This window comes from Mesoplodon densirostris, chromosome 16 (assembly GCF_025265405.1).
Source record: "Mesoplodon densirostris isolate mMesDen1 chromosome 16, mMesDen1 primary haplotype, whole genome shotgun sequence".
Taxonomy (NCBI): domain Eukaryota; kingdom Metazoa; phylum Chordata; class Mammalia; order Artiodactyla; family Ziphiidae; genus Mesoplodon; species Mesoplodon densirostris.
The window spans coordinates 49,803,086-49,947,264 of record NC_082676.1 but is presented as its reverse complement, the minus strand read 5'-3'; the positions used below and the strand labels follow the sequence as shown (position 1 = coordinate 49,947,264).

General features: G+C 43.7%; 1 protein-coding gene across 1 annotated transcript; it reads left to right on the top strand.

Annotated features, from left to right (window-relative positions):
- The first annotated feature begins 46,298 nt into the window (after window positions 1-46,298).
- HS3ST2 (heparan sulfate-glucosamine 3-sulfotransferase 2) lies at window positions 46,299-140,735 on the top strand. The gene is made up of 2 exons (XM_060078483.1): window positions 46,299-46,783; window positions 140,117-140,735. Exons 1-2 carry the CDS (start codon window positions 46,299-46,301, stop codon window positions 140,733-140,735), a joined length of 1,104 nt encoding a protein of 367 aa, XP_059934466.1.
- The last annotated feature ends 3,444 nt before the right edge of the window (window positions 140,736-144,179 follow it).

Here is a 144,179-nt window from a genome sequence, read left to right as displayed (position 1 = left end):
CCTGGCACATAGCACAATGTTTATGGAATTGACTGGAGTTTTGGAGAGATGGGGGACTAAACACACATACACACATACACACACTCACACACCCTGACACACACATTATCCCCACACAAGTACACACATGCACATACGCTACACCTACACACCCTCCACACAGAAACACCTACCCTCTCTACGCACACAGCCTACACACACACACACACACACAGATCTTTTTCTGTGGGTGTGAGTTTGCATCTGTGATCTTTGTCTCCCGTGACACGTTATGTGTATAACTCCATCATTCATTTTAATTATATTATTGTGGGCTCTATTTGGCCTTTGGGTATTTTTGAGACCAAATTAGAAATTTAAAACAGCCATCTTTCTTCCCAGAGAAAATTGTAACAGCCATTGCCCTGGGTGGGGGGCTTATTTTCATGGGAGTCCCTTTTGTTCTGTTTGGAATATTTTTAACCATGTGTGTATATTATCTTTTCAAAGCCTAAAAATAGAGACATTTAAATAAAGAAAATCACCACCTAGCTTCAAAAACAACCACTGACTTACATAAAAGCTTTTATAACTGGGTTAGTTAGAGATTAAAGTTGAGGCTTGTTCTGGCCAGGTTCACAGGCCCCTGGGGACACATTGCCGCCACCCCCCAGGGAAAGGCAGCCAGCACAGCGGATGATACCTCACCATTCTGGATGAGCCCAGATGGATATCTCCTCTCAAGCCTGCACTGAGAAGCCTTCTTAGAAGTCCTTCCGTAGAGACCCCGCACATTCATTTAGCTATTCTCTTTGCTGGGTCAGTGACAGATCTACAAGGATTAGGGGAGGTAAGCTCTGAAATCTACACAGTAGGATGAAAATCTGTCTCTTCATTCTCAGGCTCAAGTGGAAATGATTAAATCTGAGGAGTCAGGCTCAGGGGGCAGGGGTCTGGCTGTAGCCTTTGAGTTTGAAGTTGTGTCGCATCCTTTCCTGTGATTTTAGAACCACTGGCATCTGGTCCCCAGACTCTATGGCAGCTGCTTGGAGCCTTGGAGTCAAACTCAGGGAGGATTGGGGCCTCCAAGGTGGACTGAGTACTTACAGCCAGCTAATGAGAGAGCCGGGGCTTTCTTCTGAGTCCAAGATATTCCTGGAGGGATTAATTTTTATCAAATGACTTCTTAATGAGAGTCTGCTTACCTCCAAATTTGGAGACTTTAAAGCTCCTGAAATTTAAAACTAATCAGCAAGCTGGTTCTGCTTTGAATGTGAGAAGTTCACACAATCAGAAGCTCAAAAGAAAAAAGAACAAGTTGGTAAGAGCCAGGAGCTAGCGGAGTGGAAAACATTAGCTTGAAATTCAGCAAACGGCCTTGCTCTGTATCCCTGCAAGAGGCACAAATGTGCCAGGTCAGGATCTGAAATTGGGGTCCCGGGGGCTGGCTCTGACTTGTAGATGTGTTTTGTGTAGTCCACATATAATTTTAAATTTGGGGAAATGTCATGTACACATGTGGTTTGGGGACTTTGTGAAATCAGAAACTCTGGCCTGTGTTGCAGCCGAGGGGACTGCCTGGAGGCTGCCCCTTTGTAGAGGGCTGTGTGAGCCCTTTCACCACAGTCCCCACCTTTCCCTACGGCCCTTTCAGCTTTGTGTATCATATTACCTGCCTGGCCTTTGTGGGCATTTGAGTTTGAGTTTTCTGCCCCAGATGAACCACACACATGCTTAGAAACACCCATAGGTGGACCATTTTGCAAATTTGGGGATCACTTAGTAGACAGGTGAGGCCAGGTCTACTCCACTGGGCTATGTTTGGGGAATTCCTTCATTCTAACCCACACTGCTGTTCTGGTTTGGCTGCCCCTATGACTCAAATTCAGTGACTAATGTTTCTCACATCCTGTGATAGACTCTAAGACGGTCCCAAATTATCCCCACATCCTGATACTCATGCCATTGTGTAATCTTCTCCTCTTAACGTGCAACTTACTTCTAACCAACAGAATATAGCCAAGGTGACAGGATGTCATTCCCATGACTACATTACATAAGCCTATAGCATCTGTCTTGCTAACAGACTGTCTTCCCTTGCTGGCTTTGACGGAGCAAGTGGCTGTGCTGGGGAGGCCCATATGAAAGGATCTGAAAGCGGCTGATGGCCAAAAAGCAGCTGGGAACTGAGGTGACTTCTGGTCCACAGCCGGCAAGAAATAGGCCCTGAGTCTGACAGCCCATAAGGACCCAAGTCCTGCCAATAAACTCATGGGCTTGGAGGCTGATTCTGCCCTAGCTGAGCCTTTGCCTGAAATCACAGACCCGGCTGACACCTTGATTGCAGCCTTGAGAGACCCTGAAGCAGAGGACCCAGCTAAGGCCAAACTCCTGAGCCATGGAAACTCCGAGAAACTCAGTAACTGTGAGTCGTTTAAGCTGCTAAGTTTGTGGTAGTTTTTGTTTGTTGTGTAGCAATAGAGAAGTTATGCAGGCTCCCTTTGGATATGGAGTTTCAACAATTACATTCCTTCTCAGTTTGATCCCATCTATGTCTGTAGTAATTTTACTTATTGTATAGGACTGCTCAGTGCTGCTATTGATTCTCCTAAATCTGGATCATGTGCCAGAATAGACTTTTCTTGAGGGGGGAAGGAGAAGTGTATGCCACATTCAGTTCACACCTCTTTTGCATCATTTGCCAACGTATCCCACAGTAAAATGTGTGTTCTTTGATGGCTGGGACTTTGTCTGGTTCATCTTGATATCAGTGGTGCTAGACATATTGAGTACACGCTCAGTAAATGGATGTTGCATGAATGGACACAGCAGAAAGGTTGGATTACCCTTTGCAGGCCCTTTTTCCTCCAGTTTCATTCTTAATGACGGATCATGTTCTTTGTTTGAAGGTACTAGAGCTTAGAGAATTGACTTCCTTTTGGCATTCATCTTGTTTCAAGATCTTTTGCTAATATAACCAATGCTTCAATTAAGCATTCTAATAGCCAAATGTTTGTGCTCACGTGTGATTACTGATGGGTCAAAATTTGTTCACGATATTACGGTTTTTAATAGTTACTGGAAAGATATTTACTGAATATTCCTAAAAATGTGATATGTGGGAATGCTAACTTTCCTGCACACTTGCCAATACTTGATAGTATTCTTCTGGATAATCTTTGCCAATTTAATAGCTGGGAGTGGTAGGTTGTTGTTTTTATTTGTATTGATTTGCTTATGAATGAGGTAGAATATTTTAATTAGCTGTTCCTATTTATCTTATAATTTATATTTCACGTTCATTAACTATTTCTCCATTGGAACAGTTGATCTTTATCTTATTGATTTGTCAGAGCTCTTTACATATTATTTGCAAATGATTCAAGCCAGGTTTTAAAATTTAGTCTTTTTAAAAATATGTTTGGAGGAACTTCCCTGGTGGTCCAGTGGTTAAGAATCCACCTTCCAATGCAGGGGATGCGGGTTGGGTCCCTAGTTCAGTCAGGGAACTAAGATCCCACGTGCCATGGGGCAACTAAGCCCATGCACCACAACTACTGAGCATGCGAGTCACAACTGGAGAGAAGCCCACGCAACTAAGACCTGATGCAACCAAAAATAAAATAAATACATAAGTAAATATTTTAAAAAATGTTTTGAAACATATTAATAAGCTTTTACTGGGTGAAATTTACCAGTCCTTTATTTTGTAGTTTCTATCTTTGTTATCACCCTTAGAAAGTGCTTTTCTACCTTCAACATTATATATTCATCTTCCAACCTTTTTTTTCTAGGGAAGTGGGTGAACTTCAGAGGACAAACTTTTATTAAGTTTGGCAGCTGATACATAGACTTGCCCTGGATTAGTAACGTTTTGGTCAAGTATAACTGAAATCTAGTCATGTAGAATCAGACTTGGTTCTTCAGCAGAATCAGGCTTGGTCCCCCAGCAGATCCACACTGATAAATTTCTAACTAAAATCTGTTTCTCCACCCAGGACTCCAGAGATATTCTTCCTCTTGCATTGGTGGTAGCCACTTCATATCTCAAGCTAAGCCTTAGGAATAGACAGATTCCTTGGAAGACAGACTCAGCCATGGGTGTTGGGAGCCAGAATTGGGTCAGTGACATCGTTAGACATCATTGGACAACAGGCGATAGACTGAACAAGTAATCAAAGTGGAGGGTCCTACAGGAAATGGGAGGTCCTTATACATGATCAGAAACATAAAATGGGATTAGGCATTGATTGAGTACCGACTCAGTGCCAGGTACTGTGTTAAAGTCTTAACATCCACTGTGTGATTTAATTCTCTTAACTCCATGGTGTAGATAATATTATCCACATCTTGAAAATGAGGGAACTAAGATTCAGAATTTTGACTCAGGTTTGCCTGACTTTGAAACTCTTTCTACCACTCTAGACTGCCATGTCATGTTTCTCTAGATGAATATAGAAATACTCAAGGTGCAGGTTGGCTGCAGCATCAGGAACAGAAGGTCCAAGCTGTGGGGCTAGGTTTCTGGTGAGATGCTTTGTGAGCACTGATTGGCTATCAAGATGGACATAAAAAGAAAGAATCCGTGGGAGCCTCACAAACTCAGCCTATGGCAGAGATGTACAGTCAGCTGCTCTAGCTTATAACTGCTCATTGAGATTCTTGCTAGAGCTTTTTAACACTCTGCATTTTCTTATCCAGGGATGAGATTGTCCTGTGTTAACCTGAACTCCTTGTAGCAAGCTTGATTTCACCTTCCCCCTCTTTTGTCTGTAGGATTTATGTAATTTGTTTCATCCCTTGGGGATGATCCATAAATAGACCCAATATTCTCTTTAGTGTTGGGTGTTGGAAGTGCTCTGGTGTATTTTCTTGTGCTTATGAATAGGCGTTTCACTTCCCAAGACTGCAGAGGGATAAGATAAATCCACCACAAGAAATCACTGAGAGCAAATATCTCTGAAACCATATTTCATTAATTTATTCCACAAATATTTATTAAGCACTTAACTATATGCCAAGAACCATTCTAGATTCTTGGAATATATCAAGTGAATAGATGCTTTAAACATATCAAATGAACCAAACGGAGAAAAAACTTGCCCTCAAGGAGCCTACCTTCTAGCTTGGCAGGGGAGAAATAATAAAGGGGAGATGAGGTTACAAAGGTCACGGGGTGAGAAGAGCACACAGGACCTTGTACGCCATCATAAGGGCTTTGGTTTGTCCTTTGAACGACATGAAGATCCATTGTAGGGCTCAGAGCAGAGGAGTGACATGATCTGGCATATCTTTTAGTAGCATGTGATGGCTGCTTTGAGAATAGACTATAGTTAAGCAAGAATAGAGGCAGTGAGGTCAGTGAGGTCAGTAAGGAATCAAATGGGAAAATCTTGAGATGATGATAACTCAGACCAGGATGATAAGAATAAAAGTGATGAGTGATTTTGGGTGTATTCAGAAAGTAGAGCCAGTGGGGTTTTCTGATGTATTGGATGTGGGACGTAAAAGAAGGAGATCAGTCAAGGTTGACATGAGCAGTTTAAAGGATGGAATTGCCTTTAACTAAGGTGAGGAAGGCTGTGGAGGGAGCACCTGAGGGGGAAGATAAGGAGCTTAGTTTTGGACCTTTGAAGGCTTATTTATTTATTTATTTATTTTTGCGGTACATGGGTCTCTCACTGTTCTGGCCTCTCCCATTGCGGAGCACAGGCTCCGGACGTGCAGGCTCAGCGGCCATGGCTCACGGGCCCGGCCGCTCTGCGGCATGTGGGATCTTCCTGGACCTGGGCACGAACCCATGTCCCCTGCATCGGCAGGCGGACTCTCAACCACTGCGCCACCAGGGAAGCCCTGAAGGCTTATTTCTTATGCCTCTCATAATATTCTTCAATTAGTGGCTTGAGGTGATGCGAGCTGAGATGACTTAAAAGGGAACTGGGGATGTGTGCAAAGAAAGAGATGGGCTTTGCCCGTATAATCCTTCTTAGAGAGTACTTCGTGAGTAAGCTGTGAAGAATCCCATCGCACTGCTGCCATAGTGCTGATGGGTTTCATAAAGTCAGTAAGATTTCCTGAGCGTCTTAAAGCCACAGCCATCTTCGTCCTCCCTCCATAGAACTCTAAGGACTCTTTGCTACTAAGCTAAGATGCGGCAAGTGTGCCACTGATGGAGCAAGTACAGACCGAATGGGATTTGGGACAAAAGACCAAGACTGAGTCTCAGGCACAGGGACTAAGACTCAGATTCAGGCTTAAAAATGGTGGTCTCCTCTTGTTGGGGAGACTTCCAGCACTCACCCTTATCTGGTCCTCCTCTTCTCCTGGGCACACCAGAGGATGGCACAGCCCTACCCCCATGAAGTTGGGCAGGGCCATGTGATTAGCTCTGAACACTGGACTGGAATGGAAGTGACATGTGTCATTTTGGGGACAAGGCACTTAATTGCCATGATAAGCCTGTCCCTCTCTCCCCTGCTGTGGTGACCAAGGAGACCTCATGTTCTTGATGGTGCAAAACAAGATGTCAGAGCCTCCATCATTCTGGGTCCCTAAGTGTCTGTATGGAGCACAGCCCTCACTGACCTTGCTGCATATGTACAGTGAGAAGGAAGGAAATATAACGTGTGAAGCTACTGAGATTCCAGAGTTAATATGTTACCACAGCGAAACCTAGACTATCTTGGCTAGAACACCTTCTTTAAGACAGAAGCGAATTACACCTTACTCTATTTTCTCTTTCATCTCTTATCCTTTTAAGAAATATAAAAGTTGCTAACACTCTTCTGATGCTCCTGATAATACATAAGTATATCAGAACTCCCACCCATCCTGAGAGACTCAGCTCTGTGGAAAACCTCACCACTCTCACCCCAAGCAGGGTTAGAGGAATCTTCCTTTCAGCTCTCACAACACTCTCATCATACCTCTGTTAGAGCACTTACCACAATGTATTGAAATGATTTGTGTACATCTATCTCTCCCTCTAGACTATAAGTGTCAGAAGCTTCCTCTATTTCCCCCTTAAAAATTGGGGGAAAATACACCAAATGAAGGATAAATACAGATAAAAGCAGCTGCGCGGAGGCTCTCATCTACCTTTATCTGGCAATGTTTTAGTTAAGGCTCTTTTGATTGCAGGTAACAGAAACCTAGGCTTGCTAGTTTAAGTGAAAAAGGGAATTTATGGGCTTCCCTGGTGGCCGATGCAGGGGACGCGGGTTCATGCCCCAGTCCGGGAAGATCCCACATGCCACGGAGCGGCTGGGCCCGTGAGCCATGGCTGCTGAGCCTGTGCGTCCGGAGCCTGTGCTCCGCAACGGGAGAGGCCACAGCAGTGAGAGGCCCGCGTACCGCAAAAAAAAAAAAAAAAAAAAAAAAAAAAAAAGAGGGAATTTATTGGAAGGATATAGTAGTTCTTGGAATCCAAGGGGGAGATGAACAAGCAACTCAAGGAACGGTAGGAACCAGGGCAGCCCTGGGGACCTCAGTGCCAGAACTTAATCGTGGTCCCTCTACAGCTCTGCTGTGGCCCAGCACAGCTTCCAACTCCCAGACTCAGGGTCCAGGAGAGAGAATCCACTTGGGGCAGCTTGGGTTAAGTGTCTGCTTCCCACCAATCACCAATGGCTGGGAGAAATGTCATGCAGTAGAAACATGAGCTGTGGCTTTGCAATATGGGTGATTCTCAGAGATAATGGGGCAGGTAAATCATCTAATAGATGCTCATGTCAGATGATATCTTATCTAACCTTCAGAAAGAGCATCTACTTGCCTCACAGCTCTGTAGACTCTCTCTCGACTTGACACTTCCTGATAAATTCCAACCAATCACCATTCCTGGATCCTGCCTTAAATGTCCCAAATCACCCTGAACTTCTGCAGAAATACCTGGATGCACAATCTCTTTCTAGATACCAGAATGTGCCCAGGAGTTTGGGTGATCTTAGTTGCCCTTATCTGGCTACTCTGTTGCCCCCAGTTGCTCTTCTCTTGGATGTTTCTCAACATCCAGGGCCCTGGGCTCCACTCACGGGCTTTATCAGCCTCCGCGGAGGCTGATCACTCAGCCAAGCTTGACTGTTTAGCTGGGCCTGACAAGGAGCTTCCCCATGTGAGGCCCATAGAAAGTGTTTGTTGAATTAAACTGAAATGGATTACTCGAAGCTAGATTGTGTCTCCTCTTACCAGCCTTTTCTGGAATGGAAAACCACAGGCAAACTGGAGTCCTACAGGGAAGAGGGTGTGCAGCATTAATTTTGGAAACAAATCAAACCCCTCCCCCCTCCAAATCCTGGCCATTTATTCTCATTTATTCGTTCATTCATCCATTCAACAAGGATTTTCCTATTATGTCAAGCATTTTCCTAGGTCTGGGTATATTAAAATGAAAAAGATCTTGTCTTGCCATTAACTCAGGTCTAGTGGCGGGGGGGATGCAGACATTTAAATAGCTAACTGAATTTCTTGGTGCTAAAACAGGCAGTGGGGTCTTATTAAAAGGGTGTGCACTGTGGAGAGGCCTCAGTATGAATCCTGCCTCCACTACTACTTCCTAATACATGACCTTGGACAAGTTACGTATTTGACCTTTTTGGATCTTAGTTGCTTTATGACAAAAGAAGGCAGAAATCATGTCAGCTTTTCAGTGTTGTATTAGATATACAAAGTATCTAGCATATAATAGGTTGTAATTGTAACTATTAATATCATTACGAAATCCAGGTTTTTTTTTTCTACATACTTATGCCTTTTGCATACTTTCCAGGGTCTACAACATTGTCTGGCACATAGTAAGTCCTCAATAAATATTTTTTGAGTGAATGAACCCATTATTTCTTGTGCGCTTACTTCATATTAGGCATTTGTGTGTGTATCTGTAAAATAATTTTTAATTTAGAGAAAGACAGTACAATATAAAAGTTAAGACTGTCCTTCGTCTTTGGTATTAGAAATACTTGTGTTCTAAGCCTTGCTATGAATCTGGGTTCTGTTCCTAGAAGCAGAACCTGTGAAGGGGCTTCTTGTGCAAGTGCTGAGACTGTTCTCAGGAGAAACTTGAAAGAAAGAGAGGGAGGCAGGATAAAGCAGAGTGAGTAGCTAGACAAAGATGTGGTGGTTTCTGGAGCCTCCGTCTGGCCTCAGTGCAATCCTGTAGAGAGCTCTGGAGGCTGAGTTGCACCTGAGTCAGTACTGTCTTGAAGAAAGGGAGCTGGCTTTTGTACGCCCCACATCAGTCAGCTATTGGCTGCAGGTGGCCGTGGGGAGGACATCATAATCTCTGAAGCCTCTCCAGGCAGGGTGGCTCCCACTGACTTCAAGAAGAACGTGAGTATGAGGCTGTAGCATCAAGATCAGGAGCTGGGTGCTATCGAGGAGACCTGGTGGGGAACTGAGAGCGTATGCTGTAGGCTTCTATGTACCCTCATTAAAAGTGAGGCCCCTAAAAAAAATGAGGCCCCTGCAATTTATGACACAGGAGGGAACTGAGGGATCAAGAGCTTATAACTCATCTGAGATTACCTAGCTCTAAACAAAAAGTGAATCCCAACAATTACTCTGTGTTCATAAAAATAACTACCAATTATTAATTAAATTACCATATGCTAGGTAGTGAGATTAATGCTCTACATGCACTGTCTCATTTACTGCTCATAACAAACTTACAGGGTAAGTAATCTTATTATCCCCCAATTAAAATGAGGAAACACACGCTAGGAAGGGTTACGTAACTAGCCCAGATCACATTACTAGCAGTGGCATGGTCAGGATTTAAAATTAAGTGTGTCAGACTCGAAAAGCAAAGACTATTAACCACAACTCAAGGAAAACATTATGAGGTATTAATGCTTATTTCCCTTCCCACAATTTCCCTTCCCCTTCTCCCATTTCTTTCCCTCTATTCAGTCAGGGAGCAATCTCTGTGCTTTCCTCATGGGACATTTGTAGAGAAGTGGAAATCAGAAGAGAGTTTCCTTTTGGGCTTTTCCCCCTCCAAAGCCTAAGCCTTTTATTAGGGAAAAGAGATTTAAGACCACAGGCAAAGTATATTGACTTGAAGAAATGGGAAGATGTCATTTGTTCCATTAGATTTAAGGTTTGCTACCCTGGAGAAGAAAGGAGAGAACGAGCAGCAAGGTAGGGAAAGGAGAGAGAGAGAGGAAAAAAAATATTCGATCCCTGAGCAGTAGAGATGAACCTTATTTCACGGCAGCACCACTGGGGGAGATCGCAAAGTCCCAGGAAAGAAAGGCTGTGTGATGTTTCTAGGTAGATGGGACCACAGGAAGCCTAACAAAAGACTCTTATTCTCCAAGCATTACAAGGAGGCATGGAGAGGGAGTGGATGAAAAGAAGCCATGCAGACAGGGACAATGGATGTATCAATGGCCACCTGTGTAGACCCATGACTGAGAACCAAATGCAGCCACTCTTTGGATGCAAAAGACATAGATGTGACTGACCCCAGGAAGGACCAAAGTTAAGCTTTTTATATAGATCAGAGGGATGGAGAGCATGAAGTCAGATAATCAAGTTGAACTGGAAAAAAAAAAAGAAGGAATTTTTATTGAGTTTATCTGAGTTTGAAGTTTGAAATGTATACCTATGATGAATAGAAAAAGAATTGGCCTTGGGGAATGTGGAGACAGTGGCCTGCATTATGGTGAGTGGAGAGAACTTTCCTGTACCCAAGTCAGCATGGCTGGTCATTGAAAGGCAAACCCTTACATATCTGTTTGGGTTGTTCTACCCACTGGCCCTACCAGGATGGTGGGAGGTATTGAAAATTGAGGTCTAAGTGAGTAAAGCTAGAACCCTGATAGGGTTACTGCGTCAATGAAAGGGGGGTTAGAAAAATTTTACTCATCAGCCCAGGGAAGCAAATTGGGGAATTTGTCACTAAGCAGGGCTCTGGGTTGGAAAATTACAAAATTAACTCATCCATGAGAAACTGAAATGCTGAGTCTGCACCTTATGGTGATGTTAAAAATCAAATTTACACTATTGATACCTGGATTTCTAAAGTGATAAATTCACATTAAAAACTTGTTCTCTACTAGTAAAACGTCCAGGGTTCCTTGCAGATACAAATGCAAAATTACTCTGTAATAACATTACCATAACCTTAGGTTCCATGGGATTTTTATGATATAAACAATCCCCACTAGGAATTCACTGTCATTAAAAAATTACAAATAGGGCTTCCCTGGTGGCGCAGTGGTTGAGCGTCCGCCTGCCGATGCAGGGGACGTGGGTTCGTGCCCCGGTCTGGAAGGATCCCACATGCCGCAGAGCAGCTGGTCCCGTGGGCCATGGCTGCTGAGCCTGCGCGTCCGGAGCCTGTGCTCCACAACGGGAGAGGCCACAACAGTGAGAGGCCTGCGTACCACAAAAAAAAAAAAAAATTAGAAATAGTAGGAAGAAGTTGTCAACCATGAGGAAGAGTCAGCAGACACCACAAACAATAAAATTAGCAACCCCAGGAATGTCAAGTAGCAGAACAGCAATCTGAAAGACACAATACTTTCATTTAAATTTTTAAAGAGATTAACAAAATAGAAATCATCCTGAAGGAACAGGATACTATGAAAATACTAACAAGCAGATTTGAAAGAGAATCAAATAGAATGTCTGCCAATAAAAAAGTGTGGCCACAGAAAATAAAAGCTCAATACATACAGCAGATTAACCACTAAAAAGAGAATTGTTGAAGTATAAGATAGAGCTAAGAATACTACCTAGAATAAAGATCACAGAAAAGAAGAGATGGACAAGATGGAAAAAGATACAGAGCACAGAATATGAGAAGAGTCCTAGAGGGAAAAAAATAGAGAGAATGAAAAGTAGGCAATATTCAATGGGAATTTTCAGAATTTAGGAAGCACAATGAGTTCTGAACAGGATAAACATATATCCATATCTGGACACATCAAGTTGAAACTGAAAAATAACAAAGGAAAGGAAAATTTTAAGACAATGAAATTATCTGCAGGAGGAAAAACAGATTGATAACAACAATAGAAGCCCAGAACAATGGAAGAGTCCCTTCAAAATTCTGAAAAGGAAAACTGTCAATCTAGAGTTCCATACTCAGTTTAAATATCAATAGTGGAGATAATAAAAAAGACATCTCTAGACAGAAAAGATGAAGAGAGTTTAATGCTCCCAGGAATGTATTGCAGTAAAAATATATTGAACACAGAATGAAAGAGTAGGGTACCAGAAGCATTACTGAGCAAACAAACTGGTGATATCTGTGGGTAAAGAAAGCATTTCTCCTAAAAACAGTAACTAATACTGGGGGAGAGGGTAAAAGCAAGGTGAAAATAAAATAGACAACAAAAATGAATCAGATGAAAGGAAAGTGATGAGAGTTAAAGGTTTCTAAGGTCTTTGTATTATTTTGGAGGAGAGTAGAAATAGTGATGAACTACAGAGATGAAGTATGCATATTAAAAACTTAAGAGAAACTACTAAAAGAATAGAAATAAAATGTATAACTTTCAAAAGAGTAGAGAGGAAAGAATATCTAATTAATTCAATGTAAAAGAAGGAAATAGAAACTATATAAAATGTAAGATAAAATCACAAAATAAGATGGTCAAAATGAACCCAAATGTGCAATCACAATAAATGTAAACAGACCACTGTCATCAATTAACACACAAGGATTCTTGCATTGGATTAAAAAAATAATGTATCCAAATGCTATTTATTAGAGATATACCTAAAAAGTAATTTTTGAAAGTGATGGGATGAAAGAAGATATCCCAGGCAATACTGATGAAAAGAAGGCTGGTATATCAATAGCAGAATCAGATAAAATATTATTTAAAACAACAAAGCATAATTAGAGATAAAAATGACTGTTTTATAATTACTAAAGGGAAAATTCACCAGTAAAATACAAATACCCAAACCTATATTCAACTAATAACTTCAAAACATATAAAGAAATGTGATTACAAGAAGAATTTGACAAATAATTATAAGAAGAATTTGACAAATCCACAATTACAGAGGGAAATTTTAATAAACATTTCTCAGAAACTGATGCACAAAGGAAATGAAAAATAAGAATACTGCCATTTTGAACATCACAACTAATAAGTTTGGTCTAATGAGCATGTTTAGGATATAAAACCTAAAAATTAGAACATATTCTTGTTAAGCACCCATAGAATATTTATCAAAAATTTTCAAGGCTACAAAGCTAGTCTCAAAAAATACCAAAGAATCAACATTATGTAGACCACTTCCTTGACGATGCAATAACATTGGAAAAAAAGGGCAGAAAGGAAGTCCAAACCTCTTCCCACTCCATTGGGAAACTATTACACTTTTAAACAATTCATGTGCCAAAGAAGAAATTTGGGGCTTCCCTGGTGGCGCAGTGGTTGAGAGTCTGCCTGCTAATGCAGGGGACGCGGGTTCCAACCCTGGTCTGGGAAGATCCCACATGCCACAGAGCAACTAGGCCTGTGAGCCACAACTACTGAGCCTGCGCGTCTGGAGCCTGTGCTCCACAACAAGAGAGGCCGCGATAGTGAGAGGCCCATGCAGCGTGATGAAGAGTGGTCCCCGCTCAACGCAACTAGAGAAAGCCCTCGCACAGAAACGAAGACCCAACACAGCCATAAATAAATAAATAAATAAATAAATAAAATTTAAAAAATAAAATAAAATAAAATGCCTTATAAAAAAAAAGAAATTTGATGAAAACTAGAAAATATTTAGACATTAATAACAATGAAAAACACTTCCTATTAAAACATTGCACATACTGGGTCTAAAAATGCATATGGAAGAGTAAAAGGTCAAGTTCAATAGCAATGGGGGAAATGCAAAGAGAAATAACAATGAGATTCTTTTACATCCATCAGTGTGGCAAAACGTTTGAAAAAATGTCTGACAATGACAAGTATTGGCAAGAATGTGAGATGATGGAAAGCTGCAACACTGCTGCTAGTGGTGTAAATGCTAGAGCAGTTCTGAAGCATCAAGATAAACTAGCACCTGCATACCCTCCAACTCTGTATTCTCTAGGCATATGCACCACCCATTAGTGGGCTGTGAAGTCAAAAAGCTCCCAAACAGCCTTCAAAGTAAAAGAAGAAAAAGAAAATACTAAGGTGCATTACACATAGTAAGATTAGGTCTTGGTTTTGTAAAAAAAAAGTGGTGTGTGTGTTGGTGGCAATATAAACATATGCTTTCTAGGGGTTGGTCACGGTAAAAAAAAAAAAGCAGTTAACAGATGATGCCCTAAAGAAATTCACTTTTGTACACAAGGAAGTGGAGATAAGAGTGTTCACTGCAGTGTTGTTTGTCATAGTGAATACTGAAAACAGCCTAAAGTGCAATAAAAACAGTCATATTTACCTACTTAGTGGAATACTGTCCTGCAGTTAAAAGAACCTAGGTCTACATTTTCCAGCAGTGAGAAATCTCAAAATCATAATGTTGAAGATATGGAGAGCATGGCATCATTTCTCCAAATTACTAAAGATGCTTCCATATGTAGCCAAAATCCTGAAATATTCATGGAAAGAATACATATCAGCTTCAGGATGTGTTTACATCTGAGGAAGAAGGTTGGGAGGGGACTCAGATAGCACACATGGGGGAAGGGATGTCTTTTGTTTTACCTGTGACGTTCTACATGTGAACAAATCTGAAGCAAATGTAGGAGAATGTGAATACCTGTATAATTTGGGTGCCAGGTACATTGATGTTTGTTATTTACTGTATGTCTGACACAGTTCATAAATGAAAATTTTAAAATTAAAGTGATCACAATAAAAATGCCTTCAGAGCATCACTTACCCAGCAGAGACTCCCAAACCACAGGGACAGCTGAAAGTCTGGTGTACTTGGCTGTTTGGAAGGGGATACTTGCTGGTATTTAACTTGCAGGCAGGGAGACAGAATGTAAATTTGCATCACACACTCCGACAAAATCAATAGAGATAATTTCCTTATTCACACCCATAGATGTGCACAAAACCACCCTGATCTACAGAGAGCTATCCATGTAGAGGGGGGATCCGGGGGTGACTTGGGGCCTGAATTATTCAGCGTCTGTCTCACGGCTCCGTTGCTCGGGCTTCAGTTGGGGCACGATGGAGAAGCCTGAATTCGGCTGCTGGACTGGCCTCAGCTCAGATGCTCTGACAACCACAGACCATGATGAATGATAATTGTGTTTTCTCTACATCAGTGTATGGAAATCTGTTTACAGATTTGGATTACAAATTCTGGAAACTTAATATGTCTAATGATTTTTTGCCGATCTTAAAGGGCTCTGCGCTATTTCAACCATGACTGTGACTAAATTCTGAGCATTGTGGAATTAACTCTGATTTTGCCCCTCTGGAATTAACTTCTGCTATTAAGAAACACTTGAAATGTCATTTCTTTCACCCCCCAATTCCTTGTTTTATTCAGAAGAAAAGTGGGAAAGGGAAAAGGCTGGCCTTTGGTAAAAGACTATACGAATGGCTGTTTTTTTCTCCTAGGCTTATAGGAGACCAGTAATTTCAAACTTCATAACCGAAATCCCTGCTAGGCAGAGGGTAGCCCAAAGGGTCTCATTTGTGCCTCTCTCAGACTGAAGCAACCGGTCATGAAGTTCAGTTCTAACAGGATTAAAAAATACAGCAGCAGACGGAGGGCTACAAAATCAAAAGGTGCTGAGTGACATACACATTAGAAAAAGAAAATTGAATTAGCAGTGACATTTTTTGGCCTGAGGCCTTTTTTGGGGGGCCGTGGAAATGAAGACAAACTTTGATCTATTCTACTCAGAACCTGACGAAGACATCAAGAGCAGAATATTGCCTCTAATCTTATTTGTTATTTCCAGACTGTGTTCCTTTGGCTCCTCTGGTCCTTGAGGATGGGGCTGTGTGTATCTCCAAATGCACAGCTCATGGTTCTGTTACAGCAACCCCATAAGAGAAGTCACGCCAGGCACTCTAAAGTGGTTCCCGTGATTGTGGAGGGAGGCCGCCACTGGTCTGGCCAAGGCTCTCGATTCACGAGATTTACGTTCTTCCTCACTGCGGCAAAACCTTAACTAGTGGAAGTAAACTATAAATGAGGACAGGGAAATAGCGGCACAAATTATAGAACTATAAAAGACAGAACAAGCAAAATCTTTCCTGTTCTTAAATGAAAAACTTCATTATGTTTTCAGGGGAGAAAAGTTAATGAACGGAGACCTGTCACTAAACACGATCTAGAAATGTCTTTTACATTTTGAAGATAAAGAAATTATGCAGCAAGCATCCAAGCAGAAAAAAAATGATCTTCAAAAACAAACACAAACACAAAAGGCAAAGAAAACAAAATATATATTAAAGAAAGGATGCTGGGTGCTTCAGACCTTTCTGCTTCAGAAATAAATGCCATGATTGACTCAAGTGGTGCCTGTACCACTACAAGCAAAGAAGACTGTGACTCCACCTGCATCCACACTGGTATTCACATATGAAGACAATAGAAAACATGTCACAGATCCTGGCAGAGGGAACTGTACTGCAAAGATCTGCAAGTGAGGGCTTCCCTGGTGGCGCAGTGGTTGAGAATCTGCCTGCTAATACAGGGGACATGGGTTCGAGCCCTGGTCTGGGAAGATCCCACATGCCGCGGAGCAACTAGGCCCGTGTGCCACAACTACTGAGCCTGCGCGTCTGGAGCCTGCGCTCTGCAACAAGAGAGGCCGCGACAGTGAGAGGCCCGCGCGCCGCGATGAAGAGTGGCCCCCGCTCACCGCAACTAGAGAAAGCCCTCGCACAGAAATGAAGACCCAACACAGCAAAAAATAAAAATTAATTAATTAGTTAATTAAAGTACCCTTAATTATAAAAAAAAAAGATCTTCAAGTGAAAGGATCTTGGCATGTAGAGCTTTGAAGCAGGAAGGGTTTGGACTTTTTCTAAGGGTCTTGAGCAAAGGAGTGATGTGATTTGATGGATGTTTAAAAAATATTAATCCAGTGTGCTGTGTAAAGAACAGACCAGGGGGCTAAGAGCGGGGTGGGTATATGGATGGGGAGGTTTTTGCATATGCTGGGCAAGAAGTGATGAAGGCCCGGACTGGCACATGATAGTTGGAGAGAAAGAGGTACTTGGATTTGAGGTATCTTTTATAGGAGGGTGATGTCACAGGGATTGGGGATAGGTAGCCGTAGGAGTTGGGTGGAGAATGGGAGGACTTGAGGAAGGCTTCCAGGTTTCAGGTGTGAGCACTGGGAAGAGGGTCGCCATTTACTGAAGTGAGAAATGATGGTGGAGGCACACGTTTAGGGCTGAAATATCAGTGGACTGATTTCGAACCTGTTAAGTTTGCATGACCAAGACTTCCAAGTGCTGTGGCCAAGGAAGCAATTGGATAGGCAAGTCTGGAATCATGAAGACGTTCTCAGCCCCATATTTCTCAGCATCCCCTACACCATTCTCCCAAACCTTTCCACTGACTCTCTGGAACTCCTAAACTGTGATCACTAAATGCCCCATATCCTCAGTCTCCTCCACGCCAAGCCCCGCTGCTCCTCTCTCAGTCTGCCTCATTCCAGTCAATGGCATGTCCACACTGAACTTTTTTTTTAAACATGTTTATTGGAGTATAATTGCTTTACAATGTTGTGTTAGTTTCTGCTGTATAACAAAGTGAATCAGTTATACGTATACATATATCCCCATATCTCCTCCCTCTTGCGTCTCCCTTCCACCCTCCCTATCTCAACCCTCTAGGTGGTTACAAAGCACCGAGCTGATCTCCCTGTGCTGTGGGGCTGCTTCCCACTAGCTATCTATTTTACATCTGGTAGTGTATATATGTCCATACCACTCTCTCACTTCGTCCCTGCTTTGTCCCAGTGTCTTCAAGTCCATTCTCTATGTCTGCATCTTTATTCCTGTCCTGCCCCTACGTTCTTCAGAACCTGTTTTTGGGGGGTTTTTTTAGATTCCATATATATGTGTTAGGATACGGTATTTGTTTTTCTCTGTCTGAATTACTTCACTCTGTATGACAGACTCTAGGTCCATCCACCTCACTACAAATAACTCAATTTTGTTTCTTTTTATGGCTGAGTAATATTCCATTGTATATATGTGCCACATCTTCTTTATCCATTCATCTGTTGATTGGCACTTAGGTTGCTTCCATGTCCTGGCTATTGTAAATAGAGCTGCAATGAACATTGTGGTACATGATTCTTTTTGAATTACGGTTTTCTCAGGGTATATGCCCTGTAGTGGGATTGCTGGGTCATATGGTATTTCTATTTTTAGTTATTGCTCAATATCAAAAAAACAAACAACCCAATCCAAAAATGGACAGAAGACCTAAATAGACATTTCTCCAAAGAAGATACACAGACTGACAACAAACACATGAAAGGATGCTCAACATCACTAATTATTAGAGAAATGCAAATCAAAACTGTAATGAGGTATCACCTCACACCAGTCAGAATGGCCACCATCAAAAAATCTACAAACAATAAATGCTGGAGAAGGTGTGGACATGCACTGTTCCATGTCCTCTTGCACTGTTGGTGGGAATGTAAATTGATACAGCCATTGTGGAGAACAGTATGGAGGTTCCTTAAAAAACTAAAAATAGAACTACCACACTGAACTCTTGATCCCTACTTCCCCCACCACGAACTTGCTTCCTGCACAATCCTTCCCATTTCAATCAATGGCGCCCCCAAACTTTCAGCTGTTGAATTCTAAAACCTTGAAGTTATCACTGACTCTTCTGTCTCTCTAACACCCCCCATCCACCTCTTCATAAGGCTTTACATATGACTCAGGATAAATATCAAAGATCTTATAATAACCCATAAAGTCCTGCATGATCTGGACCCTTGAATATTCTTTCTCACTACTCTCTCCCTCCCTTACTTTGTTCCAACCATACTGGCCTCCTTGCTGTTGCCTAGGACTCTGAGCACGTTCCACCTCAGGGCCTTTGCACTGGCTCTTCCTTCTGTCTGAAGCACTCTTTCGCACTTATCCACATGGCTCCCTCATTCCCTTCATGTCCTTTAAATATTACCTCATCAGTGAGGCATGCCCTGATCTGACACAAAGCAACATCCTTTCCCTTCTTAGCACCACCTGGCATACCCTCTATATTTATTTATTTACTCCTTTATTGTTTGTCCTTCTATACTAGGATTTAAGTCCCATGGGACCATTGACTTTTTGTTTTGTTCACCACGGTATCTCCACAGTCTAGAACAGGGTTCAGCCCATGGTAGCTGCTCAACCAGCTGTATGTTTTTGCTGTTGACTAGGAGTCAAATAGTCTGGAATTCAGTCTCAATTACAACCTCATTGTAACCTCTCTGAGATTCACCTTTCTTAGCTGTGAGGTGGAGACTTTAATATCTGCCCTGCCTAGCTCATGGGGCTGCCATGAAGACCCAGTGACTCACTGTATCCAATGTCTTAACCGTTAGAAAGATTAGGCATTTTCATAGTCCATAGTCCCATGGCCCAAAATGCAAAACAGAATATGTAGAACTCAATAAAGGAATGTTCGATAATTTCCTATATAATTCCCATAGGGAAAAAAAGAGTCAGGGCCCTAGCCTAAGAAACTAGCACGTTCTCACAGGGAATTCTTTGGCAAGTTGTGATCTTAAAATGATCAGTACATAAAGATGAAAAGACGAGCACAAAACCAAAGGTGAATACAAAAGAATGTTAAGCATGGACAAGAATGGTTTCAGGGAGGCTGTGGCCAAAAAAAAGCTAAGGTTTGCAAAAACGTTAAGGATGAGAAAAATTGATTTGGGGGCACATTTGAAGCAAGAAGATAAATGACAGGATTGTGCCAACACATGACAGATTAAAAGCAGAACTCGGGTCTTAGTTTGCTTCCAACAAAGAAAATGGTCTTTAGATTTGAAATAAGAAATCCTTAAAAATGAGACTTAAAGAGCAACAGAGATACAGAAAGAGACAGAACTCTGCTTCATTAAATGAGGTTAAGCCTCCAGTGTAATTGCCAACCCAATCCCCCACTTCATTTCACGGGTCTTTTTCTACTTCCCCCCAAGCTTAGCAATCAGGTTACCCATCTAGTTCTGGGCATATACCCACCTTGTTCTACAGCTCAGTCTGATGAAAGAGACAACTGGGGAGCCATATTAGGTGGGTAGAGGAGTCTCTCCTTATCCATGACCAGACTAGAAGGGGCATGAGCAGGTAGGCACCCACGTGCTTGGTTGTATTGCATATATGTACAAGTGCATTTCTTTACTAGGGAAGTCAAGGGGGTGTCTTCTGATGACAGTGAACTAGGCTTTACTGTAGCCAAGCATCTCCTCCACCAGAGGTAGGAGAGTTTGGGGTGTATAAGGGCTATTGCTCCCCTGCTGCTAATAAGTCAAACAGAGACATACTTTTGGATTTTCCCGCTTCCCATTAAATACTCCAAGAACAGCTTATAAGACCTTACCTTCTCTCTGGGAGCCCCACAAAATGTTCCTGAGATGTAGGAAACCCTGGGAAGTTTGTTGGAGAGATGTCCCAAATAACAATGGCTGACCATATCTTTCAAAGTGATACCCTCTGCATCATTCTGGATGGATAGCAATATTCACCATCCCAGATCATAATTCTGGCCTAATACAATACAGCAAATGTAACCATTTGCTTCACATCCTAATCCTGCATCCAGATCTCCTTATGCCCTCTTCTCCCATTCTTTATATTGCCACTAATGGAAAGTATTTTTCAACACTTGATTATTGCTTTAATTAATATGCTTTAATTCACGTATAAATTCTTTCCTCTAGAATCTGCTGCCCCTCTCCCCACTGACCTGTCCCTATCATGCTCTTCTTGACCTCTCCTTTTCATAGGCCAAACTCATACTTTACCCATTGTCTCCCTGATAGACTGATCTTGACTATTGTAGTCTGGACTGACCACTGGGTTTCCATGTGGTCATCTAACCACTGGGATCCAACTCTATCCCCCAGTATGCACCCCATTCCCAGTTCAGAGGCATGGCTTCCGTTTTTTTTTTTTTTTTTTTCCTTTTTGCGGTATGTGGGCCTCTCACTGTTGTGGCCTCTCCCGTTGCGGAGCACAGGCTCCGGATGCGCAGGCCCAGCGGCCATGGCTCACGGGCCCAGCCGCTCCGCGGCATATGGGATCCTCCCAGACCGGGGCACGAACCCGTATCCCCTGCATCGGCAGGCGGACTCTCAACCACTGCGCCACCAGGGAGGCCCATGGCTTCCGTTTTGACTTCCACTCTTTGTTCTGATTCTCACAAATAGTTTATGCCTTTTATCTCCCAGAAGGACACTGTCTTCATTCCAGCTGGGGGCTGGGACCTGTCACCCACGAGGAGCCTTCTCAGATACTGCCTTTCTGTCTGCCTGGGCTTCTGAGCACTGCTCCTCTGGGGCCTCCCCCCACCATATGTCGTCACTCTTCATAGCCATTGTGTCAACCAACCACTCACTTAAACCAGGACCGCAGATAGTCATACTCCTTGGAAACCAGACCTACTGATTCAACCTGGGAGGCCGGCTTCCCCACCTACTTTCCATGCTTTTTTCTTTCTAGGAAAATCTATTCCAGATCATAGTCTATCTAGCCGACCTACTATATTTTGCTGTGAATTCTTTCCTTCCTGACTCACTTTGAAATAGTTCTAAAATACATGAAAATGGGATTCCCAAACAACTGCCAGTAACCAGTTGACTTCTTGAGGGGCAGAAACTGAGTCTCATTAATCTCTGTAACCTGGGACAGCAAGCAGCCACAGATTTCATGGGAAGAAAAACCAGAGACTAGAAAAAACGCTAATCTTTGTTTCTAAAAAAAGGCAAATTTCAAGATGCAAAAGAGAGTTAAGCAGCAAAACCCTAAGTGAATCCTTACATTTTTGCTTTGTGAGCACTTGGAAAAGAATGACCTGGTCACCAAGAAAGGGGTATGAGATTGATTTAATTTCCTGATTCTGAGGGGATCAGACTCAGGATATATATGACATAGAAGTTGTGCATCTCAATTTTTTTTACTATATAATGTTTCTTTTCTTTTTTTTTTTTTGTATTGTGGTAAAATATATATAACACAGAATTTACAGTTTTAACTATTTTTATGTGTACATCTCAGTGGCATTAAGTACAATTCACATGGTAGTGCAACCACCTCTAGAAAATTTTCATCTTCCCAAACTGAAACTGTACCCAATAAACAGTAACTCCCAGGTCCCCTCCTCCTCTAGCCCCTGGCAACCATCATTCTACGTTCGGTCTCTATGAATTTGACAGTTCTAGGAACCTCATGTAAGTGGAATCGTGCAACATTTGTCCTTTTGTGACTGGCTTATTTCACTTAGTGTAAAAATGTCCTCAAGGTTCATCCATGTTGTCAAGTGTGTCAGAATTTCCTCCCTTTTTAAAGACTGAGTAATAGTGTATCTGCATTTTAACTTAAGACAAATTTTCGCCCAACATCCTGTGGATAATCGGCAGGAATGGGGGCTGAGGGATGGGATACTGGGACATTTCGGAGTCCGTGTCATGTGGGGGAAGTGCCACAGTCCTCTTGTCCAGACTGCCTGGGACAGCACTTCTAACAATGTCTTAAATGAGGACAAAGTGCCAAGCTAATAACATGTGAACGACACAAAATTGGGCATAACAGCTCTTCTGTTGAACGGCGAATATAGATTCAAAATCTTTAGTATATTATAATGATAAACTGAAACCAAGGAGATGAAATTTAACAACAGTAAATGTAAGATACTAAAATTAGGTTAAAGGGCATATGTGCGGACACACACACACACACACACACACACAGAGCAGTACAGGATGGCGTAAACTGGCCTAAGAGCAGCATGACCAAGGTTGTGGGTTTTAATTGACCACAAGCTCAGTCTGAGTCAACAGTGGAATGTGGTTGCCAAAAAAACAACGAGTGTGATCCAAAGGTGCATTAATAGAAGCACAATGTTCGAATTGAGGCAGGAAATAGCTCCTCTGCTGGCTTTGCTGGTTAGGCCACACCTGGAATGTTGTGTTGGACTGGGTTCCGCAGTTTCTGAGGGACAGCCAAGACCAGGAGGGCATTTGGCGGAGGACAAACGGTCCGGAAAACGTGCCTTGTGAGGGGCAGGAAACAAATTGGGGAACATAGCAGGTAGAGGAGAAGACTACAGGGGAACACAGGAGGTGACTTTAAAATTTGGAAGGCTTGCCTTCATGTGGCCTTAGCAAATGGAACTGGAACTCATGGATGGACGTTATGGGAAGGTTAAGGTCTCCTTAGAAAAATAAACAACGTCCTTATCGTTGATGTACCAGACAATAGAATGGGAGGGTGCAGGAGTGAGTTTCTCATGGTTGGAGGCAAGCAATGAGAGTTGTTTGAGAATAGTGGTTCTCAGGAGGGATTTCCCCACCAGGAGATAGAGATATTGTTGATCTATACTAATATGCTTCTAAACACCCTACAATGCACAGAACAAAGAATTATCCAGTCCACAATGCAAAGAGTGCTGAGCCTGAGAAACCTGCTTTAGAAGGAATTGCTACACTAAGAAGGTTAAGAACAGAGGCCCAAGCCCCCTGGCTGGATCTGGCCTGCAGAGTTTTTCCTTTTTCTATCACTTGTCAATTTCACATAAAGATCTGAATTCCAATCTTCCTTTTAAAAAATCCTTACATTGGGTCTAGCTTCCGGCATGGCAACAACTGCCTGGAGCTGCTGAGTAGCTGACGGCTCTTTTGGATGAATCCAGAGCACCTCCTTACCTGTAAGATCACCGCAGTCATTTGAATTTGTGACCCCCTGGGCCTTTGATACAGTGGTTCTCAACTTTGTCTTCGTATCAGATCACCTGGGAAGCTTTAAAAAATCTCAGTGCTGAGGCTGCACCCCAGACCAATTAATCAGACCCTCTGGGGGTAGGCCCCAGGCAGTAGTGTTTCTTACAGCCCCCAAAATGGTTCCAAGTTTCCAAGGTGTAGTCAAAGGCAAGAACCACGGTTTTATAATGCAATGATAACCCGTGGGAAGAAGCTCTAAGGCAAATAAAATCATACTCAGTAGACAGAACTTTCTAGCAGTCAAAGAATTTAAACAAGCTTCAGAAGTGAGCTCCACATTTCTGGAGGTAATCAAGCAAGAGAATTTTCAAGAAGAAATCCCTACTTTGGAATACTTAAAGGGGAGGGAGACGGGACCAGAGCAGAGGTTCTTTACCCTGCGTGTGGGTAAGATTCACCTGAGGAGTTTCCCCGAGTACAGAGGTCCAGGGCTCACTCTGGAAGATTATACTCTAGTAAAGTCAGGTAAGGGCTGAGCAGGTACGGACTGAAAAACTCTCCAGATGCTACTGCTAAGCGCTCCTAGGGAAGAACCACTGAGCAAGGCGGATGACCTCTACAAGCCCCAACCTCAACCTTGGCAATGACTCGGGTTCTTTAAAAAAATCTGCGTAAATCTTCAAACACACACTGAAATAGAAACATAAATAAGATGACCACCATGGGTTGGGGAGTATTTTAACACAGGAAGATGAGGTTAAATTGGAAGCTGCAAGATTCTCTGATTCAGTCTAACACTGAGACCTAAAGGATTCAAGGAAGGAACAGTTTTCTAGGTTCCAGCTCTTTTTCTGACATACTTGACATGTGATGTTTGCTTACATAACCTGTCAAAAAGCAGCTTATGTGCTTGTGTCAGAGTTCTTAGCTTCAAGCAACAGATACTGACGCTGCCTGCGAAAAAGAAATCCAATGAATGGTTATTGGGACAGTGTAAGAAGGCTTTAAAATATGCCTGCCTTAATAAAGTGTGATACATCATCAATTTGATGACTTATTATACAGCCATTAGAAATTATCATACAGATTAAAATGTATTGGAGTATAAAGGTGTCCACAATATAGGACTTTGTGAGAAAATTAGGTTATAGAATAAGTCATAAGATATGACATAATTCATTTTTATAATAGCATATATTTATATAAATAGTTATATACAAAATCTGGAAAAATATGAAGAGCATATATTTATATTAATAGTTATATACAAAATCTGAACCTTGGCCTAACCCTCACATCTTATACAAAAATTAACTCAAAATGGATCATGGACTTAAATATAAAATGTAAACCTATGAAACTTTCAGAAAAGAAAAAAAACACAAGAGAAAACCTTTAAGATCTAAGACCAGGTAAAGAATTCTTAGACTTGACACAAAAAACACAATCTGTAAAAGGAAAGATTGATAAATTTGACCTCATCAAAATTAAAAGCTTCCGCTCTGGCAAAGAACTGTTGAAAGAATGAAAAGACAAACTGCAGACTGGGAGCAAATATTTACAAACCACACATCTGGCAAAGGACTAGTATCTAGAATATATAAAGTACTCTCAAGACTCAACAGTAAAATAAAATAAAATAAAATAAAATTAGAAAATGGGCAAAAGACATGAAGAGACATTTCACCAAAAAGGATATGTAGATAGGAAATAAGTACATGAAAAGATGTTCAATTATTAGCCGTCAGGGAAACATAAGTAAAACCACAATAAGGTATCACTACATACCTACCAGAATGGCTGAAATAAAAACCAGTGACAACACCAAATGCTGGTGAGGATGTACAGAAACTGGATCACTTACATACTGTAAAACAATGCAACTATTCTGGAAGATAACTTCGCAGTTTCTTACAAACTAAACACGTAATTATCATTTGATCCAGCAGTTGAGCTCTTGGGCATGTATCCCAGAGAAATGAAAACTTATGTCCACACAAAAACCTATACATGAATGTTCATAGAGGCTATATTTGTAATAGGCAAAAATGGGAAAGGTCCTTTAATGGGTGAATGATGAAAGAAACTGTGATATATCTGTACTATACTACTCAGAGATAAAATAAAATACTACTCAGAAATAAAAAGGAATGAACTATCAATACACAAAACAAATTGGATGGCTCTCCAGGGAATTATGCTGAGTAAAATAAGCCAGCCTCAAAAGGTTACATACTGTATGGTTCTTTTAATGTAACATCTGTGAAAAGACAAACTATCAGAAGTGAAGAACAGATTAGGGGTTAGGGGTGGAGAATGGGTTGGGGGAGAGGTGAGTGTAATTATTAAAGGACAACATGAAGGACCCATGTGATGATGGAACTGTCCTGTATGTTGACTGTGCTGGTGGATACATGAACATGTGATAATGTTGTATAGAGATAAATACACACACACGAGTACAATTAAGACTGGGGAAATCTGAACAAGATCAGTGTATTGTACCAATGTCAATATCCTCATGATGTTGTACCATAGTTTCGCTAGAGGTTACCACTGGGAGAAACTGGGTAATGAGTATGCAGTTCTCTGTATTATTCTCTGTATTATTTCTTACAAGTGCATATGAATCCATAATTATCTCAAAATTAAAAGTTTAATTTAAAAAAATGCATTGGCATGTAAAGATGTCCACAATATAGGGTTTTGTGAGAAAATTAGGTTACAAAATGGAATAAAGAATACAATAAAGAAACCATTTATTTTGATAATTTTGTGTATTTATATTAATAGTTAGGTATAAATAGGAATATATGCTGAAGTGATAATAATGAATTCTTCTGGGTGGAGGGACTATGGGTAACCTTATCTTTTATTTCTGTGTATGTTTTATTTTTTCTACTGGACACATGGATTAGTGGGGTGAAAATAAATAGACATTTAAAAAAAGAAAATAAAAGGCTGTTGGGTAAGTAGTTCACAGAATCGCTGAGATGTCTGGAGAAAGAAAAGTGGGGAAGAACCAGGAGGGGCTGGGCAGCAGGAATCTCTGGCCAGGTTCCCTCACAGGGTCTGGCTGGGGCAGCACTGTTGCTGCCCTGAGCTGCTCTGATGACATAACTTGCCCATCAGCATCACAGGCAATGGACTGGGTGCCCCCAATTTCCCTGCTACCACGTGCCTCCAGAACTTCAATCTTGCTGCAACCACTATTGCTGCAAATACACACACACACACACACACACACACACATGGAGAGATGGAGACAGAAAGAAAGATCTCTCTGGTTCCTGCTTCCTGGTATCCTTTGCTCCTGACTCAAAGCCTGGAGCAGGTACTCAAGCAAATCTCATCATTTTCAGGATCCGGAGCAAGAACACAAATGGAGGTCCACATACTATATGCTTCAACATTTAAAAGTTATGAATAAAACCTACAAACTATTAAATAAAGTATATTCTATAATCCAATCCTGACAGATATACCTTCAGAGCATCCTGGAAGGCCAAGTTCAGATTTAGAATTCTGACTCCTCAGAGATCTACACTTGAAGGTGGTGGTATGTGGGAACCCCCACCCCACCCGGCCTGTGGGCCACCCCACTTCTCTTTCCACTCCTGGCTCTTCCTTCACACAAGCATGTAAACATCAGGGCTCCATTCATGCCATCTCTTGTAAAGAGTCATTTCTTGGCCACCCTTTGGTCTTCAGGGTGCTAATGCAGTCCACCCTCAGCAGGACAAATCTGGGGAAGAGATCTCTGTGGACTTAGAAATGAGTTGAGGCTGTTTGACCAGGTATTCCAGGATCCAGGATACCGGCAATGTGGTCTATAAGGAGGGGTGAGCACACCTCCTTAGTCCTGTGGACTCCTCACTCCATGGGAAGGGACACAGCCAGAATCTCGCTCTCCCTAGCTGCAAGGGAGTCCAGGAAAGTGAGAACTGACACTTTCAGCTTCTTAGTAGAGGACAGGTTCTGCCAGCTACCAAGACTCATAGCATGGGGAATTCCGGAAACATAGGAAAGATGCTCAGAGCTGGGCAGCCTAAAAGAAGAATAAATGTTTACCACGATGCTCTAACACTTAGATGTTATCCATTGCCATCTCAGAGATTCATACATGGTGATGATGATGATGATGATGGAGGCTAATATCTATTGAGTATTCATTTCTATCAGGCACCATGCAAATATTCTTACATACTTTATCTTAGTTCATCCTCTAAGCTGTAGCCCCTTTTGTTATTGTCACCTCCATCAGAGATAAGAAAGCTGTGATGCTAAGAGGTTAGATAACCTGGTCAAGGTCACGTGGGCAGCTAGTAGCAAAGACAGGCTTTGAACTCAAGAATGCTTGGCTCCAGGGTCTACAATCTTTACCACTACACTGGGTATCCTCTATAGAGTAGATTGGTAGAGATGATTTTGAACCTAAAAATCAAAATGTGTGCTAATAGCTATTTGCCTTGACTGTAGAAAACCTGAATAATACCCCCTACAAATGTCTGACCCTGAATGGGGACACTCATTGGGGTGAATTCACTGTAGGTGTGTCCCCTGGGGCAGGCTATCAAGCTGAGTTGAATGATATTTTACCACTGTTGCCCTGATACCCTTTCCTCTCACCAGTCTTCTTTAGGACCAAGGATTCCCAGAGGTCAAAGTTGTAGAGAGGGCTAAAGAGTCCCAGTAGCAATGGAGAAGAAATGGCAAGTGATTGGGAGGTGAGCATGTGTCATCCTGGTGCATAGATAGTTGGCCTGGTTTAACGGAAAAATGATCCAAAATGGTGTCTGGGCAGAGAGAGGATCCCACTAGAAATAAAAAGTCAGCACTGAGCTACAGCAGTGCTTCTCTCACTGTGGGGTGTTTGTTAGTGATGGCACCAAGATAATTTCAGGTGTCACACAGCCATCAACTCACAAAGAAAGTTATTCTTTTACAAACATCTTCCAATCCTTCTGATTACATCAAGGAGACTTCTCAGTCTGGTGCTAAAATGTCTTTAACACCTCTCTTGTTTATTCACCTTTTGAACAAGGAGACAAGTCTCAAACTCAGTGTCTTAATGAACAATATCTAAAGGATGAAATAACTCCATTTTGTCTTTATTGTATAAGTCCTTAAATTTCCCTCCAATTTGGGGAAACGATGCTGGTTTTTTACTTTTAGTAATGATCAGGCTCACTTTAATAATGATCAGGTTCATTGTAACTGTAAAAAGTGAGATGATATAAAGAAATTTTACAGAAATAATCATAATGTTGGTAGGGCAGAAATCACGAAGGTGGCATGTAAATGACTGAAGTTTGAGAAACGCTGCCCTGGAATATCTCCAATTCCCTGCGTTCTCTCTCTTGAGAATCTGAGCATGGTGGAAAGGGCATCGAAAATTACAGAACCCCAATAAATAGTAGCCACATCTTTCCGCCTTCCATTTTATTCTCTCATTTTATACTTAGAAGGGGGATTCTAGACATGAATACATCACCTCTTTTAGTATGTTAATAAATTATCAGACATGTGTCCTTGCAACTCACAGTATCATTACACAGGGGTTGGGATGGCTGGGAGGCAGAGACAGGGTGCAGGGAAGGATTAGGGGAGGGGCAGTCGCGGATGAAAATAAAAAAGCATTTTCAAGGTCTGCAGCTAAGCCTCAAGCCATCACTGCGTGAGCAAGGAAGTGCTAGAAAGTTGTTTGTGTGAAATGGCGCGTAAACTGCAAACGTGTTATTGAGGTGGAGGAGAAGGGAGCAGAGATTGAGGGGGTAGGGATGGAATGTGCAGACAGAAGGAGGGACCCACTTAGGAAGCATCAGCCCCCACTGCAAGTGGGAGACCGTAGGAGTTTGGCTGTCCTTATTTATACAACACCAGATAACGCTGCAGCTCACACGCCATGTGTTTGTTGCTGCATCTCCATCAACAGATGGAGGTAATAAAGAGGCTAAAAATGGAAACACGAACTGGTGTGTAGCTTTGTTGTGGCAGTTTGTCACGAACAGTCAAGATTCCCTCGCCAGTACGTGTGCTTGTCAAGGTCACCCATGACCTCTTTGGTATTAAATCTAACAGACGCTTGGTTGGCCAGGCTGTAGCAAGGCCAGGGAGGCCAGTCTCTTGGGGCATGAGGTGGGCCGCTGCCCACTTGCGATGAGCCCAGCTCAAGCAATGGTTTGGCTTCCCTGGGGCTTCTGCAGGCTGTTAGTCCCAGCTTTGGTCAATAACCTATGTAGTTAATCAACTTAAAGGGAGTGCTGTTAGCAATGGTTCTTGACCCTGGCTGCATACTAGAATCACCTAGGGAGCTTTAAAAATAATACCAGTCCTAGACCTCACCCAGGACCAATTGGTGAGCCCTCAGATATCAGCATTTTTTAAAAGCGCCCCAGTTGATTCTCATGTGCAGTCAGGGCTGAGAACCACTAGGCTAGATCATTAGGGGCCAAGTGCAGACACAGATACACAACGGCAATCTTGTTCCTTCTCTAGTATGTGACCTCCTATCTCTCCCTAGTACACTCTGCATTGGGGTGGATATAGGGGATTGGCATTGAGAGAGCAAGAGACAGTAATTTATTTAAGCAAAAACCAATTGATGCAGTTTTAAGATTGCTTCCAGGGGCTTCCCTGGTGGCGCAGTGGTTGAGAGTCTGCCTGCCGATGCAGGGGACACGGGTTCGAGCCCCGGTCCGGGAAGATCCCACATGCCACGGAGCGGCTGGGCCCATGAGCCATGGCCACTGGGCCTGCGCGTCCGGAGCCTGTGCTCTGCAATGGGAGAGGCCACAACAGTGAGAGGCCCGCGTACCGCAAAAAAAAAAAAAAAAAAGATTGCTTCCAGTTTTATATGAATAATGCTGTAACTAACCAATAACCTCATGCACAAACCTGTGTATGTGTCCATCATTTATTTTCTTGGGATAAATTTCTACCCTGAGTAAAAAGGTATGAATACTTTCTAAAGTTTGTAATGTAGATTGTCAAATTGTCTTCCAGAACAATTGTTCCAATTGATATACTCAAGGATGCATGAGGGAGCCCTTTCTCCATATATTTGATGGCCTGGAGTTTATCATTTAAAATTACTGGCCAACTTGATTGGTAATAAATTCTACTTAACATGATTTTACTTTGTACTTCTTTAATGTTCGATTTTTCCATTTGTATATTAGTCATTTGTATTTCTTTTTTTCTGAAATACCCATTCATATAAGTTGACCATTTTTCCATTGTGGTGTTCATCTTTTCTTACTGATTTTTTAATGCTCCTTATTATACTTTTATAAAAGGCATATACTCTTTATATAAGAGGTATAAAACTCTTAATATACTTCTCTCTATATACCTCTGTATTAAGGGTATTAAAATTTGTGTCATTTACATTACAAATATTTTTCTTGGTGTCATTTGCTCTCAATTTTATTTGAGACTTTTAAGATATATAACTGTAAGTTGCTTATGTAGCCAAATTTACCAGTCTTATCCTTTATGGTATCTTCCACTGCTTTTAGATTTAAAAAGTTCTCTTTTTATCTCAAAATGTTCTTATAATTATTTTATGACCTAATTTCTAATATTGAATGCTTTGCTTCATCCGGAATTAGTTTTGGCTAACAAATTGCCTTAACTCCAATACCCAAATGCCAACTCCATCACATACCAAACATAAGAGCCTATTTGTGAGTTTTCTTTTTTGTCTCATTGATCAATGTCTGTTCTGTCTTGATCTATTAACACAGTTTTAATTACTACAACTTTATCATTTAAGATCTCACAAAGTACATCATTCTTATTTTTATTTTCAAAAGCATTCTGTCTATTCTTCATGATTCTCATTTGAATATTTTTTTGGAAAAGTCTTGTAAACTTGTTATAAACTTAATGCATGTTAAGGCAGTATTGTCTGAAAATTTTGACAAATAGGTCTATGGATCCAAAGAGAGAGTCCAGGAATGAGAAATGTAGTATTTTATATCTGTGAGAAAAGAGAGGACTATTCAGTGACTGATTTTGAACAAATGCTTATTCAATTGGAAAACATTAGAATGCTTCCTTAGATTATATACAAAAAGATTCCAGGAAAATTGGCGAAGTCCACAGTCAGTTTACATACAAGGAATCCTAAATGGCCAAGAAATATATAAAAAGATTTTTACCCTCAGTGATAATCAGGGAAATGCAAATAAAAACAATTAGTTACCATTTTTTTCTTCCATATGACAAGCAACATTATTTTATGTGGGCCTCTCTCTGTTGTGGCCTCTCCCGTTGCGGAGCACAGGCTCTGGACGCGCAGGCTCAGCGGCCATGGCGCGAGGGCCCAGCTGCTCCGCGGCATGTGGGATCTTCCCGAACCGGGGCACGAACCTGCGTCCCCCATATCGGCAGGCGGACTCTCAACCACTGCGCCACCAGGGAAGCCCTAAAATATACTTTCTTAATAGTAGAGTTGATGAGGTTGGGAGGAATTGCTGGGGGAGTATGGGTTAGCAAAGTCACATTGGAGGGAAATTGGGGAGGATCTATTAAAATTTAAAACATTCACACCTTATAACCCAGTGAATCCATCTAGAGAGATACTAGCATGTGTACACAGTAAGGGCAAGGAAAAGCCGGGCTCTACCAGTTGCTAAAATACTGAAATACTTCTCTTTGGGTTGGTAGACAGCCCCGCCTCACGTCCTACAAGTGCTCTAAATCCCCACTGCCCAGGGCACTTTAACCTTTTCCCCTCAGCCTCAAACTGTCCCTACTGTCCCATGAGCCAGCAATGAATAGTTATAATGAGTTAACTGACTGGCACAGAGGGAGCTCGGACTGCCCTCCAGCCCTGGCCCAGGGACTGTTGTAGCTGGCTGGGGATATTTAACTGTGATCCCTGTGTTAAAAGATGTTCATTGAAGCATTGTTGCAAGAACTACAGATCGGAAATAACTTGAGGCAGAAACTGCTAACAGCCTGCCAAATATCCTTGTCTCTTTCAAAACAACTGAACCAAATACCATTACTGCCTGTCAAAAGAATACATGTCCCAGGTTTCCTTGCAGCCAGGTGGCCATGTGATTAAATTCCAGCCAGTGAACAGTGAGCTGACAGTTGTATGGGACTTCTGGGAAATCTTAAAAGTTAGGATGGGCACCCTTCTTTCCTTCCTCCATGCAGTTACCTCTACTGAGGATGTGATGGTGGGAACTGCAGCACCCATTTTCAACTACAGGGAGGTGAGACACACCCAAGGTTATAGAGAGCCGGAAGCTTGGGTGCCTGTTAACTTCTTGGGGCCGCCGTGTAGACACAGACTGCCTACTTCTGGATGATATCCTATTCGAACTGCTGTTGCTTTGGGTTTCTCAGTTATATGCAGCCAAGTTAAATCACAATGGATACAAAGCTAAATGCCTATTTACAGGGATATGGCTAAATCAACCCTGATCTATAAAAAATGTAAATTGGAAACAACTTGAGGCAGCATATATAGGGTGAAGCACTTTGCAGAGACTGAGTTAAGTCTACAGGCATTAACATGTTGAGTGAAAAAAGCATGTTGCAGAATATCATAATTGTATATGTGTACTACTCCCTAAACCCCCAATAAAGAATGCTGGTTTTTTCGCCCGATTTTTCTATACATGAAAGCGTAGAAGAAAGACTGAAAGTATACTACCTAAACTGTGATAATGTTAGTAACTTTTGGAGAGAGGACAAAAATTGCTGGGGGATGGTCAAAGGGCACCATATCTTTGGCTGCAGTATTCTACATTTTTACAAAAGGAATGATTCATGTACTACTTGTATGGTACAAATTAATTAGGTTTTCCACATACCCACCAGCTGACCTTCTTAAACTGTTTACTTGCCCTCTGCTTGCCACCTGCAGGGCCCACATTTGAGAACTGTCAGAGCTTAAGGTTCAGACCTGGAGGAGCAGCCTCTTTGGCACACAGAGATTAGCTTGAAAGCCACCACCTGAGTGCTTTCTGTTGGAGAAGTTCAAGGTTCTTTCAGAACCCCTCTGTCACACAGACTGTATTTCTTACAATACCACTAAGTCTAAAGGAATGAAATAAAAGTATTAATCTACAGGGACAAAGAAAGTGAGAGGACACAACAGCAAATGAGAAATTACAATAAAAAATTGGACACAGCACCCAGCACAGCAGAGCTGAGAAAATTGCACTGAACGCCTAAAGTAGGAAATACTGCTGGAGAGAATCTTCAAAAGGCTGAGCTTTGGAGTCATTGGGTGTTGCAGAGAGCAGGAAAGAGGTACAAGTCTGAGCAGCTGCACCCTGAGCTACAGGCCATGCACACAACTGGGAAATTATGCTGCCCATTCTTTAGTCACTTATTCTATAGAAAAATTGACTAAGATGACCTCAAGCAGGGAGACCTCAGACAGAGTGGTGAGAAGGGGAGGAGTGTGGGTATAAACCAAGGGGAATTGGGTTAAAGTCATCCACCTATGTGGTATTTATTCATTGGTCCCCTGACAGATTCTTCTGTTAACTTCTCATTTTTGAATGAGGCCAGTTTTGTGTCTGCTAGTTGCTTGAGAATAGTGTGGGGACAGAGTAGAAGGGAGCAATCTGGGCAGTTGGCAGTTTTATCTTAATTTTATTGTCTCAAAACAATTCTTACCAGGTTTACAAGTCTTTAGCCTCTGGGGCAGATCTTCTCTCTGGGTGAGGTCAGAAGCCACAAGGACTTTAAACAGAAGGACCCCTCTCATTGTTGAGATGACTTTAGGAGGACCTGTTGGGGCTGTATCAATCAGTGCCTGCTCATGAAAACAAAATACTCTAGGTATTTTAAACAGAAAGAATTTAATACAGGAGGTTGGTTCTAACAGTGATGGAAGGATAAGGGAAGCAAAAAGGGAAGGATAAAGTTACTTAGAAATTAGTAACTGCAGGAACTACCCCTAGGCTACAGGAGCAAAAAGGAAAATGTTGTGGCCCATGACTGCTATATCACAGTGATTGCTGGAGCATTTGCTACTGTTTCTGCTGCCTTAGGAACCACAGCCACCTCCACCTTGCAAGAAGCCAGGAGGTCACATTCCCACTAACACTGTAGGACCCTGGGGCCCCCTAACTGTCCAAGAGGTGGAGGGTCTGCTACACCCATGAGTTCTGTGCTGCTAAGGTTATAGGAATGCTCACTTCAACCTCCATACTACATGAACAAGAAATTAGAAACCTGCATTTAACCAACACTTCTGTTGCTCCTAATGCTATGTGAGACACTTCTAGAAGCAAAGCATGGTTTCTCCCTTCCATTTGTTTTCCAGTCTCCTACTAGGAACTCACATTGGGCAAACTTAACTGGAAATCAGGTGGCAAGGGATTCTGGGAAATGTAGTTTTCAGGTTTTCAGCATCTTGCAACCCAAAGGAAAGCACGGAAGAGTGGAGATAGGAATGAGAGAGAAGAAATGACTGAGTAGCTACTGCAGGAATTTAGGTGAGAATGAATGGTAGCTGGGACTAAGATGATGGCAATGGAGGTGGTGAGGGGCAGTCTAATCCACTATATATTCTGAGGGGAGAATCAATAAGATTTGCTCATGGATCAGATGTGGGGTATGAGAGAAAAAGGAATCAGGGCTAGCTCTAGATCATTCTTTTCTTAAGCAAATGGAAGATGAGAATTTCCATTTACTTAGATGACTAAGACTATGATAAAAACAAGTTTAGGTAACTAGTAAGAGTTCAGTTTGGGACATGTTTGGTTTGAGATGCCTACTAAATGTCCAGGTGGAGATGTCTGAGTAGACAGTTTAGGGGAAAGGAGATAAGAATTTGAGATGCAGTAGTTTATAAGTGGTATATAAAGTCATGAGACTTCAGATCTCACTAAGGGAGTAAGTGTAGACACAAAAGAGATGATGTCCAAGGACGAATCCCTGGGATACCCCCAAGTTAGGGATATGGAGACAAAAAGAAACCATCAAAGGAAGCTTAGAAAGGAGAGGCAGAGAGGTGAAAAAAAATGCTAGAAGAATCTGGTGTCTTGAAATCCTGGGGAACAAAAAGTTTCGAGAAGAAAAGGGTGCCAACTGTGTCAAATGCTGCTTATAGGTCAGGTTCAGTGAAGACTAAGAATTGACTTGAGTTTAGCACTATGGATGTTGCTGGTGACCTTGAGAAGAAGTTTTAGAGGAGAGGTGGGAACATAAGCTTGACTGAAATGGGCTCCAGGGTGAGTGGATGGAGAGAATATAGAGCCAGTGAACAGAGATCTCTCTTGAGGAGTTGAGATGTAAAGAGAGGAATGAATATAAATGGTGCTCTAGCTGGAGAAGAGATGAGGTCAAGACAGGATTATGTCTCTCTTTCCTTTTTAAGATGGAAGAAGTATCAGTTTATTTGTATGATGATGGGAAGGACCCAGTGGAGAGGGAGAAGGCTGATGATGCAGGAGAAAAAGGGAAAGATTGCTGGAGTCATGTCCTTGAACAGACAAGAGTGGATTGGATATAGTACATAAGTGGAGGGGTTGGCCTTATCTAAAAAGACAGACCATAACATCATATTAACAGGAGAGTAAATAAAGTATATAAACACAGCTACAGGCAGGTGGGTAGAGGCAGTGGTAAATGTTCTCTTTTAATTGCTTCTATTCACCAGTGAAGTAAGAAGCAAGGCCATTGGCTGATGGGGGAGGGGGAGGAGGTGTTAGAGGTTTAAGAAGAGGTGAGAAGGAACTAAATGGTTACATAGGGGAATGGGAAAATGGATTAGAGAAATGTAGTATGATTGCTAGGAAGTGTTAAGGATCCACTTGAGATTAGAAATGGTAAATTTTGAGTGAGATTAGTCATCGTGCTTGTGCATTTTCTGTGTTCAACTGTCCGGGTGCAGGCATTGGGCACTGAGTGGGCAGAGAATTGATTTTAACTAGGAAATACGGCACTGTGAGAGAAGGTCAAGGGAGTTGATGACATAAGCAAAAAAGTGATTATTGTGTTTATCCATGGAATTTACACTGAATAAAGAGGGAAGAGTGGGTATGAAGGAGGTGATCAATAAACAGAGAATTCAGTCCTTTAAGTTAAGTTGTCCCATATCCTCAGGGCTAAAATTATTGTCCTCCAGGCAAAGGGGTCTTGGAGGGTATTACCTATCTATTTGTATAATAAGCATTTATTGAACACCTGCCATGAACTGTCCAGAGAGGATATCTGGTTACTTCCCTAGAAACATTTAAAATATCAAGGAGATAAGTTAGATCCAAAGCAGGAGGTGTCTTAGGTGATGAATGAGAACAGAGATTTACTTTATTGTCAATAAAACTTTTAAATAGATTGAAAGATACATACTTAATTGAAAAGTACATACCTGTATCAATCAAAATAGCTTAAGTCAAAAAGAATTTATTCATGAATGTAATTGAAAAGTTTGCAGCATAATAATGGCTAATGTTTATTGAGGGCTTATCGTTAATGAGGATCTGTTCTAAATTCACTGCATTTATAATCTTGTTTAATCTCATTAGCAGAGTCAGGATTTGAACTCAGGCAGTATGCTTCCAGACACTGCACTCCTAACCACTGTACTTTACTGTCTCTGGAAGAGATAGCTTCAGGCAAAGCTGGATCCAGGGATTCAAACATTATCATCAGGATTCAGTCTTTTCCTCCCACTCTGCTCACTTCTGTGGTGAATTAATTCACATGCCTGCTAGGTTCTCTCCATTCATGGTAGCTGCAGGCTTACACCATCCTTACATCCAGCATTTCCAGAAGAAAGTTATTTTCTCTTTCTGAAAGTACTAGACCTACACAGGTCTATACTTAGTGATATGACATAGATTCACAATATCGTTAAGTTAAAAAAAAAACAGCTTACAAAACAGTAGCTATGGGCTGGCCCATAAATAAACAAACAAATGCATTTATAATTGGAAGGATGTAAAAAATATTAATGACAGTTGTTTCTGAATGTTATGATTTGGGAGACTTTTTGCTTCTCAGTATTTTCATTTGTTTCTCCGTTGGAGAATGTATTATCTGTAGAATAAAAATGTTGAAAAGAAACAAAAAACTCAATATAAGCTGACAAATGTATCTCCCTAAATTGTTCTCTGTACCTAGGTAGATCTTCCACTCCTATACTACTAAAATCTATATCACAGGAAATTGATAAATTCAGGGTGACGACACCAGCAGTGACATTCTTATCTGCTTCCTTGTGGTTAAAGAGGGAGTATCAGGAGGTCAGTTCTACCATATTATTGTATAGGTGAACAGGCTTAGTATCTTCCCTGACATTACAAATAATTCACTTTGGAAAAATTCTGAAATGAAATATTAGTTCTTTTTTGGAAGCCCTGATGGGGTGATATTATTTAGTGGTCCATCAAGAAGAAGAAAGGAGATGGAGATATATGTATACATATAGCTGATTCACTTTGTTATATAGCAGAAACTAATACAACATTGTAAAGCAATTATACTCCAATAAAGATGTTAAAAAAAAAGTTAACTTGCGATAGTGAAAAAAAAGAAGAAGAAGAAAGGAAATAAAGAAACCAAGGGAGTCCCAAAGTGAATATGCAGCCCAAATTCCAAGTAACAGGCTGAGCTGGAACTAGCTGTTTAATCCCCACCACCAAGGAGTTTACAGTCTTATTAGGAAGGCAAGATGTTAAGATAGGGTGGATATAAGACAGTGTGGGTTAAATTATGCAGGATGGGAGGTGGGGCCGTGTAACAGCACTGACCCAAAGGAACATTATGGGTAAAGCTGATCGTCAATCTCCCCATTCATGCTTTTTTGCACCAGTTTCCCCCTTCTTCACCCTGTAGTATCTGAGTGAGAACATGGACAATTCAACCTACTTGACACTGTCTCCTCATGTTTAATATAGGGATAGTAACAATCTGTGTCATGTTTATTGAGAGGATTAGATTAGTTAATGCATCTAAATGCTTTGCCCAGTGCCTGCTACTGAGTAAATGGCACAGTAAGGAGTGCCTATTATTGTTATGATTTTTGTTGCCAGTGGCAAAAGTAAACCGTCATGGAGAGTGACAAAAGGCTTGGAATCTAACGAAGTACTTAAAATCAACCATGGTTCCTGGTCTTCTAGATTTGGTTCCCTTCTATAGGAAGTACCTGGTCCCTTGAACTTTTGCCCTCTGATTTTATCCAGAGAAGGGAGCATGTGTAAAATCTTCTCTCATCCTCACTCCTAACCTCTTTCTTTAATGTGGAATATTCATTCACATCCTCTCGGCTCAGATGTGAATGTTGCATCTCACACAACCTGCAGACCATGTGACTTCATTTCCCAGCCTTTTGCTTCATAAGAACCACCCTCTTTGGAACATTTTTCTCACATTTTATAAAACTCGGCACTAGGGAAATTTTTGAAAATGACACTGAAATAAAACTGAATAATAAGACTTGATTGGGTCCAAAGACTTAAGGGAAAGAAAATGTCATTTTATAATTTCAAATTCAAGGAGGTCTTACACGCAAAGTATTAGTGTGGGAAGGAAGATTCAAGATACTGCTGATGCAAAAGAGAAAACAAAGACTCAGAAGGAAAAGGATGAGAAAGAAATGCGTTCTGTGGCTGCTATTCTGTTTACAAGCCCAGTTCTACATTCTTCTTATTAAATTCATGTATTACCTGGAAGTTCTTCTTCTGTGTGAATTATTCCAAATTCTGCTTTTTGCTTATGTTAGCTGGAGTCAGTTTCTGTTGCCTGCAACTCAGTAACCCTTACTGATTTACAAATAAAGAAAAAAAGGGGAATTGTCGCAGCTGTTGGCTGAGCCATGTGGCTGACAAGGTCTTGGTGCTCCGGCCAGGTGTCAGGCCTGTGCCTCTGAGGCGGGAGAGTCAAGTTCAGGACATTGGTCCACCAGAGACCTCCCAGCTCCATGTAATATCAAATGGCAAAAGCTCTCCCAGAGATCTCCCTCTCAACGCTAAGACCCAGCTCCACTCAACGACCAGCAGGCTACACTGGTGGACACCCTATGCCAAACAACTAGCAAGACAGGAACACAACCCCACCCATTAGCAGAGAGGCTGCCTAAAGTCATAATAAAGTCACAGACACCCCAAAACACACCACTGGACGTGGTCCTGCCCACCAGAAAGACAAGATCCAGCATCATCCACCAGAACACAAGCACCAGTCCCCTCCACCAGGAAGCCTACACAACCCACTGAACCAACCTTAGCCACTGGGGGCAAACACCAAAAACAACGGGAACTACGACCTGCAGCCTGCGAAAAGGAGACCCCAAACACAGTAAGTTAAGCAAAATGAGAAGACAGAGAAACACACAGCAGATGAAGGAGCAAGGTAAAAACCCACCAGACCAAACAAATAAAGAGGAAATAGGCAGTCTACCTGAAAAAAAATTCAGAGTAATGATAGAAAAGGTGATCCAAAATCTTGGAAACAGAATGGAGAAAATACAAGAAACGTTTAACAGGGACTTAGAGGAACTAAAGAGCAAACAAACAGTGATGAACAACACAATAAATGAAATTAAAAATTCTCTAGAAGGAATCAATAGCAGAATAACTGAGGCAGAAGAACAGATAAGTGACCTGGAAGATAAAATAGTGGAAATAACTACCGCAGAGCAGAATAAAGGAAAAAGAATGTAAAGAACTGAGGACACTCTCAGAGACCTCTGGGACAAGATTAAATGCACCAACATTCAAATTATAGGGGTCCCAGAAGAAGAAGAGAAAAAAAAAAAAGGGACTTAGAAAATATTTGAAGAGATTGTAGTTGAAAACTTCCCTAATATGGGAAAGGAAATAGTCAATCAAGTCCAGGAAGCACACAGAGTCCCATACAGGGTAAATCCAAGGAGAAACACGCCAAGACAAATATTAATCAAACTATCAAAAATTAAATACAAGGAAAAAATATCAAAAGCAGCAAGGGAAAAACAACAAATAACATACAAGGGAATCCCCATAAGGTTAACAGCTGATCTTTTAGCAGAAGCTCTGCAAGCCAGAAGGGAGTGGCAGGACATATTTAAAGTGATGAAAGGGAAGAACCTACAACCAAGATTACTCTACCCAGCAAGGACCTCATTCAGATTTGACGGAGAAATTGAATCTTTTCAGACAAGCAAAAGCTAAGAGAGGGCTTCCCTGGTGGCGCAGTGGTTGAGAGTCTGCCTGCCGATGCAGGGGACATGGGTTCGTGCCCCGGTCTGGGAAGATCCCACATGCCGCAGAGTGGCTAGGCCCGTGAGCCACGGCCGCTGAGCCTGCGCGTCCGGAGCCTGTGCTCCGCAACGGGAGAGGCCACAACAGTGAGAGGCCCGCGTACCGCAAAAAAAAAAAAAAAAAAAAAGCTAAGAGAATTCAGCACCACCAAACCAGCTTTACAACAAATGCTGAAGGAAATTCTCTAGGCAGGAAACACAAGAGAGGGAAAAGACCTACAATAACAAACCCAAATCAGTTAAGAAAATGGTAATAGGAGCATAGATATCAATGACTACCTTAAATGTAAATGGATTAAATGCTCCAAACAAAAGACACAGACTGGCTGAATGGATACAAAAACAAGACCCATATATATGCTGTCTACCAGAGACCCACTTCAGACCTAGAGACACAACAGACTGAAAGTAAGGGGATGGAAAAATATATTCCATGCAAATGGAAATCAAAAGAAAGCTGGAGTAGCAATTCTCATATTAGACAAAATAGATTTTAAAACAAAGACTATTGCAAGAGACAAAGAAGGACACTACATAATGATCAAGGGATCCATCCAAGAAGAAGATATAACAATTGTAAATATTTATGCACCCAACATAGGAGCACCTCAATACATAAGGTAAATGCTAAGAGCCATAAATGGGGAAATCGACAGTAACACAATCATAGTAGGGGACTTTAACACCCCACTTTCACCAATGGACAGATCATCTGAAATGAAAATTAATAAGGAAACACAAGCTTTAAATGATACATTAAACAAGATGGACTTAATTGATATTTATAGGACATTCCATCCAAAAACAACACAAAACAGTATCTTCTCAAGCGCTCATGAAACATTCTCCAGGATTCTCTCTTTAAAAAAATAAATAAATAAGAGGCAATTAAGAGTCGGAAGAAAACAAGACACAAAGAGGACTGGAGAAGATGGAGACAGTAGTTGGGTCCTATGACTGCCCAGATTTTGAAGGATTCCAGTCGCAGTCTGTGTATTTCCTTAAAAATAAGTCCCTACCCCACCTTCACCATTTTTTTAATTAAAATGGTCCCTCTTCCCTGTAATTGAGGTGGCACCTGTTTTTTGTATTAATCAAGACTCTTTCTATTGCAAGTAACAGAAAAGTAACTAATCAGTTAGAGCAAAAAGTCCAGGGACCATGCTTCTGGCACGGCTGGATTCACATACTACCAGGAATCTGATTCTCCATCGTTCAGTCCGCTCTCCTTTGTGTTTGTTTCATTCTCCAGGGTTTGCCCTCTTGATGGTAGAGATGGCCATTTGAAGCTTCAGGCTTATTTTGTACTAGTTTATCATCTCAGAAGAAAAAGTTTCTCTTTCCAGTAGTTTCAACAAAAGATCTGTGGTTGATGCTCACTGGAAAATGCTGAGTAGCTTTCAGTCACTGAAATGTGATTGGAAAATTGTGATTGACTGGGCTTGGTCATATGCCTGCCCTTGAACTAGGCTTGACCACACACACCACATAGGAAAAGAATGAGGGGAAACGCTCTAAGAACGGTAGAGGTTATGAATTGCCCTCCATAAGTTTTTGTCAAATTCTTTCTGGGTAACAAAACACCCACATATTAGCCAGGAATATAGCCACCCAGAATCAAGACTACATTTCAAAGGATCTCTTGAAGTTAGAAAGCCAGGCGACAATGTTCAGACCAACTGAATACAAGTGGAAGTGATGCAGGTCACTTCCTGGAAACATCCTCAAAGGGATATGTCATGATTTTCTGTCCTTTCTTCCTTACCTGTGTCCAGAATGTGGACAGGATGGCTGGAGATGAATAAGTCATCTTGGACTTACATGGTGATTTGGGGATGGAGGAAACACATGGTAGAGCCTGGGTCCTTAACACTGTGGAGGCACATCAGCATTGAATCATCTTTATCTTCTTTTATGTGATGGAAAAGTAAACATATGTCTTGTTTAACTAGAAAAGTAAACATATGTCTTGTTTAACTGAGTGTTATTTGACAAACCACACAACCCAATGTAATCCTACCAGAACCCCCCAAAGGAAAATCCTGGCATTCCTGGAAAAAATAGGGGCAGGGATAATGCGCAGGCATGTCCACTGTCTCACTCCCTGAAAAATTTTATCTCAGTCATGGTCATTACTCTGGTTGGAAATTTGAAGAGGTAAATCTGCCTGGCTCTGATGTATCTGACTATCCAGAAATTTCAGAGTTTATGAATTCAAAGACAAAACTAATTTTAAAGTTGAGCCAAGCACAGAATTATGAGAAATAACCATATCCATGTTTTTTTCCCTAAAGAAAAAAGCACTTGTCAGAGTGGATTAATCCACGTTTAACCTTGTAACTTTAACAGTGAAGTGTAGAAATAGCAGGCTCACAATGTGGAAAACTGTTGAGAATACGTATTAGAACTTCTTTCAACAAATTTGTTTTGACATTTTTATTAAGAATTTGAGTGAGGAATTAATTAAATTGTAATCAAACACAGAGATGGGATGATGCCAATAGAATGGTTCATGCCTCGAATAATGGAATCAGAATTATGCAACGTCAGAACCCCAAGAGGTTTAAGTTGGTCATAACTCCCCATTGTACAGCTGAGAAAACTGAGGCTCAGAGCTGTCAACACATTGCCCAAGGTATACCTGGAATCTAGGGTAAAGCTGTTGGCATTCCTTCTTTTTACTTTTTCTTTTTGAATAAATGAAAGCTATGTCATGATTCAAGATTCAAGTAGACTTTTTTTTTAACGGAGGAGTGAGATGATGAGATAAGATACGATTTAATCAGGTCAAATGTGTAAGGACCTACGTGTTGGGTCCAAAAAAGCCCACTGTACAAGCACAGTATGGTGTAGATGTGCCTTAATCAGCAGCACTTGTAAGAAACACTTAGAGACATTACTTGGCTGAAGCTTGAGCTGTCAGCAGTGTGATGTAGCTACAAGAAAAAGATGATGGAGTCATGGGAGGCATTACTAGAAACAGAGTTTACGGAAAGGAGGGGAGAGTCCTGTTGAAATTTTCAGTCTGTTGAGCTTTTCAGTCTACACTGGGGAATTCCTCATTCAGTCCCAGGTGTCAGACTTCAGAACTGATGTAGACAAATTAGTTCAGATCTAGGATGGAATTATGTGAGGAATGGTCAAAGGAACTTAGGAAACTGCAAAGCACTCTAACTAAGAGCTTGAATCTTGGAGTCCGACTGCCTGGGTTTCATCCCAGCTCATCCAATTACTGAGAATGTGTTCATTAAGCCTTGATCTCACTGTCTGTAAATTAGGAATTATAATAGTACCTGTCGCTGAAGATAAATGAGGTAGTGAATGCCAAGTGATTTGCATGTTACTGGCACAAAACAAGCACTCAATAAATGTTAGGATTAAGGAAGCGACGTGATGTGAGGATAATGGTAACAATCTCATAGGTTGTGGTGAATATTAAGTGAGCTAACACATGCCCAGTGCTTGAAACAAACTTCCTAGTTGTTACCATCTGTAGGAGAGGGATTGGCCTAAGGTTTCTAGGGATGGGTCTGGTTTGGGGACAGAATATTCCCTTAGCTTGGGCTAAAGTCCACAGAGCCTGACCAGATTATTCCCTGAAGAAGGACCCTGAAAAAGGATGCTCAGTTTGGGGAGAGAGAGGGGTGCAGTGAGGGCAGTGGTCACTCAGACACTTCATGGGGGTACTCACTTGGTGAACACCTGGACAGGATGACGTGGCACTGTGGAGTGACAGCCCAGCTGCGTTCTTGGCCATGGTCATTTAGGCCTGTCTGATGAACAGTTCTGATCCGCTAGTGTGGTCACGCGGGGCAGTACTGGGGTTGGTCACGCAAGCCTGTTCTGGGCACGGTCACTGATAACTGTCCTGTGGGCAGTCACTTAGGAGCCATTCGAGGAGGAACTGCTCCTGGATAAGTCCTCCGCGCCCTCTGTTTCCTCCTCCCAGTGCCACTGCGTGCAGAAGTCCTGGACCTCAGGGACGCTGAGGGACCCTGGTCAGCTCCCCGGGGAGCAGCCCACCGCTAGGGGGCGGCGGCTGAGAGGGACCCGCCCTCGGGGAGTCCGCTCCTTTGGGGCTCGCTCTTCCGCCAGGCCCAAGGAGAGGTGGAGTGACAGTGGGTGGGGATGCACGCTTCATGGGTGTGAGAGCGAGCCGCCGGGGTGTGAGTCAGCGCGCGGGGGTCCAAGGAGCTCCACGGATAGTCACGGAATCTCACTCACGCTCGGCTCCTCCGCCCATCCCGTCTAGAGCGCGTGTCCCAGTCCTGCGCCTGCGTGCGCACACCGCACGATGTCCGATTCCGGGCTCTGGGTGTCCGTTGGGTGAAACGGGGGTGGGCGGAAGAGAGAGTGTCCCTGTGGGTGTTTCTGCGCCCAGGTTAGATTTCTCTCTCCCCTCCCCATGTGGGGTCCGGGGGTGTATCCCGCTCAGGTACGCGTGTACCTGTGTTTGTGCGTGCGTGCGTGTGTCAGTGTGGTGGGACCTGTTATCAGTGCAGGGTGCTTGCGTCTGTGCCCGGGTCTCTGTCTGGGTCTGGATGTTGGCGCAATCTCGAACTCCTGGGTGTCGGGAGGCCCTGGTGGCCGGGGTATCCAGCCTCCTGGAGGAGCAAATGCCTCGACACCTTCCCCTCACCACCCCAAGCTGGCCCGGGCTCCTTAGGGAGCTGCCTATGTGGGGGAGGGCCCGGGGTGGTGTGTCCCTGGGAGGGATAGAGAGTGGGGGCCAAGGGGCTGGCCAGGTCCCCGGGCGGGGCGCGGGCTCGGGGGACCCGCGCGGCTGACGTCAGGCGACTCCTTAAATAGAGCCGGCAGCGCGCTCGGCCCCGCATTTCTCGAGGAGCCGGAACGCGGCCGGCGGCCAGCGCCACCGTCCGGCCCGCCCGCCCGCACCGCCGCGCCGCCGCCGAGCGTTCGGGGCGCCGCGGCGCGAGGATCCGGGATGGGGCTTCGGGCGCTGGGCGCGCTTCTAACCCGGCGCACGTGAGAGCCGAGGAGCGCCGGGCGCCGCCCCGCTGCCCGGAGCCCCGGAGCCCAGGACGCGGGGATGTCGGAGGCGCCGCCGCCGCCCGTTCCCCGAGGAGACGCTGCCTCCGGGATCCCCGGGCATGGTGCGCGCCCGGGCCGGCAGCTCCCGGAGAAGACGGCGCCCCCTATTGCCGACCCCTGTGGCCCGGGCCGCGCCGCTCGAGCCCTCTAGGCGGCCGCAGGGCCCCAGCCGCTCCGCCGCCGGCGCTCCCTCGGAAACCATGACCTCCGGCGCGGGCCCATGGAGCCATGGCCTATAGGGTCCTGGGCCGTGCGGGGCCACCTCAGCCGCGGAGGGCGCGCAGGCTGCTCTTCGCCTTCACGCTCTCGCTCTCCTGCACTTACCTGTGTTACAGCCTCCTGTGCTGCTGCGACGACCTCGGCCAGAGCCGCCTCCTTGGCGCGCCTCGCTGCCTCCGCGGCGCCAGCGCGGGCGGCCAGAAACTTCTCCAGAAGTCCCGGCCCTGCGATCTCCCGGGCCCGACGCCCAGCGAGCCCAGCGCTTCCAGCGCGCCCGCCGCTGCCGCGCCCGCCCTTCGCCTCTCCGGTTCCAACCACTCCGGCTCACCAAAGCTGGGTACCAAGCGGTTGCCCCAAGCCCTCATTGTGGGCGTGAAGAAGGGGGGCACCCGGGCCGTGCTGGAGTTTATCCGCGTGCACCCGGATGTGCGGGCCTTGGGCACCGAGCCCCACTTCTTCGACAGGAACTACGGCCGCGGGCTGGACTGGTACAGGTAAGGAGGGGAGCCCCACTCAGCGCGCCCCGGCTCCAATCGGCTCCGTCCCCTGAGCCATCTCCTGCGCTTTCGCTTCCCCTTAACCCGGCTCGCTGAGTGGGCTCCGGTTGACACGTGAGGGGGTGGGGGAACTCTAGCAGAAGGATTTATCCAGAACTTCCCAGTGATTGTGCAGACGGGCCCTGGTTTCTTGAACGGCGAAGGACAGTTGGCTCTGGAATCGCCGGAAGGGAAGGGAGATCTCTGGCCTGACCTCGGGGCGAGTTGGAGGGCTGGCTCCGTGTCCAGCGTCCGGGGTAAAGCCGAGTGCCCAGGGAAGGGGCAGCCAGGACAGGTGCTGCCTGAACACAGCCCTCTCCTGAGTCTCGCCAGATCTTTCCTGGCATTTGACGGACCCAGAGAAGGGAAAGTCCGAAGAGGGCCCCCTCGCGGCAGGGCTCTGCGCTTGGGCGAGGTCCCCGGAGTGCAGGCCAAAGGAGAGGGCATCCCCTGAGGTGTGGGCATGACAAAGGTCCCTTCTGGAGTCTCATTCTGAGCTCCAGGTATTTGCTGCTGTATCTGGCCTGAGACTCCCAGTCACTCTGACCCTGAATTTGTGTTTTTGAATAGTGGAAAGGACCCTGGATGTGAGTCTTGGCTCCGTCACTTAGCTTGAGCAAATTCCTAAAATTCATTGTGCCTTGATTTTCTGGTCCATCACAAGGATCAGGAAAAGTCCCTGCCCTGTGTGCCTCTCAAGGTCTTTCTAAGCGCTCTAAAAGTGTCAGAGACACTTCGCACTGGGCGATGCTTCTAAACCAGCAACCAGGGTGGGGAATTTGGAATACTTGTAGGCACCTCAGATGAAGGCTGGCTAGGGTCATAGGGGCAACCAGTCATAGGCAGACTGTCCACTCCCCCACTGCACTGCCAGGGATGACAGTCACCCAAGCTGATGGTGTCTGGGAATAGCCTGAAGCTTCTGGAAGGTAGTAGCCTCCACTGTTCAATGCCCATTTCCCTCCCAAGCCCTGTATGGTGCTGAAGTGTAGGACTGGCCCATGTGTGGGCTGAGCAGGGCATCCCTGGGGGTGGTGTAATGTATGTGGTCCCCATAAAACCTGGGTCACAAATTTCTCACCATTTGCCTGATCCCTTGAAGACTTGCTAGAAATGTCTGCCTAGTAATGGAACTGGGGAGGGGTAACATGATAGCTGACACAGTAGCTGAGGCTATTCTTTAAAAACTTTATAGAAGTAAACCCTCTAGGGAGTAGAAAGTCATAAGCATGTTGGATAAAGGACAACTTCATTAGAAGGAGGACCCCACTGGGCTCATAATAAGGACCCTGGATTTGTAAGAATCGGGGCAACAGGGCCAACTTGTCCCCTTTGCCAGGGAGCCCTGGACTGCAGTGGTCATGGCTTATGGGACCAGAGGTGGGACATGCCCCTTCCTCAGGAAGCAGATACACAGTCCATCTCCAGTGGAGTGTAACAAGGGCACAGCTGCTCTGTGGGTGGCCCCAGCACCGTTATGTTGGCTCTATGGAATAGGGAGGGTGGCACAGAATGGCAGGTCTGGTGCTTTCCAAACTGTGACCCCCAGGCATCCCATCTGGGTGTACGAAGTATTTGAGGACAGCGTCTGAGCCAGACTGTGGGGTGGGAGAGGCAAACACATCTAACAGCAGAGCACCATGTGGGTCAGCCATGGCCATACTCTAATGCATGGCAGGGTTTCCTCGATGGAAAATCTAAAGATCATTATGAAACCCTTTGCCAAAGTGAAGTGCCTTTTAAGTGCAAAATAGCAAAATTGTGAGCATTGGCTTTAATTGAGCCCTCCACTAAACACCTATTCCCTGCACCCAGCCCCTGCACTCCCTCTTCTGTGCTCAGCCACCAAACACCATACCTCAGGCTTCCTTCTTGGAGCCTGTGTCATTCAGGGATGGCTGCTTTTTATTTTTAACCTTGGCATGTGTGATTCTAAGCCAGCTTAGCTGTGAACCTTAGAGATGGGAGCCGTGCCTTTTTTTTTTTTCTTTTTCTTTTTTTTTTATATAGCACATTTGGATTCTGCTAAAATTCTCAACTGAGTCTTGGTAGGTTTTATTTAACATCAAGCATGCTGACAGCTCCACTTCTCTCTCTACTCCCCCCACCACCACTTCCCAGGGTCTGTCTTACCGTCCCTTTCTCCCTTTATATTTCCGAAAGAACATTTAGCCTGCAGGTCTGGTACTAACAGCCCCATCCCCATCACTTCCCCAGGAAGGCTAGGAGCCTGTAGCATCAGGAGGGGCTGTGTGATTTGTGCTGATCTGGGTTGCAAATCCACAGCCCCAGAGCCCAGGGTTTCGGGTGTGGATGGTCATTTCTGCATAAGATAATACTGCCCCATTTGGATGCTGTTTCCATAATTTCCAGAACATTTCTCTGTATGTGTTTTACTCTTTATTATCACTCAATATGCATTAGTTGCAGAAGTGTTGGGGATAGATGGTTCTCTTTAAAACCCATGCTCCCACTTTATTCCTGAATTCCATGACTTAGGACGGCAGGTGGTAAGATGCTTCTCTCTCTGCCTGTTGCCCTTATCATTTCACAGATGTGAAAACTGCAACCCAAAAAGAGAGCATCTGGAATGGGACCCAAAGCAAGCTGATGAAATTTAGGCCCAAAGGTCATTGGCATGCACTGTCCCACCAAGATTTACACACACACGCTGTGTGTGTGTGTGTGTATGAGCTCATGCGTGTGTGCATTTCCAGCCAAGCACTCTAACCAGTGTTCTACACAGCTTGCCACCATAAAGCCAGTGTCCACTGGGTAGACATGGCCAAAGAGCCCTTGCACCTATTGTAGGGGACTGTGTTTTCCAAAGGTAGAGTTGCAGAGTTGCAGGCACTAGATCTCATTATGATCTGCCCGCCTTGAAGCCCCTGGGGATAACCTCCCAGGTCTGGAGGCCCCAGTCAGGTAGACAATGGAAAAATCAAAAGGAGAGACTTCTTTCTGTGAGTAAGTGGAGATAAACCAGGAGGTGACAAACGGTGCCTGAAGGCAGAATGAAACAGCCAGAGAGGCACCATTGGCCAGAGACCAGGAGACAGAATCTGCACCGTCCTTACCCCCAGCCTGAATCCTCTCTTGGAACTAGCCCAGTTCAGGCCACCCTAGGAAAGCCCATCACTGAAGCTTACCTCACCTCTGCACCTGGCTAGCTTCCCCTCTCCCAATTTGCTTCATATACAGAAGGGTCCTGGCCTTAAGTTCTGCTTTCAGCAGCTGGGTGTGCAGGGTGGGGTCGGCTAGCTGCTTGGACAGGGAGGCAGAGTGAGACCATGCTACCAAGGGACCCAGGACAGGACCTGCTGTCAGAAGGCAGGAGATAGTCGCCTATGCTGGGTAATTGGAAACAGACTGATCTTCCTGAGTCCTGGCTTCCTTGTCATAGGATGGCGCCTGTGGTAACTATCACAGAAGATTGTTTTGAAGAATGAATTAAACCCTGTATATGAAAGTGCCCTGGAAAATTCCCTGGTGTATAAAGATAAGACAGTAATGTTATCACTGTTACCACTATTACTACTACTACTTCACTAACACTCCTTTTACCACCATCAGTACTATTAGTATTAAAACTATCAGTTTCTTTCCCCACTGCTGTTACTACATGGGGCTGAGGAATTAATTAATTGCTGGAAAAGTAGTTTCATGAATGCCTGGGAAGGGTCCTGGCCTTAAGTTCTACTTTCAGTTCTGCTTTAATTGTCCTTTTTCCCCTCCCTCCCTTTCTTCTCTCCTTCCTCCTGCATTGGTAAAAAGTCATTTCTCATTTCTGGGTGTCAGTTTGCTCACCTTTAAAATGAGAATGATACCTGACAATGTATGTGAAAATGCTTCTCCCAATCTAAGATTATATTCGGGATGCATCAAAGGTTGAGTATGAGACAAAGTATTCAGGGCCTTCATCTTTCGTAAAGAGACATAAGTTGTGCATTGTCCAGTAGTTTTTAAAGTCTTAGGGGAAGCTGAATTTTGTGTAAAGTGTCCTCCATTTTGCTAGTTTTCAGCGACTGGGGTTTGGGGGTGGCAGTGTGAAGAGAAAGTGAATCTTCTCTAAATGCATTGAAATGCCAACAAGAACAAGTTAATATGTGATAATTGACTCTGTGCTCTGGTGTCAAAATTGTGATAGATGAGCCTGTTCTGTAAATTTTAGACTCCATAAGTCTGGTTATTTATTTATTCAGTGGCAGTGGTGTTCTGCGGATGGCGTAAGGCAAAGAAGACACAGCGTTTGCCCTAGAGGCAATAGTCTAAGTGAGAAAGAGAATTAAAAGCACAGAATAAGGTCTATCACCCTATCCAGCTCATTTCAATCAAGAAATCAAATTTCAAGAGCGAAGCCAAACTCTAGAAAGGAAAACTTTAAGAAGAAATAAAAACAAAGACAGAAGGCAGGAGAAGTAATGAATGTGGAAGGCTTTACCACCTTTTACAAACTGATGGACACATGGCACAGATGGACCCGTGCTTGCCGTGTGCACAGATGTGTGTGCACGCACAGCTCACACGTGGGCACCCGCACACACAATTCCAGTGTCTGTGCAGACACGTCTTCATAAGGAGTTTTCCTGCTTCTGTCCAGGAGGATGTCACACACGCTGATTAAATGGATCCGCTGAGTCCATAAATCCTCTGTCCGCCTTGTAGGTCTCTGTCAGCCTCGCAGCAGCTGGAGATATAATAGTTAGTTTCAGCACATGTACAGTTCTTGTCAGGCACCGAGGAACATTCAGGATGGGCAAGAAGGACTGTCATCTCTCAAGGAGGCTTTTTGAAGAACTGGCTTTGCTTCCCCCTAGAGCTGGGTGGGACAGTGTAAGAGCTTGGAGTGAAGACTGGGCTTTCCCCATGGCCTTTGGTATGTGGCTATTTAGGGGGGAAACACCCAGACCAGCCCCAGTGCTATTCAACCGGCACACATTGTTACATTTGTTTTGGATGTTAAAATATTACATAGATTCTAAGAAGCACATTTTCTTTTTCACCTTTTAACATCTCTGAAATTAGGATGTGTCTAATGATTGATGGGGTCTTAAGTCCTTGAGATACGATGCTTCCATATTGGATGGAAACTCTCTCCCCCAGAGATGCCCTCTGCTCTGGAAACTCACTGGACCTTACAAAGGGCCAGCAACTAGGTGGCAAATGCCTTGCCCAGCAGGGAGCCCCTAAGACCCTGTCTGTCTCTGCAGCCAGCAGGGGTCTCTCCTGATTGGTGAAGGAGCTGTACCCATTTTAGATTTTTGATTGTTACCCATGCCATTTTCTATCCTGAAATGAGGGGAAGTGTGGGTTGACAGCCACTGGGAGACAACAAGATGCTCTGGTGGTCATGTTCTTCACGGGCTGCTGTTCTGCCCAGATATTTGGAGTCATATCCCAAGAGTCCCTAACAGGCTCAGAAAATGCTTGATGCCCAACAGGTGCTTTTATCTGCAGTGCTTGCTTCTGTTGCATGCATCTGGCGTGCAGGACTGTAGAATAGTTTTCTTCTCGTTGGTTAGACCTCCACGCATCATTCCTGAATGATTGAGAGACCGAGTGGGCGGGGCGGGGGCGGAAGCACACAGCTCCGGATTCCGATCTCCTGAAATCAGTGCCCTTGGAGGGCAAGCCCTCTCTGTGAGCGAGGGCTCGGCCGCGGGTGTGGGGCAAGCTCGCTGGCTGTGAGTCAGGCTGGAGGGCGTCTGCAAGGTCACACAGTCTACCTAAACCTGTGGGACTCTCTCTCCCCTCCAGAACTAACCCCAGGGTGGGTTAATCCATTTATTTGTCAAACGCCTACCATCTGCCGGAATCAGTGCCAAGCTGCTGTAGACCGGCTCTGCTGCCACTTTGTTCTCCTAGTGGGCTGCACGGATGGGCTGGAGGGTTTTGTAGTCCATGGGCAGCTGGATGAGGTGGGTGAAAGCACAGTGATGGAAATAACTTAGCATTTCAGAGGTAATTGCTGCCTGTGAAGCTCCACAGCTGGGCTGTTGGTCCGATGCTGCACTCACGGGGCTTCCTCAGAGGATAACGGCATAGAGAGAGAGGGGCAAGGGGTTACTACTGAGCTTGTGCTTCCAAGGAACTTGGGCCAGATGGACTGGTTGGGTTACTTGGGGCTTGAGCATCACATGATTTCCCGGACACAAGTCCACTAGGAGTGGCTTCCCAAGCTGTGAAGTCAGCGGCGTTAATCGTGGTTCCATTTCAGTGCTCGTGGCCACTGGCTCCCACGAGTAAGAAACCCAGGGTGTCTGCTCTGGGTGGAGGCCGAAGGACCTCTCACTGCTGTTCTCTGAGAGGCAACATCTCGCCCACATCTTCGGAGGGTAGCATTTTCCAGGCTTCAGTCATTTTTGCACCGCCTCATATTTGCCAAAACCTGGCATGACCTCTACTATTATTTTCTTAATAATTTGTATGTTTACGTTTACATTTTTAAATTATAATTTTTATAAAGAACTGGGTTGATTTTTCTTCAGTGTGTACATTTTAGAATAGATAACGTGTTCCCATAGTGCAGACTTCAAAAGTGACAAAGGATATTCAATGAAAACCATTCTGCTCCTTCCCACTCTGTCTCTCCACCACGCAGTTCCTCTTCCCAGAAGCAGTCACGGGATCCGTTTTTGTGTATCCTTCTAGAGATGTGCTGTGCATTTGTAAACCTAACAGCCATTATGCAAATGTAGTCAAAATACATATTTTTAGAAAACAACTTTATTTGAAAACCATCTTAAATGGAAAACCAGCATCACTTGCCATAATTAGAGAGTAATTATAAAAATAAGTAGTTTGAAAACAAACAGTGCTGTTGAATTTTTGCTACTGAAAGTGGCTAGAATGTTCCAAGCCTGTAGCCTGCTCTATCTTTGTTTAAAAGAGGACGTCAGGGGATACTAAGAAGAGCAGTTAAAGAAATACTAATATCGGACTTCCCTGGTGGCGCAGTGGTTGAGCCTCCACCTGCCGATGCAGGGGACACGGGTTCGTGCCCCGGTCCGGGAAGATCCCACATGCCGTGGAACGGCTGGGCCCATGAGCCATGGCCGCTGAGCCTGTGCGTCCGGAACCTGTGCTCCGCAACGGGAGAGGCCACAACAGTGAGAGGCCCGCGTACCGCAAAAAAAAAGAAATACTAATATCAATGTGAAACATTTCTCCTTAATGTAATCAGAGGAATGAAAGTGAAGTGGAAAAGATAATAAATTTTCTCACCAATAGGTCTAATGCAGTATCTAAAATTACTGAGATGAGCTATGCGCCAACATCATAGGAAACACTACTAGTCTGCAGAAAATCCAGTGTAGGTAAATCCAGTGATGTGTCTAGCATTCAGATTCCTTTGATGTGTTAATGATTGGAAGAGACAAGCCAAAGGAAAACTCAAAACAAATATGAGCATTCAGAAAAGTATTGCTGCTTGCAATATTTACAAAGTAGTCTAGCCCTCAGAAGAACAGGATTCCCTGAATAAAGGGTATAGCAGGTATTTAAAAGAAAAAAAAAACCCCACAAGTTTACTGTTGGTTTCATCACTGCTTTTGCTGGTGGAAAATCAGCGGTCTCCCCCATGAATATGGTATCTCCGTAGGTCGTTACATACCTGCAGGCATCAGTGTTACAAAAGTCAAAAGTAAAGTTGTTTCCACTAGGGACTTGGCAACTTATGTGAAAGGGGCTCAAAGCTTTTTTCTGTTTTTTGTTTTTTACATTTTGAGGCTCATGTGAGAGAGGATGTCTTTTTGAAATCTCAGGATGCAAAGTCCTTTTTTTTCCCCTCTGCGATGCATGATGTGAGGCTTAAACATAACGGCAGGGCAGGGTGTCACTCTTGCTTTCTCAGACAGTTTGATCTCACTGTATAAAGAGGGGAAGACAATGTCATGTCTTTGTAAATATTTTTAGCTGCGTAACAGGAGCTCCGATGGGGAAAATTGTCCTTGGGACTTACCATATGTTGTCAACAGAACCCATTTAGAGGGTGTCTGTGATAGCAGGGCTCCCCAAGCTTGCCTTCAGGTGGGTAAGTAGTCATCGACCCTGATGAGGCGGTGGCTTCCTGCTCACTCAGGGCCCCCGGGTCTTGGTGCTCACTGCGGGTAATGGAATCCCAGACCCACCCTAGGCCTGGTGGAAAAAAGAGCTGGCATTGAAGCAGTTCCTCAGGGAGCACCGGAAAGAGGGAAGGAGGGCAGCCCTGAGTTCATGGATGAGATGAACTCAAAATAGAGATCGGAAGACAGTTTCAGCACAGTGATTAAAAGCTTGGGCTCTTGAATCAGAATGAACGAGTTGGAATCTTGGTTCTACCACGGAGTGTCGGTCCACCAACAAGTGCCCCAGTTCTATCTGCACATGGGGACCTGCCCTCTTGCCTACATGTAGGACTGAATGAGTGATATCATGTAAAAGTGCTCAGAAAATTTCTAGCATGTGGAAGGTGTCCAACGAGTGTTGGCTGTCATTATCGGTGGTTGATTTTCTCGTCATTCCTTTATTGAGCTAAGTGCTAAGAACCTGAAGGTGAATAAGACACAGGTCCTGCTCCTGGGTTCCTCCCAGTTTGATGGGTTATGAAATGTTCATGGGAAGTTTTTACGCAAGTCAGAGCTGATGACAGGAACCATAACAGAGGTGCAAGCAGAGCTATTGTAGCATGGGGGGGAGACAAAATCCGATTGGGGGAATTTTGGAAGGCTTTCTGGAGGAGATAGTATGTTATTTGGGTCTCAATGGGCAGATGGGATTTTTGCAGGAGGCGGGTGAGAGGGGTGGCCCTATAGGGATGCTGTTTCTAAATACATTCATTGCACAATTTCACTTCTGATTACAGTCAAATCAGAAAATAAAGTTTTTTCGAATCACTTTAGTTCTGCATGCATTTATTGACTACCTACTGTATGCCAGGCACTGTGTTAAGTCCTAGAAAAATTAAGATACAAGAGAACCCTCCTTTAAAGAATTGAAGGCGCAGACAAGTCCAATAACAAGATATGCTGAGAGAGAAAGTGCTCCTGGCATATGGGGTCACAGGAGGGGCCCCCACTCAGGGTGGGTCAGAGAGACTTTCCGGGGAGCTGATGCCTAAGCTTTAGGACGTTTGCAGTGGCTGTTTCCTCCGCCTGAATCACTCTTCCCCCAGAGCATCCCTAGATCTGGCTGCTTCTCATCGTGCAGGTTCCAGCTCACATGTCACCTTGAAGACGCCTTCCTTAGCTACCCAGTCTAAGCTGACTCACCTTCCTCATTACCCTCTATCTCTTGTCTCCACCTTGGTTTATTTACTTTTTACTTCTTATTGCAATTTGAAATGATCTTGTTCATTTTTCTTTTTACTCACCGTCTCCCCCACCAGACTGAAAACTCCGGGACAGCAGGGATCTTGTCTGTCTTGTGCATGGTTGCGTCCCCTGAGCTCAGAGTGGTGCCTGGCACACAGTAGGTGCTCAATATATAGTTGTTGAGTGACTATGCTTAGGTGTACAGGATGACTAGGAATTGGTGAGTCTGTTCCAAGGCTACAGACTGGCCCCAGCCTTTCATTAGGCTTTTCACACGTGGGTCTCGGGAGGCTGGGCGAGAGAGTGCAGGGTGCGGTGCTGGTGACTCAGCCGCCCCTTCAACAGATATTTAGCGAGCGTCTGCTCCATGCCAGGTACTGTTATAGTCCCCGGGGAGAGAGCAGTAAAAAAAAAAAAAAAAGCAGACAGGGCTTCCCTGGTGGCTCAGTGGTTGAGAGTCCGCCTGCCGATGCAGGAGACACGGGTTCATGCCCCGGTCCAGGAGGATCCCGCATGCCGCGGAGCGGCTGGGCCCGTGAGCCGTGGCTGCTGAGCCTGCGCGTCCGGAGCCTGTGCTCCGCAACGGGAGAGGCCACAACAGTGAGAGGCCTGCGTACCGCAAAAAAAAAAAAAAAAAAAAAAAAAAAGCAGACAAAAATCCCTGCTCCTGCGGTGCTTACTTTCTATGGGGTGGGAAGGAGATGGTCAATAAAGAAGTAAATAAATTATATCGATGTCCGATGGTGACAGGTGCTGTGGGAAAGCGTAGGGAAGGTGGATGGAGAGAGCTCGGTGGGCAGGGAGCGGGGCACTGCGATTCTAGACGGGGTGTTTACGGGAAGGCCTTACAGAGCAGGTGATGTTGGAGTAAAGACCTGAAGGAGGTGAAGGAGCAAAGCATGTGTGATCTGAGCGAAGAGCACTCTAGGCAGAGGGAAAAGAAATGCAGAGGCTCTGAGGACAGCAGGGACTCTGGTGTGACTGAGGGAAATCTAGGGGCAAAATGGCTGGAGTGGCCACAGCAAGGAGGTGAGTTATGGGAAGTCAATTCAGAGAGGTGGCCAGGCCCCCACTGAGATCCATGCAGGGCATTGCAAGAATTTTTTTTTATGATTTGTTTATTACTTTTTTAAAAAGTCTATGCTGTGTCATGCACCAGTGAAAACTGAGAGATCCAAAATGTTCCCCTCTCACTTTTAGAGTTGAAGAAACTGGTCTTCTCAGAGACTCAAAGATTTGACCAAAGCCACCTGGCTGGGGAGCATCAGAACTGGGACTTTTGTTTGTTACAAACAAAATTAAGACCCATAGTATAGATACATAAAGCACAATTTTCAATCCTGCATTCTCTGCCTAATAGTCCATCATTAAGATGTTCCCACACCATTAAATATTTCCAAACCTTGATTTCAGTGTCTGGGTCACATATCATGTGGTCCCGTGGAGGGCTTACCCATTCCCCTCTTCTTGGACATTTAGTTGCTGATCCCCAATTTTTTTTTTCTATGTAAATAACTCTTCATTGCCTAGATCTCTAATTCTTTCTTTAGCGTAGAGTCCTGGAAGTGAAATTACTAGGTCACAGTGAAGAACTTTTTTAAAGGCTCGAGATGCATACTGCCAAAATGGTCTCCAAAACACTGCAAGAATTTTGGCTTCTACTCTGAGCGAGTGGGGAGATATATTAGATGGTTTGGAGCTAAGCAGTTATATGATCTGACTTATATTTTAAAAGGATCTCTTGGGCTGCTTGACAGAATCAGGGAAACTGATTAGGAGGCTTTTGCAGTGGTAACGTTGGAGGTGTGAGAGGTGGGCAGGTGCTGGGTACCTTCTGAAGGTACAGTAGCAGGTCTTGCTGATGGATTCATAGGGACCAGGTACGAGAGGGGAGTCAGGGAAGATGCTGGTGTGATGATGACATCTCTTAAGGGCTTGCTGTCTTTCAGACCCTTCCAAGTGACAGCAGGCTGGGGTCTGAACCTAACATACTTCCCAATACAGCCCCTGGCTTGACGGGCCAAGCATCTACCTGTAGGTATCCTTGAACTAGCCAAAGAAAGGGACGTCATGTTCTACTGTAGCTTGGAGGCTGCAGGGTCCCCCCCAAATTGGTGAGAGATGGAAGAGTCCCTCTTGCTGGAGGTCTTTGAGGCCCTTTTTATAAATGCAGTGTTCTTAGGTAACCTCTTGAGATTTTTGAAGATTGAATTAGCTTTGCTCCAACCCAGAAAAGGCACGTGTCACTCAGTGTGTGTATCACCCAGCTTCTCATTCTTGTTCCAGCCTCATAAACATGCCTGGCAAGGGAGCTGCCTTGATGGCATGCTAGATTTAGGGGGCTTACGTGTGGTTTCTTTCAAACAGAATTGAACACCATAATGCCTTCCCCCAAGATAATCAGGATCTGAATCTCCCCACCTTCGCCAGAGCTACTGGAGCATGAGGAAATGTTCTCTGCCTTGGCAGCCTCTTTGCAGTGCATTTCTGCTTTGATGGTTTTAATGAAGGTATGAAATCATCCAACAGCTTTCATTTTGCTCAAGTGAGATGGCTTAAAGTGGAGGTAGCATTTCCCAGGATCAATCCCCATTTTTAGAAGTGGCTGGTTAAACTCTCTGCAGTTTATGGCCACTTCTGGCTGAAACAGTGTGGGATCTGAATTATTAATTCTGTGAGAAATGAGTTAAGTCACTGCAAAGCTCTGTGGTGACAAAATCCCTACTACTTTAAGGCCTCTTTCTCATATTTTCTCTAGCACGAACATCTCCGTTAACCAGAAATTCTTGGGCAACTTGGCCAAATCTGTCTGGCTGTCATTCTGTCAGGAGGGAAAGAATTTGACTTAATTCAATTGTTCTTCCCTACCGAGGATGACAAGGAGGAAATAGGCACAGAGACTCAGAGAGGCACTTATTTCAAAGCTATTTTTTATAGGTACTCAAACTTGGACATGATTCACATGTCAACTGTGCAAGCAAGGTCATCTCTAAAACATGAACCTCTGAGCACCTCTACCCAGTCCAGGTGGCTGGTGCCCAGGGACGTGTGTAGAAGGATGGAGAGCTCTGAGCTGCTCTGATTATGGCACCGGGAGCTGGGGGTGGTGACCCAGCTGCAGAGAGCTCCTATCCCCTGGAGAAGCAGTTTGGAGCAGTGATGGCATCGCAGACTCAACATCCTATAGGGACTCTGTGGGCATGTATGTGAAGAAATGAAGTGGGCTGTGGGCCATTAAGGAGTGGGGGGACACTTGTCCCAGTAGTCAGTCCCTAACAGACTTTTTGCCATCCTATATTGCCAGATCTTCTAGGTTTTTTTTTTTTTTTAGAAAAAGCTTGAAATATGGCATTTTTTAAAAATGTGAACTCTCGATTTATAATTGTGTTTTACTGATTCACACCTTTTATAGAACCCTTGTGGACCAAACAGAACATGTTTGTGGGCTGGATGCTACCCATAAACTGTCCTCTCATCACCCTGAGAGGGTGGGCCTTAGATGCAGGCTCTACGGCTTTCTAATCCTGCCTCTGCCACATGATAGTTGTGGGGTTAGCTGCTACCTTCTTAAGCTTTGGTTTCTCCTCTATAAGATGAGGGTTCCCCTTCCTGGATTGTGCCTGGAGGAGATATGACCATCACTAAGCTGATGGGAATGCCTGGAAGACAAAAGGCATAATATGGATCTTTGTCAAGGTGAGGAAAGCTGGGGCCTTATCTGTTGGGCCAATGGGGAGGAGAAGAATCTGGAACCAAGATGACCCGAGGTTGGAGAAACCCATTTGGTTGTAGAACTGACCCCCAGGGAGGGAGCCAGCAATCCCCACTGCTTCTTATTGTCATTCTTGTACATGCTCACAGAGTCCCTGAGGATGTTGAGTTTGTGATGCCACCACTGCTCCAAACTGCTTCTCCACGGGATAGAGATTCTCTGCAGCTTGGTCACTGTCCCCAGCTCATGGTGCCATATTCAGAACAGCTCAGAGCTCTCCATTCTTCTACACATTTCCTTTGGCTTGTGTGGAGATACTCAGAGATTCATGTTTTAGAGATGACCTAGCTTGCACAGGAGGTGAGAGCCTCTCTGATTGGGTGGTTTGGTGTAGATAGAAGTCCAACCTGGAGAGTGAGGTCTTGGTTGCAAGGAGAGGCTAAGGGATGGGCAGGGGTGGACCATAAAGATCATCCTGGAAAGACTTCTCTCCAGCCTAGTTGGCACCTGCAGAACGACAGGAGAACAATGGGACGGTGGTGCAGAGGAGACTGGAGGGAGACGGGTATGATGGAGAAGAGAAGACAGCCACCCCTCAGGAGGATGAACTGTGTCATTTCTGACGCAATTCCCTTTAAAGCCAAGCAGAGCTTTGATATGGAGAGAGCTCCATTGGGTTGGTTGAATGATGAGTATTGAGAGTCTGTGTGTGTGAACCATTGGTGGAAGAGCTAGGCAATCATCCAGGTTTGTCTTGCCTCTGGGGTAATCTGTCAACAAGCTTCTCCGATCATACAGTCAGCAAAGTTCTGTCTAAAATCTGACACATTGTTTCCCAATCTTCAGTCGTTTGGGTGCCATCTACAAATACTTTTATAACCTTTACATGGTGTTAAAGCCCACTCATAATTTTTGCTTTAACCTATTTACTTAAACATGAAACTTTATATCACTATCTTAAATGAGAATCATCACTTGCCAGAAACAGAAAGTGGTCATAGAAACCAATGCAGTAAAAACCAAACAATGCAATTAGACTCCAGCCAGATACTGTTGCCTGTGCCACATTCTGCCTGAGGCAGCCTCTTTTTTCTGTTAAAGAGAGAGATCAAAATCTGTTAGGGAGGTGTTAACATCATAGCACCTAAGACTTTCTCCATGATGTAATCAGAAGATTTGAATAGAATGAAAAAGGAAAGATGATTATTTTGTAATGATGTGATTAGGTGTCATTTAAAGGCATGACTATGTGCCACCCAAATATTTTTTTAACCAGTAGTGGTACATATCTCACACTTTGGGAAATGCTGACCTACCCACCTGGATCCTTCTTGCTTTGATGTCACTGTATTAACTTATCATACTTGGTTGTCATGGTCTATCAACAGCTTGGGAGGGACTGGCTGACATTACAAAGTCTGGGTGGTTTAAAAAGCTGTGATTTCAATTTAAATTGCAAATTGATGGGGCATCATGGGAAAAGCAAATACAGACGTGAAGAACTGAAGAAAAAGATCCAGCTATGTAGTATTTTTAGATCTTTTTCTCTGGACCGATTTTGAATAATTTTTTTCTGGACTCTGGGTTTGATAAGACCAATTACCTGAGGGCTACCCAATTGACAATTCCAACCTAAATGGCCTATGTAAAATCTTTATTTACTGTTCCTTAAAAAAAGCAAACAAACAAACAAAAAAACTGTGACTTGGATGAAGCTCTAAGGCATTATGCCGAGTGAAAGAAAGGTTACGTACTGTATGGTTCCATTTACATGACGCTCTCAAACAGGCAAAACTAAAATGATGGAGAAGAAATCAGTGTTTGCCAGGGTTTAAGGCAGGGGGAGGGTGTGAATATAAAGAGGCAGACAAGGGAATTTGCGGCGGGTGCGCGGTGGGGAATGAAACCCTTCTGTGTCCTGAGTGTGGTGGTGAATCTATACCTGTGTTAAAATTCATAGTGCTTAACACTAATAAAAGTCTATTTTCCTGTGTAATACTTTTAAAGATAAAATTTAAAAGTAAAGCTTTATTTAAAAAATATCCATGATTGTAGAACTCAGCTACTGAAAGGCCATCCTATATCCCTAATTCTTTTTTTTTGCGTTACACGGGCCTCTCACTGCTGCGGCCTCTCCCGTTGCGGAGCACAGGCTCTGGACGCGCAGGCTCAGCGGCCATGGCTCAAGGGCCCAGCCGCTCCGCGGCACGTGGGATCCTCCCGGACTGGGGCACGAACCGGCGACCCCCGCATCAGCAGGCGGAGCCTCAACCACTGCGCCACCAGGGAAGCCCCCGAAAGTTTACATTTTTATATGTGTTCTGATTATTGACATATTTGGACTTTTTTCTATCATTTATTTTGTTCATTTTCATTGTTTCTTTTTTCCTCTTCCCCTGACTCTGCTATTTGAATTGTTGGAGCTTTCTTTATTCCTCCTTTTCTTCCCGCTACTGGGCTGGAAGTTACACAAGCTAATTCTGTGCTTAGTAGTTACCTTTATATATGACCAAACAAAGCCTTAACAAAGAATAACTTAGAATGCCGTGACTCCCAACCTTCTCTGCCCCAATTGGCCATGTTATGGTTGCCTAGTATTTTATTCCACTTTCTTTTGTGGTTTTTATGTTTGTCAAAGTCATATGTCTGCCTCGTCTAAACAGTTAAATGATATCATGAGGCTCATCGCAAAAACAGCAGCCTACTGCCCGTCTCCCCATTTTCTGATGTCCACTTCGTGGAGGCACCCAATGTTGATTCCTTTGGTTCCCTCTCTGTCTGTCCCTCCATGTTACTAAATAACATGTTTCTATTGCTGTGTCTTATACATCACAAAAAGATAACCTTGGGAGTTAAAACTGCACCTCTCGGGCTTCCCTGGTGGCGCAGTGGTTGAGAGTCCGCCTGCCGATGCAGGGGACATGGGTTCGTGCCCTGGTCAGGGAAGATCCCACATGCCGCAGAGCGGCTAGGCCCATGAGCCATGGCCGCTGAGCCTGTGCGTCCGGAGCCTGTACTCCGCAACGGGAGAGGCCACAACAGTGAGAGGCCTGCGTACCGCAAAAAACAAATAAACAAAACTGCACCTCTTAATTACTCAGGTAAGTGAAGAATTTCAAGACTGTAATTGTGCAATATGTGGAAAATAATGATCATGTGTACAATACTTGCTGAAACTAGTCAGATGTAGTCAAAGCTGTACTCCACAGCAGCCCAGCTTCTTTATTAAATGAAGAAGATGAATTGACTAAGGACTCCACCCCAAAAGTTGGAAGAATGATAAAACAAATGTAAGGAAACAAGGAAGAAATCATTGGGAAAGATAAAAACAGGAAATGAATCTAGGAAAACAGTAACATTGGTTTAAACAAAAAACCCAAGAACTGATTCTCTGAAAAAAACCAATAAAATAGACAAACATCTGTGGTATTTAATCAAGAACAAAAAGGAGCACAAATAGGCAAAGTTAGGAGGAATGAGAAACAGAGTAGAGCCAGAAGGTTTAAAAATATCTGCGAAGGGCTCAAGCATCTTTATAATGCTGAAAAAGAACTAGATAAAATCGAATTCGTATTTAATCCTCATAAAACACTTAGTGCATCTTAAAGATACTTTTTCTCATGATTTTAAAAATAATTTTTAGCATGACATCCTGAACTCACGTGAGTATCATTTCCCCCAAACTCTATCTGCTGATGAATCACAGAAGTGCTAGGTAAAGCATAGATAATTGATAAAAGAGTTCAAGTGTAACAGCTAAAAACAAAAAGCTTACCTGCGAACTGTAGAAAGAGACATCGCCAGGGGCCACGGAGGGTGAGAACAGAATGGTAAGTGGCAGCTGCTGTTGCTGAGGGCTTTATTTCTAAGTAATTATTATTAAATCATCTCATATAATGTATCTCAGTTCAAATATTACATTTGATATTGTCCGTAAGCTTCATTACTGTATTCACAGCATACGTCTGTGTTTACTGGTGCCAGTATTCACCTTCCTTCCTCCATTAATTTATACCTTTCTTTAGTTGTTTGTTTTTATTTATCTCTCAACCAGTTGGAGAACTTTTATCAATAACTTTTTTTTTTTTTTTTTTTTTTTTTTTTTTTTTTTTTTTGCTGTACGCGGGCCTCTCACTGCTGTGGCCTCTCCCGTTGCGGAGCACAGGCTCCGGACACACAGGCCCCGCGGCCATGGCTCGCGGGCCCAGCCGCTCCGCGGCATGTGGGATCCTCCGGGATCGGGGCACGAACCCGCGTCCCCTGCATCGGCAGGCGGACTCTCAACCACTGCGCCACCAGGGAGGCCCTAAAACTAAAAAACTATATGTTTATGTAAGCAAAAAAAAAATGAGTGGATTTTAAGGAGAAATAGAAAGTAAACAGTAGTGCAAGAATGTGGCCAGGATTGTGTGGGTTGTACCTGAATGACTGAATTTGGAGAAAGTGGGCTTAAAGCTCCTTTGTCTCACTCTAGAATCTCTTTGAGCAAAAATCCATCATGCCTTTGGGACTCAGGATGCAACATTCCATGGCCTGGGATTCTGAATGATCCATGTTAGATTCCTTTGGAAGGTGTTCCCAGCAGACCCACCAAGCACCACCCTTCAGATTCAATATCCTCTGCAACGTTGGATCAAAGAGGCTTTTTTGACAGTTGGTGGAGGCTCCTATCTCTTACAGCAGCTGCAGAATGAGTCCTTAAAAAGCATAAATAACAAATTGCCTCTTTGGTTGCTTTGACATCTTTGTTTAGTTCAATCCAGGTGTGTTGTAGCTGAATAGTTTGGGCCAGAGTCCTTGCTGGGGAGAAAATTGTTATGAAAAGCTATCGATTAGGTGTCCACGGCTGCTGAAAGCCAGCAGTGGAGGCTCCTGGAGCTGTATTTATGAAAGGGCTGGGGTCATTGAGAAGTGCAAGAATGGGATTGAGAGAGGAGACAATTTGTTGAAAGGACAACGGCGTATGCAGGATGCAGGCAGGCGACCACTGCAAATCCAGTTCTTCCTCGTTCCAGGTGGCAGGGTGGGTGGTACAGGGTCTGCTAGGGCAGCGGTCCCCTACCTTTTTGGCACCAGGGACCAGTTTCGTGGAAGACAATTTTTCCACGGATTAGGGGGCTGGGGATGGTTCAGGTGGTAATGCGAGCGATGCGGAGCGGCGGGGAGTGCCAGAGGAAGCTCCGCTCGCCTGCCTGCCACTCACCTCCTGCTGTGTGGCACGGTTCCTAACAGGCTGCGGACTAGTGCTGGTCCGCAGACCGGGGGGTTGGGGACCCCTGTGCTAGGGTGTGTGCCCTACTGCCATTTGCAGCCTTGGAAAGAGTCCGGGGGATGCTTTTTCTTCCTATAAGATCCTGCCTTGGTCTCATTACCCCAGGACTCAGGTATAGCAATGCTGATCTACTGTTTTTACCACAGGGTCCCAGTGCTGCCCAGCCCCGCCCCATGGTACCCTTCACTGCCCAACCATGAACGCCCAGCCCACGCTTCCTTGCGCAATGCCAGCTGGCACTCTCACCCCATCTGTGAACTGCACTAAACTGTGATGATCACAGTGCATCCCTACATTGCCCTTAGCAACCCTGTGTAACACACTCCCTCACTACACTGAATGTCCTCAAACATCTGTGCATTACTGCAAAATGAAGCCCAACCTTGTCCCTGGCCATCTCCTCTGTGCCTGGAACGGTGCCTGGCACCTAATAACATTGATACCTGTTTGTTGAATGAATCAACGAGGGTTTGTAGCACCTGAGCAGGGCAGGACTCAGCCTCACTCACAGGCGCCCACTGAAACCACATTGCACTGCTGACTCACAGGAGAATGAAAAGCTTCTCAGGAAATCTGGAAGGAGCTCTTGAAAAGAACAAAATTGTAAGTAACGAAGGAGGAGAGGTACAATGTTCCTTTCTGCCTATAGCTTTAGAATAGTTGTAATTGTGAATGGCCTGTCAATCACATTTGATAAGTTAAATCATACTTTAAAGCAGTATTTCTCAATGCTGTTTTCTTCTTGGCACAAAAGCTTTTGCATGGGTAACTTCTACAAGTTATGTGAAATTTTCTTTCCAGGGTAGAAGCCACTCCACTCTCTTTTTTCCAACTCAAGGTAGCATATTATATGCTTTTTTTTTTTTTAGATGACACACAGTTTTGTCCCCTTTCACCCGAAGATTCCAATATGCCCCATACCTATCCCTCCTGCTAGTTAGAATTAATGTCTTAGGCGCTTCTAACTTCATTTTGCTCATAAATGTCTCCAAGAACATGATGAAAACTATATTCCCATTCCCCTCAAATTTATAAATATGTACCTGCAACATTTTGCAGAATTTATCTTATTGCAATGGAAACTGGCTGCCTTCAAGTCCATGCACTATGAATGTGATGCTTGCAAAAAGCATCCTTTTACCTCAGCTTTTTAATGTAAAATAAATGGTCATTTTCTAGAAAAAAAAAAAGCTCAAAGTTGTGCAGAATAAGACAAAAAGTAGCCTTTAACTTTACTCCAAAGGAAGTTTCAATGACGCTGCCACCAGCGTTTAGCTGGTACAAGAAGCTGAGATTGTGGTGCAGTGCGCATGTCATCTCTGACATCAAATCAATTATGACTTTTGGTTTTCATGGTGATGGGCACCTGACTTACAAAGATAAGTAGAAGCAAGTGAAATCAGAGATTCAGTGGGTTGCTTTGCCCAGTGAGAGTGGCCTGGTGTCAAGGAGCACAACATTTCCCCAAGACTCCTTAAGTTGCATTCACACCACATCATTTCCTTTGTACTCATGTCGGGGAGGTCACCTCTCGCTCAGTCTGCATATTCTTTGCTTGGCAAAGAAACTTTATTCTTTCAGAGATGTTGCCTGCTTTTGCAATTACCCAAAGGAGCTCACAAAATAGGAATTCTTTGATGGTGTCAGAGTGCATATAAAAGGTGAAAACGAGCTTCTGGCCGCCCTGGGAGGGAGCAGCGATTTTGTCCACCTGCAAGTCCAGAGAGAATGGTGCAGTTATCATTCCCCTCATGACCTGCCTCATGCTATTAGGAGAGACATCAGTGGTTCTGGAGTGGGTGACAATGTCCTACCGAGGCACGTCTTACATTTCTTCCACTGCCCCACACCGTAAGCCGCACTAGCTCCTCTCCTTCAACTACTTTGGACGTTAACTGTAATAGATGTTTTCAGGGGCTATTCTTATAATTTTAACTTCATAGTCTACAACCTGTCAATATTTTACCTTCTTCCCCCAAAATACAAGAACCTCAGCATACAAATCCCTATCACCAGATAGATTTCTGTAGATCTATCCAGAGGTTTCCTAATTCCTTTGGTCACCATTGCATCTTTCATCCACTTCCTCCTTCTACATTCACTTGCTATCTACTCAAGTATACCCTTCACTAGTTTTTACTAAATTCTGTCAATACCTTTTTTTTCTGAAAATGTCTCTATTTGCCTTCACTCTTTTTTTTTTTTTTTTTTTTTTTTTGGTACACGGGCCTCTCACCGTGTGGCCTCTCCTACTGCGGAGCACAGGCTCCGGACGGGCAGGTTCAGCGGCCATGGCTCATGGGCCCAGCCACTCCGCGGCATGTGGGATCTTCCCGGACCGGGGCACGAACCCGTATCCCCTGCATCAGCAGGCAGACTCTCAACCACCGCACCACCAGGGAAGCCCCTGCCTTCACTCTTGATTAATAGTTAACTCAGTGCAGAATTCTAGGTTGGCAGTTATTCTCCCTCAGATCCTGCAAGATATAATTCCAGCATCTTCTGAACTTTCGTATCATTGTTGATAAATCTGCTCTGAATCAAGTTGTGATTCCTTTATAGGCAAATATGTCTTTTATCTCTGGTTGCTTTTCACTATCTCTTTGATGTTCTGTAATTTCACTACAATGTATCTAAAGTATGGATTTGTTTTATTTTGATCCGAACATACTTTGTTTCCTAAATCTGAAGATTAATGCTTTCTATCAATTCTGGGAAATTCTCAGCCATCATCTCTGAGTATTTTCTTTCCCATTGCGTATTCTCCCTTCTTCCTCCTAGGTCCTCCTGTTAGACACATGTTGTACCTTCTAATGCATTTCTCTCATCTCTTAATATTCTCCCCTCTTTGCCTTCTTTAATCTCTCAGTGTCAAACTATAGAAAATTTCCTTTGTGTTTTTTCATTTGTTGGAGAGTATTTGTTTTTAACAAGAGAAGGGCTCACTTTGGAAAGGTTAGAACTTTTACCAAAACTAAGATTTGCCTGGTTTTTCCCCCATAATGGGCTATTCTTTCATTCATGTTTCTGTTTTTTTTTAATCTCTTTAATTATGTTAAACATATTTATTTCATAGTTTCTTTTAAATGGCTTTATTATCTCAAGTTCTTGGGAACACCCATTCCCTTTTTGTCATATCATCTTACTCTCCATTATGATGGGTTATTTCCTGGAGTGTTTTTTAATTTTTAAGTTTCAAGCTCATCTCAGTGGGAATTGTTTCTGCCATGTGAATACTATGTGTCCTGGGTTGGAAGTGTTTCTACTGAGTGGCTTTGCATTTGCTTCTGCTTCACTGGGACAGACTTTTGTGTTAATTTCTTGCTTTGGAACTCCTGCACCATGCTCAACACAAGCTCAAGGTTTCAGTTTTTCAAGACTTAGTTTTTCCTCCCAGAACCCTGAATAAAGACAAAGTTCCTTACAGTTCCCCTGGGCCAGTGGGACAAATTTCTCTAGTCTTCCTTCCCAAAGATGACAACCCTTGCAAGTTTCACAGCTCTATACAGGGGTCTTGTTTCCAGGTAACCACCTCCCATGAGCCTAGGGTCACACCTTCAGTCCTTCTGAGGGCATAACAACTCCATCGACTAAGGCCTATATATGGTCTGTTATCTCTATGGGCCACTGTGGCATCATTCTAAGTATCAAAGTTCTCTTCATGTCTGCCATTCAGGGATTTCCCTTTCTTTTTTGTGGACTCAACTATGTATTTTTACTGTAATATTTTATCTAGAATTTCTATTGATAGGAGAGTCCATGTTAACTCAGGCTACTTTGCTACAGGACCATATGATGTCTCTTTAATTATGGCTGTATTTGCTTAGCAATACTATCAGCAACTTAGTAGGATGTTGAAGATAAGGCTTTTTTTTTTTTTTTTTTTTTTTGCGGTATGCGGGCCTCTCACTGCTGTGGCCTCCCCCGCTGCGGAGCACAGGCTCCGGACGCGCAGGCTCAGCGGCCATGGCTCACGGGCCCAGCCGCTCCGCGGCATATGGGATCCTCCCAGACCGGGGCACGAACCCGTATCCCCTGCATCGGCAGGCGGACTCTCAACCACTTGCGCCACCAGGGAGGCCCGAAGATAAGGCTTTTTGATAAAGCAAATTCAACTTTTGGTAAAGTTCCAGTCTTTTTTTTTTTTTTTTTTGATGTGGACCATTTTTAAAGTCTGTAATGAATTTGTTACAATATTGCTTCTGTTTTGGGTTTTGGGTTTTTGGCCCCGAGGCATGTGGGATCTTAGCTCTCTGACTAGGGATCAAACCTGCACCCCCTGAACCAGGAGGTGAAGTCTTAACCACTGGACCGCCAGGGAAGCCCCCTCCAGTCTTCTCAAATTGAGTTTTCTTCTCTTTAACAAAAGATTTTTATTGTCTGATTTCATTTCAGGGTAGTCAGGTGTAAACTGGTCCTTCAGCTTGGTTGCTGCATTGAGCCAAGAGGTCCAGCCAGCCCTTGTTAATGTATTACCGGCGTTGGACAGTGATGTTCCCAATCTCATTGCAAACCTTTTGTCTTTCCATCTTTAATGCCTCCCATGTTATATGCTTGGTCTTACTTTGTACCCTCATGTAATCTTAGTAAGATCCTGGACCAAGTCACCTACTTGTTCCGTATCACCCACAGTGCCAAGCACGTAGTAGGCAGTTTAAAAAAAACCTGTATGCTTATATGAACTCATTTGTAATTGGAGATATTAAAATTAAAACAATTTGAGATATCATTTCACACCTATTAAACTAGCAAAAATTAGAAAAATGCTGTGTGTCAGAGTAGATAAGAGGGTATGAGAACTCTCGGGCACTGCTGATGGGAAGGCAGACTGGTGTAATTCTGTACAGCGATCTGACATGACTGTCAAATTAAACATATCAGAAGCTCCAGAGTTCCACTCCTGGGCAGATAGCCCAAAGACATCCTCACAAATTTCCGTAAAAAGACGTGTAAAGGGAAAGATACTGCAGTGTAGTTATAGAGGTGGGGAGCTGGACAGTCTCCATCCCCAGGAAAGGTGGTAGACAGGGGTGGGGATGCACAGGTGGAGTCTCCTGCAGCCCTCAGCATCAGCAGATAGATGAACACGAAGCAACACAAATAGACCTTAAAAGTAGAGCGCCGAGTGAACAATGCAGGAAAAGGAATGAGATATTCAGCGTTTATGTAAATTTTTTTAAACCTACATGCCAAACAATATACATTTTACAAGAACATACTCAAGCAAAAAGATATCCAATAAATATATGAGGATGGATTGCCTGTGGAAGAGGGGAATTAAGAGAAAAGTGTGTACATTAATTAATAAATACATAAGAAAGGGGCTGTCACAGACCAATGATGATGACAAGCCACAGAGCAAGGAGTATGATTAACTCTCAACACATGGTGTTCAGAAGAATAAATAAAAAAGAAACATTTGTTCAGTTGGGAGTCTCATTTTCCCCTTGAATTCTTGCCTGATCAGGCCAGCCTTGTGTGTTTTCTAGAATCCTGTAATTATTATTTTAATATGTGTCCTTTCCTTCCAACTCAGTGATAAGCTCTTTAATTGCAGGAGTTATGTCTTATTTGTTGTTATATGGCTGCCGCAAGATGTAGTTGAACGAGGATGGATTTGCGGGTCAGGTGAGCCTCTTCCATTGACTGTGTGACCTTGGGCAAGGTCATGTTATCTTTCTGGGCCTCAGTTTCCTCATTTGGAAAACAGGGGCGCCAAGAACTTTGAGGATTTTTACCAAGACTAAATGAGGAAATATGAACCAGTACAGTTCCCAGTACAGCACCTGTAGTAGATATTCAGCAAATCCTAGCATCCTCTCCTTGATTATATTTTCTATAGTCTCCAACATATCCTAGGTGTTCCAGCAAGATTTTTTGAACAGAAATGGACTGATGTTCACATAGACTGCAGCAGAAGATGGTGGCTTTAGGTGTAGCTAAAACAGAGCGTCTGCACAGCACTGTTTTAAAGCATCCAGATTGCTTCTGAGTGTGGTAGTGAAATATTCTCCTTTGAGCACCTTTAGAAAAGAAGTCTCTGCTTTTACACATGCCTCTGCCATCCCACTTCCCAGCCCTGTTTCAGGCTTGAGGACTCTGTGACTTCTCATTCACCTTCCTCCCCGCGGGTCTTGGGGAGAAGGACTTTTGTGTGTTCAAGCTGATTTCTCTCTCCCTTTTGTTCTCTGCTGTCTGCTAGAGAGACCATAACTTAACGCGAGGCTGGATGATTATCCCCACGCCTGCCACAGAGTCGAGAAACCCTGACACTCTACCGTGGACTGTGATGATTTTCTGAGGCCTTTAGATTGATTGCATTCATCTTAGCAGCAGGTTATACATGCTATAAAATTATCCAGCTGCTTTCTAAAATCTTGTATTCAACCTGAAAGTCTTTAAAAGCATTCACATTTTGAACATTTTAAATCCAGCAGGTTTTGGACAATGCAGCTGACTCACTGTGATTTGTGTGGGTTTTTCTTACCCCTCTATGCCTTGTTTTTCTCATCTAGGAAACGGGAATGATCTTCAGCATGGTGTATTTAAATACCCAGAGGGTCGTGAAGCAAGCAACGAGCCCTAAATAGCAGGTTTAACAGAGATACTCTTACTTGCTGGCAGTTATCACTCCCCCACTCATGTTATTTCACCACTGCCAGCCAGCAGAAGCTCACAGACATATACATTTACCTCTTTGAAATAATTGGGTCCTCTGTCTCTTTAAAATAAGCCAACCCACTCAGATACTAAGACCATAAATTAAGAGGGGGAGAAAACCTTTTACTAAAATGTTTGATGTATGGACATGTTACAGCTCAACTTCAGTATGTGGGAATACCATCCATTTTATTGTCTAGTTCTCATTCTAACTCGATTTAGACAGACTGAATAGGCTAGGTCATGCTGCATAACAAACAACCCCAACACATCATTAAGATTAGCAGAGCAAAGGTTTGTTTCTTGCTTATGCTACATGTCCTTCAAGTGTCAGCAGGGGACCTCTTCTCCTTATGGTCACTGAGGGACCCAGTTCATGGAGACCTCATCTCAACATGGGCTTCCAAGTTCACCACAGTAGTGGAAAGGGAATGTGGCAAATAATATGCACTGGCTCTTAACATTTCTGCCTGGAAGTAGCTTCAAGAAAGGCTTGATCCAGGGCACAAACAAGGCCATTATGCTCTATCTTTTGGACCTGCTTCTTCTGGCTTATTTCTATCCTCAGGTTCTGGCAGTTCCAAGCTTCCCATCCTCACAGCACCCATTTCAGCAAAAGAGACAGGGTTCCCTCAAATAGTTCCCACACAAACCCTGCAGTCCCTCTCTCTTTGTCCTGGATTGAGTAATCACTTCATCCTGAAGTGATAACCAAGGCTAGGGCAATACAATGCATTATCAGCTTAGTGTAGTCATCTCCACTTTTAGGGCTGGGTATGGGAGTAATGTTGCTCCCATAAAATAAAATACAGGATACCCAGTTAAATTTAGATTTCAGGTAAACACAGAATTTTTTTTTAGTATAAGTAAATCCCAACTATTTCAGAAGACATACTTAAACTAAAAAATTATTCATTGTTTATCTGAAATTCAAATTTAACTGGATATCCTGTATTTTATTTGATAAAACTGGCAACACCATATGGGAACCCCCTTCCCAAGCCAGTGGTTCCTTCAAAGCAAAGAGTGGATGCTATATTATCAGAATAAGAGACTACTTAGTGTCATAAACCACAAGTTGTTCACCATAATAACTATGCTAGGGCTGAATGGTTGTGATGCTTCTCTTAGATGTATATGTGTGATATAGCTCTGAAATAATACCTTACAATGGCATGTGTCACTTAAACCAATAACTTATTACTATCTCTCATGGTTCCATGCAATGACTGGGCTCATCGGAGCAGTTCTTACATAGCATCTCTCATGCAGTTGCGGTCAAATGTCAGCTGGGCCTGTTATCATCTGAAGGTTCTGCTGGAACCTTCAGGCCCAAGCCCAGGTGAGCCCAGCCCAAGCTCAGCCTGGACCAGTGGTTCTCAGCTGAAAGTGATTTTACCCACCAGGTAACAGTTGGCAATGCCTGGAGACATTTTAGTTGTCATGACTAAGAGGAAGGCGCTATGGGCATCTAGTGGGTAGAGGCCAGATATACTGCTAAACATCCTACAAATGTACAGGACAGCCCCCATGACAAAGAATTATCTGACCCAAAGTGTTAACAGTGCTGAGGTTGAGAAACCTTGGACTTCCAGCCTACCTGTAGACACACGAACAGGAATAAGTGATTGTTATTTGAAACCTCTGAGTTTGGGGGGAGGTTTTTAATGCAGAATTATAGGTAATAAATGGCAGATATGATGGCAAATGAGAGAAGCATGTTTTGTTATTTGTTTTTTTTTTAGTGGTACGCGGGCCTCTCACTGTTGTGGTCTCTCCCGTTGGGAAGCACAGGCTCCGGACACGCAGGCTCAGCGGCCGTGGCTCGTGGGCCCAGCTGCTCCGCGGCATGTGGGATCTTCCCGGACCGGGGCACGAACCCGTGTCCCCTGCATCGGCAGGCGGACTCTCAACCACTGCGCCACCAGGGAAGCCCGAGAAGCATGTTTTATGGGGCAGGCTCATAAGTGGTTCCTCCCAGCTAAGCTTTGTAAGCTCCATGCTGGCTCTGGTCTCCAGGCATTTCCTCTGGCAAAGGGCAGCCCAGCAGGTCAGCTTGGATTCTTACTTCCTGGGGAAGGGGGCACCACCTTAAGCCCCAAAGATTCCTCCCTCAAGCTTCATATCATCCTCTTTCTTGCCTCCTGAAGCCCTTAATGACTCTCTGCCTCACAAGGCCTGCCCCTTCCCCTGTCTGTCACATTCAATTTGTCTGAAGAATTTTCTCCAGCTGGTTATTAACGCTTGTTTTCTCCTGCAGAAAAGCTTGCCTTTTCTCTCATCATTCCAGGCTAGACTCTCCAGACCGGACGACTACGTGCATTCAATGGTGACTCGTATCCCCAAGGATCTTAATTCATTCTGCACTTTTTCAGAAAAGATGAAAAGTGTTACTTTTGGTCCTTTATAAAATCCCCACATCGCTTAAGATGTTTTTATGTAGTCTTGGTTCTCAAACTGAGAAAAGAATCAGGTTCTGACTAATCTGCACAAAAGAAATGTATATTATAATGGAATCACTTTGCTGTACACCTGAAACTAACACAGCATTGTTAATCAATTATACTCCAATGTAAAATAAAAAGTTAAAAAAATTATAGAAACATTTTTACCTACTGAATATGCAGTCCCGTTTCATACCAGCTCACCTTCCTCATCCACTTAGAAGGATTTTTTGTTGTTGATTGCTGTAAAATTTACATACAGTGAAATGCACAAATCTGAAGGGTACAGCTTGATCAATTTTTACATCTGTATACACCCGTGTAACCACTACCCAGATTAAGATCTAGAACATTCCATCACCTCAGAAAGTCCCCTTGTGCCCCTTTCCAGGCAATCACTACCCCCACAGAGGTCATCCGCTATTCTGTCTTCTAACATCAAACGTTAATTTTGCCTGTTCTTGAACTTCATAGAGGTGGAATTATGCAGTGTGTCGTGCAGTATTTATTCATGTGTGTCTGGCTTCTTTCCATCCACATAATGTTTTGAAACTCATCCATGTGGTTGAGTGTATTATTTAGAGGATGCTAAATGGCTTCTTCCACAGGGAAGAGGAAAGATTTGGTAACATTTCTACCACTGCTATTTCAGGAGTCCATGAATGGGTAAAAGAGAGGATCAGAGACTTCTTTTTTTTTTTCCTAACATCTTTATTGGAGTAAATTTCTTTACAATGGTGTGTTAGTTTCTGCTTTATAAAAAAAGTGAATCAGTTATACATATACATATGTTCCCATGTCTCTTTCCTCTTGTGTCTCCCTCCCTCCCACCCTCCCTATCCCATCCCTCTAGGTGGTCACAAAGCACCGAGCTGATCTCCCTGTGCTATGCGGCTGCTTCCCACTAGCTATCTATTTTACATTTGATAGTGTATATATGTCCATGCCACTCTCTCACTTTGTCCCAGCTTACCCTTCCCCCTCCCTGTATCCTCAAGTCCATTCTCTAGTAGGTCTGTGTCTTTATTCCCGTCTTGCCCCTAGGTTCTTCATGACCTCTTTTTTTTTTTCTTAGATTCCATATATATGTGTTAGCATACGGTATTTGTTTTTCTCTTTCTGACTTACTTCACTCTGTATGACAGACTCTAGGTCCGTCCACCTCACTACTACAAATAACTCAATTTCATTTCTTTTTATGGCTGAGTAATATTCCATTGTATATATGTGCCACATCTTTTTTATCCATTCATCTGTTGATGGACACAGGTTGCTTCCATGTCCTGGCTATTGTAAATAGAGCAGCAATAAACATTTTGGTACATGACTCTTTTTGAATTATGTTTCTCTCAGGGTATATGCCCAGTAGTGGGACTGCTGGGTCATATGGTAGTTCTATTTTTAGTTTTTTAAGGAACCTCCATACTGTTCTCCATAGTGGCTGTATCAATTCACATTCCCACCAACAGTGCAATAGGATTCCCTTTTCTCCACACCCTCTCCAGCATTTATTGTTTGTAGATTTTTTGATGATGGCCAGTCTGGCCGGTGAGAGATGATATCTCATTGTAGTTTTGATTTGTATTTCAGGATTAGGGACTTCTGAAGAGGATGGGCATCTAAGTCTTCCTCCCCTTTCCCCTCATGCCCATGACAAGGGTCAACACAATAGGAGGAAACTCTGCATTTGTTTTATCTTTTTATAATTTTTATTTTTTATTGAAGTATAGTTGATTTACAGTGTTTCAGGTGTACAGCAACATGATTCAGTTATACATATACATATCTATTCTTTTTCAAATTCTTTTCCATTATAGGTTATTACAAGATATTGAATATAGTTCCCTGTGCTATACAGTAGGTCCTTTTTGTTTATCTGTTTTATATATACTAGTCTGTATCTGTTAATCCCAATACATTAGTTTTAGATATTAAGAATAGCTTCACCTGTTTGGTAGAAACTTCAAGGATTTTCTAATAGATCAGTTACAGATAAGGCTGGTCTGAAGGTACCTTGGAAGGCAGCCTCCCTTTCCCCATTCTGAGAGGAAGGAAGAGGGCCACGGGCAGGCAGAGATCCCTAAAGCAGAAGCCCATGTGGTGGCTGGGTTCCCTCCAAGACTGGAAGGCTGCCGTGTGCTGCACAGCTCCATGGAAGGCATCTCCCTGGGGCTAGCATCTCCCTGGGGCTAGCATCCTCCAAGGCTGCCTGTCTGGTCGAATAAGAAGCCTAGCACCTTTATTGGTCTAAGCAGCTTGACTCTTCTTGAGTCAATTTTGGTAATTTATCTTTTCCTAGAAACACATCCATTTCATCCAACTTTTCAGTTTATAAGCGCAGACACGCATGGTCTCACAATTGTATTTTGAATCAGACAGTGGTTGGCTGGAGTATTACTGCAATAGAATATGGCCATTGAAACTTCTGAGCCTTCAACAGCTGAGAATAGCTTCCTTTTTGTGGCACGTGGGGACGGCAGCTTGGCTGTGTGTTTAGAGACCTGGGGTTGCAGGCTTCCAGAACCCCCCAGACTCGACATTGTCTTCTGTTTGATGCTGCAGAGGTGAAGTCTGAGGCAAGGCTGACTCATCCTTTACAGGTTAGCTTTTCCCCTGAATATTTGTAGCTCTTTTCCTTGAAGTTAGAACTTTACCAGAATACACATCTAGGTTTTGGTGTCTTTTATGAATTATTTTTCCTGATATGATTTTTGCATTCTTTTGAAACACAGATCTGGTTTTTCTTTCATTCAAGAAACTTTTTTTCTCGTATCGAACATTGCTTCCGTTACATTTGTTTTGGCGTCTTGTACACAGATACAAGTTTTCTTGGTGCTGCATCACACTGCCTGTCTTTAATGTCTCCCATGTTCCACAATGTTCACCTCTGTTCTCTTCCTCTGAATCCTGGGGAACTTTTTCACACTTGCCATGTTGTCACTAAGTTGCTTTTCTGCATTGTTCATTTAGCTGTTACTGTATTAAATGCATTTTAAAATTCTTTAAATTTTATATTGGAGTATAGTTGATTCACAATGTGGTATTAGTTTCAGGTGTATAGCAAAGTGATTTAGGTATACATATTCAGATACCTATTCTTTTTCAGATTCTTTTTCCATATAGGTTATTAAAGAGTATTGAGTCTAGTTCCCTGTGCTATACAGTAGGTCCTTGTTGATTATCTATTTTACATATAGTAGTGTGCACATGCCAATCCCAACCTCCTGGTTCATCCCTCCCCAGCCCCACCTTCCCCCCTTGGCAACCACATACCCAGCCTCTAAGTCTGTGAGTTTGTTTCTGTTCTGTAAACAAGTTCACCTTCATCATTTTTTTAGTTTCCACATATAAGTGATATCATATGATATTTGTCTTTCTCTGTCTGACTTACTTCACTTAGTATGATAACCTGTAGGTCCATCCATGTTGCTGCAAATGGCATTATTTCATTCTTTTTATGGCTGAGTAATATTCCATTGTATATATGTACCACATCTTCTTTATCCATTCATCTGTCGATAGACATTTATCAAATGCATTTTCAAATGGTTTACTTTCTTTCTGCCTCTAAACCAGAATCATTTTCATCTCTTTTTCTTTTCATCTCATCTATGTTTTTGTTTCATGATGTCTGCATTTTCTTTAATTTTATTGAAAGCCTGAAACAAATGCTATTGGAATTTACTTCTATTTCCTTCAGTAAACCATTTTCAAAAGTATAATTGTGCTCTGTCCATTTTATGATGCAATTTTGAGGCTTCATACTTTTCCTTTTTATCATTTTTAATTGATGAGAGTTGCATCCACCTCTGGCATTTCCTCCCAAGTAGAGGGCAGTGGATTCTCCTAATAATTTTCCCTCACATGGATCCTTAGCTGGAAGATTTTGCAAGTTCCTGGATTGAGCATCCTGGGAGGCAGAGAAGGAAGGTGAGGCCACAGACAGTCCCAGCCCTGGGCTATGCCTTCTCCACAATTGACCAGGCGAACATCACAGATTTTGAACATTCCAGATGTCCAGACTTCTCAAAATCAGTGGGGGTTATGAGGCCTAAGACTCTTGTGTGCAAGTGACATTAAAACAAACCTAGGCTGGCTTGAGCAAGAGAGAACTTTTTATCTGATATAACTGAAAAGTTCAGGGGTCATTAGGTCCGGCTGGGTACAGGGGTATCAGAAACAACGCATCAAGTCTCTCTCTTTTCTCCGTTCTGTGTATTGACTTCATTCTCAGGCTCCCTACAGTGGCATGATGCCCACCACAGCTTCAGCCCTCATATCCTCACAACTCCAAATACACCAGAAAGAATATTTTCTTCTTTCCCAGCATTCCCAGGAAAAGTCTGGTTGTAGACTCGTTGGCTCCAATTGGATCACATGCTCATCTTTGAACCACTCATCACATCTAGGAGATGGGATATTCTGCCCAGTTTCGACATGGGTCATAGTCCTACTTCTCAAGCAGGGTTTGGAATCTACCCCATCCAAATCCTAAAAAAGAAATGTTGGGGTATTATTACTATAAAAAGCATGAATGGATGGTAGTGACACAAACAATAGATGTCCACTGTAGAAACCTTCTCCACTTAATTCTGTGAAAGCACTCTCCTTCCTCAGAGTGCTAAGTAGTGAGTTGGCCCAGCAGGGATGCAGTGTACAGTTGGGCAGGTCGTGCACTACACAGCCATGCCACATTTAAAGGGGCCCAAGTCACATCATAGACATAATAGATTTGTGTAAATTTTACAGTTTCCCAACAGATGGAAGTATCAGATGGGGCATCTTTTACTAACTGCATAAAGGTGGCTTATAGGCTGATATCAAAGGGCAGGCTTCTCGAGGTGTAGTTTACTCAGTGGCTCCTTCTGCAATCTGTAATTGCTTTCCCTAAACTGCTAGTCCTGATGCAGTTTCTTCAGCTTATTTTTGCATGTTTAAGTATGTAAATCCTCAATCCTGTGTCATTCCCCAGAAATAGAAATCCTATTGCTAATGTAGGATCATTCTTTCCTGCCTCCATGCCTATAGCCCCAAAACATATACCTTCACTAAGAAACCAAAGCTTTCCCCATCTGTTACCTCTTAGGTTTTGAGCACTTCTGGTGGTAAAGAGTAGTAGGAAGTCCACTCTGGGGCAGGTGGATTAGGCTCTGGAAAAGCAGAAGAGCTCCATGTCTGCTTCCATTTGGTAGCTGATGTGTCATCCGTTGGTAGTGACCTTAAAGTGCCCCAGGAAGCAGCAATCCTGATTTTTCTCTGCCTCAGGCATGTCATGTCTCTCCTCTGGGCCTTTACATGAGGGAGCAGGGCTGGGTCATTTCTGAAGGTTTTTCCAGCTCTCAGCTGATGCCTGGGAGTGTCATTCAAATGTAAGAATAGAAACATTTCAACTAATGCTACATAGTCTCAGTGACAACACTTTATTCAATGCTAATATATATGAGGCCCTGACCTAGGCGTTTTATACACACTGCATCATTTAACCCTTTCAACAACTCCACAGGTATATATTACTGTCACCCCCATTTTATAAGTGAGGAAAGAAAGTGAGGCTCCGGGAGGCTGAATGACACCTGTTTGTATAATAAAAATTCAGTTGGCTCTCATACGCATGACTTTATGTGAGATTCCCTGAATATAGTGACAAAAATAACATTAATTTTAATGACTCAGATCTGTACAACAAAGGCGGATGGCCTGTGACATGGATCAGACAGGGCTGCGTTCGGATTTGACCTTTGTTCTTTAATACCTCTTTGACCTCGAGCACGTATTTTCTCTTCTGTAAAGTGGAGATGATAACATTTGCCTCGTGGTCAGGAGGATGAAATGAGTCGATATGACCACTTGGCAATGATACAAGCACTCAAGAAATGCTTCTCCTTGATTATTTACATTTATTTACTTGTTAACTTGGGTTTCCACAGTTGTAATTTTTCACGTGAGCCACTGTGTACTCTGTTTCACAAGACGTTTCTTGCATGTTTCTGCACGTGTGTTATCCAACCACCATATTCTTTCTTCAAGCCTTTGCATGATTTCCCTTTAAGAAAGCCTTCTTGTTATTTCCACTGGAGCCTCTTGATGAGTATTTGAGATGATTTTAAAGCATAAACAGTGGAAAATGCATTAATATCGTTTCCTTTCCAGCCCCACTTCAAAATGAAAGGAAAATGTGTTTGGGGAAAAATTCACTGACAACTTTGGCCAGAAGCCCAAACTCTCAAAAGAGCCTGACAAACAGAGAAAAGTTTAACTCCCTCGAAATAAAATCCCCATGTCTCTGATTCTGCGCTGGGGAAAGCGACCCATTTGCTAATGAGAGCCTGGAAATCAATAATGGAATGTGAAAGACAATCTTCTAATCAATTTTTTTTTTCTGCTGGTTTAAATTAAAGCACAGAAAATGCCCAAATGCTCCATCTGCTTCCTCTAAGATTTCTGGTGGGCTGGAGCTCAATTATGGCTGCCTTATCCATTTTTAATAATCTACTTATGATTATGCAAACACAGGGTGTGCTTATACCCACATCAGCTTCTGTTTCAGAGCCTCCATTTCCATCCATAATTAATAAGCCACTCAGTGCATCAGAGGGGAGCTGAAGGAGAGATGTGAGGGATTCTTAAGTAGGATAGCTTTTTCCATTGTTGTTCATTCATTCATTTTACAAACCTTTCCAGACATCTACAGCATGCCGGGTGCAGTGCTAGACACAAAAGGTAAAAGAATAACATGTGCTGAGGCCCTCTTGAGCAGCACATGGGCTGTCAAGGAGGATGTGTAAGCACTTGCATTTGTGGTGTGAATTGTACTTGTTTTTATTTTATTTTATTTATTTATTTTTTATTTATTTTATTAGTTTCTGCTTTATAACAAAGTGAATCAGTTATACATATACGTCTGTTCCCATACCCCTTCCCTCTTGAGTCTCCCTCCCTCCCACACTCCCTATCCCACCCCTCCAGGCAGTCACAAAGCACTGAGCTGATCTCCCTGTGCTATGCGGCTGCTTCCCACTAGCTTATCTACCTTACGTTTGGTAGTGTATATATGTCCATGCCTCTCTCTCGCTTTGTCACAGCTTACCCTTCCCCCTCCCCATATCCTCAAGTCCATTCTCAAGTAGGTCTGTGTCTTTATTCCTGTTTTACCCCTAGGTTCTTCATGACATTTTTTTTCTTAAATTCCATATATATGTGTTAGCATACGGTATTTGTCTTTCTCTTTCTGACTTACTTCACTCTGTATGACAGACTCTAGGTCTATCCACCTCATTACAAATAGCTCAATTTCGTTTCTTTTTATGGCTGAGTAATATTCCATTGTATATATGTGCCACATCTTCTTTATCCATTCATCCGATGATGGACACTTAGGTTGTTTCCCTCTCCGGGCTATTGTAAATAGAGCTGCAATGAACATTTTGGTACTGTACTTGTTTTTAAACCAGAAAACTCACCCGCTGAGACAATAGAATTCTCTATGTCCTCAAATTAGGAAGTATAGGATAAGTAGATTACTATATTATTACAAATATAATTCTAGGAAGACCTATTTTGGAATCAATTTCTTCTGTTGGATGGGGAGTGAGCTATTCTGGGGAAGTAGTCAATTTAATAAGGAGGCTAGAGTAGTAAGAGCTTTAAAGATACAGTCAGACAGCCTGGGTTCAAGTCCTTGCTTTGTACTGTATGACCTTAGACAAGTCCTTTCCCTTCTTTGAGCCTTTTTCTGCATTGCAAAATGAGGGAAATGCCTCCCTTGCTGGGCGTCTCTGTGATGATGTACATGAATTCACTGGATATATTGCAAAGTGCTATATAATATAATATATACATATTATATATAATATATATACATATTATATATATAATAAAGAAACCCCCAAATCTTGCTGACCAGAAATATGATAAAACTACTCTGGCCTTGTTTTTTGATCTTGCCTCCCCACCCAATGATCCCAGTCAAATGTTACCCACACTCAGGAAAGACCCACGCCTCCACACTCGAGACCAGCACGAAGTATTTTGCCACACTCACGGTACACATTCTTGTTCGTGTTTGCAAACAATGCAAATGGCCTCTGATAATTCTTGGCACAAAGGGGATATTTGGGGAAAGACAGTGGGGACTCACAATTTGAGGAAGGCTGGATAACTGCATTTAGTACCTATTCTGTGATTCTTTGCTGAAAATGTAATTGAGTCAGTAATTTACTACTCTGTCTCATGGTCGGTATTCCAACTGTCAGGCCTCCTGAGAGCCTTTCTGAGCTGTGCCTGCCCTCCTGTCTCAAAAGACTTCCTTGATGGGCCAGAGTGGTCCGCTCCTGTCAGAGTTGGCTTCTTAACCCAACTTAGAGGAAGTCTGTACCTCCCTTCAAAATTCCCACTGGCAGTCTTGATGGAAAATTCCAGCAATCTGTAACCTGTGATTTATAGCTGAATTAAACCTATAAATATTAATCTCTGGCAGTAACTGAGCAGTCCCAAATGAGGTGGCAGGACACAAATGCCTGATTTCTGAGGAGGGAGACTCACTTTCAACTGGTCAGAAGGTTTCTTGGGGGAGGGGGTGGTTGAATTAAGACTCCATGGAGGGCTGCCCTGGTGGTGCAGTGGTTGAGAGTCCGCCTGCCGATGCAGGGGACGCGGGTTCGTGCCCTGGTCCGGGAAGATCCCACATGCCGCGGAGCGGCTGGGCCCGTGAGCTATGGCCGCTGAGCCTGCACGTCTGGAGCCTGTGCTCCGCAGCGGGAGAGGCCACAGCAGTGAGAGGCCTGCGTACCAAAAAAAAAAAAAAAAAAAGACTCCATGGAGAGGTAGGATTGGGCAGGTGGAGAGTGAGCCTCCAGGTGGCTGCAGACTGGGAGAGTTCTGACTGATGTGTGAGCCCCAGCTCCATCCAGCCTCCTCTGCATCCTGACGGCCAGCCACAGGGCTCATCCTTAAACATCAAGCACACCTGCCTCAAGGCCTTCACACTTGCTCTTTGCACTGGAATTCTCTTCCCTGGATAACCATGTGACTTGCTCCCCTGTTTCACTCAAATCTCTGCTTCAGTGTGAGTGAGACTCGCCCTAAACATTATTTAAAATGACAACATCCCCCATACACACCAGAACTCCCCATCCTACTTCTGTGCCTTTTCTTCATAGCAAGTATCACTTTATATAATTTACTTTTCGGGAGTCTCTCTCCCCCTCTAGGCAGGAATTATCATCATTTTGTTCACTGCTGCAATCCCCATCACCTAGAACTATTCCTGGCACACTGTAGACCCCCAATAAATATTTGTGGAAGGAACAGATGAAACAGCCATAGTTTTGTCATGGCCTTTGGATGTGTACGTTGCTTTTCTGGCCCCCAGAACTCCAGCCCACTCTGGGGGTCCATCAGGGACATGAGGCTTGCAGGCACCCTTCTCCTCACCCTTGTCTCTGACTGTGGCCTGGGGGCAGCTGCCTCAGCTGATCTGCACTGAGCCGAACCCAGTTGGCTTCTGGTGCAGAGCGTGTTGACACCCTGTACCTGCTGGGAAGGTGGTTCTTATTTCAGAGGGGCCTGGACATGGGGTTATGCTCTGGAATGTCACAGGGGAGCTGGAGGAGATGAGATCCTCAGACCAGCCTTGGTCCTCTTTCTTAGGCAGACATCTGCACCATTATCTGAATACGGATTAAGTTTTAGTCCAGAGCTGTGGAGGGGGCCTCCTTCCAGGAGTCATGGGTCAATGGAACTTAAAATAATAAAATACAAACCTCCTACCACGGCCTCCAAGATCTTGGCTACTGCCGACCTCTGTGGCCCCTGGCTCACTGCCCTCACTAGAGTCACAGGGGTCCTCTCTGTTTCCTGAACTCACTGAGCTACTTTCCTGCCTCAGGGCCTTTGCACTTGATTCCTAGAGAGAGCACTCTGCTCCCCAGTCCTGGCTCCCTCCCATCCTTCAAATGTGAGCCCAGTATATCCACTGCAGTGACCTTTCTTGTCTAAAGTAGCCTCTCCCATCCTGTGTATTTTCTTCATGATGTATTTCACTTACTTGTTTAATGTCCACTGCTTGTCTCTCCACCCCACCTTGGGAATGTGAGCTCTGTGGGATGGTGGGGATCAGGGGGGTTCATTTACCAATGCCTAGCACAGCATCCTGCACTTAATAAATACTCAATAAACGTTTGTTGAATGAATACGTGAGTGAACGCACCAAAAGGCCTACTAGGCATTCTTGTTTTAGGATCTAAAGGCAACTGGTGTGGCTGTGTGTCTCATTTGTGAGGCAGGATTCTCCTCAGTTTCTTTGAAGGGAGTCAGCAGCACCAGTTGCAAACTGGTGGAATGTGGAGCTAGATGCAGCCTGTGGATTTGTTGAATTGGTTTCATTGGCCTCCCACAGTGTTTTAAAGGCAAACTAACCAGGCACCTGTTATTCTTGCAATCCCAGCTGTTTAGCATCACTTGTCTTACACTTCCCATCTCACACATCTCTGTTACCTGCCTGGCTCTGGCAGCATTTGAGCTTACCTACCCTAGACCGTTGGATCATTTTGGACTCAGATTGCTCAGACACCTTCTGTGGCTTCTACTGCTCCCAGCACGGATCAGAGTCCGTTCTCAGGAAGCTGCCTGGGGAACCAGTCATCTCACGTGTCTCTGATGTTCCCAGGCTCAGGGTGCGTAGCAAGCTATGCCTGCTGGCTTTCATCTTTCCAAAGGAGCTGAGCAAGGTTGACAGCCGAGAGGAAAAGAGTAAAGGTTTGGAACATCCCCTACGGGGATGGAGGAGGCAGCCCATGAGAGCAGGAAACAGGTTTGTTTTGGTCAATGCTAATATCCTCTGCACCGGCACAGCTTGGAAAATAGTGGATGCTGAGGAAACACTTGAGTACAATTTTTTAAATGGCCCTGGCTAAAATGACCGTGCTTGCTTTTGAATTTACAGCATCCCCATTTAGTTAAGTTTTATTACTTTCCCCATCAGCCTGGTAGGAAGAGCAGAGAAAGCAGATAATGGTGATTTTGGTGTCCTGGGATGCCTTTAAAGATGCAGTGGGGCAAAAGTAATAGAGTGTGTGGGTAGCCCAATAAAAAATGCAACAGACCGGCCAATGCCAGCATATCCTAAGAATTCCCTGGCACAAGCTTCCTACTGCCATCAACTTGAACTTGACAGGTAACAACTCACTTGGAGCAGAAGGCCCTTTGGTCCTCAAGATAAAGGTGTGTTGTCAAGCCTTCTGCCATGTATTAACCACCCATGCCCACCACTGGAATCCCAAGATCTCTGCACTGCCATTCAGCTTTGTCAACCACAGGTGCACTGTTTGCTTCTCTGCCCCTGCATCCACTTCCAAGTCTCACATCTCCTTGAATGCCCAGCCCCCTTGGCTGTGGTGATTGGTTCATGGTATGAGCTGAACCATAGTGTCTGCGGCAGGACTCTCCTGCCAGAGTCATCAGGGCAACTTCATTTTTCTACTGAAGTTACTAGGCTGATAGGATGTCTGCCCCTGGCATGTGGATAAAGCAGTGAGGGCGTTGGGACTGGGAGAGGCAGAGAGAGGCCGAGCTCTGGGGACATCCTCTGAAGCCCTGGATCCAGTGGGGTCTGCATGCTTCCATTTTGTGGCAAAAATTCTCTCTCCATTCAAACCCTTTTTGTTTTGGTGTCTGTTTGCAACTCAAAGACTCCTTCCAACCTCTTAATAGTCATGGGTCCACCAGCTCCTGCAAATGGCTTTTTCTGCCCTGAGATCTTGCCTGCTTGCCACTGGAGCTCTGCTTGGCACTCACGAGTGGCTCTCTGCCTCCTGACCTAGAACGTTCTTGTGAATGTCCTCTCTCGTGGACATTCTGTGAATAGACACACTGGCCATGGGTGCTCTCAGGGGAAGCCACAAGTACAGTGTATTAGTTTCTTAAGGCTGCTGTAACAAATTACCACAAAGTCCTTGACTTAAAACAATGAGAGTTTATTCTCTCACATAGTGGAGGCCAGGGTCCAAAATCAGTAGCACCAAAATCAGGGCCAAAATCAAGGTGTTGGCAGGACCGTGCTCCTTCTAGAAGCTCTTGGGGAGGATCTGGTCCTGGCCTCTTCCAGCTTCTGGTGGCTGCCAGCATTCCTTGGCTAGTGGCCACATCACTCCAATCTTTAAACCTCTCTCTGCTCTTTTAAATTAGGCATTGCTAGAAGTCAGTGGTCATTTCTGAAAACAAAATACTAAATTAGGACTAGTGGATAGTCTTTTTATTTATCTGAGTAGCTTCCTACATTATGTTTAAGTGGCATTTAAAGCCCAGAACAACACCATTATGACTGCAGTTATTCAGTATTGTTCTGGAACGTATAGCCAATGCAATAAGACAAGAAAAAGGTGAAACTAGACACAGATTCTGAAAAGAAGTCACCCTTTTTCTTGATTAACAGATGATGATATTGTCTGCCCACAAAACCAGAGAATCAACTGACAGTTTAGGAACTAATAAACGAGTTTAGCAGAGCTTAGCAGAGGGAAAAATACCTACACACACACACAGACAGACACACACACACTAATCAGTTAAGAATATTGTGTATTGTTACACACAATACACAGGGAGGAGAGCTGTTTATGACAGAAATAAAATGCTAAATACTTAAATAAATGCCTGGAAAGAATGTGTATGAACTATAAAACTTTACTAGATAATGTAAACAAAGGCCTGAATGAGTGGAGGGCATGGCATGTACCTGGATGTCAACTCTCCTCAAATTAATCTATTCCTTTCATTCACTTAAATGGAAACACCAATAAAAAGAGAAATCTTGACTTTTAAGGTTCATCTGGAGATCAGTGAGAACACTGGAGAAGATTTTGAATTTGGAGAATATGATTATATTAAAACATAATGTAAGTTTATAATAATTAAAAGTATAGTACTGCTATAAGAAAGTTCAGTGGCGGACTTCCGGGTAAGATGGCGGAAGAGTAAGACGCGGAGATCACCTTCCTCCCCACAGATACACCAGAAATACAGCTACACGTGGAACAACTCCTACAGAACACCTACTGAACGCTGGCAGAAGACCCCAGACCTCCCAAAAGGCAAGAAACTCCCCACATACCTGGGTAGGGCAAAGCAGAGAGATTCCCGCACAGGGGAGCGGTGCCGAGCGGCACTCACCAGCCCGAGAGGCTTGTCTGCTCCCCCGCTGGGGCGGGCGGCGCTGGAGCTGAGGCTCGGGCTTCGGTCAGAGCGCAGCGAGAGGACTGGGGCTGGCGGCGAGAACTCAGCCTGAAGGGGGCTAATGTGCCACAGCTAGCCGGGAGGGAGTCCGGGAAAACTCTGGAGCTGCCGAAGAGGCAGGAGACTTTTTCTTCCCTCTTGGTTTCCTGGTGCGCGAGGAGAGGGGATTAAGAGCGCCGCGTAAAGCAGCTCCAGGGACGGGCGCGAGTCGCGGCTGAAAGCGTGGAGCCCAGAGACGGGCGTGGGACGCTGGGGCTGCTGCTGCCGCCGCCAAGAAGCCTGTGTGCGAGCGCAGGTCACTGTCCACACCGCCCTTCCGGGAGCCTGTGCAGCCTGCCACTGCCGGGGTCCCGGGATCCAGGGGTGGCTTCCCTGGGAGAACGCACGGCGCGCCTCGGGCTGGTGCAACGTCACGCCGACCTCTGCCGCTGCAGGCTCGCCCCGCACTCCGTGCCCCTCCCTCCCGCCCGGCCTGAGTGAGCCAGAGTCCCCGAAGAGGCTGCTCCTTTAACCCTGTCCTGTCTGAGCGAAGAACAGATGCCCTCCGGCGACCTACACGCAGAGGCGGGGCCAAATCCAAAGCTGAGACCCAGGAGCTGTGAGAACAAAGAAGAGAAAGGGAAACCTCTCCCAGCAGCCTCAGAAGCAGCGGATTAAAGCTCCACAATCAACTTCATGTACCCTGCATCTGTGGAATACATGAATAGACAACAAATCATCCCAAATTGAGGAGCCAGGAGTCAGTGCTGTGCCTCTGAGGTGGGAGAGCGAACTTCAGGACACTGGTCCACAAGAGACCTCCCAGCTCCACATAATATCAAACGGCGAAAATCTTCCAGAGATCTCCATCTCAACACCAGCACCCAGCTTCACTCAACGACCAGCAAGCTACAGTGCTGGACACCCTATGCCAAACAACTAGCAAGACAGGAACACAACGCCACCCATTAGCTGAGAGGCTGCCTCAAATCATAAAAAGTCCGCAAACACCCCAAAACACACCACCAGACGTGGACCTGCCCACCAGAAAGACAAGATCCAGCCTCATCCACCAGAACACAGGCACTCGTCCCCTCCACCAGGAAGCCTACACAACCCACTGAACCAAACTTAGCCACTGGGGACAGACACCAAAAACAACGGGAACTACGAACCTGCAGCCGGCAAAAAGGAGACCCCAAACACAGTAACATAAGCAAAATGAGAAAACAGAAAAACACACAGCAGGAGAAGAAGCAAGATAAAAACCCACCAGACCTAACAAATGAAGAGGTAATAGGCAGTCTATCTGAGAAAGAATTCAGAATAATGATGGTAAAGATGATCCAAAATCTTGGAAATAGAATAGACAGAATGCAAGAAACAGTTAACAAGGACCTAGAAGAACTAAAGACGAATCAAGCATTGATTAAAAACACAATAAATGAAATAAAAAAATACTCTAGATGGGATCAATAGCAGAATAACTGAGGCAGAAGAACGGATAAGTGAGGTGGAAGATAAAATAGTGGAAATAACTGCTGCAGAGCAAAATAAAGAAAAAAGAATGAAAAGAACAGAGGACAGTCTCAGAGACCTCTGGGACAACATTAAACGCACCAACATTCGAATTATAGGGGTTCCAGAAGAAGAAGAGAAAAAGAAAGGGACTGAGAAAATATTTGAAGAGATTATAGTTGAAAACTTCCCTAATATGGGAAAGGAAATAATTAATCAAGTCCAGGAGGCACAGAGAGTCCCATACAGAATAAATCCAAGGAGAAATACACCAAGACACATATTAATCAAACTGTCAAAAATTAAACACAAAGAAATCATATTAAAAGCAGCAAGGCAAAAACAACAAATAACACACAAGGGAATCCCCATCAGGATAACAGCTGATCTCTCAGCAGAAACTCTACAAGCCAGAAGGGAGTGGCAGGACATACTTAAAGTGATGAAGGAGAAAAACCTGCAACCAAGATTACTCTACCTAGCAAGGATCTCATTCAGATTTGATGGAGAAATTAAAACCTTTACAGACAAGCAAAAGCTGAGAGAGTTCAGCACCACCAAACCAGCTTTACAACAAATGCTAAAGGAACTTCTCTAGGCAAGAAACACAACAGAAGGAAAAGAACTACAATAATGAACCCAAAACAATTAAGAAAATGGGAATAGGAACATACATATCAATAATTACCTTAAATGTAAATGGACTAAATGCTCCCACCAAAAGACACAGACTGGCTGAATGGATAGAAAAACAAGACCCATATATATGCTGTCTACAAGAGACCCACTTCAGACCTAGAGACACATACAGACTGAAAGTAAGGGGATGGAAAAAGATATTCCATGCAAATGGAAACCAAAAGAAAGCTGGAGTAGCAATTCTCATATCAGACAAAATAGACTTTAAAATAAAGACTACTAGAAGAGACAAAGAAGGACACTACATAATGATCAAGGGATCAATCCAAGAAGAAGATATAACAATTGTAAATATTTATGCACCAAACATAGGAGCACCTCAATACATAAGGGAAATATTAACAGCCATAAAAGGAGAAATCGACAGTAACACAATCATAGTAGGGGACTTTAACACCCCACTTTCACCAATGGACAGGTCATCCAAAATGAAAATAAATAAGGAAACACAAGCTTTAAATGATACATTAAACAAGATGGACTTAATTGATATTTATAGGACATTCCATCCAAAAACAACAGAATACACATTTTTCTCAAGTGCTCATGGAACATTCTCCAGGATAGATCATATCTTGGGTCACAAATCAAGCCTTGGTAAATTTAAGAAAATTGAAATTGTATCAAGTATCTTTTCTGACCACAATGCTATGAGACTAGATATCAATTACAGGAAAAGAGCTGTAAAACATACAAACACATGGAGGCTAAACAATACACTACTTAATAACGAAGTGATCACTGAAGAAATCAAAGAGCAAATTAAAAAATACCTAGAAACAAATGACAATGGAGACACGACGACCCAAAACCTATGGAATGCAGCAAAAGCAGTTCTAAGAGGGAAGTTTATGGCAATACAATCCCACCTTAAGAAACAGGAAATATCTCGAATAAACAACCTAACCTTGCACCTAAAGCAATTAGAGAAAGAAGAACAAAAACATCCCAAAGTTAGCAGAAGGAAAGAAATCATAAAAATCAGATCAGAAATAAATGAAAAAGAAATGAAACGATAGCAAAGATCAATAAAACTAAAAGCTGGTTCTTTGAGAAGATAAACAAAATTGATAAACCATTAGCCAGACTCATCAAGAAAAAAAGGGAGAAGACTCAAATCAATAGAATTAGAAATGAAAAAGGAGAAGTAACAACTGACACTGCAGAAATACAAAAGATCATGAGAGATTACTATAAGCAACTCTATGCCAATAAAATGGACAACCTGGAAGAAATGGACAAATTCTTAGAAATGCACAACCTGCCAAGACTGAATCAGGAAGAAATAGAAAATATGAACAGACCAATCACAAGCACTGAAATTGAAACTGTGATTAAAAATCTTCCAACAGGGCCTCCCTGGTGGCGCAAGTGGTTGAGAGTCCGCCTGCTGATGCAGGGGATACGGGTTCGTGCCCCGGTCTGGGAGGATCCCATATGCCGCGGAGCGGCTGGGCCCGTGAGCCATGGCCGCTGAGCCTGCGCGTCCGGAGCCTGCGCGTCCGGAGCCTGTGCTCCACAACGGGGGAGGCCACAACAGTGAGAGGCCCGCATACCGCAAAAAAAAAAAAAAAATCTTCCAACAAACAAAAGCCCAGGACCAGATGGCTTCACAGGCGAATTCTATCAAGCATTTAGAGAAGAGCTAACACCTATCCTTCTCAAACTCTTCCAAAATATAGCAGAGGGAGGAACACTCCCAAACTCATTCTACGAGGCCACCATCACCTTGATACCAAAACCAGACAAGGATGTCACAAAGAAAGAAAACTACAGGCCAATATCACTGATGAACATAGATGCAAAAATCCTCAACAAAATACTAGCAAACAGAATTCAACAGCACATTAAAAGGATCATACACCATGATCAAGTGGGGTTTATTCCAGGAATGCAAGGATTCTTCAATATACGCAAATCAATCAATGTGATACACCATATTAACAAACTGAAGGAGAAAAACCATATGATCATCTCAATAGATGCAGAGAAAGCTTTTGACAAAATTCAACACCCATTTATGATAAAAACCCTGCAGAAAGGAGGCATAGAGGGAACTTTCCTCAACATAATAAAGGCCATATATGACAAACCCACAGCCAGCATCGTCCTCAATGGTGAAAAACTGAAACCATTTCCACTAAGATCAGGAACAAGACAAGGTTGCCCACTCTCACCACTCTTATTCAACATAGTTTTGGAAGTTTTAGCCACAGCAATCAGAGAAGAAAAGGAAATAAAAGGAATCCAAATGGGAAAAGAAGAAGTAAAGCTGTCACTGTTTGCAGATGACATGATACTATACATAGAGAATCCTAAAGATGCTACCAGAAAACTACTAGAGCTAATCAATGAATTTGGTAAAGTTGCAGGATACAAAATTAATGCACAGAAATCTCTGGCATTCCTATATTGTTGCATTTACCATTGCAACAAAAAGAATAAAATATCTAGGAATAAACCTACCTAAGGAGACAAAAGACCTGTATGCAGAAAATTATAAGACACTGATGAAAGAAATTAAAGATGATACAAATAGATGGAGAGATGTACCATGTTCTTGGATTGGAAGAATCAACATTGTGAAAATGACTCTACTACCCAAAGCAATCTACAGATTCAATGCAATCCCTATCAAACTACCAATGGCATTTTTCACAGAACTAGAACAAAAAATTTCACAATTTGTATGGAAACACAAAAGACCCCGAATAGCCAAAGCAATCTTGAGAACGAAAAATGGAGCTGGAGGAATCAGGCTCCCTGACTTCAGACTATACTACAAAGCTACAGTAATCAAGACAGTATGGTACTGGCACAAAAACAGAAAGATAGATCAATGGAACAGGATAGAAAGCCCAGAGATAAACCCACGCACATATGGTCACCTTATCTTTGATAAAGGAGGCAGGAATGTACAGTGGAGAAAGGACAGTCTCTTCAATAAGTGGTGCTGGGAAAACTGGACAGGGACATGTAAAAGTATGAGATTAGATCACTCCCTAACACCATACACAAAAATAAGCTCAAAATGGATTAAAGACCTAAATGTAAGGCCAGACACTATCAAACTCCTAGAGGAAAACATAGGCAGAACACTCTATGACATAAATCACAGCAAGATCCTTTTTGACCCACCTCCTAGAGAAATGGAAATAAAGACAAAAATAAACACATGGGACCTAATGAAACTTAAAAGCTTTTGCACAGCAAAGGAAACCATAAACAAGACGAAAAGACAACCCTCAGAATGGGAGAAAATATTTGCAAATGAAGCAAGTGACAAAGGATTAATCTCCAAAATTTATAAGCAGCTCATGCAGCTCAATAGCAAAAAAACAAAGAACCCAATCCAAAAATGGGCAGAAGACCTAAATAGACATTTCTCCACAGAAGATATACAGACAGCCAACAAACACATGAAAGGATGCTCAACATCTTTACTCATTAGAGAAATGCAAATCAAAACTACAATGAGATATCATCTCACACCAGTCAGAATGGCCATCATCAAAAAATCTAGAAACAATAAATGCTGGAGAGGGTGTGGAAAAAAGGGAACACTCTTGCACTGCTGGTGGGAATGTGAATTGGTACAGCCACTATGGAGAACGGTATGGAGGTTCCTTAAAAAACTACAAATAGAACTACCATATGACCCAGCAATCCCACTACTAGGCATATACCCTGAGAAAACCATAATTCAAAAAGAGACATGTACCAAAATGTTCATAGCAGCCCTATTTACAGTGGCCCGGAGATGGAAGCAACCTAAGTGTCCATCATCGGATGAATGGATGGGGAAGATGTGGCACATATATACAATGGAATATTACTCAGCCATAAAAAGAAATGAAATTGAGCTATTTGTAATGAGGTGGATGGACCTAGAGTCTGTCATACAGAGTGAAGTAAGTCAGAAAGAGAAAGACAAATACTGTATGCTGACACATATATATGGAATTTAAGAAAAAAATGTCATCAAGAACATAGGGGTAAGACAGGAATAAAGACACAGACCTACTAGAGCATGGACTTGAGGATATGGGGAGGGGGAAGGGTAAGCTGTGACAAAGTGAAAGAGCGGCATGGACATATATACACTACCAAACGTAAGGTAGATAGCTAGTGGGAAGCAGCCGCATAGCACAGGGAGATCAGCTCGGTTCTTTGTGACCGCCTGGAGGGGTGGGATAGGGAGGGTGGGAGGGAGACGCAAAAGGGAGGGGATATGGGAACATATGTATATGTATAACTGATTAAATTTGTAAAATAAAAAATAAATAAATAAATAAATAAAATAAAATTAAAAAAAAAAAAGAAAGTTCAGTGGAGTAGAATAGAAAATTCATAAAATATTTGAGTTTGTTATATGATAATATGGCACTTGAATCAGTGGGAAGACTTATTTAAGAAATGGTATTGGGACAACTGGATAGCCATTTGGAAAATAATTCTTCCCTCACATATATCAAGATGTCTCAACATGCTTGTTAAAAATAAAACCACTTTATAGCTATGGAATGGTCAAAATTTTCTAAGCATGACACCAAGACAGAAAACATATAGGAAAAGACTAAGAAATTGGACTACATAAAAATGTAAAAGCATTTTTACACCAAAAAAATTATAAAGGTGAAGCAGAAGTTAAAAATGGGTAATGGTATATGCAACACAGACAGTCAAGCATTAACTATCCTTAACTTGTAAAGATTTATAACATATAAATAAGAAAGAGACAGACACCCTAATAACAAATTGGGCAATGAGTGTGAAAAAGCAATGTGTGAAGCAGAAATTCAAGTGGACAATCTACAAATGAAAGAAAAGTGCTCAACTCAGTAGTCATGAAAAAAATGAAGTAAAATAATGGCAGCATTTTCTCACTTATGAAATTGGAAAATGTGAAAATACCCTCTTGTAGTGGTATTATAAATGTCAATTGGTATAACTGTTCTGGAAGGAAATTTGACTGTTTGTTGGAAAGCCTTAGACTCAGTCACATTCAGATACTCTGCTTTTTAGAAAACAATTTCAAGAAAACAAGGGGTAGATGTATATTTAACTTCAAGGATGTTTAATATAGTTTCATTTGAATATTTTAAAATGCAAACAAACAAATATCCAATATAAGAGATTGGTATGGAATACTATACAACTGTTTAAAGCGATGAAGTACATAGTGTAAACTATTAACATGGAATATTATCCACTGTACATTAACAAGTTTTAGAAAGTTACAGAACATCACGTTCATTTAGTGTGATTCTGTTTAGTTTTTGAAAATACACGCACAAAATCATATAAATAGAAACATAAAAAGTCTGAAGAATATACAACACGCTGTTAATAATGTTTATTTGTATATGGTGGGATTATACAGGATCTTCGTTTTTTCCTTTTTACTTATTCGATATGTTATTTCCATGTAAATCAGCCAGAGAATGCAAAGTCAGGAAATATTTTAAAGTCAGCAGCAGTTAAGTTTCAGATCCATTTCTGAGGGTGGGCCGTACCCAGGACTGTTGTTAATCTAAAGATGAATTCGTCCACAACTATGCTCCATTTTATAATCCCCGGCATTGATTTGTTTCTTTTTGGAGTTAATTTTGCTGCTGCAGCTTTCTGAGGTCTCCTGAGCTGGGGGTGCCTGTTTAGCTAGCAGTCCTTTGTGTCCCTTGCTAGATTTATTCAGCAGTTTATCTGGTGCTTTTCCTAATTGAATAAAACCCATAATTTCATTTTTAAAATACATGAGTCCATTAGTGTCAGTAATTAGACATTAACAAATATGAAGATGGCCCATTAATGAAGCAGCAGCTTTAGGAGGCTCCACGGGTACACTGTACAGGGGGAATCACTTATAAATGCTGTTGTCCCCTGAGGACTTTTGATGGACCTGTTTGTGATCATCTGAACAGCGGTGGGACCTACAATGAAATTAGCATTTTCCGGACAGGTATTCAACAGCGAGACATGCTGCTGCGATTTATGTTGTTGGAAGAGCAGAGGGAAGCCCAGTGAATCTGGAGAAGGGGTTCTCTGTAAAACTAGCCCTCCAAGGCAGGGCTGATTCTGACTTTGCCTTCTGTTAGAGACCTCCCTCATCAGCCTTGCTGGACAAATCTTTGAGGAGAAGGTCTTCCATCACATTCGGGAAGCAGCATGGTGTTGTAAAGATATGGGTTAGCATCAGACAGCTGGGGGTTCAAACCCAGCCCTGCCATTTTCTAGCTCTGCAATCTTGGGCAGGTTATTGCAAATTACTCAGCCTAACCAAGACTCGGTTTCCTGATTCAAGGTTACAGAGCAGGCCTAAGCTAAAACCTCAAGATCTTCAACCTTCTTAAAATTGAAGCCAGGGGAAAAAAAGAAGCCCTTTTATACCAGATGTGGTCCAGCTCAGATTGAAGGCAAAGCCTTAGAGTCTCAACCTTATTTGGGTTACTGACACTTTGAAAAAAATTGGATAAAAATAGCTAACGTATATTGAATATTTACTATGAAGCGTTTTATAAATACAGTCTTCAATTCTTAAAACACATAAGGTAGGCACAGTTATTAATATCCCTGAGTTTACAGGTGAGTATACTAAGGTTTAAAAGCTTGTGTAGGGTTACAGAGAGAGTAAGGCACTCACGTGGAATTTGAGCTCAGGCCATTTGACTGCAGAAGGCAGTTTATAATCCCTGGGATGTACTGTCATGGACTGACCCTCCCATATATATACAATACACAAAACAGCATTTTGCAGACAATTTCAGGGGATCCATGGGCCCCAGCGAAGCCCACCAGCAATGCCCAATAAGCTTGTGGTGGCAGTAATAATCAAGAATTAGGGGATTTGAGCAGTCTGCCCACTTCTTACCCTCTCTCGCCAAGCCATCATCATCTCTTTTGTGAATGACTGTCAATAGCCTCCTAACTGATCCTTGCTTCTGCCCTTTGCTTTCTTCTGTCCGTCTCCAGCACTGCAGCCTGTGGGATCTGCTAAAACATAAATGGATTAGATTACTCCTCTGCCTCTCATTTCATTCAGAATAAACGTCGAAGTCCTTCTATGACCTCCCATGTCCCACACCCCAGCCTTTTCTGCTTTGTCCCTCTGACCTCCTCTCCTGCTATTCTGTTGCAGCAGCACGGCTTCCTCACTCTCCCTAGCATACACCAGGCACAGTGCCACCTCGGGGATCGTGCACCTGTGTTTGTACCACCTGGAATGCTTTCTCCTCCAAGAGCCTCGTGCCCCCTCCCTTACTTGCTATAAAACTCTGCCCAAACAACTCTTCTGAGTAAAGCCTTCCCCAGACACTCTTTGTAAAACTTTAATCCTCTTACTTTTCATCATCCCTGTCCCTGCTTGGTTTTTTTCTCCTTAGCACTTATGTTCTCTAATATGCTATCTATTTTGCTTATTCATCTTGTTTATTGTCCATCTCCCCACAACACAATCTCCATGAAGGCAGGGGCTTTTGTCTCTTTTGTTCAGTCTACCTTTGGACTCTGGAACAGTGCCTCACACATAGTAGGTGCTCAATAAACACTTGATGAATGAATGAACCAGGTCCAATATCCTTCCACCCACAGGGGCCTGGGATTTGGAGGCAAAGCCTCCCGAGGAAACCAGCAAGTCTCCTACATTGAGAGCAGCCACTATCAGCAACACCTCATGGGCTAGAAACCTGTGTAGCTCAGACTCCGATGTTGGCAGGGAAAAGGATTCATTTTCAGAGCCAGGGTAGGCTCACCTGGGAGCTACAAACAATCCTGGAATAGGCCTGTGGGAACTGACCAGGCATATAAACATTTCGCTGGGTGCCAGTAGAACGATTACAGATGGTGCCTATTCTTCTCCAGACTGTGTGTTTCTTGTTGATGGAAACAAGATCTGTAGACTGTTGTAGATACCCAACAAGCCAATAGCACAGCAGACTCTCTGAGATGAAAATGTCAGAGTTTGGCTTGTAAATCTTCTCTCTGCACAGAAATGGGACAGTCTTGTGACTTGTCAACTGAGTATTAGGATGTCAAATGGCAGCCCTGGAGATAAACCCAAGTGAAAGACTATTTAATAATCCACCCTTCACTTCTCTTATCGACCCTAAAGATGATTATTCCAGACTTATTTTCTAGGAGATAAATTCCCCCTTAAATTCATTCTGATTTTTATTGTCATTTACCCCGAGTTTTATGTCCTCTGCCAAATATAGCAAATGCTGCTCTTGGGCAATATTTCGCTCAAAGAAGTTTTGTTTGGCTCACGTGGTATTTTGAGAAAAAAAATTTTTATTGGATGCCAACTTAAAAATAAAAACACACGAAAAAATTAAATTTCTGGCTTGCCTTGAAAAATGGGAAAATTGGGCAACAGTGGACCCATATTCCTGCCTGCTAACAATCAGATGGAAAGAAATAATTTCCTCTTTCGATGAAGTGTGTAGCCAAGGATTCCCCAGCAGCCCCACCCAGCCCATTGCATTCACCAGTTACCTGCCTGATCCATGCAAGTGCCTAAACTGGCAACCCTAGCACCGTCCACTAGGTGGTGGGCTGCTCCATTGAGGACAAAGAAGGGGGGCAGTTCTGGACCCCAAAATATAAGATTCTCCCAAACTTCATCCCAGAGAATCCAAAACATGGGCTTGTCAGGCAATCTGCTTCCCTGCCTGGGGCCCTAGTATTGGTTTCTAAACAGCAAAATGAGAAGGAGACGGTTGTATAATGACTTCCAGGCTTTCAGCCATGAATACTGAACAATCTGGCTAAAATGAGCCCTTGAGGCACAAGGCCTGGTGTCAAATCGACCACTCATCAGCTGTGTGACCATGCACACGTTTCTTAAGCTGTCCAGGCCTCAGTTTCCTCATCTATTCCGTGATGGTAACAACAGTTCCTACCCCACTGGGTTAGAGTTGAGGATTAAATTATTTACGTAAAGCACTCAGAAAAGGACCTGGCACATAAGTAGCGGTCAACAAGAGTTTGCTGGAATAGGGATCCTGTGGTAACATGAAAACACCTGAAGTTGGAATTAGCAGAGCAGATTTCAAACCCTGGCTCCTCCACTCCCGGGGAAAACAACGCCTCTTTTCTGAGCCTGGGCTTCAGAACCTGCGGAAGCACAATCTATCTCGTAGGTTAAGCGGGGGCAAAGGAAACCGAGAATGTTTAAAACACCAAGTTCAGGGCTTCCCTGGTGGCGCAGTGGTTGAGAGTCCGCCTGCCGATGCAGGGGACACGGGTTCGTGCCCCAGTCCGGGAAGATCCCACATGCCGCGGAGCGGCTGGGCCCGTGAGCCATGGCCGCTGAGCCTGCGTGTCCGGAGCCTGTGCTCCGCAACGGGAGAGGCCACAACAGTGAGAGGCCCGCGTACTGCAAAAAAAAACAGAAACAAAAAACAGCAAGTTCAAAGCCTGGCACATGGTAGGCATTTAAATGTCCATTAAGTCTTATCTTACTTTAACGGCAAGTTTCTTGGGCCATTTTCCCTTATTTCAACTTATATCCGCCTAAAACTTTTGGGGGACAGATAAACTAGCCTGGGAAGGGAGGAAGCATCGGGAGATGGCTTTTTCTTTCTGATACAGGTCACTTTGAATTCATAATCAGTCCCTTTGTTCTTTAAATCTCTGTAAACTGCCATCCTGGGATGTTCTAAACAGACATGTCAGAGTCTAGCTGGATTAAGCTGTGTCTATTCTGGCGATCTCTGACAACACAAAATCCATGTGTTTCCTTTTACTTTGTTGCGTAACAAAGTACTCCAAAACGTCGTGACTTAGCAGCCATTTATTAAGTTAAACAACTCTGCAGTTTGGCAATTTGGCCTGATCTCACCTGAACATTTCTTCTGGTCTGGGCCAGGCTCACCAGAACTTGACTGGACTCCCTCGTACATCTGTGGCCAGCTAGTGGCTGGGCTGCCTGGTTGACAGTGTCTTGGTCCAGGATGCCTGACACACAGTCTCTCATCTCCCAGCAGGTGAGCCTGGGAGCTCTCAGTGGTGGCCACAGGGTTCCAGGAGCAGCAAGAGGGCAAGCCTTGATGCAACAGCGATTTTCAAGTTTCTGCATGTTTCACATTTGCTGCTATCCTATTGGCCAAAGGAAGTCATGTGGCCAAGTTTAAAGTCATTGTGGGAGGGCTCTACCAAAGGGGGTTCATACAGGAAAGGGAGTTGTTACCATTTTTGCAAACCGTCCATCCTACCATGACTGTAAGCCTACTTGGAAAACTACTCCCTTGACTTCTAACAAGTGGAAAATCTAGAAAGGGAGTATTCCTCCCTTACTTCCAGTTTCCACATTCTTGGACTTGCGGGGAGTTTGTTCCTTGGCGGATGCACCAACCAGCCTTCCAGCAGGGCCGGTACCCTGCTCCCCTCAAGCCTGGTTCATGGTGATACTCATTCAAGTCCCCCAACCCCTGCTGCCCTGCGTGGCCTGACTTGGCCAGAGTAGCTTGGGCAGCGGGCCCATTCGACCGTGAGTTTGTGCCTTTTGACTACCAAACTCTGCCAAAGCCATATGCTGTCTGGGAAAAGGCATTATTCACCGTGAACATCACTGTGCTGAGAACTGGCAGAGGCAGCTGCTGGGGCTGGAACCTGTCACAGTCGGGATGAGCACTGGGACCTGCTGTACCCACAGGCCCCAGGAAGCTGAAACAGCTGGACTAATGACAGCTCTCCTGGTTCTCCTCAGATCTCTGGGTCCTACATCCTTAGGCCACTAGAACTAAAGGGGACTAGTGTTCTGAGTCCCTCAGGTACTCAGAAGATACTCACCAGGGTTTACACCCCAGAACTTTGCCTGTATCTGGACAATCTGGGACCTGCCTGATCCTTGTACCCTGTGGGGAGTCAACATGGGCTACATCCCCCTGTGTGGCTCCCCTAGGGCTGGATGGATGCAGTGGGCAGGACACTTACCTGTGGCTAAAGTAGGAAGGTCAATACCAACCACGAACAAGAAAGGGTGTCGGAGGCCAAGGCTGCAGAAATATGCCTTATTGGGACCATCATAACAGCAGCCTACATTGACAGAGCATTTGCTATGTGCCAGGCACCATACTGAGCATGTACCCTGCAGGTCGTATTATTGTTATCACTATTTAAATAAGGGCAAACTGAGACCCCAGGAGATGCCGTCACTGTACTGGCCCAGCCGGTGGTAAGTGGAAGGGATAATGGTCAGGCCCTAGCCTGTCTGTCTGACCCTGGGGCCCATGCCCTTAACTGGCTACCCCTGGATGCCAAAGACGGGGAGGAAGAGGTGGCCATGAGTGGCTGGAATTGTGGGCTCAGAGGATGAAAGCAGAAAAGGGGGATGAGTGAACCCAGAAGGGTGGGCTCTTACCGTGGCGGGGTTCTCACACAAATCAGATCCCTTTGAAGGAACTTGGACTCTGGGGCCTTGGCATGAGTGTAGGTGTATGTTGGGGGTAAAATACAGCCTCTGTGGGGCACTTAGTCTTCCAAGAGCACCCTAGTTGGGTCTTGACTATAGATTCCCTGACAACTCAAGCCCAGGTCCTCTGCCTGAGCCTGTGACTTCTGGCTTCTATAGACTTCCAAGACTTTATACCCTGTTGAAAGTTGAGGCGGGGAGGAGGGCTACACGTGAGATTGCATTCCTCTCTTCCCTTCCCAAGCTCAGAACCAGTTGAGTCCAGAGTCAGACAAACGGCAATCAAAAGGTCAGCTCTGGGCTTCCCTGGTGGCGCAGTGGTTGGGAGTCCGCCTGCCGATGCAGGGGACACGGGTTCATGCCCCGGTCCGGGAAGATCCCACATGTCACGGAGCAGCTGGGCCCGTGAGCCATGGCCGCTGAACCTGCGCATCCGGAGCCTGTGCTCCACAACGGGAGAGGCCACAACAGTGAGAGGCCCGTGTACCGCAAAAAAAAAAAAAAAAAAAAAAAAAAAAAAGGTCAGCTCTGTCACTGATGAAGGTGCCTGAGAATGTGGTCCAAAGAGGCTGCCGATGGCCCTGCTGAGTTAGACTCATACCTGGTCACAGCAGAGCTGGGACTTTGGGCATCCCCCAGCGCTGTCCCTCAGCGTCGATGGACCAGAGGCGTGGGCACTGCCTTTTTGGGGGATAGCTGCTTCTGGCAGGGCTCTGGGAGGGTTGCTGACCACAGCATGGTTTGTTACTTCTTCCAAACTCACCAGCTAATCAGGGCAATGTGAGGAGTGACTGCAGGGTAGCGAGAGAGACCAGGAGTGTTATTCTAGCTGAAGACTTTCCACATGGTTCTAAGTGGGCAGGGAAATGGAGGTCCTTCTGACATACCCAGTTGGCCAGGTGACTCAGTGTACAGGGGAGGATGCATGTCCCTTTGTGCTGGGCTGGGAGAGTCTCACTTGGATAGAGGAGAGGAATCTGAGGGAACCTTAAGGTCCTGACTTTCCCTGAGGAGGGTGCAGGCCAGGATCAGCTTGGATTTCATTCTAGTCTCATCCCTGACCCCAAAGTGCCAGGCAATCAGATTGTCCTGCAGTGTCCATGAGATACAGTGTTTCACTCCACAGTTATTGAGCATCTGATGTGTGCGAGCCACTCCACACAGTAGATACAAGAGGCATAGGGCAGTCTCTGCTCTCAAGGAACCGTTGTCTAAACAAGTGCCGTGTAATTCGTGCAACAATACAGGTATAAACACAGTAGACAGGCAGCAGAGAGAAGCGAAGGATGAATTCGGTCTTGCATAGAGAGATTGCAAGGGGTTTCTCAGAGGTGTGATGGTGACACTGACTTCTGATGCATGAGCAGGGTTTCTCCCAGAAGATAATGCTGGGGTCACAGATGTGGGAAACTGCAAAAAGTGCCAGGGGAATCGTAAATCCTCCTGTATTTCCAGAGTCAAGGTGCATGAGGAGAGTATCTAAGAGACTGCACCAAGTGCCAGGTCGTGAAAGGCTGAGTGCACCGCTGAAGGATATTTTGAATCTGTTGTATACATAATGATTTCTTAAACTTGTATCATTTGTGTAGCCCCTTCATGATTTTCTTCGTATCAGGTACTTGGGCTTTCTACTTAAATTATTTAGAAAGTAAACTTTTTATCACTGGTAAATGAAAAACTGGTATTTTTTGTCAAAGAAATAAATACAACAAACACAAAATGATATTCTTCAATTCTGATTAGACACTGTCGCCTGCTGAAAGCTCAGAGCCCGAGAACTGATCTCTCTGTTAAAAATGGAGAATAACACGTTACAGACACGCTAACACCGACTGAGACTTTGTCCTTGACTAGGCAGGAGAGAGTGGAAAGGTTAACTTTTTTGGTCTATGATTCAATGTTAATAAATGCTGAGCCCAAGGACCAACCAAATCACCCACCCTTATGGGAGACCCGTAAGACATGGAGAACCGTTGAAAGATATTAAGCAGGGGCATAACATGAGCCAAACAACAGAAATAAGTAGATGATAGAGTATATTAGGAAATGGTAAGTGAGGCAGAGAAAAATAAATCAAGACATGAGGGCAAGGAGTGCTGGGGGAGGGGTGTTGCAACTTTAAGTAGGGTGGTCAGGGGTGTCTTCCTCCAGAAGGTGCATTGACTACAGACTTGAAAAAGGTGAGGGAGGCATAGAGCTCTGAGGGAAGAGCTTTCCATGCAGAGAACAGCACGTGCAAAGGCCCTGAGGTGGGAGTGTGGCTGGCGTGTTCAACTGCAAAATGGCCAGTGAAGCTGGACTGGAGTGAGAAGTGGGGAAGTGGTGGGTGATGAAGTCACAGAAGGAAGGGGGAGGGTGCAGAAGGTCTCCTGGCATTTACCCTAAGCCCTATCTATATATTCCTGCCACAGTCTTTGGGGGGAATATGTGAAAAATTCGGTCAGCCATTTTGTGCTCTGTTTTCACGAGCTGAGCCCCAGCCTTCATCACCCAGTTCCAGGACCATCTATGCAGGTTACCTGGGCTCTGGCTACATACTCGGACTCTGCTTTCTGAGCAAATAACCAGTTTGACCGATTATTTCTTTGGATTCCTACAGAATCCACCAAGAGGTTCAGCATCTCATAGACTTAGGAGGCTTCCTGTGACTAATCCCCTGCAGGGTGGGACTGTGACATGGAGGGTTCTGTCCTCGGAACTGTTACTGAGCTCCCCACGGGCAGGTAATTGAGCTCCTCGCACGGAGGATGTTCCTGCCAGGCATCCTACGCGTCCCGCACCGTGTCCTTGGAAGGATGAAGGCAGATGGTGGATGGAGGTGGGGGGTAGGGGCAGTTTGAGCACCCTCTGCAGTGTTGGTAGCCCAGCTGGGTATCCACGCCAGGGATCTGCCATTGAGTGCACATGGCCCTAGGAGCGGGCCCCATTTTACATGAGATTAACTGTGTCCAAGGTGTGGCGAGGAAGGAGAGGACCTCGGAGCTAATGAGCTGAGCTTGTGGCGGCATTAATGTGATTGCACACCCAGCAGGCATCACCATCCATCAGTCTGTCAGCCTCTCTGGGGGCCACTGGAGTGTAAATTAATCTGGAGGTAGCAACTCCACTGCCGAATCCTTTCTGCAAATATGTTGGAGTCTGAAATCTTTTCCTGGGCTCCCAGAGTGGGTAAGGCAGCCACTTTCTTCTTCTGCCACAAACGCCTGGGAATCTTCCACGGCCAAGCATCCCAGGCAGGGGTCAGGGGCCGTTGGTCTGGGAGAGAGCCCCTGATTGCCAGCCATGGACTGGATGGGTCAGGGTGAGAGAGAACAAAGAACACCCTAGCCCCACAAAGCTCCAGATGGCATAGAGCCCAAAATTATTTAAGGACATTCTGCCAACCTAGATAATAAAGAGTAATCAAATGAATGAAGAAAGACTCAAATTTACTGTCTCCTATCCTATCTTGATTTGCCTTCTTTCCAATAAAGGTGTGGGGAAAGTTTTGATATCAGAAAGTGTAGACGACATCTATTGGTTTTGCTCCCCCAGCGTCCATCCCCCTCTTTGGCTGGTACTAGACCTTGATTTCACCTTGGGGAACCTCCTTTGTGCCATGTGGCCCTGGATGAGGAGTATATAGACTGCACCCTGTCCTAGGGCACATGACCTAGGCTGGCCAATCAGGGAACTCTATCCCTTGGCCATTGTGATTTGTTCAGGGATGGCATGTGACTCAAACTGAGCCAGTCAAAACTTCCCTAAGATATGATATATGGACTCCAGTAGAAATAAGTCTCTCTTTCTCTGGGACCTCAAGCTGTGCCAATGGACATCTTTGCCAGTCACATGGAAGGAACGGTCTGCAACATGAAGCCAGCATCCCAAGGACAGCAGAGCCAAGTGATGGAGACAGAGAGCCCCAGGGACACATTTGAGCCCCTAGATCTGGATGCACCTGAGACTAGATGAATCACTGGAGTTCCAAAGTGTGTGCGGCAATAAATTCTCTTATTGTTTGAGCTGAGTTTCTGTCACTTGCAACCAAGGGATAGACCTCTGTTCAAATCCTAGCTCTGCCATCTACTAATTCTGTGATCTTGGGAAAGAATTTACCTCATGTACATTCACTTTACTTATCTGCAAGGTAGGAATAATAAAGCATGTCCCTTGTAGGGCTGTTGGGAGGGGCAAACGTGAGTGCTCCTGATTATTTCGTGGCATGAACAGGTGCTCAGTGCAGTTCTGGTTCCCTTCCTTCCCTGATGCTCTACCTCTTGGTGGGCAGTACAGACAGCAGTGCTGTCAGGAGGAGATACGGCGGGATCCACATGAACACTACAGGCTCTAAGGGCTGCTCTCAGGCACTGCTCTTGCACTATCTCTACCCCTTTCCTCTGTGTCCCTCAGTTACCAGCCCCCTCCATGCTCTAAAGAGGGTACCAGAATGCATGTCCAGCCATATCAGAATGGAAAGTATCAAATCAAACCAAGTTGAAAGAAAGCAGAGCTTTCAGGAAGCCCACAGGAGTAGAAACAAAGGTTTACATAGGGGCAGCTGACTTCCATGGCAGAATCCTCACTGCTCACCAAAATGAGGACAGGAAGGTTCCAGTGACCTTGGGAAGCTGGAGAAGACACGTCATGGCGTCTCAGAAAGTGATGCCTTAGGTTCTTGCCTTAATTTACTTATTTGCAAGACATGCAATAGTAAGAACTGTGGGTCCTTTGCTTGCTTCTCTTCTCCCCACATCATCTCAAGTTCTTGGCATTTAATTGGTCTTTAATAAACATCTGGTAAAAGCAAGAACATGCCAGTGGCCTAAGGCACACAGGTTGCAAACTGGCAGCCAGTAGGCTGTAGTGTCAGGGAACATATTTGATTTGGACCTAATCATGTTTTTAGTGGCTGTTGATGTGGTTTAAAAACACTCGCCAAAATTTTGTAATTGAGAACTTTCATATGAAAATCTTCATTTCTCATTTCACTTAAAAAATAGCATATGTGGGATTTCCAAGGAGAGTCTTGGGGATCAGAAAGGGAGGTGAACTCAGCTACGTTAAGATTCCCAGACCATAGCAACAATCCTGCCAACCATATGCTCCATTTGGGGCAAATTCAGATCACTTTATAGCACTTGCAGAATATTATAAACTGCAAACAGATGCCAATTTCCAAACATGTTGACCATTTGTGCTTCCTTCTCTGAGAGTCACAGGATGAGAGAAAGTGACAGAAGAAGCCCAGGGAATGCTCTCCAGGCTCACTGTGTCAGGCAAGTGCTGCCCAGATCATCAGCCCAGCAATGCAGAGGGTTTTTCGTACCCTTTAAGAGGGAGCCAGATACATTGGAGAGGCCAGAGGAAACAAAAAAAACCTGGTCCAATGGGCAAGAGTTGAAGTAAAAGGAGCAGTTTTGCCAGGACCAGAGAGTTCTAAGATAGAAGTATTTGAAAAGCTGTTCCATAGAAGAGCCGTTAATGGAAGGCCTGCCTGTGCTGTGGATGATGGATGGGAAGTTCAAGGCATCATAATTAGCACAATCAAAAAAAAAATGAAGTGAGCTATCTTGAGAAGTCACTAGAATGGCTGGAATAACCACTTAACTGGGTTTTTCCTTTTTTTGGCTTAAGGATAAAATATTAGATGGTAGTTGAACTGTATACTTCCCTTCTGTTGAGGTTTGAGGTTAGCAATTAATCACACCCCTCTTCACTTCCTGATTCTAAACGAAATTTTAAAAATAGATGTAGGTGGAAATGAAGCTAGATTGGAGAATGCATCTTGAACACAAGACCAAAAGCAGGCATTCCACAAGTTCCCACCACCCTCTGAACCTGACTTTGGACCAGCCTGCAGGAAAAGTTGGGGCACCCTGCCAGCCAGTCACAGAGAGGTTCTGGGTCTGCCTCACCCTCTTTTGAGAAAAGCCAGAGGGTGGTTTCCAGACCTGTCTCCTGAAACCAGAACAGGTAGGACCTGCCCCAGGTGGGATAAGGGCTCCATTTCTAGGCAAGTCACAGAGACAGAGGAAGAGGGAGAAACACAGGGTCAGGAAAGAAGCTGAGCCTTGCTTGGCCCAAATATCACCCTGTAATTAATTAATTCTGATATCTAACACTTATAAAGTGCTTATTACATGTCAGGGACCATTCTAAGGACTTCACGTGATCTATCTCGTATTATCTCATTTAATCCTTGCAACAACAATCCTCTGAAGTATTATTCTTATTGTCTCCATTTTATAGATAACAAACCTGAGGAACAGAGGAGTTTCCTTGCCTGAGAACATTCTAGTAAAAGGTTGAGCTGAGCTTCAAATCCAGGTTAATCTGACTCCAAATTGGAGCTCTTGCCAAGATAGAAGGAAATGCAGGAGCTTCATTCATGATGCTTCTTGGAGAGGATACAAGTGTTGGCAGGAGTCTCCCTGGCCCATTGGCCCAGGACTCTGTAATAGAAGGGGCTTCATATCTTGTATCTCCTCCCTGGATGCCAGGTCCTGCAGTTTCACCCTCCAGGGCAGGCGCTGGGTCAGACAGAGCTGAGTTCAAACCTCCACCACTTTCTAGCTGGATGACCTTGGGTAACTTCCCTAACCTCAGTTTTTCCATCTGTAAAATGGAGGGGGAAAAAATATCTACTGTCAGCTTTATCCCCTGTGAAAAATTAGGCAGGATCTGATCCCATCTAGACATCTACATTGATTGTTATTCCTTTTTGCCAGATACATCTTCAGACCTAGACCATCGTGTTCTTCACTCTTATATGAAAACACACAACCACAGTACCAACCCCCTTCCCCCATTTTTGCCTCTTTAACTTAAGGATCTGTGAGAGGTAGCTTGGAGGAAGAAAGCCTTCCCACCCTTGTTTTCCTAAACCTCAAATACAGGAGAATCCTTCAGAGGCCAACCCAGTCCACAGTCTCTGAAGAGGGAATTGAGAGAAGCCAAGAAAACCCCAGAAAGAACAGAACATTTGAACTTGGGGCTCTTGCCCTCAAATGTCACTTCCTACCAGAGTGGCCTCATTGTATGTCCCTGTAGATTCCATTTTGTTCTAGATTTTTATCGGAGATGCTCCTCTACTGGGGATATAGTGGGGACCCTTCCCTAGAAGAACAGCACTGACCTAACCATGGTGTATCTGGAAGAAATGAGGTCTTGGGTACAACACCAAGCGGAAGGTCTGGCCCACAGTTTTGAGGTCAATACTGTTTGGTTGCCAAAAGCAAGGGACTCAGAGATTTCAATAGACTACCTCTGGCCCAGCCTGGCTCTCTCCCAGGGTCAGGTCATCAGAAATCAGCTGTTCTCTCGTGTGGGGCTCCAGGCTCCCTCACACCCAAGACCGAGAGCTACATTTGCATCAATTACAGGGGTGCAGTTAACACATGATTATATTCTAAGTAAAGTAATCCTGGAGGTTCACTTGCTTCTCTGTCGAAAATCTTTCCAGACCACCACGGATCCCAGTTTATAGCTTGAGTTATTTACACAATTAAACCCAAAGCAGCCCAGTTTATGAATATGAGATGCCAAGTTTCCCTGCAAAACATAGCAAAGTAACAGATGCTTTAGAGCAATAAACAAACTGAAATATAGCTCTTCTCTCTCTCTCTCATACTAATGGGGAAAACCTTTCTGGGAAAATACAACTTGGGGAGGGGAGCTGTAAGTTAAGGGTAGGTTCACATCACTCCCTTGGACATGGGGCCTGGATGGCCCGCCTTTGAGGAGCCACATTTGCCCCGAACCTTGATAAAGAGGACTCCTTGTATGAAGCCCAGGGTCACCACCAGCCTCCTGCAAAATAGACAAAGTCATCACTACCAGTAAACCAGCTGCATGGGAGAAACTTAGTAAACCTGATGGCGACTGGGTTCTACCCCATTTCTCCCTCGGCTGGAATACGCTGGGGCAGGAGACAATTTGTACAACTTTAGGTCGTGGACCTGATGCAGGCAATTTTATGCTGCCCAGAAAGTGACCTCTGCTTCATAGATTTTTTTTTTTTCTTTTTTTGCCGTACATGGGCCTCTCACTGTTGTGGCCTCTCCCGTTGCGGAGCACAGGCTCCGGATGCGCAGACTCAGCGGCCATGGCTCACGAGCCCAGCCGCTCCGTGGCATGTGGGATCTTCCTGGACCAGAGCACGAACCCGTGTCCCCTGCATCGGCAGGCGGCCTCTCCACCACTGCGCCACCAGGGAAGCCCCATAGATTTTTTTAAAAAAATCAAAAAAACGAATTTGAGAAGCCAAGGAGACATTTGCTCCACTCTCCTTCGCTGGATTACACCTCACATTTGAAAGATGTTACTATGGCCTTGATGCTACTGTTGAATTATGGATCCTACACTTCATCAGAGCCCCGAGCACTTCTGAGTGATTTGTGTGTGAGCCTTGAGGCCCACTCTGTCCACCCCTCAGTGGCCGCCTCAGACCTTTCTTTCTGTGTTCAGTCTTCCGCTCGCTCTTCCCAGCCCTGCAGCCTGTGACCTTGCTTCCTCAAATCCTCCCACTGATCACGTGTGGGGAACTGTGCTACCACGTTATATACGCTTTCTTTAGCCCTCGCAGGAGCTCCGTGAGAGACTGTATCAGCCAGGGTTCTCCAGAGAAACAGAACCAATAAGACATATATAGATTATATATAAAAGGAGATTTATTATAGGAATTGTCTCACGTGGTTACAGAGTCTGAGAAGTCCCACCATCTGCTGTCTGCAAGCTGGAGGACAGAAGAGGTGGTGGAATTCAGTCCAAGTCTGAAGGCCTAAGAACGAGGGGAGCCGATGGTGTAAATCCCAGCCTGAGGCCAAAGGTCTGAGAACCAGAAGCCCTGAAGTCCAAGGGCAGGAAAAGATGGGCGTCCAGCTCCAGAAGAGACTGAATTCGCCGTTCCTCACCGTTTTGTTCCAGCCGGGCCCTCAGTGGATGGGATGGTGCCGTCCTACGCTGAGAGTAAAGAGAGGGCCACTCTCTCTGCTGAGTCTACTGATTCAAATGCTAATCTCCTCCAGAAACAAGCTCCCAGACACATCAAGAAATCATGTTTTACCAGCTCTCGGGGCATCTCTTAGCCCAGTCAAGTTGACACTTAACATTAGTGTTATACTTGAAATTCTCCATTGTAGAAATGTATCACTTTCTCCCTTTCATATGTGTAGAAAGTGACTCAGAGTTGAAGTGACTTGTTCAATGTAAGTGGTGGAGACTGGATCAGAACTCAGGCCGGAGCTTTCACTGCACTGAAATCATTTCCTTGTGGAGTCATGCTTGACACATTCAGCAGGTTTTCGCCACAACTAGGAGGTGGGATAATACCTGAGATTTGGGGTATTACCTATAACATTTTTCTGGGATATAATGGACTTTTGACAAAAATATTTCTTTAAAAATAAAAATAAAACAGACTAAAGAGCTGCCTTTGGAGAAATGGCTATTCTTTTTTTTTTTAACGTCTTTATTGGAGTATAATTGCTTTACAATGGTGTGTTAGTTTCTGCTTTATAACAAAGTGAATCAGTTATACATATACATATGTCACCATATCTCTTCCCTCTTGCGTCTCCCTCCCTCCCACCCTCCCTACCCCACCACTCTAGGTGGTCACAAAGCACCGAGCTGATCTTCCTGTGCTATGCGGCTGCTTCCCACTAGCTATCCATTTCACGTTTGGTAGTGTATATATGTCCATGCCACTCTCTCACTTTGTCCCAGCTTACCCTTCCCCCTCCCCATATCCTCAAGTCCATTCTCTAGTAGGTCTGTGTCTTTATTCCCATCTTGCCTCTAGGTTCTTCATGATCTCTTTTTTATCTTCTTAGATTCCATATATATGTGTTAGCATACGGTAGTTGTTTTTCTCTTTCTGACTTACTTAACTTTGTATGACAGACTCTAGGTCCATCCACCTCTCTACAAATAACTCAATTTCATTTCTTTTTAAGGCTGAGTAATATTCCATTGTATATATGTGCCACATCTTCTTTATCCATTCATCTGTTGATGGACACATAGGTTGCTTCTATGTCCTGGCTACTGTACATAGAGCTGCAATGAACATTTTGGTACATGACTCTTTTTGAATTATGGTTTTCTCAGGGTATATGCCTAGTAGTGGGATTGCTGGGTCGTATGGTAGCTCTAATTTTAGATTTTTAAGGAACCTCCACACTGTTCTCCATAGTGGCTGTATCAATTTACATTCCCACCAACAGTGCAAGGGTTCCCTTTTCTTCACACCCTCTCCAGCATTTATTGTTTGTAGATTTTTTGATGATGGCCATTCTGACATGTGTGAGATGATATCTCATTGTAGCTTTGATTTGCATTTCTCTAATGATTAATGCTGTTGAGCATTCTTTCATGTGTTTCTTGGCAATCTGTGTATCTTCTTTGGAGAAATGTCTATTTAGGTCTTCTGCCCATTTTTGGATTGGGTTGTTTGTTTTTTTGATATGGAGCTGCATGAGCTGCTTGTAAATTTTGGAGATTGATACTTTGTCAGTTGCTTCATTTGCAAATATTTTCTCCCATTCTGAGGGTTGTCTTTTGGTCTTGTTTATGGTTTCCTTTGCTGTGCAAAAGCTTTGAAGTTTCATTAGGTCCCATTTGTTTATATTTGGTTTTATTTCCATTTCTCTAGGAGGTGGGTTAAAAAGGATCTTGCTGAGATTTATGTCATAGAGTGTTCTGCCTATGTTTTCCTCTAAGAGTTTGGTGGTGTCTGGCCTTACATTTAGGTCTTTAATCCATTTTGAGTTTATTTTTGTGTATGTTGTTAGGGAGTGTTCTAATTTCATTCTTTTACATGTAACTGTCCAGTTTTCCTAGCACCACTTATTGAAGAGGCTGTCTTTTCTCCACTGTATATTCTTGCCTCCTTTATCAAAGATAAGGTGACCATATGTGCGTGGGTTTATCTCTGGGCTTTCTATCCTGTTCCATTGATCTATATTTCTGTTTTTGTGCCTGTACCATACAGTCTTATTACTGTAGCTTTTTAGTATATTCTGAAGTCAGGGAGCCTGATTCCTCCAGCTCCGTTTTTCTTTCTCAAGATTGCTCTGGCTATTCGGGGTCTTTTGCGTTTCCATACAAATTGTGAAATTTTTTGTTGTAGCTCTGTGAAAAATGCCAGTGGTAGTTTGATAGGGATTGCATTGAATCTGTAGATTGCTTTGGGTAGTAGAGTCATTTTCACAATGTTGATTCTTCCAATCCAAGAACATGGTATATCTCTCCATCTATTTGTATCATCTTTAATTTCTTTCATCAGTGACTTATAGTTTTCTGCATACAGGTCTTTTGTCTCCTTAGGTAGGTTTATTCCTAGATATTTTATTCTTTTTGTTGCAATGGTAAATGCGAGCGTTTTCTTAATTTCAATTTAGATTTTTCATCATTAGTGTATAGGAATGCAAGAGATTTCTGTGCATTAATTTCATATCCTGCTAATTTACCAAATTCATTGATTAACTCTAGTAGTTTTCTGGTAGCGTCTTTAGGATTCTCTATGTATAGTATCATGTCATCTGCAAACAGTGACAGCTTTACTTCTTCTTTTCCAATTTGGATTCCTTTTATTTCTTTTTCTTCTCTGATGGCTGTGGCTAAAACTTCCAAAACTCTGTTGAATAATAGTGGTGAGAGTGGGCAACCTTGTCTTGTTCCTGATCTTAGTGGAAATGGTTTCAGTTTTTCATCATTGAGGATGATGTTGGCTGTGGGTTTGTCATATATGGCCTTTATTATGTTGATGAAAGTTCTCTCTATGCCTACCTTCTGGAGGGTTTTTATCATAAATGGGTGTTGAATTTTGTTGAAAGCTTTCTCTGCAACTCTTGAGATGATCATAAAGTTTTTCTCCTTCAATTTGTTAATACGGTATATCACGTTGATTGATTTGCATATATTGAAGAATCCTTGCATTCCTGGGATGAACCCCACTTGATCATAATGTATGATCCTTTCAATGTGCTGTTGGATTCTGTTTACTAGTATTTTGTTGAGGATTTTTGCATCTATGTTCATCAGTGATATTGGCCTATAGTTTTCTTTCTTTGACATCTTTGTCTGGTTTTGGTATCAGGGTGATGGTGGCCTCGTAGAATGAGTTTGGGAGTGTTCCTCCCTCTGCTATATTTTGGAAGAGTTTCAGAAGGATAGGTGTTAGCTCTTCTCTAAATGCTTGATAGAATTCACCTGTGAAGCCATCTGGTCCTGGGCTTTTGTTTGTTGGAAGACTTTTAATCACAGTCTCAATTTCAGTGCTTGTGATTGGTCTGTTCGTATTTTCTATTTCTTCCTGGTTCAGTCTCGGAAGGTTGTGCATTTCTAAGAATTTGTCCATTTCTTCCAGGTTGTCCATTTTATTGGCATAGAGTTGCTTATAGTAATCTCTCATGATCTTTTGTATTTCTGCAGTGTCAGTTGTTACTTCTCCTTTTTCATTTCTAATTCTATTGATTTGAGTCTTCTCCCTTTTTTTCTTGATTAGTCTGGCTAATGGTTTATCAATTTTGTTTGTCTTCTCAAAGAACCAGCTTTTAGCTTTATTGATCTTTACTATCGTTTCCTTAATTTTTTTTCATTTATTTCTGATCTGATCTTTATGATTTCTTTCCTTCTGCTAACTTTGGGTATTTTTTGTTCTTCTTACTCTAATTGCTTTAGGTGTAAGGTTAGGTTTTTTATTTGAGATGTTTCTTGTTTCTTGAGGTAGGATTGTATTGCTGTAAACTTCCCTCTTAGAACTGCTTCTGCTGCATCCCATAGGTTTTGGGTCATCGTGTTTTCACTGTCATTTGTTTCTACATATTTTTTGATTTCCTCTTTGATTCCTTCAGTGATCTCTTGGTTATTAAGTAGTGTATTGTTTAGCCTCCATGTGTTAGTATTTTTTACAGATTTTTTTCCTGTAATTGATATCTAGTCTCATAGCATTGTGGTTAGAAAAGATACTTGATACGATTTCAATTTTCTTAAATATACCAAGGCTTGATTTGTGACCCAAGATATGATCTATCCTGGAGAATGTTCCATGAGCGCTTGAGAAGAAACTGTTTTGTGTTGTTTTTGGATGGAATGTCCTATAAATATCAATTAAGTCCATCTTGTTTAATGTATCATTTAAAGCTTGTGTCTCCTTATTTATTATCATTTTGGATGATCTGTCCATTGGTGAAAGTGGGGTGTTAAAGTCCCCTACTATGATTGTGTTACTGTCAATTTCCCCATTTATGGCTGTTAGCATTTACCTTATGTATTGAGGTGCTCCTATGTTGGGTAGATAAATATTTACAATTGTTAAATCTTCTTCTTGGATTGATCCCTTGATCATTATGTAGTGTCCTTCTTTGTCTCTTGTACTAGTCTTTATTTTAAAGTCTATTTTGTCTAATATGAGAATTGCTACTCCAGCTTTCTTTTGATTTCCATTTCCATCTTTTTCCATCCCCTACTTTCAGTCTGTTGTGTCTCTAGGTCTGAAGTGGGTCTCTTGTAGACAGCATATATGGGGGTCTTGTTTTTGTATCCATTCAGCCAGTCTATGTCTTTTGTTTGGAGCATTTAATCCATTACATTTAAGATAGTCATTGATATGTATGCTCCTATTACCATTTTCTTAACTGATTTGGGTTTGTTATTGTAGGTCTTTTCCCTCTATTGTGTTTCCTGCCTAGAGAAGTTCCTTTAGCATTTGTTGTAAAGCTGGTTTGGTGGTGCTGAATTCTCTTAACTTTTGCTTGTCTGTAAAGGTTTTAATCTCTCCGTCAAATCTGAATGAGATCCTTGCTGGGTAGAGTAATCTTGCTTATAGGTTTTTCTCCTTTATCACTTTAAGTATGTCCTGCCACTCCCTCCTGGCTTGCAGAGTTTCTGCTGAAAGATCAGCTGTTGACGTTATGGGCATTCCCTTGTGTGTTATTTGTTGTTTTTCCCTTGCTGCTTTTAATTTTTTTTTCTTTGTATTTAATTTTTGATAGTTTGATTAATATGTGTCTTGGCATGTTTCTCCTTGGACTTATCCTGTATGGGACTCTCCGTTTTTCCTGGACTTGATTAACTATTTCCTTTCCCATATTAGGGAAGTTTTCAACTATAATCTCTTCAAATATTTTCTCAGTCCCTTTCTTTTTCTCTTTTTTTCTGGGACCCCTATAATTCGAATGTTGGTGCATTTAATGTTGTCCCCGAGGTCTCTGAGAGTGTCCTCAATTCTTTTCATTCTTTTTTCTTTATTCTGCTCTGAGGTAGCTATTTCCACTATTTTATCTTCCAGGTCACTTATCCATTCTTCTGCCTCAGTTATTCTGCTATTGATCCCTTCTAAAGAATTTTTAATTTCATTCATTGTGTTGTTCATCATTGTTTGTTTGCTCTTTAGTTCTTCTAGGTCCTTGTTAAACGTTTCTTGTATTTTGTCTATTCTATTTCCAAGATTTTGGATCATCTTTACTATCATTATTCTGAATTCTTTTTCTGGTAGACTGCCTATTTCTTCTTCATTTGTTTGGTCTGATGGGTTTTTACTTGCTCCTTCATCTGCTGTGTATTTCTCTGTCTTCTCATTTTGCTTAACTTACTGTGTTTGGGGTCTCCTTTTCACAGGCTGCAGGTTCGTAGTTCCCATTGTGTTTGACGTCTGTCCCCAGTGGCTAAGGTTGGTTCAGTGGGTCGTGTAGGCTTCCTGGTGGAGGGGACTAGTGTCTGTGTTCTGGTGGATGATGCTGGATCTTGTCTTTCTGATGGCAGGTCCACATCTGGTGGTGTGTTTTGGGGTGTCTGTGGCCTTTTTATGATTTTAGGCAGCCTCTCTGCTAATGGGTGGGGTTGTGTTCCTGTCTTGCTAGTTGTTGGCATAGGGTGTCCAGCACTGTAGCTTGCTGGTCGTTGAGTGGAGCTGGGTCTTGGCATTGAGATGGAGATCTCTGGGAGATTTTCGCCATTTGATATTACGTGGAGCTGGGAGGTCTCTTGTGGACCAGTGTCCTGAACTTAGCTCTCCCACCTCAGAGGCACAGCCCTGATGCCTGGATGGAGCACCAAGAGCCTGTCATCCACATGGCTGGCCCACGGTCCCCAGGACTGTTGTGACTTCAGCTGCTGAGGCCCGTCCAGAGCTGGCAACCTCAGTGAGGCCGCCCTCCCCTTGGGCTCCGGGGCAGTTCAGTGATGGCGGAGGGAAGAGACCCTGAGCCAGGAGTTCCAGCTCTGTGGAAACGTGGGCTCCATTCTGGGCGCCGGGGGTGGGACCGCCACAATGGCTATTCTTAGATTTGATTCAAGATATAGCATTTAAATGGTGACTACCTTCTTCCATGTCAAGATTCTTGATATAATAAGGACAAATCCACGTCTCCTCCACAACAATCTTGTATAATCAGAAAGAGAAAAAAAAATTCTGACATCTCTCCTTCGACCACCTTGCTAATCAGAAAATTACTTTTCACATAAGTGGTTGGAATTAAATAATAATTAGTTACATTTACATGACATCCCACCCCTTGAAAAATGTTGACATATGAGAGATACAATTAGATAATCACAGTAATAACCAGATTTTGGGGTTTTCTCAAAGGATTTTCTTCTTAAAGGAACATTGCCTTTTTTTTTTTTCTTTGAAAACCAATGAAATGTTTTTGACCATGATGCAATCATACTTTTAAACAGTTTTCCTCACATTTTCCTTTTTAGGATACTTGATAAGCAAATTATTTATAAACTTAACACAGAGGACAATGTGCATGTTCTTTGTGACTGCTTTTTCTGGTCATTACAGGGTTCCTTAAAGAGAGCTCAGCTACATACATCTTTCTGCAGTAGGTGACTTCCCCATTGCCTGCATGAGGACATGATCCTTCCCTGGAATCTTCTAATGCAAAAACACATATATCTTTGTTTTGTTATCATTTTTTGAGACCTTGCCTAGCACCAGACATTGTGCAAAATACCTTTAATGCTCATCCATCTGCACCCTTAATTATTACAAGAATCCTATGAGGTAGGCACCATAATTGGCCCCATTTAACAGATGGAAAAAACTGAGGTTTACAGAGGTTAAATAACTTACCCATGATTTGTCAGTTAAGAGGTGATCAAGCAGAATTAAAAGCCATGTCAGACCAACTCCAGGGACAGTAGGTTTAACCACTAAGATATTGTGCCTTCCTAAAGTTGAGGAGCTATCAAACTGACCTACTGCATGAGAAATGCCTTACAGTGGGTTAAATGAAGGTTTGACTTTGCAGGTCAACTCCCCCTGCAGTCAGCATCTTGCTGGAACCACTGGTGGGGAGAAGAAATTGCCTGTGTTTAACAGAAAAGGGCCAGGGTTTGCTGACATGTTTAGTTAATCCACATGGAGATGGCTGATGAGGATTCTGGTTAATTAGTTATGGAATTTTAAAAAATGAGCAGATGCACCATGGTAAAATGCATTTTACTTCCTGAACCCTGGGGGAAAGCACTGGGTATGTTCTGTGGATGTGTGTACTTACATATCTTGATTGAACATTCAACAGCATGTTTTGCAAGGTTCAGGTATCCTGGCTTTGTTCCAACATGGATAATTACATTCTGCTTCAGCTCTGCCTACAGTCTCAGGCAGGTACAAGATTAATCATAATAACCACAGCTAACAAGCACCTACTATGCACCAGCCAACACATGGGAAAATTTCCATGCGTCACCTCCAATCCTTTCCACAATCCTGCAGAGTAAGGTTTATTTTCTACCCTTTATTGGGGAAACTGAGGCTCAGAGAGAGGACAGTTACTTGCCCAAAGCTGTACACAAATAAGTGGCAAAACAGAGACTCAAACTTAGACATGTCTGGCTCCAATGCCTGTATTTTTTCCCCTTCTGCATTCTTCATTTGAAGAAAAAATGCACTTGACAAAAAAGCCAAAGGATACACAAAGGATGTGTAATGAAAATGGAGTTTCCTCCCAGCCCTTAGTCTCCTGGTTTCCCTTCCCAGAGGCCCACTCTACCATGCTCTTACGTAGCATCCAATATAACTATGCATGTACACCTCATTTTTTTCTTTGAAGTTGTGGTTATAAGTTGTTTGGCTGAAATGGACCATATCTCTGCACTGAAGTTTCCTATTTAGAATTTATAAATGCTTTGGGAGCAAAACTGGGAAGGATTTTGTATAAATATCAAATGAAGAACAGTCTGTTCTATCTACACATCTTTCAGGAAAAGTCATCAAGAACAGCAGGTCGTATATTTTTATACATAGTTGGGAGAAGTAGAGGAGACCAGAATATCCAGGGGCAACTATGTCCTCACTTTTGATATCAAAACACACACACACACAGAAGACCAGTTATCATGTGTAATATGGTATTTTCTAACTTCTTTTTTTCAACCTACCAGTTTAATACCAGCATTTTCCCATCTCTTAAACATTTTCTGAAATGTTATTTATAATCACAGCTTAGCATTTCTCAAAATGCATATACATACCATCATTTAATCATTATAGTATTGTGCATATTTAGGTTGTTTCTGTTAGTTCACCGCTTTAAATAAAGAATACTGTGTTGAGCACCCTTGTAACACATCTTTATACAAATAGTTTAATATTTCAACAGGCTAAATTCTAACGAGAACCTTCCTTTAAATTATTTTTTGAAGTGTAGTTGATTTACAATGTTGTGTTAATTTCTGCTGTACAGCAAAGTGACTCAGTTATACACATATATACATTCTTTTTTATTTTCTTTTCCATTATGGTTTATCCCAGGATACTGAATACAGTTCCCTGTGCTATACAGTAGGACCTTGTTGGTTATCCATTCTATATGTAATAGTTTGCATCTACTACTTTCAACTTATTTGCAAACCTAGCATTGTATGAGAGTGCATATTTCTATGCACCATGGATAACACTAAACTTTGTGATAGGTCAAAATGCTATCTTATTTGGATTGAATTTGTATTTCTTTGATATCTTATGAAGTTTAATATTTTGCCAGTTTTATATCTTCTCTCAGGAATCATTTATATCTTTTCCTCAGTTTTCTGTTGGGGTGTCTTTCTTATTGATTTATAAAAACTCTAGTAAAGAAACTAAATATTTGTCTATCATATCTGGAACATCATTTGCTTTTTTGCATTTTATTTTCCCTTATGGTTACTTTTTTTGTCTTCCAAAAGTTTAACTTTTTTTTTTTGGCCTCACCTCACGGCTTGTGGAATATTAGTTCCCCAACCAGGGATCAGACCTGGGGCCCCAGCAGTGAGAGCCCTGAGTCCTAACCACTGGACCATCAGGGAATTCCCCAAAACTTTAACTTTTAACTTCTTTCTTTCTTTCTTCTTTGATATCATGGTTATAAAGCCTTCACAATTCTCAAGAATATATACATATTTACTAATATTTTAATCTCTTACTCCATTGTTTTCTTTTTAACATTGAAATATTTCATTCATTTTGAATTAATATTGGTATAGATGTAAATGAGGAAATCTGAGTACATTTTTCCCAGCTTAATCACCTAATTGTCCCAACAAAGTCCCAATAATGTATAATTTCCCAACTGACTTGAAATACTACCTTTATCATGTGTTTTTTATGTAGCTGTGCTTATTTCTGATTTTGTATTCTGTTCTATAAATCCATTTGCCTGTTTCTGAGCCAGAACCACACTGTTTTAATTACTACAGCTTTATAATATATATTGTGTGACACTGTAGCTTCCTTCCCATGATTCTTCCTTCTAACACAATGCACTGGCTCTTATTTCTAATTTATTCATCCAAAAGAAACTTTATAATTGTAATGTCAAATTCAGTTTTTAAAAACCTCTTGGGATTTGGATTGGTATTACATTTGATTTATAGATTAATTTGAGAAGTATGGATGTCTTTCTAATATCACGATTTCCCATCTCTCCATTTATTAAAGTTTTAATTGAACTGTCTATACAGTATGGAACAATCTTAAATATCAGTTGTGTTAGCAGGCATCTTTGTCTTGCCTGACTTAACGAGACTCATAGCCTTCAGGTTACAGCACATACAACTAGAATCAAAACCCTTGGCTTTACACCCTGGCTTCACCAATTAGTACCTTGGGTCTTTGGCAGGTTATTCCTCTGCATCAAATTTCCTTATGTGAATAACAAGGTTAATACAAATACCTACCTAGTGATATTGTGGTGAGATTTAAATGAGATAATAGATATGAAAATACTTAGAACCATGCCTGCCACGTGGCTCTCAATAAAAGTAAGCTATTGGGCTTCCCTGGTGGCGCAGTGGTTGGGAGTCCGCCTGCCGATGCAGGGGACACGGGTTCGTGCCCCGGTCCGGGAAGATCCCACATGCCACGGGGCAGCTGGGCCCGTGAGCCATGGCCGCTGAGCCTGCGCGTCCGGAGGCTGTGCTCCACAACGGGAGAGGCCACAACAGTGAGAGGCCCATGTACCGCAAAAAAAAAAAAAAAAAAAAAAAAAAAATGTAAGCTACTGAAGAGAACAGACTTGTGGTTGCCAAGGGGGAAGAGAATGGGGGAGGGAAGGATTGGGAGTTTGGGATTAGCAGATGCAAACTATTATATATAGGATGGATAAGCAGCAAGGTCCTATTGCATAGCACAGGGAAGTATATTCAATATCCTGTGATAAGCCATAATGGAAAAGAATATGAAAAAGAATACATATATGTATGTGTGTATAACTGAGTCACTTTGCAGAAATTAACACAACATTGTAAATCAACTATACTTCAATAAGAACTTTTTTTTTTTAAGTTAGCTATTGGCCCTATTTCATCCTTCAATATACAAGTCCCTGTGGGCTTGAGATGGATATTCTTTTTCATGTTAAAGATGCAGCCTTCCTGGTTTCTTAAGGTAATTTTTTTCTTAATTAGTGATGGATGTTGAATTTACTAAGTGCCTTTTCAGAATCAGTTGAGAGGATCATTTTTCCTTTTGACCTATTTCTGCACTGAGTTATGATTCTGTATTACATGTAATGATATGGATCTCAATGGGATGTGGCAGCTTTTCTCTTAATAAATTGTGCTTTGGTAGATATTACTTGAAATCTTGACTGGTCAGTTTCTCTCAAGAGGGATCTTTCACTTGTCAGCTTGAGGTAGATAAGCTGCCTGCCAGCATTCTGGCAGGTGTCTCGCCCCCTGTTCACCTTGGCCAGTGTCTGGGGACTGCTTGTTTTAATAGCGCCACAAGATAATCTCCCCATCTCTGCCCTACTAGGAAAGTGGCTCCAGCCTGGCTGTAGGGCTGGAGGAAGCTCTGTAGGTCCAGCTGCTCATTCTAGAGACCTCTAACGCTGAGTGTGCTTCTGCCCTCTCACCCCAGCAGGGTCCCTGGTGCCTCCAATTCCAGAGCTATTGGAAGATTCCACTTTCTTCTCAATAGTGACACCGCCTCCTCTCTGTAGCCACTTAAGTTTCAGCTTTCTTTTCCAAGACCAATACCCCTCATAAGTCAGCCTCCCTTCTTCCAAAAGTAAGTCTCTCTTCCTTGTCTGCCACAAACGCTTCACCCATTCTCTTGATATTTTGACTTAATACCTTTTATCCATTCATTATCAACTTAGTGGTGACCAGAGAAGGAAGAGAGATGAACACTGTGATTCCCCCAAGTGATATGAACGCACTACCATGAATTGGGCCCTTTATCAATATTAAATGATGTCCTTTGTCTCATTTAATGTCTTTTGCGTTGGATTCTACTGTTTTCTGGTGTTAATAACGTGACTCTAGCTTTCTTTAGACTGGCATTTTCCTGCTGCATCTGAACCCCTCCATTTTCATATAAAATATTTCCATCACTGTGTTCTGGGTGGTCTTATAAACACAAATATGACTGACTAGGTTTTATGTGAGAATGAGAAATCTTTATTGTCATTTTTTAAAATTATGGGGTTTAGCCTATTTCCAGTGATTTTTAATATTAACACAATCAATCCTACTTCTGCACTTCTGTCATCTTGCTCTACAGTTTTGGCTGTTTTTTCCTTGCTTTCCTTTCCTGTCTCTTTTGTTATATGAGCTGCATTTACTTTGCTTTTCTATTTTCCAGTGTTTTGAAGGATGTATGTCCTTTTTTTTTTTTTTTTTTTTTTTTTTTGCGGTACGTGGGCCTCTCACTGTTGTGGCCTCTCCCGTTGCGGAGCACAGGCTCCGGACGCGCAGGCTCAGCGGCCATGGCTCACGGGCCCAGCCGCTCCGCGGCATGTGGGATCTTCCCGGACCGGGGCACGAACCCGCGTCCCCTGCATCAGCAGGCGGACTCTCAACCACTGCGCCACTAGGGAAGCCCTGTCCTGTTTTTAATTTCTTCACTGTATTTTCCTCTAATAGAGCAAATGAGCAGGAGGGACCTTCTGGTAAAAGATCTCCTGTGCTTTCCCTCTGCCCTTCCCTCCCCCTCTTCCTCTATTGCCAATTTCTCAGTCTGTGTTAATTTAACCTGGGATTTTGAATTTGATTGATGAAATTATTAATTTTTTCAACTGTATTGGGGTATAAATTATTACTTTTTACATCTAATTTTTAAAGAAAACTATTGATATTAAGAGCTAAATGTATTAATTCTTTAGACTCTGTGTTGTGTTCAATCCCAGTCACTATCCTTTTATATTCAACTTCCCTTTCCCCAATTCCTTCACACCATCAATCAGGTGACTGCCTTTATCTTCAGAAAACTTTTCAAAGAATGAGGTGGAATGCTTTTCAAGTTATCTTATAGTGCTTTTCTTTTGCCTTCACGGGCAAATTGTCTAACTACTAAGTATTGGAAGTAACAATTTTTTTTTCTGCAAAACTCTATGAATGATGATTTGTGTTTTCTAGCATTTACTGCTGCTACAAAGTCCTTGTCTGGCTTGAATTTGTAGAAAAACTGTTTTGTTTGCTTTATCCATCCTGGGTATATATAATACTTATAAAATGTTTGCATTTTACATATAATGTTAAATGTTTGACCTGACGCATGTTTGTATAGATAGATGATGGATGGATGGATGGATGGGTGGATGGATGGGTTCACTGATGTAAGTTTTGTTTTGTTTGGACTACTCTGGCCTTTTGATCTGCCCACATTGCCATCTTTTATCTCTGGAAGGTCTACTAATGAAATCTTTGCCAATAGCTCTGTCCAATTTGTTTCAGGTTTCCTCTTCAGTAACATTGCAAACTATTCGTTGCCTATGACTACTCTGTCTTCCATGTCATCTTCTCTCCCAGCAGTTCAATCTTGTGGATCTTTACTTGAGAAGCCCAAGATCAGGCTCAAGTTTGTTCTGATTTTTATTTTCTACGTTGCTAGTTCTACTCTTGATTTCTGTCAGTGTAGTTTGCTAGTGCATTTTTAGATTCTCTACAGTACCGCCTCATCCATACCTGTTTTGTCTTATCCTATTGTTTTTCTCATATGGTCTTTTCATCCAAGCCAGTACTCATCTCCTGAACTTCTGCTCAAATGTCTACTCTGGGGTTTCTTCGACCCCTCAATTCCCTCGTTACATTTGCTCTTCTTTTCTTCCACCCCAAATTGTAATTATATATTTGCTTATTTTTTGTTCATTATGTCCTCCACCAGACCAGAAGCTCCATGAGGGCAAGTGCTACATCTGTTTTACTTAGACCCATGGCCTCGGCACCAGCAATGGCTGGCAAACAGTAGGTACTTAATAATTATCTGTTGAATGAGTCTATGTCTACATTACTCTGGCTTGGATTTCCTTTGGCCAAACTAACATTGTTTTGAGCCAGAGGTTCCCAAACTTGAGTCATTATAAGGATCACCTTTTTTCCATATTCATGTACCATTTGTACTATTTACTTAGTATTTGTCTTTAGATCAAGTCACATTTTCTATGCTCACTGCATATTTAAGCCTCATCCTAAGCAGTAAAATCTGTTAAATATAGATGATCTTCTAGTTCTAATTTTCTAAAATGCATTAAAATAAACACAAAACTGTTTTTAAAAAAATGTAACTTTCATCCATGAATCACTTGCAGACCAGAGATTATATGTGACTGCACTTTGGGAAACCCTTTCTAAAGAGCTCAGGCTGCTGCATTTTCTCAGTGCGCCCAGGTCTTCTTGCCTTTAGGCTTTGATTCTTCCCCTGTTATTCATTTGACCAGCATGGGTCATATGCTTTTTTGACTGCCTGTGGTGGTGTGGCCCAGTGACAAAGACTGAGACTCCACACTCAGCAAGGAAGACAGCATCCCTTCCTGATGGGGTTTGCAGACTAACTGGGGGAAAGGCAATAGATAAACAAACAGATATGCAAGAGATTTACAGGTTGTGCTCAGTGCAAGGAGGGAAATAAACCATGGGGTTTAGAGAGTGACATTTGAGAGTGGTGACATTTGAACAGAGACCTGAGGATGAGAAGGACTGAGCCATGGAAGAGTCAGGGGAGACTGTTCTAGGCAGAAAGAGCAGAAAAGCCCTGGAGGCAGGAAAGGGCCGGACTGAAGGATTTGAGAGTGTCTGCTACTTCATCTTGCAAGGTGTCCTGAATGCCTTCCAGAACTGAAAGGCAGAGCTGGACCATTCTACACCACAGCCTGGACAAGAATCCAGATGTGCACAGTTTGGGTGAGACCTGGACCCCGTAGAAGTGCTGTTCACTCAGTAACCGTACATGCAGCTTTGGCCTGGATGATATCTGAGCAGCTGGCTCCCCAGTGCTTTGCTCAACAGCACTACTCTTCTGACTCCCTGCATGATCAGAAAGCCAAGCCCTGCTCACCTTTGCAACCACTGGGCTTCGTGTATTCTGATACACCTGCCTCTTCGGGAGACAAAATGGAAAGAACTGATGGTGGCTAACGTCTCCCAGGGAAGCGGCGGAATTGTGGAGGACCAGGAAGGAGGTATTGCCGCCACCAGCTGCAGTTGGATTACCTCCCACTAGGGGGCACTGTTATGCTGCAGGAAGTGGGGGCAGGCTTGTGGAGCTCAACCTTGCAAAATTTAGTAGCCATAGGGACTCTGGAGTATGCAATTGTAAAGCTTGGTGTTAAAAAATAAGATGAACTCACTGATTCATCCAGTCTTTGGCTGGGGTATTTGCAGATGCCTGGGATGCATTCAGATCTGGTGCGGACTGACAGGTCCTTAGCATGGATCCAGGCACAGGTGGAAGGTGGGCCTCCGTGGACACTGCAGGCAGGGAACACTGGGAGGTGAAGGGAGGTGGAGACGCACAGGCCTGGGGGACTAGCATCCGAAGGCCACTGGGTTGGCCATCTCCATCCTCGGCTGGTCAGTGTGGAAAAATTTATGTGTTTGGCAGCAGGATAATGAAGATGTTTCATGCTAACAGTTTCTCTATTCTCCACGGTGCGAGCTCATCTGCTGAGAGGGACAGAAAAGGGCTGGCTTTGATCATTTGCAGAGAATGGAAAAGGTCTGAGATAGTCATTGTGCAGAATGGGAGAGCGAGTTGGCCAGAGGAACATGGTGGAATTTGCTGGCTGTGCTGAGGCCCCCTTTGTGTCAAGAATAAGGTATTTGTAATGCAGCCATCCTGCCAGTTTCAGACGTTCTCCAGCAGCACTTTCCCTTCTTCCCCTCCATCTGTTTTCACTTAGATTGACTTCCGGAGATTGCAAGGAGGATGAAGGTCCCCTAAGCCACCCCTTGGTACCACCCCTGGTAGCCTTGGGGCCACTTGGTGGAGCAAGCTGGCTCCGAATGGATGCTGGCCAGCAGAGTCTACCTAGAGAAAGATGCTGAGCTGCTCCTTGAGCTCTGACCATGAACGAGGATGCTGTGATGGGTCCTAAGCTGGCAGGGACCAATGTCAGAAGAGACTGCGTGAGACGTTACCAGTGGATTTGGTTATAGATTAGATGTGAGTGTTGCTGGGGCAACTGGTGGGTGGTGGGGCCATTAAGTGAGACATAAAGAGATAAGTGGTAAGTGTGGGAAAAATAACTGAAATATGTATGGAGAAGGACTGGTAAGAGGGGTAAAAAGGAAACCAAGACCTTGGTTCTCAAAGCCAAGAAAGAACATATTCCTCAAGAAGCAGGGAGTGGGCTGATGCCTCAGATGCCACAGAAAGTTAAAACAAGGCCAGGACAAAATGACACCGCCCTTTATGGGTGTGCTCAGAGAGAGCTGCTTTAAGGGGGTGAGGAGGAAGGAGGCAGATGTGATGAGTTGAGGATGAATGTGAGGTGAGAAAGTAGAACCACTGAGCTTTTTTGGGCCTCTCACTGCTGTGGCCTCTCCCGTTGCGGAGCACAGGCTCCGGACGCACAGGCTCAGCGGCCATGGCTCACGGGCCCAGCCGCTCCGCGGCATGTGGGATCTTCCTGGACCGGGGCACGAACCCGTGTCCCCTGCATTGGCAGGCGGACTCTCAACCACTGCGCCACCAGGGAAGCGCAGAACCATTGAGCTTTATTTCATGAACTTTGGGAAGAAGAGGAGATATATAGGGCTGTAGCAGGAGAGCATGAAGGGACAGATGATTGGCTTTTTGAAAATGAGAAAGACAAACACTACGGCACAGTAACTATAGTTACTGATACTCTAGAGCATATTTGGAAGTTGCTAAGAGAGTAGCTCTAACAAGCTACTAGCTCTTCATCACAAGGAAAAAAGGTAACTCTGTGTGTAAGTCTGTGTGGTGATGGATGCTCACTAGACTTATAATGGTGATGATTTCACAATATATATGTATGTTGAATCATTACATTGTACACCTGAAAGTAATATAATGCTATGTGTCTTTTATATCTCAATTTTTAAAAATAACTGAATAAATGAAAGAACAACAAAAAAAGAAAAGACTGAAATGAAAGGGGGAAAATTAAGTAGAGAAAGAGGAATCCATTGACGGCTGGGTACAGTGCTTTATGGTGTACATGGGCCCCTCATGTGTTCATCCACCTTAGACCTCACAGCAGCCAGGGGAAGCCCACCTTCTCATCATCCACCTGTTGCTCTGAGGAAACTACTATGAAAGTCACAAGGCCAGGAAATGGAAAAGCTGGGCCTCCAATCTGGGTTTTCTGAATTCACATCATCTACAGTTCGTCATCCAATATCCATTAGCCAATTCCATTTAGTGCATAAACATTCACTGACTATGCAATTCATGCCAGGCTGGCCAGGACCTGGCTACTCAACCTGTGGGCCATGGACCAGCCTGTCAGCCTCACTGCAGAGCCTGTTAGAAATGCAGAATCTCGGCCCCCTCCCTAGACTTATAGAATCAGAATCTGCCGTTCCACAAGACCCCCAGGTGATACAAATGTGCCTCCAAGTGTGAGAAGGGCTGACTTAAGGGACCCATTCCCAGGGAAAAGGGAGTGTAGGCTTAGTGTGGGGAAGGAGCTAAGCCCAGACAGTGAGAGAAGGTGAGAGACCCAGAGTTACCAACAGAAGGTGCCCTGCTAGTGTCCCCATGGTCAGGCCAGACTAGCCCGATGGCACCTGAGAAATTGAGGTCCAGTTGCCTGGAAACTTACCAGAACTGTACGTGCAGCAGCAAAATCCATTCATTCAACACCCACGGTCACCCTTCCTCCTTTCCGAGCCAAGATTCCGGAGAGCAGAGCTGTGCATTTCCGGCCTTCCATATCTTTGCTTCTCACCCACACCCCAGCTCCTCCAGACACACTTCCTCCCCCTCACTCCTCAAAACTGTTTCCATGCAGGCTATCTTCTCCCTAAACAATATCAGTGGAGATTTTTTAACATAGCTTTTTATTAGCTAGTTTTTTTAACTACAAATGATGCATGCTCATGGCAAAGGAAAAGAAATCCAATGAGTGCAGAAAGATGAAGGTGAAAAAAAAGTCCACTCTATACCATGGGCCATCCAGGTCCCCCAAGGTGATCACTGCTAACAGTTTACTGTGTATCTTTTTAGAGATGGTATATGCATATCCATACTGGCATCTGTGTGTATATTTTGTATGTAAATAGGTGCATATTGAACTCACTGTTCTGCATCTTGCTTTTTTTTTCACGTAAGAATACATCTTGGACTCCTTTTTGTGTCAATATCTATAGAACCAGCTTATTTTTTTAACAGCCGCAAAATAAGCTATTGTCTGGCTTTATTTAACCAGCTTCTTACCAACAGACATGTAGGTTGTTCTGGTCTCTTTCTGCTGCAAACAGTGTTTCAGTCATTAGGTCAATGCCAGCTGCTGTAACAAACAAACGCCAAGAGAAAAGTGTATGTCTTGCTCATAGTAGTCCAAGGGGGTTGTTTTACCAATTATAAGGGGTCTTCATGCCCCTTCTATCTTTTGGACCTTCTAGGGCCTCAGAGTTCTCTGCATTTAGCTAGTAGATGGAAAAGAAAATGAAAAGGACACACCCACTTTGTAAGCACCTGGGTCTGGAGGTAACACACATAGAACCAGCCACAAGGCCCCACCTGGATGCAGGGGGTGCTGGGAAATGTAGTCTGTGGCTGGGCCACCACCCTCTAGAGACAGAGCTACACTATGGAGTGAGGGGCAGGGATCTTTGGTGGACACCTCCCCATCTCTGTCACAAATGCTGCAACAAACATTCTTACACACAGGTCTTTACACACTTGCACAACTAAATTTCCAGAAGTGGAATTGCTGGGTTAGAGGGTGTGTGCATTTTACATTTGGGTAGATAATATCTAATTGTCCTCCTAAAGATGCATTGATTTACACTCCCTCCAATATTGGCAAGTACTTAGTTCTACACGCTCTTGCCAGCAATAACAGTTATAATTTTTTAAAGTATATTTTCCAGTCTTATAGGTGAACAATATGATCTCATCTTAGTTTTAATTTGCATTTCTTTAATTTTAAGAGAGATGGAGTATCTTTTCATGTATTTATTTCCCATAGGTAGCTCTTTTGCTATTAACTTTTCACAGCCTGTGTTCCTTTATTCAACCAGCTGGCTCTTTTTCTTATTAATTTGCAAGAATTTTGAAAAAATATATAAAACATACAAACACATATATAGATAGTAAAAATATATGAAATCATCCTTTGTTTCCCTATCTTATATGCTGCAAATATTTTTCCAGTGAGTCATTTCCCTTTATTTTATTTATGGTATTTTTCCATCCCAGAGACTTCCATTTTTTATGTATCTAACTTTTCAGTCTTCTCCTCCATGAGTTTTGTCTCATGCTTAGAAAGGCTGTCCTCGTGCCAAGGTTAATTTTATATTCTCATGTTTTCTTCTAGTGCTAGAGTCACACTTGCTTGAATCCAGATTTTGCAACTTGCTGCATCGCTTTTGTGACTGACTTTAGTTCCCTGTGTCCCAGATTCCTCAGCCCATAAACAGGAATAGTGAGAGTGCCGGCCTCGGGGAGTTAATATGAAGGCTGAGGGTGGTGGTTCATACACAGAGCTGAGAACCACATCTGGCCCTCGGTCACTGCGCAAGAAATGTTAGCTGTGAGCTTGTTTACATCGAAGGCATCAATGACCCCGGCTCAATCACCTCCGGCTGCTATAACAAAAATGCCATAGACCACGGAGCTTAAATGACAGAAAGCTATTTCTCACAGCCTGGAGGTTGGAAGTCCAAGATCAAGGTGCCAGCCGATTTGGTTCCCAGTGAGGACTCACTTCCTGGTTTATGGACGGATGCCTTCTTACTGTGTCCTCACGTGGCAGAGAGGGAGAGATCATCTCTCCCGTGTCTCTTCTTATAAGGGCACTAAGGCCTCCATGCTCAGGTCCTAATTACTCCCACAGGCCCCACCTCCAAATACCATCACACTGGGAGTTAGGGCATCAGCGTATGAATTTGGGATGGGGATGGGGGGAACACATTCAGTCTGCAGCAGACTATATGTATGGCTGATGTATGCTGTGTGTATGCACCATAATGATTTGATATATGTTTACATTGTGAAATGATTTTCACAGTCAGGTTAATTAACATATCTATCACCTCACATAGTCACCATTTTTGTACGTGTGTGGTGAGAACACTTTAGACCTACCCTCGTAACAGATTTCAAGTATACAACACAGTATTGTTAACTGTAGTCACCAGGCTATGCATTAGATCCCCAGAACTTATTCGTCTTATAACTGAAAGTTTGTACCCTTTTTCTAACGTCTCCCCATTTCCCCACCCCACATGCCAGCCCCTGGCAACCACCATTCTACTCTCTGGTTCTATGAGTTCGACATACAGATTCCACCTGTAAGTGAAATCATGTAGTATTGATATCTGTCTTTCTGTGCTTGGCTTATTTCACTCAGCCATAAAAAAGGAAGGATCGCCTGCCATTTGTGACAACGTGGATGAACCCACATGACATTATGCGAAGTGAAGTAAGCCGTGTGCCCATTTCTTCTGATTAGCAAGTGGGAGAACTCTAACTCAGGTCTCTTTGATTCCAACTCCTATACTCACAACCAGCTGCTAAAGTAGCCCACTGCCCTCCGAACAGCTCTAGGATATATCAGGCAAGGAGGATCCCTTTCTTGTCTCCACTGGTCACGTGGCGGGACTCAAGACAAATTCCATAATGCACAAAGAATGGATGAAAGAATAGGTGTCACTGGGGGGACTTCCCTGCTGGTCCAGTGAAAAAGAATCCTCCTTACAATACAGGGGATGCGGGTTCAACCCCTGGTCAGGGAACTATGATCCCATACGCTGCAGGGCAACTAAGCCCATGCACCACAACTACTGAACTCGTGCCCTTCAACTGGAGAGCCTGCATGCCACAAACTACAGAGCCTGCATGCCACAACTAGAGAAGAGCAAACCCACACGCCACAACTAGAGAGAAACTCGAGCAAGGCAACGAAGAGCCCACGTGCCACAACAAAAGATCCTGCATGCCTCAATGAAGATCCCGCATGCCGCAACTAAGACCCGATACAGCGAAAAATAAAATATAATAAATAAATAATAAATCTTAAAAAACAATGAATAAGCGTCACTGGCGAAACTTGCACTAGAAGAGGCAGGCAAGGGGTTACTCTGTCTTCTCACCATCACCCTGAGGGACATACCAGAGCCTGGACCAGCTGTGGGTTTACGCTCCAGGGAAGGGACTCTGCCCCGACACCTACATCAACTTCCCTTCTTATAGGGCAGGGGCGAGAACAGCCTTGTCAGCTGGGGGGGACAATCAAACTACGAGGACACCAGGTAGGCTGGGCTGAGGTGCCAGCTGTATACAGAAGTTATTAGGGAAAGCCAGCTGTCCAACCCCTGGGGGCCTTGATGACTGTCAGAGACTGGGTTCAGGCATGGCCCCTCCTGGCAGAGGAGGAAGCCACCAGCCCTAGTGGGAAGCCAAGTTCAGTGCAGCCCCTCACACTGAGAAAAGGGAACCACCTTACCCCTGGGGTTTACAAGACTGTTAACTCCTTGAGGACAGAGACTACACCACGCCTGTCTTTGTATCCTGGCATACAGCAGGTGCTCAATAAATCCTTGTCCAATGAATACATGAATGCATACCAAGCACAGGACAGGCCTTGTTGATAGAAATGTGACAGTGGTGATCCCTGCCTTCCGTGACCTAACACTCTAGGGTGGACAGATGCAGATAATGTGTAAAACATGGGATGTGTCTGTAGTGACTGCCATGGAATCACAAGGGTAACAAATTGCCTAACTCCTGGGAAGGGGGAAATAATAAGGGCACAGTCAGGGAAGTCTCCCTGGTGGAGGTGATGAGGAACTAAGAGCTGAGAGATGAAGAAGTTCTGCCTGATAGGCTACAGAGCCTTCCCCCAGAGGGCAAAACATGTCAGAGGTCCCTTAGCATGAAAAATGCAGTGTCGGGGGAGAACCCTGAATAGTCCAATCTGACCAGAGCCCAGGGTGGCTGTGGGCTGGATCAAGATGAGCCACATAAATCCTGTTTAGGCCTTTATCCTGTGAGCAGTGAAGAATTATTGATGGGGTTCAGCCTGGGACTCAGCAGTTTCCTCCTGGGTCACATCAATGTAAGGATTTGGGGCTGTGGACTTGGAAGGAGGAGTTGCCACGATGCTGGAGGGGCCTCATTTCTACGCTCATAGGTGCTGTGCCTGCGCTCAGCCATGTAGCGGGTGAGCAGGCTTAGCAGGTTTAGTTTAGTTTAGTTTGGTTTTGTTTTAACATCTTTATTGGAGTGTAATTGCTTTACAATGGTGTGTTAGTTTCTGCTGTATAACAAAGTGAATCAGCTATACATATACATATATCCCCATATCCCCTCCCTCTTGCGTCTCCCTCCCACCCTCCCTATCCCACCCCTCTAGGTTTAGTTTTAAGAACGAGTTTCTTGCAAGAAAGCCTTTTCCCTCCTCTTCCGCTCCTAATTATCCCTCTGGAGGCTGCAATTATTTTTTTTCAAGGAGCCTGGTTGCCCAGCTAGGAGCTAATAAATCACTGAAGTCCCCCAGGCAGCCAGGCCTTTTAGAACACATACACAGAATGTACAGATTTAGCAGGAAATGAAATCTTCCAGAGAACCCTATCAGTGATAATCAGGGGTGTGCCGGCCCTGCTCAGAGGCCCCGCACAGCACGTCCCTCTGTGGACAGTGGAGCCACAGGAGCTGTCTCTGTCCCACTGGGTGGGTCAGAAAATGCCATTTCCAGAGAGCCTCAAGCTGACAAGTGAGTGTTTGGATTTTGTGTGTGTGTGTGTGTGTGTCTTTTTCGGTAAGGGCCGCAGAACTCTGTGATTTTTCCCTTAGGGAGAAGGTAAAATACAGACTTTTGTGCACACATCTCCACCGGCACACACAAATATGCTTCTTCCTCGTTGTTCCTAGACTTGGGAACCAAAACCTTGCCTTTCTATTTTTTCTCTTCAGCAAATATTGACTACGCCCCTACTAAGTGCCAGCCATCTCCTAGGTGCTGAGAGCACAGCCATGAACAAGACAGACACCAACACTCTTCTTTTGGAACTTCCAATCTATGGTTGGGGGCAGGGGTGGGCAGAGACATCCATCAAATAAACATATAACATCTTAGGTAGTAATGAGCGCCATCGTGTTACTTATGAGGGTGCTTTTTATTAAGGCTGTGCTTCCCAAGCTTCTCTGAATATGAGTCCTGGGGCAGGGGGGTTGTTAAAAATGTAGGCTCCTGGGCTGCACCCCAAACCCACTGAAGCTGAATGTACTGGGACTCTTTAAGGCGCACCCCCAGGTGATACTCCTGAGCTACCATATTGAAGGCTATGCGGCTAAAGGAACATGCAGTCCTCAACCGTGGTTCTTAGCCCTGGGGGGCCCACTGGGATCATCTGAAGAGTTTTAAAGTTGCAGGTACCAAGGCCTCTGTGCCCACCCAGAGATTCTTAATTAATTAGTCTGATGTGGGGTTATTTACATGTTTCCAAAGCCCTCCAGGTGGCCCCAGAGTCCAGCTTGACTTCCTCAACTCCTCCTCTCCCAGCCACACTACAGGTGACCGCAGCCCTGTCCTCTTTCAACATTAGAGGGAGCCTTGGGCAAAGGACAGAGTGCAGATGGCAAAACAGAAATGGCACAAGATGTGTTCCTTTCAATCTCATTTTACCATCTTATATTGGGAGGTTTTTTTCTGTTTTTGTTTTTTTTTAGTGGTACGCGGGCCTCTCACTGTTGTGGCCTCTCCCGTTGCGGAGCGCAGGCTCCGGCCGCGCAGGCTCAGTGGCCATGGCTCACGGGCCCAGCCGCTCCGCGGCATGTGGGATCTTCCCGGACCGGGGCACGAACCTGTGTTCCCTGCATCGGCAGGCGGACTCTCAACCACTGCGCCACCAGGGAAGCCCTATTGGGAGGTTTTGATTGAAGCAGAGCTTGGATTCCCCTCAGCCTGTGAGCCTGAGCACGTGTGGCCATGATGAAATTTTTTTTTTTTTTTTTTTTTGCGGTATGCAGGCCTCTCACTGTTGTGGCCTCTCCCGTTGCGGAGCACAGGCTCTGGACGCGCAGGCTCAGCGGCCACGGCTTACGGGCCCAGCCGCTCCGCGGCATGTGGGATCTTCCCAGACTGGGGCACGAACCCGCGTCCCCTGCATTGGCAGGCGGACTCTCAACCACTGCGCCACCAGGGAAGCCCTATGATGAAATTTTTTAAATGGCACAGTGATCCCCTCGCCCCAGGACTATCTGCTGGAACCTTCCTCTGCCCAAGACCAGAATGCCAAGAAAAGGCCAAGCTTCATAAAGTAAACACTGGTAACTTCTGAGGACTCGAGGTAACCTCTGAATAGGCACCTACCTTTGACACTGGATCTTTGATCAATTTATTGAGTACCTATGTCATGCCAGGTATTGTGCTAGGAAGGCAAAAAAGAACGAGAAACACACCCAAGATGCTGATGATCTGTGGAAATAAATGGATGCATACCTAGTAAGTTCTACACAGTGGGGTGAGGTCTTAGTAGTCGGATGCAGGAAGTGCCGAGAAATTACAAGGAAGGGTTCACAGAGTATATGACTTTTCCTTTGGACTTGGAAAGATGAGTAGACATTCACCAGGGTGAAAGAGACAAGAGAGATGATCAAGAGTCTTAAAAAAAAAAAACAACTCAGCAAGTGCAAAACATATGAAAGAGCAGGATGTGTTTGGAGAGTGGATTTTGTGTCCGGCATAGTATAAGCATCAGATTGCCAGGAGGTGGCAAGAGATAAATTCTGGAAAGGTAGGCAGCAGCCTTGAGTACCAGGTCAAGGAATGTGGGCTTTCTTCAAAAGAATAACTGATGGTTGACAAGATTGGATTTGCTTGAGAAGGAGTTCCCTGGTGGACACAGACTGCAGAATAAATTGAAAGGGAGAAGAGAGTAGAAGCATGGAGGTTAGAGAAAAATCTGTTGTCAGAGGAACAGAGAGCCTGAGGTGTATGAGTGCTGGGGGAGGGGGAGGGGGAAACTTGAGAACTTACAAGAACGACAGAATTAGATGTGAGAAGGAGTCAAGAATGACTGACGTTTTTCTGCTTTGTGAGTGGATTCACAGTGATATCACCTACACAAACAGGCAAAAGAGAGAAGTGAGCTTGGAAGGAAAATAGTGAGTTCAGTTGTTGAGATGAGGTGTCCACTCCACAGACAGTTGGACGTTCCAGTCCATAGTGTGGGAAAGCTGGAGCTGCAGTTACAGGCTTCTGAGGAGTCGACAGCTCCTGGGCAGTGCTAATGGCTGGGGAAGGAATGAGGTCATCCAGGAAGATCATGTAGAATAAGAGAAGTGGGAGATAGACTCCTGGGAAGGTTCCCAGTGGTTTGGAGAGAGTTGAGAATGTGAAAAGGGATGAGGGCTTCATTGCATAACTCGATTAAGTTGTTGGCTGCATGTAACCTCAGAAATATTGATGGAGACTTGACTTGTGCCATGGCTGTGGTAGACTTTGCAGCTGTAGATGCAAATAAGGTACACCTGCCCTCCCTCATGGAGTTTATAATCCAGTAGGGGTGAGTGTAGCTTCCACAGAGAGGAAGCCAAGTTGTGTAAGACACGTTGGAGTTCTTGGGTTGCAAACAACAGAAACAGACTCTACTTTAAAGTAGTCCAGAAACAAACAAACAAATTAGAAGGATGTGCAGTAACTCACAGAATACAGAGGAGAGTGGGAAAACCAGGTCTCAGAAAGGGCAAGAACCCAGAGAGCTGAAGGGATTTGGTAAAAGAAACCGATAGGGAGGCTCTTCCATGCTCCTGTGTCTGGTTGGAAGATTCAGTCCACTTTCAGTCTTTATGATACATTTTTGTCTTTATGAGACAATTGGCACTAATTAGCCTAACTTCAGTCATGCACCCTCCCCTTGGCCTGCTAAGATGTTATCTAAAGAAGGAGTGGTGGTTCCTTAAAAAAAATCTGGGAGCTGCTACCAGATGTGGTGGAAATTGTTGCTTAGCAGGTTAAAATAACAGATGGGAGGTAAGTCCAAACGATGAGTGTTAGAACATTCTTTCAGTAATTTTTGCAGAGCTACACAGAAAAGAAAGGACGCTGAAGCTTAAAAGGGTTACAGGGTGAGAGAAAAGTTCAGCTGTTTGTTAGCAGCTGGAAACAAATCAGCAAAATTTGAACAATGACATGAGGAGGAAAAATGAGCCTTAAGGAAAAGCCTAATGCCCCCTTCCCACCATAGAGCAGGGAGGTGTGCGTCCATATGGTCTCCTTGTACATTATCATCCCACAGGTCTCCTGTACTCTATTCCAGTGACCGAATGAGAAATAAATATATAGGGGTGGCCTTTGGTGGGATAGAGAAAATTTGGAGTACGCGTTTGACTCATGACGTGATGACCTTGGTGTGATGTTATTTACAGCCTGGTGTTTGTATCTTCCTTAGTACCTGTAATTTGGTTTTGTAGCTGATATGCCTATTAGGAATTAGAAGGGTGGAACTTCACTTCAGTGCACAGCTGGGGGAATGATGTGACACTCTGAAGATCCCTGGAATTGGTCAGAATTTCCCAAACTGGTAACAGAAAGAGGTGTCAATTGGTGCTCCTGGCAAAAGTTCACAGTTCCTTGGCCACATAAGCTTTGGAAATGCTGCACCTTCAATTCCTCTCTTGGATGTTCTTTAGCGTATTAAAGGATGTTGCAAAGAGAGACTTCCTTGATGGTCCAGTGGTAAAGAATCTGCCTGCCTTACAATTCAGGGCACTTGGGTTCGACCTCTGGTCAGGGAACTAAGATCCCACGTGCCATGGGGCAACTAAGCCTGTGTGCCACAACTACAGAGCCCATGTGCCCTGTGCACCACAACTAGAGAGAAGCCCGTGCCACAACTAGAGAGAAGCCTGCGCACCGCAACAAAAGATCCCGCATGCCTCAGTGAAGATCCCGCATGCTGCAACTAAGACCTGACGCGGCCAAAAATAAATTAAATAATTAAATAAATAATAAATAAACCTTTTTTTAAAAAGGGTATTGTGAAGAAATCTGTTTAATGGCTTATCAGGTCAACTTCTTGTGTGCAGATATCAATAACCCCCATGAAGTTTGGAAAGTCCTTAAGTTTAAATGCACTGTCACATATATGTAATTTCATCTACTCTTGTCATACAGGCCAAAACCTCCTTACAATGTATGCCAAGGTCATAAAATATTACAGGAAGATGTCTAAGAAAATCCAGCCAAAGAATTCTATTCAAGTACACCTGTGATTATTTGCCAAGAATGATATCCAACTTAAAAAATGGCCTTCTCAGTATTAATAAATACTATAAAGTTTCAACCCATAAGGGTGCATGATAGACTCTGGGCCTAGAAGCAAAATATCCGTCGTATCAGCTTATCAGCTGCAAAGAGAATTTGAAGATTCAAGGGGATAATGGGTAGATTTGCAGGGAAGGCAGTAGGGGAAGGCATCTGACAGCACAGGTGGGCAGGTGAGCCCTTGCCTACCTTGTCTTCTGAGATTAGTGGGAGGGGTTCAGGATGGATAATAGTCACTTTCAAGGTGAAGGAGAGGAAGACTGAAGGAGCGGAGGGGTGGCAGCTTATCCTTTTCTAGAGTAGTGGGAGACTAGTTGTGTGTTAGGGTGGTTGAGTATGGTTGAGAGTTTATGGTGAGAATTTGGAACACTTACTATGAGGAATGATGGGGGCGCTGTAAAGACAAACATAAAAGATTATTGAGCAGTGTTGAGGGCTCAATTTAAGCTAGAGGTAATAAATACATAAAGGAGAAGCAATCCTCTGTCAGGATCAGCAATTTTCTCTACTGCTGTTTGGCAACACAAAGACAGAATTAGAAAGGATGAAAAGTTGGCAAGATGCATTATTAGAGATTGGAAGAGCAAGTACTACAAAGAAATTAATGATGATGATGATGATGGTGATTAGGGTTAGGGTTAGGGTTAGATGTGAAGATGATGCTATTGAAATGATTGCTCACTGGGTCCAGAGAAGGTTTAGAAGAAAGTGAAATCAAGAATATCACAGATGAATCTGAAGATCGGGTATCAATACAATGAATTTGAAACCGTGGTAAAGGTAGAAAGAAAGAAGGTTGTAGTCTGTGTTTGTATCCTGTGGCCGCCATAACAAATGACCACAAAATGGATGTCTTAAAACAATGGAGATTTATTCTTTCACAGTTTTAGAGGCCAGAATTTTGAAACCAAATTGTCATCAGGGTTGATTCCTCCTGGAGGCTCTGAGGAAGAATCTGCTCCATGCTACTCTCCTGGCTTCTGGTGGCTGCCAACAATGCTTGTCATTTCTTGGCTTGTAGACGTGTCACTACGTGCTCTGTCTTCATCATCACATTGCCTCCTTCTCTGTGTATCTCTTCTCTCCTTCTCTTCTTTTCTAAGGATATTCCTTACAAGGAACCCTAATCCAGGATAACCTCATCTTGAGATCCTTAATTTACTTCCATCTGCAAAGACTCTTTTTCCAAATAAGGTCACCTTCATAGGTTCTGGGTGGAGGTATCTTTTGGAGGATCACCATTCAACCCACAACATAGTCCTAGAGTGGAATTTCAGTGTAAACTTTTTCAGAATTAGGGCAATTCCAAGGATAAGACCTAAGGTATGGCCATGAGAAAGAGTTGCTAAAAGGAAGAGAAAAAGGAGATATTTGGTCAAAGAACTGTAAGGCCAGGTTACTGAAGAGAGATGACAATAGGGGCTGGGATGAAGAAGACCAGGTACCAGGTGCCTCTATTCCAGAGGGCTGTGAAGATGCATTCTGTGGGTGTTGGGAAGCCGTAGTGTTAAGAGTGGGGGAAGGATGCTGTGTTGGTGGTTCTCATCCCTACCTTCACATTGGAATCATCTGAGGAGCTTCAGAAAGGAACCCACCCCCAAATATTTTTAATCAGTTGGTCTAGGTTGGGGCTCAAACATTTGTGGGTTTTTTTTTTAACTTTCTTGGGTGATCTAATGAACAGCCAGGATTAAGAAAAACGGTTAAGTGTAAAACACAACCTTCAGAAAGAAGTAGCAGACTTCCCTGGTGGCACAGTGGTTAAGAATCCACCTGCCAATGCAGGGGACGCGGGTTTGATCCCTGATTTGGGAAGATCCCACATGCCACAGAACAACTAAGCCCGCACGCCACAACTACTGAGCCTGTGCTCTAAGCCTGCACTCTAGAGCCTGCGAGCCACAACTACTGAAGCCCGTGCACCTAGAGCCCATGCTCTGCAACAAGAGAAACCACCGCAATCAGAAGCCCGCACACTGCAACTAGACAAAGCCCGCTCCCAGCAACGAAGACCCAACACAGCCAAAAATAAAAACAAAATTTTTATTTTATTTAAGAAAAATGTAGCGACTGGGAGCCAGAGGTGTTCCCCTTCACAAGGTCCTGAAAGAGACACACCTGAGAAGGAGACATCAGCGTGTCCCACCATCCTCCCTTAAACCTTAAGCAGAACCAGGAAATTTAAAAGTAAGGGAGCAAGAGGTTGCATTAGGGCTTCCGACTGAGGTCCCAACCAGCCGGCAGTTCTGTGCTTCTTCAGTCTTATACCAAGGAGGAAAAGACATCAGAACTCATTTCTAAAACACATGTTATTCCTACAAAGCATGCCTTTCCTCCCCCCAAAAGATTTTCTTAATATATTTAGAGAAGTATCTTTTGCCAGAACAATATTCGGTGGCTTCCTTTGTATTTTTTGAATATGTAATAAACACAATAAAAATTTCAAGCAGCGTAAAAGATTACACAATAAAAAGTAATTCTCATTTATCCCTGACCTCCTGGCTTTGCTCCCACTCAAGCCCCCTCCCCAGAAGCAATTACTTTTATTGGTTTCTTGGTATCTTTCCTGAGATAAACAAGTTGTATCTTGCTTTTTTTCATTTAAGCACTAAATCTTGGAAATCATTCCATAACAGTACACGCAGATCTACCTAACTCTATTAATTGGCTATTCCATCATTTATTTATTTCACACTGATGGACATTTAGGTTGGTTCTTGTCTTAAAGCAAACTGGTAAAGACCTAAATAAAAAAAGTCAACAAGAGTTAAAGTGGGCTCTTCATCAGATGAGAGCAGGTGAGCCTCAAATGGCCCGTTGGTGAGGGGGCGGGTGCTTCACTAGGGAGCTGGGTGGAGGGAAGTGATCTCCAAGCCCCCAACAGAGCCCTGGCTGATCATGTGCGTTTCTGCCCCGCAGGAGCCTGATGCCCCGGACCCTCGAGAGCCAGATCACACTGGAGAAGACCCCCAGCTATTTCGTCACTCAAGAGGCCCCTCGCCGGATCTTCAACATGTCCCGAGACACCAAGCTGATAGTGGTCGTGCGGAACCCCGTGACCCGCGCCATCTCCGATTACACGCAGACGCTCTCCAAGAAGCCCGACATCCCTACCTTCGAGGGCCTCTCCTTCCGCAACCGCACGCTGGGCCTGGTGGATGTGTCCTGGAATGCCATCCGCATAGGCATGTACGCGCTGCACCTGGAGAGCTGGCTGCGCTACTTCCCGCTGGCCCAGATCCACTTCGTCAGCGGCGAGCGACTCATCACTGACCCAGCCGGCGAGATGGGGCGGGTCCAGGACTTCCTGGGCATTAAGAGGCTCATCACGGACAAGCACTTCTACTTCAACAAGACCAAAGGATTCCCTTGCTTGAAAAAAACAGAATCGAGCCTCCTGCCTCGATGCCTGGGCAAATCAAAAGGCAGAACTCATGTACAGATCGATCCGGAAGTGATAGACCAGCTCCGGGAATTTTATAGACCTTATAATATTAAATTTTATGAAACTGTTGGCCAGGACTTCAGGTGGGAATGAGCCATCGAGATGCAAGGGCTCTTCCACTTGTCTCTTCTGCGAGGTTTGCCCTGAGAGCCCTTGACCCTCTTCCCCCAGGGAACCCAGGCTCCAAGCCCTGTTCCCATCTCGGATTTCATCATCCTGGAACCCGGGAGCCCAGCTAAGGCCAAGAGACCAGGGGGGTCCCTGACACTAGCCCTCCCAGTCTGTCCACGCAAAGCTGATCTGCTTCTGGCATGTCCAGTCAATTCTGAATGGTTTCCCTTCAGCCCTTAAGAGGCCTTGGGAAATTGCTTTAGGAAGAGTGGGAGTACATCTTCCAATTATGGTACATATTATAAGGGATGATGGTCTGTTGCTATGAACACAGCAGTCTGTCCCTGTCACCGTCCACCCCGGAGTGGGTTTGTTAATTTTGAGAGGCATGTACCTCCCCTCTCAGCTTAAGTCTCCAAGCCACCCTGGGTGATGGATGGGGGACCAGCCTTGTCCTCCTGACCTTAGCAGCTCGTGGCGAGATTACAGAGCTGGAAGTCTCCCGCTGGCCCATCCTAGGAGACAGACCCTTTGCTGATGAAATAAACCAGTGATTTCAAAGCCTGTGGTCTCAACTCTGCTTGAACTGTCTTTGAAAACCACTCTGTGACACTCCCTGCTCCCTGTGGACAAAGGCACATAATTCTGCTGTTACGGGTACTTTCTTCACGCGAGCTTTCATGTTCAGCATGCGACAGAATCACGCTTGTCCATGTGAAATAAATATGGCTCTCTCGTGTCCTCATGGCTGGGCTTTCTCTGTCAGGCCTGGAGCACGGCGCATTCATCCAGCTCCTCCAAGCAAGATGGGGCTGCACTGGGGATGGTCTGGGAGGGCGGTGAGGGAAGAAGCAAGGGGGTGGAGGAGGGAGAAGACGAGGTTCTTGCTGGCAAAGGCTGGGGAGGTCAGTGGGGACATCCTCTTTCTGAAACATAGTCTGACAGTGTCAGCTGTCTGTTTAAGCTTTACATCTGAAGTGAAGCCAAACTAGAGGCTGACAGGACATCAGACATGTTTTTGCTTGGCCAGCATGATGTTTTGAAATAATTTCCAACATTTAAAACTTGGGAGTGTTCATATAAAAATATGGATTTCCAGCTTCTATTTTTAAAATTTTTATCAGAGTATAGTTGATTTACATTGTTGTGTTAGTTTCTGCTGTACAGCAAAGTGGATCAGTTATACGTATACATATAGCCACTCTTTTTTACATTCTTTTCCCATATAGGCCATTACAGAGTATTGAGTAGAGTTCCCTGGGCTATACAGTAGGTGCTTATTAGTTAATTTATTTTATACATAGTAGTGTGTATATGTTAATCCCAATCTCCCAATTTATCGCTCCTCCCCTCCCCACTGCTAACCATAAGTCTGTTTTCTACATCTGTGACTCCATTCCTGTTTTGTAAAAACGTTCATTTGTACTAGTTTTTTAGATTCCACATATAAGCGATACCATATGATATCTGTCTTTCTCTGTCTGACTTACTTCAGTCAGTATGACATAGAGACTTGGCCACGCTGAGCCTGTGCTCCAACACGGCGACAATGGCTGTCACCTTTGGATGGGACCTGCACTCCTCGGTTTTTCAGTTCCCACCTGGCCCCCCCTCATCATCTGCCTGACCCTGTAGGCATTTGCATTTGCAGCCCTGCTTTGAGTGTGTACCATGGCCTCAGAATAAAGCCCGAATCCTCCAGCATGGTGCCCAAAACAACCCCAATGTCAGTTTGGGGATTATCCACTTCTCCTCCTTCACCCAGCCTTACAGAACTACATGTCTTTTCTTGATCCTTTTCTGTCTCCATGCCTTGCTTGGAATGCTTCCCCCCATGTGTCTCCAGCTAATGGAAATCCCTGCTCCCGTAAGACTTCACTCAGTTGTCGCTGGCTTGATATTTGTGAAACCTTCCCCAACCAAGCTGAGTTATCTGCTCACTCTTCTGCACTTGGTAGTTTGTATGCATCTCAGTTCCAGCTTTTATCACACTAGAGTATCATTTGTGTAAATGCCTGTCTTGACCATAGACCGTGAACTCCCTAAGAGTCAAGATTGTATCTTGCTGACATGTAGTAGGCACACAGCAAGTGTTTGATGGATGAATGTGTGGGTATGTGGATGGATGTTGGAGGTCTGGTGGCATGGACAGGAATGCCCCATGGAACTGCACTTCTGGAACTCTTCCCAGATAGCTCCATAGGACACACAGGTAGCTGGGAAGGATTGCTGAACCTCCAGGGGCCACTTTACCTTTGTCTGCTCTGTCAGACATCATGGAAGCTTCCTGAAAATAAGAGTCTGACTTACAAGACTTACAAACATAAGATATTAACTCTGTGTCTTAGCCCATCTTTCCACCCCAAGCATCTTAGGAGATCAAATAACTGAGAACATGGTACCAAGAATCCAGTTCTGGGAGCCTGCCCCCTCTGTGCATCCCCCATGGGCATGGAGAAGGGACACAGAGGCCAATGGGAGCTGCTACCATTTCTAACTTACTTCACTCTGCATGACAGACTCTAGGTCCATCCACCTCACTACAATTAACTCAATTTTATTTCTTTTTATGGCTGAGTAATATTCTATTGTATATATGTGTCAAGGCCACACCCTTGATTGCTGTAGTATGGACACTGTCCTGGAGTAACTCACACAAGAGAGATGTGAGCAAATAAGTCCAGGGCAATAATTGGAGCGAATGCAGGGGGGAGGGTGGTGTAAAGGAGGAAACATAACACAATCAGAGAGGACTTCACGAAAAAGGACAGGGAGCTCCTTCCACTTATAACAAATCTCACCACCTATTGCATAAAACTCAGCTTGTTTATTAGACACTGCAGGTGCAATGACATTACATCTCCCAGGAATGAGAAGGAAGTTATGAGGTCTGGTCCTCAAATTTGGTGAAGAAACTACTAGATGAAATACAAAAAATATAGGAATCAATGGGATTTCATTCGTTCTGCATATATTTACTGAACAATTTAGGCTGACTAGCCAGACACGGAGGATACACAATTGTGTGAACCTTTGTTCCTGTTCCCCTCACAGAGCTCCCAGACTAATGAGAATGAGAGTCACATAAACAAGCAATTACTCTATAATGTAATAAACTGAAACGTGGTGATGAGGGGTACAGGGAAGAGAACAGGAACTTTCCTGGAAGAAGTGACAATGGAGCCATGTCTTAAAGGATGAGGAGGAATTCATCCTTTGGAGAAGAGTGTTATATGCCAGGCTGAAATGCCCAGGAATGTGTTTTTCTAGGTTGGGGCAACTGGGAACAAGGATTAAGGGCACTGGGCTAAATTCTGTTCACTAGATTAGAGCCTGGGCCCATCTACACCACATCCCAGTTCAAGGGCTACTCTCAGTTTTCCCACAAATTCAGAGTGTACCCCACACCTGCCTACCCAATACTAA

What these genes read in the sequence shown, in the direction of transcription:
- HS3ST2 (XM_060078483.1), top strand. Translation starts at nt 46,299, where the DNA reads ATGGCCTATAGGGTCCTGGGCCGTGCGGGGCCACCTCAGCCGCGGAGG. An exon ending in CGCGGGCTGGACTGGTACAG is followed by an intron (nt 46,784 to 140,116) that starts GTAAGGAGGGGA and finishes TCTGCCCCGCAG; the next exon opens with GAGCCTGATGCCCCGGACCC.